Source organism: Microtus oregoni, unplaced genomic scaffold, assembly GCF_018167655.1.
Source record: "Microtus oregoni isolate MIOR12 unplaced genomic scaffold, Mior012 000001F_ref0000356, whole genome shotgun sequence".
Classification (NCBI taxonomy): Eukaryota; Metazoa; Chordata; class Mammalia; order Rodentia; family Cricetidae; genus Microtus; species Microtus oregoni.
The window spans coordinates 65525255-65669433 of NW_024543060.1; the positions used below are offsets into that span (position 1 = coordinate 65525255).

General features: G+C 39.1%; 9 protein-coding genes and 1 pseudogene across 10 annotated transcripts; 6 read left to right on the top strand and 4 right to left on the bottom strand.

Annotated features, from left to right (window-relative positions):
- Positions 1-25087: 25087 nt before the first annotated feature.
- On the top strand, positions 25088-26027 carry LOC121460431 (annotated as a pseudogene).
- A 9414-nt stretch (positions 26028-35441) lies between these two features.
- Positions 35442-36377, top strand: LOC121463612 (olfactory receptor 6C4-like). The gene has a single exon (XM_041675889.1). It carries the CDS (start codon positions 35442-35444, stop codon positions 36375-36377), a length of 936 nt encoding a protein of 311 aa, XP_041531823.1.
- Positions 36378-46049: 9672 nt separating this feature from the next.
- Positions 46050-47003, bottom strand: LOC121461479 (olfactory receptor 6C2-like). The gene has a single exon (XM_041672569.1). The coding sequence runs from the start codon at positions 47001-47003 to the stop codon at positions 46050-46052; it is 954 nt and encodes a 317-aa protein (XP_041528503.1).
- An 11088-nt stretch (positions 47004-58091) lies between these two features.
- Positions 58092-59027, bottom strand: LOC121461546 (olfactory receptor 6C2-like). Its single transcript, XM_041672656.1, has one exon. The coding sequence runs from the start codon at positions 59025-59027 to the stop codon at positions 58092-58094; it is 936 nt and encodes a 311-aa protein (XP_041528590.1).
- A 17300-nt stretch (positions 59028-76327) lies between these two features.
- On the bottom strand, positions 76328-77279 carry LOC121460492 (S-phase kinase-associated protein 1-like). Its single transcript, XM_041670932.1, has one exon. The coding sequence runs from the start codon at positions 77208-77210 to the stop codon at positions 76698-76700; it is 513 nt and encodes a 170-aa protein (XP_041526866.1). The 5' UTR covers positions 77211-77279; the 3' UTR covers positions 76328-76697.
- A 7431-nt stretch (positions 77280-84710) lies between these two features.
- Positions 84711-85049, bottom strand: LOC121463619 (40S ribosomal protein S27-like). Its single transcript, XM_041675902.1, has one exon. The coding sequence runs from the start codon at positions 85041-85043 to the stop codon at positions 84711-84713; it is 333 nt and encodes a 110-aa protein (XP_041531836.1). The 5' UTR covers positions 85044-85049.
- Positions 85050-89864: 4815 nt separating this feature from the next.
- On the top strand, positions 89865-90803 carry LOC121460222 (olfactory receptor 6C3-like). The gene has a single exon (XM_041670483.1). It carries the CDS (start codon positions 89865-89867, stop codon positions 90801-90803), a length of 939 nt encoding a protein of 312 aa, XP_041526417.1.
- An 8344-nt stretch (positions 90804-99147) lies between these two features.
- Positions 99148-107973, top strand: LOC121460146 (olfactory receptor 6C3-like). Of its 2 annotated transcripts, XM_041670352.1 has the most exons (2): positions 99148-100067; positions 107955-107973. In XM_041670352.1, the coding sequence occupies exons 1-2, from the start codon at positions 99148-99150 to the stop codon at positions 107971-107973; spliced, it is 939 nt and encodes a 312-aa protein (XP_041526286.1). The 2 variants fall into 2 exon arrangements, with proteins under 2 accessions (XP_041526286.1, XP_041526277.1); XM_041670343.1 differs by lacking the exon at positions 107955-107973 and having other exon boundaries at positions 99148-100086.
- Positions 107974-119460: 11487 nt separating this feature from the next.
- Positions 119461-120399, top strand: LOC121460140 (olfactory receptor 6C3-like). The gene has a single exon (XM_041670332.1). It carries the CDS (start codon positions 119461-119463, stop codon positions 120397-120399), a length of 939 nt encoding a protein of 312 aa, XP_041526266.1.
- A 14883-nt stretch (positions 120400-135282) lies between these two features.
- On the top strand, positions 135283-136221 carry LOC121461203 (olfactory receptor 6C3-like). The gene has a single exon (XM_041672126.1). It carries the CDS (start codon positions 135283-135285, stop codon positions 136219-136221), a length of 939 nt encoding a protein of 312 aa, XP_041528060.1.
- Positions 136222-144179: the final 7958 nt, after the last annotated feature.

Genomic DNA, 144179 nt, shown 5'->3' on the forward strand with positions numbered 1-144179 from the left:
AATCTCATCCTTTCTTTGTCCTGTTCATGTATTTATTGAGGTTTTATTATTTATAAAAATCACACATAGTTTCAAGTATGTTCTTATAGGCTTTTTATTTCTGTCAGACATACTGGAGACTAGTATTATAATCACCAACTTTCATGTTTTCTTTAAACAATCCCTTCCTTAGTTATTGCTCTATCTCCTCCTCTTAATTTTTCAGTTTAAAATTACATTATTATCCTATCATAGAATAAAAGAAAGGAAATATTTTGAGGACAGGCTTATTGTATTATTTGATAAGTTATATATATAAAATATATTTGATTAGATCACTTCTATTACTTTTTAATTTTTAAATGCACTGAAAATATCATTATCAATACTATTAAGTAAAAATGCTATATTGAACTGTTAAGCCTGTTTTTAAAGATATCTCAACTTCATTGTCACTTAGTTTATTATGCAAATAATAATATTATTCGTACATATTTTAAGCTGAAACACTAAAAATGAGGTCCTTGTGAGAAGCAGACACAGTTGAACTACTTCAGCATCCTGATCCATGATGCTTATTTTGTTAACATGTTCAGCTTTCAGTATACCAAAGTCACATTTTGTCCATTACTGATACTGAACAATCTTTAGCAAAATTAATCAAACACTATGAAATTTTTGTTTGAATTTATGGACTTTGTGAGTTGAGTGAGTATTTTTAACCACACAACATTCATACTATTCTTTCATAGCTTACCTTTGTGGCCGCATGTGTGTTTTATCTTTCACCTTCCTTCTTTGTAGTTTTGAGACATTTGTTTTTCTTGCTGATGCCTTTATGTAGTCCATTGTGCCTTATTATTTGTTAACATAACTCTCTGTTTTCTTGAACTTTTAATCTCCAAGAATAATTACTCCTCATATCAGTCATACAGCAGAGTATACCTGGAACACAAGTCCAAAATGAAATGTTTGATGTCTATACCTGTATTCTATTTTACTTTGTATCTTTAAGTCAAACTAGTATGTTATGATCATTAAGCTTTTACAATATGTTACCTACTGAACTTTTACAAGAGGTTACACACTGAATCTTTACAATAAGATGCATACTTACATTCTTACTTAACCTTTACAATAGGTTATATACTCACTAAACCTTTATTAGGTTACATACTTACTGAATCTTTACAATAGGTTGCATATTTACATACTTACTAAACCATTACAATAGGTTACATACTTAGCTAACATTCATCGCCTGTTATCCAGCCTCCAGTAACACAGGGCTCAAAGAGAATCCATACTGTATGAGGGGATAAGGGGAAAGAATCTCTCTCTCTCTCTCTCTCTCTCTCTCTCTCTCTTTCTTTCTCTCTCTTTCTGTCTCCCTCTCTCTGTTGATGGTTTTGTCCTTTATACTTCTGTATTCTCTATTCTTGTTTTCCAGGTGGTTTCTTTCTTTCATTCTGGATGTTTTACTTCTAACTCTATTTTTATTCTCTATGTTTTATGTCTAATTTTATCTTTGTGCTTTCTTATTCTCTCATTCCTGATGTTTTCCTTCTAACTCTATCTTTGTTTTTGTCCTTACAACTTAAATATCCCAGGAAAAATTTTACGCAATATAAAGACTACAATGTGGTTATATTCTGTTTTTCAAGTGAGTGATGACAATGAAAACAAGTGAAAAACGGCACATCATTCTTATTTTTTCCATGAGTGAACATTTTACATATTACAGGGGAAAAATTGTCCTCATGAAACCACATGCATTCATACCCAAGCAACTTGTCATGGAGTAACAGAGTAAAAGCAAGCAAGCTATTTTTCTCTGTCAGGTCTTTTACTGGCACTTTGCATTATGTAGTTACAAAGAAAGGACCAACCACTTTATTGCCTATTTTGAAAGGTAATCTTATAAAGAATCTTAAAAGAATCACAAACATACACTTTTATAAATGGAAAACAACCATTCAGCACTACCTTAAGTCTTTAGGGTGCATACCCATTCATCAGTAATTTTTAAATCACGAGTTTGAGGGGAGAAATGGGTATAAGGAATAAACTATCACCTTTGGCCATCAACCAATCCTAACAAGAAAGACATATCCTCTAATGATAGTTGGGCTGTGAACTCAGTTCTCATTGTTGCTTAATATAACCTTATTAATGCCTATACCTATCCAATATCAAACACTCTGAAATGGCATTTAAATTGGGACTACATTAGAGTTCCCATTCTTAATTTTAATATGGTCTGTGAAAATTTTAACTAGAGATATATGGGATCCAAATCTCAAAAAAGAACCAGTAATTGAAAGCACAGAATTCATCCTATTGAAACTTCTGGCAATTGTTCATAGCCTCATTCCTCTCTTAGTTATTTAACCACAATGATTCTTCTAAATATGATTTGAAAATTGTTATTTCTGGTGATCACTGACTAAATCTATTCATGTCTACAAAAAGAGCAGTCTGGGAATGCATAGGGGTTTAAATTTTCTGTTTTTAATCAATTGCATCAACTTTCCAATTAAGAATGCAGTACCATTATAAGAAAGTAATTTTCTTACTTCTTCTATCCCTGAAAAATAGTTTCAAAGGAATGTCTGGAAGTTTGTGAAGAGCTGATGTTCTGAACCCTTTTGCTTAGAGAGAGCATTTTCCAATATCAAGCTTGATACTTATTAATGTACTATATCTACAGCAAATAAAAAGAGTCCTCAGTGGCTCAGACTCAGAAATAATGAGTTATCTATGGGAGCAGGGCCTATGGAGATTCGATGAAACATCAAAATCACTTAAAAAAACTGCAAGGGAAATGTAGAATCTAATTAAAAGAAAACCAACCCCAGTTTCTAATAATCAATTAATTCTTGTTACGGCAGGTAAAAAATATTTTTGTCTCATTTTCTGTATTATCAATTTGTTATGCAGTGAATAAATTGCATAGGTTTAAAATATCACTATTTTTATTTAATGAAAAAAATTTTTAATTTTATTTTTAAAAGTTAATTTATCAATAAATATCAATCTGTATATGTGTACATGATGTGTGTGCCGCAGTAATGTGTGGATTCTGAGGCCAAGTTTGTGGAGCTGTTTCTCTCCTTTCAGTATCACATGGATTCAGGGGATCAGATTTAGGTTTCCAGGCCTATATAAGTGTCTGTTCCATGAAGAATCTGGATGGTTTCCTGTGAATTATTTTTGCAAGTCAAACTATGGGGCTGAGGAGGTGGCTCAGTGACAAGAGTAAAGTGCTTGATGTGAAAATACGAGGACCTAAATTCTAATTCCCAGAACCTATTTGATACTGGTTCACACTTCTCCTATGGAAACTGGGAAGTGAAGGCAGGAGAATCCACAGAAGCTTATAGGCCTGAGATCCTGGTGATCAACAAAAGGGTGACATTATTACAAATAATGTAGAATGTGCTGTGGGACAATGATCTTGTACATGGCAATGATTTGTTGCTTGTGTTGGTTTAATGAAATGCTGATAGGCCAGTAGCCAGGCAGGAAGTTTAGGCAGAGCAACCAGAGTAGGAGAATTCTGGGAAGAGGAAAGACACAGACACAATCACCAGCCAGACACAGAGGAAGCAAGATAAGAATGCTTCACCGAGAAAAGGTACCAAGCCACATGGCTAAACATAGACAAGAATTCTGGGTTAATTTAAGTTCTAGCAGCTAGTTAATAATAAGCCTGAGCTAATAGGCCAAACAGTTTATAATTAATATTAGCCTCAGTATATTTCTTTGGTATTAAAAGACTGCAGGACCAGGTGGTACATTTACAAGAATGCTAAGAGCAACACTAGAGATTGTTGTCTGATCTCCACAAGTGTGTCATGACATGTGCTGTATGAGCTGCACAGTCAAAATGAATAATTACATTTGCTGTTTTAACAACTGCAAGTATTTTAAAAGAACTCAGAAATATAAATTTTATTTTATGGAGTAACATATCAAATATTTAAAGTCATACAGCAATTTATTATCTAAGAATATCTATGGTTCCAAATCCATTGAATGTCCACAAAATTTGAAACTTGTTCTTTTTTATTTTTAAAACAATCTCATTTTACATACCAATCCCAGTTCCCTCATCCTCCCATCCTCCTGTTCCACCCTTCTACTCCCCACCCCACCTCATTCACTTCTTAGAGAAGATGAAATCTCCCATGGAGAGTCAACAAAATCTGTCACAGCACTTGAGGCAGGACCAAGACCCTTCCCCCTCTATCTATACTGGGGAAGTTATCCCTTTAAGAGAGGAAAAGAAAGGAAAGTGATACCTTGAAAAGGGGGGCTGTTATTGGGTTATCAAGAAACAGGCACTAGGGAAATCCCCATGAATCCTCCAGGATGACCCCCAGCTAAGAAAATTGCTCTTGCTCCAATAAGCATTGATGTACCAAGTTGTCTTTGTGGTTTGCTTAGATCCTTCTATTCTGTTGGTGGATTCCTACAGTAGACAGATTGCATGGTAGTTCTGTTGCTTGAGGAACCTTCGTATTACTTTTATTTACAGTGGTAGTGACTAAGAGAATCCCCTGTCCTATTCCTGTGTCCATGTTTGGATTAGTTGTATTTTGGATTAAAAGTTATGACTAGGATGAGGTGGAATCTCAGTGTGGTTCAGATTTGTTTTCCCCAGATACCTATAGTGGTATAATGGCTAGAATTTGCATTTCCACAATTGCTGCTTTTGATATTGAACATTTAAAACATATGTGTATTGATCATTTATATTTTTTTCTGATGAGAATTTACAGTGTAATTAATTTGTCTTTTTATTGATTGGGTGATATATCTGGTGTCTTTTGAGTTCCGTAGATATTTGAGACATTAGTCAGATCTGTCTAAGATTTCTTCACAATCTTTTGGTGATATTTTTATTTCATAATTGTTTCCTTTTTATGAAGAAACTTTGAAATTTCATGTAATCCCATTTTTCCACTCTTACGAGTTTTTCCAGAAGTACTGGAATAATTTTGCAAATTCTTTAAAAAGTCTTTACCCATGTTTTCAATAAAATTTCCTGTAGCTATTTCAAAACTTCAGGTCTTACATTAAAGTCAACATATTTGAACTAGTTTCTGTACAGAGTGAGAGATATAGTACTAGTTTCATTTATCTATGCCCCATTTCTATAGCATGGTTTGTTGAAGAGATAACCTTTTTTCAGTGTATACTTCTGGTACCTTTGTTGGAAATCAGGTGGCTTCTGTTGAATGTATTTATATCTATGTTCTATATTCCATTCCATTGATTTATATGTCTGTCCTTAGTCTTTTTTTTGTGCCAGTGACATGCTCTTTGGTTCTGTTGGCTCAGTACAATTAGAAAACAGGTATTCTGATACTGGATAAATGTTCTTTTGTTTTAGAATACTTTTGTTGTTTGGAATCTTTTGTTCTTCCATATGAACTTTAGTGGTTTAAAAATTTATATGAAGAATGACATTGAATTTTTAATGGAAATGCATTAAATCCGTATATTGTTTTCAGTCACACACCCATTTCCACATTATTTCTCCCTACCCATGAAGATGGAAGGTCTTCCCATTCTGTAGTGTTTACCTCAAGTTCTATTTTTTCACTTTCTTGTAGTTTTCTTTGTAGAGAAAACTCTACTTTCTTATCTAGACTTGTAGAAGGTTTTCTTCCAGGTCCTCTATTATTTTGACACTGTTACAAATAGTATCATTTTTAGATGTTTGTTGCAGCCAGCCGTCCCCGATAGTGAACAGGTCCCAGCAGAGGGTATAAGGAGTTGGTGAGGGAAGGAAGTGAGCCAGGCCAAGATGGTTGGGAGAGTCTTGCAGCCTGACTGACTAGCAGCCAGAGTGCTTCTTTATTTATACAGAATTTAGTAAGTGTGTATACATTCATGTTGTTCCAAAACATAGAGTATATCATTTCTGTTTTTGAACATGTTTCACTTCCTTTTGCTCATCTTTTAGTCATTGTTAATAAACTGACAGAACAGAGTTATCATTTCCAATCATTTTCCCTCAAGTTTTGATGTCACTGATAAAAAGAATTTTCATTTTTATTCACTAACCCCATAACACATTTTTTAAAGGATTCTATAAGAATATGGCAAGTTGTTCTCAGGCTAGTTGCTTCTTTGGCTACAAGGACATTTGACCAAAACAATCTTGAAGCCATCCTGGCAATGCTGCCATGTCTCGAGCAATGCATTATTAACTCTTAATGGTCAAAGCACCCAAGAAATATGCTCAGGCCAAAGCTGCTGCAGTTATTATTTAAATTCTGGCATAATACAATGTTTAAATTTTATGTCGTAGTAGATATAAAATATATTAAGCTAGAAAAGCCTTCTTACGAAATTTCTAGCACAATGGTTACTCATGTTTTACGAGTTTATTCAAACTTTACATCCTGTAGGCATTGAGGATCAGTGTAAAATTTTTTGGAACAGTTGATAGACTTTGATACTGTGGAATATTAACTTGTGTTTAGTTACAATCTTTGTCTCTAAAAGTATGATGCTAATGGTAAAATGCATTTGCTTGTTATCATTTTCTTCTTCATTTTATTGGGCACTGTCTGTCAATCTTCCTTTTCTAATCTTGATACCAATTTGTATTATGTTTATATTTTTTTAGATTTTATGTGTATTCTATTATGGCTATTTCTTTTGTGTATGCATTTGGGGTGTTGTGCATATGTAGGAGTATGTGTATATATGTGTGAATATGCATGCCTGTGTATATGGATTCTAGAAGACAGTATTGAGTTATAGACAGGAAGAGTGTCTATCACTCTTGCCTTTTTGTTTGAGGCAGAATCTCTCACTGAACCTGGAGTGAGCCCCTTGCTTCTGTTTCCTTCAGTTCCTGTGTCACAGGCATGCATGGGACTGTGCTCAGATTGTCTGTGGCTGTTGATGCCAAAACTTTGCTTTTTCCAATTGTGTAGCAAGCACTCTTGACCACTGAGCCATCTCTCATTGCCCAGTCCATTGCAATATCATTGCAATAGATAAGTCCCTTCAGCTGGTGGTAAAGAAGAGGGGGAATGTTTTTATAAATGCTAATTTCTCGGAATCAGATCATTGTCATAAGTTGAAACTGACACTATCCCATCCATTCTGGTTGTTATAAAATTGTATGAGAATTGGTGGTAAATATATATCTTTGTATCAGTATAGAAGATGGTAGAAATTTCTGATTTCAGCTTTGATTCATTAGCTGGTAGCTAATAATAATTTTTTATGTTTAAGAATTTCACATGTTTATGATGAAATATATCTATCCATAGTTTCTCCTTGTAGTTCACTCTCTTCTAACCTCATGATGTTTTCCTCCTTCTTCATTCAAAAGTCAATTAGTGCTGCCCACATGTTCATGGATATGAGGCCACCTTCTGGAACAACAGCAACCTACCAGTGTCCCCAGCCTCAAAAGCAGGGAGGTTTTGGATAACAGCTTCTATTTCTTCGCGACTGACAGGTCTGTTTAGATTGTTCACCTGGTCCTGGTTTAATTTTGGTAAATGGTATTTATCTAAAAAAGTGTCCATTTCTTTTACATTTTTCAGTTTTGTGGCATACAGGCTTTTGTAGTAAGATCTAATGACTCTCTGAATTTCCTCTGTGTCTGTGGTTATGCCCCCCTTTTCATTTCTGATGTTATTAATTTGCGTGTTCTCTCTCTGTCGTTTGATTAGTTTGGATAAGGGTTTATCAATCTTGTTGATTTTCTCCAGGAACCAGCTTTTTGTTTCATTGATTCTTTGGATTGTTTTCTGTGTTTCTATTTTGTTGATTTCAGCCCCCAGTTTGATTATTTCCAGTCTTCTACTCCTCCTAGGTGAGTCTGCTTCTTTTTTTTCAAGAGCTTTCAGGTGGGCTGTTAAGTCTCCAATATGTGCTTTCTCTGTTTCCTTTTAGTGGGCACTTAGTCCTATGAACTTTCCTCTTAGAACTGCTTTCATAGTGTCCCATAAGTTCGAGTATGTTGTTTCTTTATTTTCATTGAATTCAAGGAAGACTTTAATTTCTTTCTTTATTTCTTCCTTAACCCAGGTATGGTTCAGTAGTTGACTGTTCAGTTTCCATGAGTTTGTAGGCTTTCTGGGGGTAGCATTGTTGTTGAATTCTAACTTTAATCCATGGTGATCTGATAAAACACAGGTGGTTACTAATATTTTTTGTAACTGTGTAAGTTAGCTTTGTTACCGAGTATGTGGTCAATTTTCGAGAAGGTTCCATGAGCTGCAGAGAAGAAGGTATATTCTTTCCTCTTTGGGTGGAATAATCTATAGATGTCTGTTAAATCCATTTGCTTCATTACCTCCATTAATTCTCTAATTTCTCTGTTAGGTTTCTGTCTGATTGACCTGTCCATTGGTGAGAGAGGATTGTTGAAGTCTCCTACTATTAGTGTGTGCCGTTTGATGGCTGACTTGAGTTTTAGTAATGTTTCTTTTACGTCCGTGGGTGCTTTTATATTAGGGGCATAGATATTCAGGACTGAGACTTCTTCCTGGTGAATTGTTCCTGTTATGAGTATAAAATGTCCCTCTCTATCTTTTCTGATTGATTTAAGTTTGAAGTCAACTTCGTTAGAAATTAGTATGGCCACACCTGCTTGTTTCTTAGGTCCATTTGCTTGATTAGCCTTTTCCCAGAATCTCTCTTTTCCACAAACTGTACACTGCCAATAGCTCCCCAGTAAGGGGTGGGGTCTGGAGATCATCTGCCATCTCTGTGCTGGGATTTTGGTTGGCTTGCATTTGTACAGGTCTTGTGCAGGTAAGCACAGCTGCTGTGACATCATGAGTACTATAAGTGTACCATTTCCAGGAGAAATGTTACCTCCTGAAACTGAGAAGCTTCTGTAAAGCAAAGGACAGTCAACAGGACAAGACAGCTGCAAACAGATTGGGAAAAGATAGACCTAAACAGAGAACTCTCAATAGATGAATCTCAAATGGCTGAAAGACACTTAAGGAAAGGCCCAACGTCCTTAGTCGTCAGAGAAATGCAAATCAAAACAGCTCTGAGATTTAATCTTCAGCTGTCAGAATGGACAATATCTAAGACATTGATGACAGCTTATGCTGGAGAGAATGTGGGGTAAGGGTAACCCTTCTCCATTGTGGGAGTAGAAACTTGTACAGCTACTTTGGAAATCAGTATGGCAATTTCATAGAAAATTAGGAAACAATCTACCTCAAGACCCAGCAATACACTGTTGTGTATATATACCTGAAGGATGCTCAATCATACCATAAGTACATAGGCTTAACTATGTTTATAGCAGCATTATTTGTAATTGTCAGAACCTGGAAATAATCTATATGTCCTTTAACTGAAAAATAGCTAAAGAAAATGTAACACATTTACACAATGGAGTACTATACAGTGGTAAAAATGATAACAATATCTTGAAATTTGCAGGCAAATGGATGGATTTAGAAAAAAAAACCATACTGAGTGATGTAACCCAGACTGAAAAAGACAAATATAATATGTACTCCCTCACAAGTGACTTCTGTACAAGCAAAGAGAAGCCAACCTGCAGTCTACAAGTCCAGAGAACCTAGACAACAAAGAGGATCCTAAGAAAGACATACATGGATCTTATAGGAAGGAGAAAAAGAAATGATCTCCTGAGCAAATTGGAAGCATGGGAATCATAGAAGAGGGAAGAAGTGAGGGGGAGAAAAGGAAGGGAGCAGAGAAAAATGTATAGGTCAATAAAAAGAATAAAAAATGGAACAATTAGAAAATAGCAGGATTCTCCATCTTCTGCTTCTTCTTTTTCTTTTTTTTTGCTGTGCTGGTTAGTTTTTTTTTATTGAGAAAAGGAAAAAAAAGTATCAGCTTCCTCCCAGCTTCCCATTTCCCTCCCCCTCCTCCCACACTTTTCCCCCTCCCCCAAATTCCTCTCCCCCTCCCTCTTAAGTCCATAGAGCAGTCAGGGTTCCCTGCCCTGTGGAAAGTCCAAGGTCCGCCACCCTCCGTCCATGTCTTGGAAGGTGAACATCCAAACTGGCTAGGCTCCAACAAAGCCAGAACATGAAGTAGGCTCAAAACCCCGTGCCATTGTCCTTGGCTTCTCATCAGCCCTCATTGTTGGCCATGGTTTTATCCCATGCTTTTTCAGTCACAGCCCAGCTGGCCTTGGTGAGCTCCCAATAGATCAGCTCCACTGTCTCCGTGGGTGGGTGCACCCCTCGTGGTCCCGACTTCCTTGCTCATGTTCTCCCTCCTTCTGCTATCATTGGGACCTTGGGAGCTCAGTCCAGTGCTCCAGTGTGGGTCTCTGTCTCTATCTCCATCCATCACCAGATGAAGGTTCTATGGTGATATGCAAGATATTTGTCAATATTGCTATAGGATAGGGTCATTTCAGGTTCCCTATCCTCAGCTGCCCAAGGAACTAACTGGGGACATCTCCTTGGGCTCCTGGGAGCCACTCTAGGTTCAAGTCTCTTGCCAACCCTAAGGTGGCTCCCTTAACTAAGAATTGTGCTTCTGTGCTCCCCTATCCAACCTTCTTTTATCCCAATCATCCTTTTCCCCCAAGTTCCCCCCATCCTACCCTTCTCCCTTATCTCTCCCCATCTCCCCTTACCCCCATCCCACCCCACCCCCAAGATCCCAATTTTCTCCCCGGCTATTTTGTCTACTACACATAGCCAAGAGGATAACTATATGTTTTTCCTTGGGTTCACCTTCTTATTTAGCTTCTCTAGGATCACTAATTATAGGCTCAATGTCCTTTGTTTATGGCTAGAAACCAAATATGAGTGAGTACACCCCTGGCTCCTCTTTTTGGGTCTGGGTTACCTCACTCAGGATAGTGTTTTCTATTCCTATCCATTTGCATGCAAAATTCAAGAAGTCCTTGTTTTTTTACCGCAGCGTAGTACTCTAATGTGTATATATTCCATACTTTCTTCATCCATTCTTCCATTGAAGGGCATCTAAGTTGTTTCAAGGTTCTGGCTATTAAAAATAATGCTGCAATGAATATAGTTGAACAAATGCTTTTGTCAGATGATAGGGCATCTCTTGGGTATATTCCCAAGAGTGGTATTGCTGGGTCCAGGGGTAGGTTGATCCCGAATTTCCTGAGAAACCGAAACACTGATTTCCACAGTGGTTGCACAAGATTGCATTCCCACCTGCAATGGATGAGGGTACCCCTTCCTCCACAGCCTCTCCAGCAAAGGCTATCCTTGGTGTTTTTGACTTTAGCCATTCTGACAGGTGTAAGATGATATCTCAAAGTTGTTTTGATTTGAAATCCCTGAATGCTAAGGAGGTTGAGCATGACCTTAAGTGTCTTTTGGCCATTTGAACTTCTTCTGCTGAGAATTCTCTGTTCAGTTCAGTGCCCCATTTTTTAATTGGGTTAATTAACATTTTAAAGTCTAGTTTCTTGTGTTCTCTCTATATTTTGGAGATCAGACCTTTGTCTGTTGCGGGGTTGGTGAAGATCTTCTCCCAGTCAGTAGGTTGCCTTTTTGTCTTAGTGACAGTGTCCTTTGCTTTACAGAAGCTTCTCAGTTTTAGTGGGTCCCATTTATTCAATGTTGCCCTTAATGTCTGTGCTGCTGGGGTTACACATAGGAAGCGATCGCCTGTGCCCATCTCCTGTAAGGTACTTCCCACTTTCTCTTCTATCAGGTGCAGTGTGTTAGGGCTGATATTGAGGTCTTTAATCCATTTGGACTTGAGTTTTGTGCATGGTGATAGATATGGGTCTATTTTCATACTTCTACAGGTTGACATCCAGTTGTGCCAGCACCATTTGTTGAAGATGCTTTCTTTCTTCCATTGTATACTTTTAGCTCCTTTATCGAAAATGAGGTGTTCATAGGTTTGTGGGTTAAAGTCCGGGTCTTATATACGATTCCATTGGTCGACTTCTCTGTTTTTATGCCAGTACCACACTGTTTTCATTACTGTAGCTCTGTAATAGAGTTTGAAGTCAGGGATGGTAATGCCTCCAGAAGATCCTTTATTGTATAGGATTGTTTTGGCTATCCTGGGTTTTTTGTTTTTCCATATAAAGTTAATTATTGTCCTCTCCAGATCTGTGAAGAATTTTGATGGGATCTTGATGGGGATTGCATTGAATCTATAAATTGCCTTTGGTAGAATTGCCATTTTTACTATGTTGATCCTCCCAATCCAACAGCAAGGGAGATCCATCCATTTTCTGGTATCCTCTTTAATTTCTTTCTTCAATGCCTTAAAGTTCTTGTCAAATAGATCTTTCACTTCCTTGGTTAGATTTACTCCAAGATATTTTATGCTATGTGTTTCTATCGTGAAAGGTGAAGCTTCTCTGATTTCCCTCTCTGCTTCCATATCCTTTGTGTATAAGAGGGCGACTGATTTTTTGGAGTTGATCTTGTATCCTGCCACATTACTAAAGGTGTTTATCAGCTGTAAGAGTTCTTTGGTGGAGTTTTTGGGGTCGCTTATGTACACTATCATATCATCTGCAAATAACCAAAGTTGAACTTCTTCCTTTCCAATCGAATCCCCTTGATCCCCTTATGTTGTCTTATTGCTATTGCTAGAACTTCAAGCACTATATTGAAGAGGTATGGCTATAGTGGACAGCCTTGTCGTTTTCCTAAGTTTAGCGGGATGGCTTTGAGTTTCTCTCCATTTAATTTGATGTTAACTGTCGGCTTGCTGTATATAACTTTTATTATATTTAGGTATGACCCTTGTATCCCTAATCGCTCCAATACTTTTATCATAAAGGTATGTTGAATTTTGTCAAATGCTTTTTCAGCATCTAATGAAATGATCATATGGTTTTTTTCTTTCAGTTTATTTATATGGTGGATTACATTGATAGATTTTCGTATGTTGAACCAGCCCTGCATCTCTGGGATGAAGCCTACTTGATCATAATGGATTATTTTTCGGATGTGTTCTTGGATTCAGTTTGCCAGTATTTTGTTGAGGATTTTTGCGTCGATGTTCATGAGTAAGACTGGCCTGTAAATCTCTTTCCTGGTTGAGTCTTTGTGTGGTTTTGGTATCAGAGTAACTTTAGCTTCATAAAAGGAATTTGGTAATGACCCTTCTGTTTCTATATTGTGAAATACATTAAGGAGTATAGGTATTAGGTCTTCTTGGAAGTTCTGGTAGAATTCTGCATTGAAACCATCTGGTCCTGGGCTTTTTTTGGTAGGGAGGTTTTTGATAACAGCTTCTAATTCTTCGCGACTGACAGGTCTGTTTAGATTGTTCATTTGGTCCTGGTTTAACTTTGGTATATGGTATTTATCTAAAAAAGTATCCATTTCTTTTACATTTTCCAGTTTTGTTGCATACATGCTTTTGTAGTAAGATCTAATGACTCTCTGAATTTCCTCTGTGTCTGTGGTTATGCCCCCCTTTTCATTTCTGATCTTATTAATTTGCGTATTCTCTCTCTGTCGTTTGATTAGTTTTGATAGGGGTTTAACAATCTTGTTGATTTTCTCCAGGAACCAGCTTTTTGTTTCATTGATTCTTTGGATTGTTTTCTGTGTTTCTATTTTGTTGATTTCAGCCTTCAGTTTGATTATTTCCAGTCTTCTACTCCTCCTAGGTGAGTCTGCTTCTTTTTTTTCAAGAGCTTTCAGGTGGGCTGTTAAGTCTCCAATATGTGCTTTCTCTGTTTCCTTTTAGTGGGCACTTAGTCCTATGAACTTTCCTCTTAGAACTGCTTTCATAGTGTCCCATAAGTTCGAGTATGTTGTTTCTTTATTTTCATTGAATTCAAGGAAGACTTTAATTTCTTTCTTTATTTCTTCCTTAACCCAGGTATGGTTCAGTAGTTGACTGTTCAGTTTCCATGAGTTTGTAGGCTTTCTGGGGGTAGCATTGTTGTTGAATTCTAACTTTAATCCATGGTGATCTGATAAAACACAGGTGGTTACTAATATTTTTTTGTAACTGTGTAAGTTAGCTTTGTTACCGAGTATGTGGTCAATTTTCGAGAAGGTTCCATGAGCTGCAGAGAAGAAGGTATATTCTTTCCTCTTTGGGTGGAATAATCTATAGATGTCTGTTAAATCCATTTGCTTCATTACCTCCATTAATTCTCTAATTTCTCTGTTAGGTTTCTGTCTGATTGACCTGTCCATTGGTGAGAGAGGATTGTTGAAGTCTCCTACTATTAGTGTGTGCCGTTTGATGGCTGACTTGAGTTTTAGTAATGTTTCTTTTACGTCCGTGGGTGCTTTTATATTAGGGGCATAGATATTCTGGATTGAGACTTCTTCCTGATGAATTGTTCCTGTTATGAGTATAAAATGTCCCTCTCCATCTCTTCTGATTGATTTAAGTTTGAAGTCAACTTTGTTAGAAATTAGTATGGCACGTCCTGGCTTTGTGGGAGCCTAGGCAGTTTGCATGCACACCTTACGAGACCTGGATAGAGGTGGGCAGTCCTTGGGCTTCCCACAGGTCAGGGAACCCTGATTGCTCTTCGAGCAGATGAGGGAGGGGGACTTAATCGGGGGAGGGGGAGGGAAATGGGAAGCGGTTGTGGGGACGAGGCAGAAATCCTTAATAAATAAATAAATTAAAAAAAAATTAAAAAAAAAGAAAAATAAAAAAAAAGAAATTAGTATGGCCACACCTGCTTGTTTCTTAGGTCCATTTGCTTGATAAGCCTTTTCCCAGCCCTTTACTCTGAGTAGGTGCCTGTCTTTGTGGTTGAGGTGTGTTTCTTGTAAACAGCAGAATGTTGGATCCTGTTTTCGTATCCAATCTCTTAGCCTGTGCCTTTTTATAGTTGAGTGGAGCCCATTGACATTAAGTGATATTAATGACCAGTGGTTGTTAACTCCGGTCACTTTTTTAGTAGTAGGGTTTGTGTTTTTCCCTTCTTTGATTTGCGCTGGTGAAGGGTCTCTAGATGTCTGAGTTATTGTGGTCATTGTTGGACTCCTTGGTTAGTGATTTTCCTTCTATTATTTTCTGTAAGGGTGGATTTGTGGCTACGTATTGTTTTTTTTTTTTTTTTTTTAAATTTATTTATTTATTAAGGATTTCTGCCTCGTCCCCACAACCGCTTCCCATTTCCCTCCCCCTCCCCCGATCAATTCCCCCTCCCTCATCTGCTCGAAGAGCAATCAGGGTTCCCTGACCTGTGGGAAGCCCAAGGACTGCCCACCTCTATCCAGGTCTCGTAAGGTGAGCATCCAAACTGCCTAGGCTCCCACAAAGCCAGTACGTGCAGTAGGATCAAAAACCCACTGCAATTGTTCTTGAATTCTCAGTATTCCTCATTGTCCGCTATGTTCAGCTAGTCCGGATTTATCCCATGTTTTTTCAGACCTAGGCCAGCTGGCCTTGGTGAGATCCCAATAGAACATCCCCATTGTCTCAGTGTGTGGGTGCACCCCTCGTGGTCCTGAGTTCCTTGCTCGTGCTCCGTCTCCTTCTGCTCCTGATTTGGACCTTGAGATTTCTGTCCGGTGCTCCCGTGTGGGTCTCTGTCTCTGTCTCCTTTCATCGCCTGATGAAGGTTAATATTCCTGAGGATGCCTATGTGTTTGTCTTTGGATTCACCTTCTTATTTAGCTTCTCTAGGAACATGAATTATAAGCTCAATGTCCTTTATTTATGGCTAGAAACCAAATATGAGTGAGTACATCCCATGTTCCTCTTTTTGGGTCTGGCTTACCTCACTCAGGATAGTGTTTTCTATTTCCATCCATTTGTATGCAAAATTCAAGAAGTCCTTGTTTTTTACTGCTGAGTAATACTCTAATATGTATATATTCCATACTTTCTTCATCCATTCTTCCGTTGAAGGGCATCTAGGTTGTTTCCAGGTTCTGGCTATTACAAACAATGCTGCCATGAACATAGTTGAGCATATACTTTTGTTGTATGATAGGGCCTCTCTTGGGTATATTCCCAAGAGTGGTATTGCTGGATCCAGGGGTAGGTTGATCCCGAATTTCCTGAGAAACCGAAACACTGCTTTCCAGAGTGGTTGCACAAGTTTGCATTCCCACCAGCAATGGGTGAGTGTACCCCTTTCTCCACAACCTCTCCAGCAAAGGCTATCATTGGTGTTTTTTATTTTCGCCATTCTGACAGGTGTAAGGTGGTATCTTAAAGTTGTCTTGATTTGCATTTCCCTGATTGCTAAGGAAGTTGAGCATGACCTTAAGTGTCTTTTGGCCATTTGAAGTTCTTCTGTTGAGAATTCTCTGTTCAGATCAGTGCCCCACTTTATAAGTGGGTTGATTAGCCTTTTACGGTCTAGTTTCTTGAGTTCTTTATATATTTTGGAGATCAAACCTTTGTCAGTAGCAGGGTTGGTGAAGATCTTCTCCCAGTCAGTGGGTTGTCTTTTTGTCTTAGTGACAGTGTCCTTTGCTTTACAGAAGCTTCTCAGCCTCAGGGAGTCCCATTTATTCAATGATGCCCTTAGTGTCTGTGCTGCTGGGGTTATACATAGGAAGTGGTCTCCTGTGCCCATGTGCTGTAGAGTACTTCCCACTTTCTCTTCTATCAGGTTCAGTGTGTTCGGACTGATATTGAGGTCTTTAATCCATTTGGATTTGAGTTTTGTGCATGGTGATAGATATGGATCTATTTTCATTCTTCTACAGATTGACATCCAGTTTTGCCAGCACCATTTGTTGAAGATGCTCTCTTTTTTCCATTGTATACTTTTAGCTCCTTTATCGAAGATCAGGTGTTCATAGGTTTGTGGGTTAATGTCAGGGTCTTCTATTCGATTCCATTGGTCGACTTCTCTGTTTTTATGCCAATACCAAGCTGTTTTCAATACTGTAGCTCTGTAATAGAGTTTGAAGTCAGGGATGGTAATGCCTCCAGACAATCCTTTATTGTATAAGATTGTTTTGGCTATCCTGGGTTTTTTGTTTTTCCATATAAAGTTGATTATTGTCTTCTCCAGATCTGTGAAGAATTTTGATGGGATTTTGATGGGGATTGCATTGAATCTATAGATTGCTTTTGGTAGAATTGCCATTTTTACTATGTTGATCCTCCCAATCCAAGAGCAAGGGAGGTCTTTCCATTTTCTGGTGTCTTCTTCAATTTCTTTCTTCAAAGACTTATAGTTCTTGTCAAGTAGATCTTTCACTTCCTTGGTCAGGGTTACCCCAAGGTATTTTATGCTATTTGTGGCTATCGTGAAAGGTGATGCTTCTCTGATTTCCCTCTCTGCTTCCTTATCCTTAGTGTATAGGAAGGCCACTGATTTTTTGGAGTTGATCTTGTATCCTGCCACATTACTAAAGCTGTTTATCAGCTGTAGGAGTTCTTTGGTAGAATTTTTGGGGTCGCTTATGTACACTATCATATCATCTGCAAATAACGAAAGCTTAACTTCTTCCTTTCCAATACGAATCCCCTTGATCTCCTTATGTTGTCTTATTGCTATTGCTAGAATTTCAAGCACTATATTGAAGAGGTATGGAGAGAGTGGACATCCTTGTCGTGTTCCTGATTTAAGTGGGATGGCTTTGAGTTTTTCTCCGTTTAATTTAATGTTAGCTGTTGGCTTGCTGTAAATAGCTTTTATTATATTTAGGTAGGACCCTTGTATCCCTATTCTCTCCAAGACCTTTATCATAAAGGGGTGTTGAATTTTGTCGAATGCTTTTTCAGCATCTAGTGAAATGATCATATGGTTTTTTTCTTTCAGTTTATTTATATGGTGGATTACATTGATAGATTTGCGTATGTTGAACCAGCCCTGCATCTCTGGGATGAAGCCTACTTGATCATAATGGATAATTTTTCTTATGTGTTCTTGGATTCGGTTTGCCAGTATTTTATTGAAAATTTTTGCGTCGATGTTCATGAGTGAGATCGGTCTGTAATTCTCTTTCTTGGTTGGGTCTTTTTGTGGTTTTGGTATCAGGGTAACTGTAGCTTCATAAAAGGAATTTGGCAATGACTCTTCTGATTCTATATTGTGAAATACATTAAGGAGTATAGGTATTAGTTCTTCTTGGAAGTTCTGGTAGAATTCTGCATTGAAACCATCTGGTCCTGGGCTTTTTTTCGAAGGGAGATTTTTGATAACCATTTCTAATTCTTCGCGAGAAACCGGTCTATTTAGATCATTCACCTGGTCTTGGTTTAGCTTTGGTATGTGGTACTTATTTAAAAAAATGTCCATTTCTTTTGTATTTTCCAGTTTTGTGGCATACAGGCTTTTGTAGTAAGATCTAATGATTCTCTGAATTTCCTCTGTGTCTGTGGTTATGTCCCCCTTTTCATTTCTGATCTTATTTATTTGCGTGTTCTCTCTCTGTCGTTTAATTAGTTTGGATAGGGGTTTGTCGATCTTGTTGATTTTCTCCAAGAACCAGCTTTTTGTTTCATTGATTCTTTGGACTGTTTTCTGTGTTTCTATTTTGTTGATTTCAGCCCTCAGTTTTATTATTTCCAGTCTTCTACTTCTCCTGGGCGCGTCTGCTTCTTTTTGTTCTAGAGCTTTCAGGTGTGTTGTTAAGTCCCCAATGTATGCATTCTCCGTTTTCTTTAAGTGGGCACTTAGTGCTATGAACTTTCCTCTTAGCACTGCTTTCATTGTGTCCCATAGGTTTGAGTATGTTGTCCCTTTATTTTCATTAAATTCAAGGAAGACTTTAATTTCTTTCTTGATTTCTTCCTTGACCCAGGTGTGGTTCAGTAGTTGACTGTTCAGTTTCCATGAGTTTGTCGGTTTTTTGGTGGCAGCGTGGTTGTTGCCTTCTAACTTTAATCCGTGATGATCTGATAAGACACAGGTGGATACTGATATTTTTTTGTATCTGTGGAGGTTTCCTTTGTTTCCGAGTATGTGGTCAATTTTTGAGAAGGTTCCATGAGCTGCAGAGAAGAAGGTATATTCTTTCCTATTTGGGTGGAATGTTCTATAGATGTCTGTTAAGTCCATTTGCTTCATTACCTCCAATAATTCTCTTAATTCTCTATTAGGTTTCTGTCTGATTGACCTGTCCCTTGGAGAGAGAGGTGTGTTGAAGTCTCCTACTACTAGTGTGTGTGGTTTGATGTCTGCCTTGAGTTCTAGTAATATTTCTTTTACATAAGTAGGTGCTTTTATATTGGGGGCGTATATATTCAGGATTGAGACCTCCTCCTGATGAATTGTTCCTGTTATGAGTATAAAGTGACCGTCTCGGTCTCTTCTGATTGATTTTAGTTTGAAGTCAGTTTTGTTAGAAATTAGTATGGCCACACCTGCTTTTTTCTTAGGACCATTTGCTTGAAAGACCTTTTCCCAACCCTTTACTCTGAGTAGGTGCCTGTCTTTGTGGTTGAGATGTGTTTCTTGCAAACAGCAGAATGTTGGATCCTGTTTTCGTATCCAATCTTTTAGCCTGTGCCTTTTTATAGGTGAATTGAGCCCATTAATATTAAGTGATATTAATGACCAGTGGTTGTTTACTCCGGTTATTCTTATTGCTTTTGGTAGTAGAGATTGTCTCCCTTCTTTGAGATGTGCTCGTGAAGGGTCATTAGATGCCTGGGTTATTGTAGGCAGTGTTGGCAGTGTTGGATTCCTTGGGTTGCGATTTTCCTTCTATTACTTTCTGTAGGGCTGGATTTGTGGCTACGTATTGTTTAAATTTGTTCTTATCCTGGAATGTTTTGTTTTCTCCATTGATAATGAATGATAGCTTGGCTGGGTATAGTAGTTTGGGTTTGCATCCATGGTCTCTTAGCTTCTGCAGAACCTCTATCCAGGACCTTCTGGCTTTCATAGTTTCCATCGAGAAGTCAGGTGTAAGTCTGATCGGTTTACCTTTATAAGTTACTTGCCCTTTTTCTTTTGCAGCTCTTAATATTTTTTCTTTAACCTGTATATTTTGTGTTTTGATTATTATATGGCGAGGAGATGTTTTTCTTTGATCCAGTCTGTTTGGTGTTCTGTATGCTTCTTGAATATTTAAGTGAATATCTTTCTTTAAGTTGGGAAAGTTTTCTTCCATAATTTTGTTGAAAATATTTTCTGGGCCTTTGAGCTGTGACTCTTCTCCTTCTTCTATTCCTATTATTCTTAGGTTTGGTTTTTTTATTGTGTCCCATAGTTCCTGAATGTTTTGTGTTGAGAATTTGTTGGCTTTGCTGTTTTCTTTGATCTGTTCGTTTATTTTCTCTATGGTGTCCTCAGCATCTGAGAGTCTTTCTTCTAGCTCTTGTATTCTATTGATTATGCTTGTTTCTGTAGACTCTGCTCGTTGGCCTAGATTTTCCATATCCAGCTGGTCCTCAGTTTGTATTTTCTTCTTTGCCTTCATTTCAGTTTTCAATTCTTGAACTGTTTCCATTACCTGTTTGATGGTTTTTTCTTGGTTTCCCAGGGTATCATGTACGTATTTACTCATTTCTTCAAACTTTTTGTTATACTTCTCATCCATTTCTATAAGGGCATTTTTTACATGTTGTTTAAGGGACTCTATTATCTTCATAAAGTCGATTTTTTCCATTTCTTCTGTGTTAGGTTGTTCAAATACTTCTGTTGTAAGATCATTGGGTTCTGATGTTTTCATGTTGTTTTTCGGATTATTGGGAGAATTCTTGCCTTGACGCCTGCCCATCTCCTCCTATTGATCCTATCCAATGGGTCCTTTAAAAACCAGATCAGGTTTCCCTGCTGGCCAAGGACACCGCTTACAAAATGCCCTCACTCTCTTTCGTGGTTCCTGCTGCAGGCCAAGAACCCTCTCACCCCTCTGAAGGATCTTCAGGACAGGACCAGGCTCCCCTTGTGCCAGTGACCTGGCCAACCAAAGGCCTACCTCTTTGATTCGATTGTAGTAGGGCGATCTGCTCTCCTTATTGCACGCCTGTTCCTGCCGCTTGGGTCTGTCTCTGCGCCGGTCCCCGAAAGCCTCTTCCTGTATGCGGTGTTGCTCCGCCGCGTCTGGCCGCCGCCGCTCCGCCGCGTCTGGCCGCCGCCGCTCCGCCGCGTCTGGCCGCCGCCGCTCCGCCGCGTCTGGCCGCCGCCGCTCCGCCTCTGTCGCTACGTATTGTTTAAATTTGTTTTTATCCTGGAAAATTTTGTTTTCTCCATTTATAGTGAATGAAAGCTTGGCTGGGTATTGTAGTCTGGGCTTGCATACATGGTCTCTTAGTTTTTGCAGTACATCTATCCAGAACCTTCTGGCTTTCCTGGTTTCCATAGAGAAGTCAGGTGTAAGTCTGATAGGTTTACCTTTATAAATAACGTGGCCTTTTTCTTTTGCGGCTCTTAATATAATTTGTTTATTCTGTATGCTTTGTGTTTTGATTATTATATGGCGAGGAGATGTTTTTTTTTTTTTTTTTGATCCAGCCTATTTGGTGTTCTGTATGCTTCTTGAACCTTCATAGATACATCTTTCTTCAGGTTGGGAAAGTTTTCTTCTATAATTTTTTAAGTATTTTTTCTGGACCGTTGACCTGCACTTCTTCTTCTTCTACTCCAATTATTCTTAGGTTTGGTCTTTTTATTGTGTCCCATATTTTCTGAATATTTTGTGATGATAGTTTTTTGGACTTGCTTTTTTCTTTGATCAGTGCGTTTATTTTCTCTATGTTATCCTCAGAATCTGAGATTCTTTCTTCTATCTCTTGTATTCTGCTGGTTATGCTTGTTTCTGTAGTCTCTATTCGTTTACCTAGATTTTCCATGTCCAGTCGGCCCTCTGTTTGTGTTTTCTTCATTGCCTCCATTTCAGTTTTCAAGTCTTGAACTGTTTCCATTATCTGCTTGATTGTTTTTCCTTGGTTTCCTAGGGTATCATTCACTGATTTACTCAATTCCTCGAACTTTCTGTTATACTTCTCATCCATTTCTATAAGGGCATTTTTTACATGCTGTTTAAGGGTGTCAATCACTTTCATGAAGTCAATTTTTTCTACTTCTTCTTGATTAAGGTGTTCATGTCTTCCTGTTGTGAGGTCCCTGGGTTCTGGTGGTTTCATGTTGTTTTTCAGATTGTTGGCTGAATTCTTGCATTGGCGTCTGCCCATCTCTTCCTCCCAATACTCCCCTGTGGATCTTCTTTTACAGGATCAGGTCTTCTTGCCCACTGATGTACCTTCCCAGTGATGTCACTCCTCAGTGATGGTTCTCCTGGTGCCCAGATCGAAACTCCGTGCTGCTTGGGTAGCTCGCAAACAAAGGGCCCACCCTGCTTGCTGCAGGCAGGCTAAGGAGACAAAGGAACTACCGCCCTCCCCATGCCCTCATGATTCGGGTTCGATCCCAGCGCCCTAGCAGGCTGAGTTGGGAGGTGCTATGCCGCCAAGGAGGGGAGGGAGGGAGTGAGGGAGAAAGACAGGGGTTAGGGGGTTCTGGATGTAAGCTGGGTGGGATAGGAAGAGAGAGGAGGTATCGGGCAGTATAGCCCCTGCAGGATCTGTTATAAAATTTTTAAACATTCTACAATTAGATGGAGACAGGAAGTGAAGAAGGGAAGGAGAGACGAAAGAAAATTAAAAAGAGATGCTGGTAGGGCACTGTGTTCAGTCTGCCAGTCTCCCTTGAGCAAATAGGTAGCAAGATACTCTCTCTTCCGTTAACCCCTTAAGGAGAGGGGCACGTTTCCCTGTTTCAAATATCATGCCTCTAAACACTGAGCTCTGTGTCTTACTCATATTTTGGTGACAGTGTTGATTGCCAACTTTAGTAGAAAATCAGTTTGAAAGAATAGAATAAATTATGAATAGCTACCAGGGTCATTAAGAACAAGTGTCAAGCAATGAGCATGGGATCATTGTTACCCTAAATCCAAAGGTTTTTGCTGCTGTCTTGTGTTGCTATGTCACAAACAAAAGGAAATATTATCTGCTACTGTTGTAGCCTATAAGATCCTTTTGGGAATAACTTGCTCCTATTCTCAGTGTTATGTTCTGTAAATACTGGGTGCTTGTTAAGTATTTATATGAGTGAATAGATGTTGGATATTTATTTGAACAATAATAAAAATAAGAAACATTCAATATCTTTGAGGTTCAACTGTGAAGGCACACATTTCGTACAACTGGGGTGGATGTTTTAAAATATAAGAAATTAATTTTTCTCCTCTAATATAGAAGTCTGTAGGAGTTATCAGTAAGCCCTTGAATTAGCCTAAAATGTTCACTGAATAATTATTTCCTACTAATAACACAAAGAAAACTAAAAGTAGCATATTATTTATTATGAACTACTGTTATTATTATGATAATTCATCACATTTTCTTATTGTGGAATAGAATACTTGTTTAATCTATTAAATGTAAAGATGTTTGTGCTGTGGAATAGTTGCTTAACTATGCTGCTAAAGATGTATTGCATTTGTTTATGCTGCATTTGCTTAATTGTGTAAAGATGTGTTGTGTTTCACCTTGCCTGCCTAAGGCACATGATTGAGCTAATAAAATGCTGATAACAAAAAGTTGGTAATAGCTAAGCAGAGGAGGGATAGGCAGGGCGGGCAGGCAGAGTGAAAGGGGGAGCCAGCTAACTCAGTCAGCCAGGGGCCAGATAGACAGACACAGAGGACGCAAGAAAGTAGGATAGATAGATGAAATAAATGAGCTTCAGGGCCGCACATAGATTAATAGACATGCATTAATTTAAGTTAAAAAGAAAAAAGCTAGCTAGAAACAAGCCTAAAACTAAGGTTGAGCATGCATGATTAATAATAAGTCTCTGTGTCATGATTTGGGGGATTGCAGTCCAAGAAAGCCTAGTATATTTTCTTTTGCAGGGTAGACATCTGAGAAAAGTTGCTGAAAACAAATTTCAATGAACGTTAAGTTTTGACATAAAGAAAGGGAGACTTGGCCGAACCCATATCATAGTGACATTCCTGAAAAATATAAGTTTGAGTAAAGGAACACTTGGACTGCTTCGAAGTAAGAAAATGGACGGTGATGAGTGCCAAAGAGAAAGGTATGGTGTTTGTGTAATTTGTTTACAAAGACTGATTTAAATAAGCTCAAGGTTCTTATATGTTTGCTGCAATTAGGTAGGAAGGAGAGTAGGTAGGTAAACAGATAGATGAATAGATGGCAGATGATATTGTATAGGTAGGTGATAGATAGATAGATAGATAGACAGATGGATAGATGGTAGATGATATCCTATAGGTAGGTGATAGATGACAGATGGTATATAGATAGATGATAGATACATAGATAGAAAGATACATAGATAGATACATAGATACATAGATAGATGCTAGTTAAAAATACCAGAAAACAGCAAAAAGATTAGGAAATGGTTGATGGGGTAGAGGGAAGAATGATCTAAGGAGCAATAACTAAGAGGGCAGGGTTGTCATGTGGGCAGCACCGCAGACCACTCTACTAGCTCCACCCTTTCTCTAAAGCATTACAATAAGACTACATCAGTTTTATGTTCCATTTCTAGAACTTGTTTCCTTACACTGCTTCAGAGATCTCAAAAAACTTTCTACCGAAAAAGTCCCAAAACTTACTAAAGAAATATTCCTCACTGTCAAATACAGGAATGGTAAACCGGAGGCACAACCTTGTGTTTTACACTTTGAATCTCCTATTTAGGGTTCATCTGAAATTCAAACAGCAAAGTTGTCCCCTTAAAGTGAAATGATAATGTTAAAATTAATGACAACAATGTAAGAGGATCAACATAAAATCCTAATTAGCCGAAGTTTCTTGGTTTGAGATCTAGAGTATTACAGAATGGTGGGGATGAAGAAAAAATTAAAAAGATTAAAGCGGATTAAAGAACGCGTTGTCAAGACTTCTTTTAGGAAGAATCTATATCTTGAGACAATGAAGCTGAGAAGTTGCATGTTGTACATGCGCATGATCTATGTTTGGTTTGGATTCTATTTGGCATCTTTAGAAATGTAGAGAATATAGAAAAGTCAGAAAATTTTATACATAAGAACAATACAGATATTTCCACAGAGGCCACGAAGCAGGACACCAGTGGTATTGCTGTCTTACCAAACATTGTCAAGTGAGAGGAAAGGGTGCGCATGCGGGCTCCCTGGCTGGGGAGTCTTCAGGTTCCGCTGCCAGCTTCTTCTAACACTTCTCCCTTCAGGTCCGAACACTCATGACTTGGCACAAGACAGGGATGAGAAATCATACGGCAATAACAACATTCATCTTGCTGGGGTTGACAGATGATCCTAAACTACAAGTTCTCCTTTTTCTGTTTTTGTTCCTCACCTACATGTTGAGCGTGGCTGGGAACCTCACCATTATCGCTCTCATGCTCTTGGGTCCTCATCTTAAAACGCCCATGTACTTTTTTCTCCGAAACTTTTATTTCTTAGAGGTCTCGTTCACCACTGTATGTATCCCCAGGTTCCTGTACATGATGGCTTCTGAAGACAATACCATTATTTACAATGCTTGTGCTGCTCAGTTGTTTTTCGTTGTCTTCTTTGGAGCAACAGAGTTTTTCCTCCTCGCAGCCATGTCCTATGACTGCTATGCAGCCATCTGCAAACCCCTGCATTACACCAGCATCATGAACAACCGAGTTTGCGCAGCTCTTGTCCTCTCCTGTTGGTGTGCTGGCCTGTTCGTCATCCTCCCGCCTCTTGGCATAGGCCTCCAGCTGGAGTTCTGTGACTCCAATGTGATTGATCATTTTGGCTGCGATGCCTCTCCCATTCTGCAGATAACCTGCTCAGACACGGTGTTTATAGAGAAAATGATCCTGGCTTTGGCCATACTGACTCTCATCATTACTCTAATGTGTGTTGTTCTGTCCTACACATACATCATCAAGACCATTTTTAAAGTTCCCTTCTGCCCAGCAGAGGAAGAAAGCCTTTTCCACTTGCTCTTCCCACATGATTGTGGTTTCCATCACCTACGGCAGCTGCATCTTCATCTACATCAAGCCTTCAGCAAAGGAAGGGGTGGCCATCAATAAGGTTGTGTCTTTGCTCACAACATCAGTGGCCCCTCTGCTTAACCCGTTCATTTATACACTTCGAAACAAGCAAGTCAAAGCAGCTTTCAAAGACACCGTAAAACGAATTGTATTTCTCACAAAGAAGTAAGTTCCTTAGGCGCACCTAAATTTAATCTAAGTAACCGGGCTTGACAGTGTGTGTCTTCCTCCCATCACATAGATTCATCGAGATAATTTTGCTTTGATAGTTTTCTCTTATAATCCAAAAATGAAAATCATGTAAATTGTTTCACCTTCTTTTAAGTTTATTTTACTTAGAATGGTTTCTTCAATTAGTGTATTATTCAAAGATTACATTACATACATTTCCAAGGCCATGCAAAAGACATACAAATAAGAGTTGTGTCTCTGGTGGGATCTAAACACACATGTCTCATTTCTTGGGAATACTTTAACTTTTGCCCTCGACTCAGCAAGAGTCATTAAAGACTCTTCTTTAAAAACCTATACCATGTTTCAATACGATCAAAGTCCCAATGCTAAGGGGTAACAGCTTTCAGATGTTGATATTTCACTGGTTTGTCTCATAACACACGTGAAGGGGATGCTGACAAACCTACCACTGCCTGGAGTGTACCTGTGTTACTCATTTCCCCAAAGACCAAACATCTTTCCCTCCTGTCATCTCGTCTATGGCAAACTGGCCACAATCAAAGAACTGAAATTTAGCTCATCTTTTACCTGCTAGCTCAGGCATTTTAGGGATGTTTTATCTGGTGCTATCAGTCTATCAGTATCTGAGAAGTACATGTGTATCTGTGTGGTGTGCTCCTCTGAAGAGCCCCAATGTGCAAGGTGGTGTTCTCGATCTAAATACCTCATTTAAAAGCAAAAGGAAAGGAGACTATTCAGTTAGTTTTGCTGAAAATTTATAAGGAAGGACAAAGTGGGGACCTGAGCACCCCTTTGCGATGGACCTTTAGTTGAACTATCTTGGCGACAAAGATGGGTGTTGTTGAATATGTGGGAATAAAGATGAAAGATCAAGGTACTTGCTTAGATGTGTGTGAGGATTATGTGCATTAGTGATTAACTTGAAGTTACCAACAATGCATTGCTGTCACATTAAGGGAAGAAATAGAAACACTTTCCATTGCCTTCTAGACAAGAACGAGTTCAAATCTGAACTCTGCACATCACACTCCCCGTATGTTCCATCGTCGTCTGTCAGCTGCGTTGCTACGCATCTGTGTCTGCACCAGTATCTGTGTCTGTCCCTGTATGTGTGTGTGTGTCTGTCTGCCGGTGTGCTGTCTGTTTCTTTCTGCATGTGTCTCTGTGTCTGTGTGGTTCTTTGTCTGTCTGTCTATCTATCTGTCTGTCTGAGAGAGAGAGAGAGAGAGAGAGAGAGAGAGAGAGAGAGAGAGAGAGGAGCTGTGTTCCTGTATATGCTGTGTGTGTCTGTTATATGTCTGTCTGTCTGTCCCAACAGAGGGCTTCACACTGAATTTATTGAACAACACAGAAACATCACATGGGGAAGGAATGGGATACTTTCCAGAAATCTTTAGCTGAGGTTTAAAGGGATTAAGTCACTGGCTCCATCTGATCCCAACCAACCCACGTAATATTGTTTATAATCAATATCCATAAATGGCTGCTTTCAACCTTAATGGTAGATTTCAGGAAGTTTGTTTACAACTTATGTTTGCTGTTTTCAGAAAATGATACACATGCATTATCTGGGTCAGGGGCATAGGAGAGTACATGACTCTCCTTAAATTAAATTAAATTAAAATTGCAGCTATGCATTAGCTTAGGTTGTAAAAGTCAATTGCATAGAAAATCCAAAGCAAGTACGGTTGGCCTTACATTATTCTCTCAAAGGCAGTTTAATCAAACAGTTTGAGCACACAGTAGGATAACATTCTTAAATCTTAAGCTACTTCAAGGTCTATTGTTAACCCTAGTTCTGAGGTCCAGCAAAAGTTCCAGGCTCTTAGGATGCAAGAGGTATTTTCAGAATACTGCATCATCACATGCAAAGTAGTCTATGAAGAAAACAACTTGGCGTGTTCCTGTCTTTAATTCCTGAAGCTTGTACCTCATGTAAGCATTTTCTGTGGTGGAATACTAGTATTCTTAATTTTTTTTTCTGGGGAAACTGAAAATCATGGAGAGGTTTGTGAAGGTGAGACGAGAACCAGTAATCACTATGAAAATAACTCAGATCAAATTTTTAAAATGCTCTAAAGTGATAAAGTCTTCTCATTGTTTATGTGTTTTCTAATTGTGGAAATAAAGTTTTGTGCCTTCATAGTGTGCACACAGCTATTATTTATTCCTACCAAACATCTTCTCATTACTCAGGTATATTCCAAGTAACACCATAGACATATTAAAGGTATAACCCTTCTTTAGATGACAAAAATATTCAGAGGAAATAGGATTATTCTCCAAAGAATTTCTTTTCATATTTAAAAATTTTAAAACATCAAAAAATATAACTAACATCCTCAGGCTTCCTTTATGATAAACACACATCTGTAGGATCTGCATATTTACTAAGCATCTGTGTTAATGGTTGCACGTGAAGTGTGGCCCCTCAGCAGTCAGTATTTATAATAGTTAATCTCCTTATTTTCTTCGGACAATGGTGAAAGCTAAGAATATTCCACAAAATCATATAGCCAGGCACCTGTAATCTCAGCACTCAGGGAGCAGAAGCAAGAAGGTCAAGAGTTCAAGGCTGAGCTAGTTAACAACTTCAAGACCATCCCGAGCACAGAAACCTTCTCTAAAACCACGAAAAGAAAAATTTTAAGATTTTTTTTTAAAACCTATCCAGTTCACCATTCAAGAACCAAGTATATTTGGATAGGATAAATGTTTGAAATTAATTAGGTTCAGAAACATGTGTTCTAGAAAATGGGGCATTCTCCTCTTGGTCATCCACTCAATACGAGGAAATGCAAATCAGTCCACACTGTGCTGTCTTTAACCAGAGCACCCGTGGGCAGAGGTAGATGCACAATATGAACAACTAAGATCACTCTTACATCAAGTCCAGTCACTACTGAAACTGTACCAAGTCTGATCAACCAAAATGTTCAGCACTTTGTGGTATTAACTGTTATAGAAAGATTAGAATTTCACATGGAAATAGCTAATTTTTCCATACGTATCTCCAAAGATATGTGTCTATGCCACCCTGATCTCAACTCTTCCGTCTCTACCCCCTCAGAATTACCAGTTTCTTCCACTACAAGGTTTTTCCTGCTACAGGCCCCTAAGGAGTAGTGAGAGTGGGAGAACAGTCTTCCCCAGAGAAGAGCATAAGAAGCAATTATCAATATGAACTGATTACCCCTGAAAACATACATACAAGTACCATTATACAGACTGGGAAGATTATATTTAGAAATATGTATGTTTATATTTCTATATATATATGTGTGTATGTGTGTGCATGTAGCAGCAATTAATGAAAAAAGAGGCCATGAATTTGAAAGAGGGAGCAAACAAAGGGAGAATGATGCAATTATATTATAATCTCAAAAATAAACAAAAAAAAGAAAGTTGTTTAAACAATAGTTTTTTCTTGATGGAAGATCCACGGAGAGAGAAAACTGTGTCACCCATGTCTCATATTCCTGTCAAGGCTGTTAGAGTACTAACCTAAAGTCTTTTTTTTTTTTGAGTTTCTCTCATAGGTTTTATTTTTATTTTTTTCTTATATATATTTTTTATTTTTTTTAGTTGTTGCAAAAAAAAAATTTCCGCCTCCTCCCCGTTTCCCATTTCCCTCCCCCTCCTCGCACACATCGCCCCCTCCCCCTACTCCCCTACCCCTCTCCCCCTTCCCCCCACTCCATTCCCCCTCCCTCTCAAGAATGAAGAGCAGTCCAGATTCCCTGCCCTGCGGGAAGTCCATGGTCCTCCCACTTCTATCCAGGACCAGGAAGGTGAGCATCCAAACAGGCTAGGCTCCCACAAAGCCACTTCAGGTATTAGGATCCAAACCTAGTGCCATTGTTCTTGGCTTCTCATCTCTCAATATTACTCACCCTTATGCATGGGCTTTATCATCCTTAAATACTATTTTCTTAAACTCTACAGAACCTTCTAGCTTACAAGTTTGAAAAGTTCACTAATTGATCAGAAGTTGATCTTCAGATTTTCTGGTACAATGTATTTAGAATGGTACTGTCCCTCTTTGGGCTTCTTCCCCGGAACTTCAGACAAATTCCAATTTTGGATCATCCTACAAACTATCTGACCATGGCTCCTCAAAGTTAGCAAGACTGTTGAAAGCAAGGAATGTTAGAGACTCCATCACAGACAAGAGGAGACTAAAGATACACAGCAATTCAACAGGATCACTCTGGGTAAGATCATGAAGTGCAGAAGGCAACTAGGTAAATGTTTCTAAAAATATGAATAAATGGTGGAATTTGTTTAACAATAACCTATCAGTACCAATTGATTTAGTTATAAAAAGGCATCAGAATGATGTAAGGAGTTATTAATAGGAGACACTGAGCACGTGGTATGTGATAAGACTCTACCGTATGTATGGTTGTCCCGATTGCTCTGTAATCTAAAATGCTTTCTTAATTTTTTTTATTGAAAATAGATTCTTTTCATACAATATACTCTGATTGGAGCTTCTCCTTCCAGAACCTCTCCACCTCCCTTCCCATCCAAATTCCACCCTTTGGAGGGTGGTCTGAAAGAAGATGCCCATAAAGGGAGTGACACTATTAGGAAGTATGGCCTTGTTGAAATAGGTGTGGTCTTGTTGGAGGAAGTGTGTCACTGTGGAGTTTGGGCTTTAAGTTCTCCTATATCCAAGACATTCTCAGGGTCACAGTCCACTTCCTGTAGCCTTATGATTAAGATGTAGCCAACTCTATATCTGCTTGCATGCCTTTGTGCTCCTCACCATAACAATAATAGACTGAACCTCTGAACTGTAAGCCAACACCTCCATTAAATGTTTTTCTTCATTAAAAAAAAAACAACAAATCCCACCCTTTGTTTCTCTTTCTCATTAGAAAATAGGCTTTTAAAAAATAATAGCATAAGATAAAACAAAAACAAATGGAATAGGATAAAAATAGAAGTAAAAGAGCCAGAGAAAAAAGTGCAAGAAATGCATACAAATGCAGAGACACACACTTTGCACCCAGAAATCCCATATAAACACAAAAAACCATAATATGTATGAAAAATCTTTAAAGGGTCTGCTCAAGAGAACTACAATTCATAAGTTGCATACCTATTTTCTCTACCTAAAAAAGATCCGTGGCTTTCCAAATGACTTGAAGACAATTTAAAAATACCTCTGGTACTACAATATAAGCTTGTCTGGAATGTCATATGAAAATCATTGCTTTGTATAATTGATACATGCTAGTAAAGAAATGATCTCTTTTGCAGGCCACTCCATACAAGGATGACATCCAACCCCATCACTTCATCCCTGAGGCTCTTCTCTCCAGCCTGATGATGACCTATGCTTAACACTCCCCTTGAAACCTCCTCACATGTCTCTCCAGGATGCCTTCTTTAAACATCTTTTAAACCTTTGTTCTTTACTATCACAACAAAAGGTTATTATTAATCTCCAGTATCAAGACCTCCAGGGAACATATTGTTTGTTAGCACAATTGATCCTGTAGTGCCTGTTCTGAAGACAGGGAAAAATGTCACTGTGAATATTTAAAAATCTCCAAAAATCTAACACACACTCTGCTCTAATCATCATCTCCCCCAAGAACAGAGCGAGCCCAAGAGTCCTCTGGTATGTCATTCGCAAGTTAATGAATATTTGAAAAATTGTTTGACACTTTGCTCTATAGCATAGAAAATGTAAAAGAAGGAAATTTCCCAAGGCAATGAGACAATCACTGAAATGTAGAAGCGTGAAAGGTTAGCAACAGCATGGGTGACACTCTGAAGTGTCACATGAATCACTGACATCACAAGTATTTTCCATGCAGAAGGGAAATCCATTAGTGTTATCCAGTGTTGCTAGGCATTATTCTAAGAAATGTGTCTGGAAATAACGGTATGGCCACAATACAACACAATACAACATTTATTGATTAAGTGGATTGGCGTGACTGTCAAAACAGAGAAACTATCATACGCTGATACCCACTATGTTTCTCACAATAACAGACATGCTGCAATCGAAATATTATGTCTTTACTCTCACAGTGTGATATCAACTTTATTGTGACCATGTGTGTCAACATCTAGCATCCACTATATTCTACTGACAGTGTTATGTTAATCAGGTTCATGGGGGTTGCTCATTAATAAATTATGCCCTTGACTAGATTAGCAAGAAGATTTATCCATAAAAAAGAACAAAGCTATATACTGATCTTTTAGGAGAGACATACAATTAATTTTTGTTCCCCAATTCTTGTCATCGTAAGCCCAGAATAATACTTTAAAAGTACCATATGTGCTTTTATGTACACATTATATACACAAATATTGCAGCTTTTTAATTCTGTGAAGAGACAATATTTTTATTTAATAAAATAAAGTTTAAAACAAGATGTCACTTCAGAGCTGGAGAGATGACTCAGAGTGTCACAGCTCTAAATGAGATGTTTCCCCCAAATCCCTCCCCTAAGAGAGAATCCCAAGGAAGAGGAACCAGAAGGAGTGGGGAGACAGAAAGGATGGAGGATGTCAGAAGAACAAAGCCCTCTAAAACAACCGAGAAAAGTCATATGTACTCAGAAAGACTGAAGTAGCAATCAGAGGACCTACATGGGTCTGCATCAGGTCCCCTACATTTAAACTATACCTTTCAGTTTAACACTTTATTGGGGGACTACTGAATGTGTGAACAAGTGGGTCTCCGATGCTTGTGCCTTCTCTTGTGGTTCTTTTATTTTTCTGTTGCCTTGTCTTGTCCAACTTCAATATAAGGATTTTATCTTATTATATTTTATTTTTCCTTATATTGTGTTGTTATTATCTTAGAAGCTTGTTATTTTCTTTTTTTTCTGATTATAGGGTGTGCTTTTAATTAAACATGTAGACCAAGATGTGCAATAAAATATTTCAGTCTTTCACTTCTCTTGTCAGAGTCAGGCGCATAGAAATGTACAGTCAAGGATAGAAGAGATGAGTATATTTACTTTCGTCGCGTAATCATTTCATATAAAGATAAAAATACCATGGCTTGAATCATAAAGAGCTATGTCTGTTCAAGCTTGTTATTTTCTAATGAGAGATAGAAAGGGAATGAATTCAGATGTGAGAGGGGATAGGTAGGAACAGACAGAAGTAGAGAGAGGGAAACTGTATTCAAAATTCTATGGTATGAGAAAATGATAAAAGAATATATATTTAATGAAAGAAAAACACAGTAAAAAAAGAATATACATCTTTAAGATTCCAGTAGACATTAAGCATCATGATTCTTGACCTTTCTATTGGGAGACAGCATTGTTGGACCAGTCCAACCACAGCCCTTAAGCCATTATAATAAATCAACTATGTTTGTGTATATGTAAGCATATGAATCATGTACACACACACACAAACACACACACACACACACACACACACGCACACACAACACTATCAGTTCTGTTCCTGTAAAGAACCCTGAGTAAACACTTCACTTCCTTCCTCCTGCCATGGTTATCGCTTCAGTTCCCACAAGGCTATTATTCCAACTCCTACATGGAGGCAGCTTTCTCATGGGTCTGTTTGGAGCATCTACCATAGTTACCTCTTAAATTTAATCCCCAGTACTCTTTTTGAGAGACTAACTAACATTTCCTGGACCTGAGTCTCAAGGCAATCACTTATCCTCCAATGGTCTCTGATGAGTCAATTAAACAAAATAGTCTTTCCCTGAACCTTATATAAAGTTGGAAAAAGGCCCAAGACCACACTTTAGACCAAATACAAGCAGTAGGGCTTTCAGCTGACTGTTCCTATATCCAGTTGCTTTGAGTAAGGCAACATCCTCAGGAATTACATGTTGAGTCTATGTGGGCCCATGAAGGGGCAGTAAGTGGCTAGTAAAGGATGAGGAGAACTAGAAACGTTCAGACAACCTCCACAGAAGCCTGTGCTTTGTGAGAAAAGGGGGCTGTGGGAGGATCCAGATAGGAATGATCCACTGAGTCAGGTTCCATCCATATCTACCTCTCCACTCCGACTCACAACACCAAGAATCCACAAGCCTGCATCTGCGCTTTGTGAGCAGCCAGGGTTCAGGTTAGCATTAAAATCTGTCTTAGTGTCCGTTGTGTCCCAGCTTCCATTCTCGTCCAACCTCCCCATCTGACTCTCCCCACCTAACGTCCAGAGGCAAATCCCTCAGCTCCTTCCCTGTGTCAAAACGTGAGTATGTCCTCCCTCCATCAGGGCTGTGGCCATGTGAATAGGGCTGTCTACTACGCTTTCTGCAACTTTTGATATTAAAAACCACACTTTGGTTTGTTTTGAACATTTTTAACGTGAAGGATAAAGAAAGGTCTTCCATCCTTCACACAGAAAAAACATCTCTGGCCACTGGAATTCTTCCAAAGGCTAGAATGTGCACACACAGATAAAATCACACTGTTGGGAAGCAGGGCACCAGCATATATTATAGTCTTATATAAGTCATAAAATATAAATTCCCCATATTATTCCACAATAGAAATAATTGTAATTTTGTTCTTTGCATACTCCTGTAGTTTTATTGTTTCCAATATTTAATTATTGCAATGATAAATGAAAATATTCACACAATGATCCATGGGTGCTTGTGTTGTGTTGGATATGAACATGAATTTGGAAGACAAAGCAGTGAAATCTCCAGAAGCTGAATGCTAATGGGCAGAAAGTGTTCCAGCTAGACAAGAAAACCTCTTCAAAGTCTCCTCTAACAGACTTAGTTAGTAAACACTGAAAGAAAATCTGGGGGGCCCAGGAACCCCTTCCCTGAAAATACTGATATTATGGAATAACAATCCCATTACAGATATCTATATCTATACAGAATTCACTATTTGAAGGCTTTTTGAGCTTTGTCCTAGGCACAAAACCTAAAGAGAGAGAGAGAGAGAGAGAGAGAGAGAGAGAGAGAGAGAGAGAGGACCAATCCTGCACTGCCTGTGGGTGTTAGCAAATGAAGAAACAGAATAAAGCAGGTGGTGAATGTGTTGTGATGGCAACAATAGAGTGGATCATCGAGACAGTGAGCTGGGGAAAGATGGCACGTGCTACTACATCCTCTGATGTTTGAAGGAAGAATAAGGCATAAAAATTAAAATTGAAAGGCTGCACCCAGGAAAGCCCAGTTGGTCATGGGACTGCTTGCAGCAAAGTCATAGGATATACATTTTAACACAGATTTGGTGAAGAGCAAGTTTGAAGCCAGCAGCCATTGTGTCTGGATGACTCAGAATAGATGGATTCCCTAAAGACAGATTTTCAAAGGAACTCCGAGACCTCTTGACTGCAGCGTTGGGCTCTGCTCACCATCATCGCCCGTTTCTCTCTTTTTCAGCTTTATGAGGCACAAAAGTCGGTGATGAAAAATCAGACTCTGACCGAATTCATTCTGCTGGGACTCACAGACGCCCCAGAGCTTCAGGTCTGTGTTTTCCTGTTTCTCCTGCTCACGTACATCCTCAGCATTGTGGGGAATCTCACCATCATCCTCCTCACACTGCTGGATTCCCACCTCCAGACACCCATGTACTTCTTTCTCAGGAACTTCTCCTTCCTGGAGATCTCCTTCACATCCACGTTTACTCCCCGGATACTCTTCAGCATCTCTACGGGAATCAAGACCATCAGCTTTGCTGGCTGCTTCACGCAGTACTTCTTTGCTTTCTTCTTTGGAGCCACTGAGTTTTACCTTCTCACGGCCATGTCCTATGACCGCTATGTGGCCATCTGCAAACCCCTGCACTACACCACCATCATGAACAACAGGGTCTGCTCCCTGTTGGTCCTCTGCTCTTGGCTGAGTGGCTTCCTGATCATCTTATTCTTAATCATCTTGACCAGTCAGCTGGATTTCTGTGCATCCAATGTGCTCAATCATTATTACTGTGACTATGGGCCCCTCATAGAAATCGCTTGTTCAGACACAAGGTTGCTGAGGCTCATTGAATTTGTCTTAGCCGTCATGACCTTGATAGTCACCCTGGTTCTGGTGATTCTCTCGTACACCCACATCATCAGGACCATTCTGAAGATCCCTTCTGCACAGCAGAGAAAGAAAGCCTTTTCCACATGTTCTTCCCACATGGTTGTCATCTCCCTTTCTTACGGGAGCTGCATCTTCATGTACATAAAGCCTTCAGCAACAGAAGGAGTTGCCTTCAATAAGGGTGTGGCTGTGCTCAATAACTCAGTTGCCCCTTTACTTAACCCATTCATTTACACTCTAAGGAATAAGCAAGTAAAACAAGCCTTCAGTGATGCTGTCAGAAAAGTACTGCATCTTCACTCCCTTTAGTGGCCTGATAATGAATGAAAATGTGGGGTGATGTTCAGGATCTTTCTCTTCTCCACTGAAGTGACTTCTCAGGTAAGCTGGGTATGGCTGGAGTCAGCAGTCTGTTTCAAACTAACTCAAGACCTTTCTGATATCTACTTTTGATGACAGAGGCAGAAAAATTGTATTGGTAGACTGTATACAGAATATAGCTAGTTAAACTCTTTTGCCTGTCATAAATTGGGGGAATCAATCTAATTACTGCACCTATATTATTCCCATTATCATCTCTTAACTTTTCAATCAATAACTATCAAAAACATAAATACACTGTGTCAGAAATTCCTACCTCTTTCTCAGAAGTGATTACTATATCGTGTACAATTTTTTTTCATGACAGGGTTTCTCTGTGTAGCTTTGGAGTCCCTGCTGTAAGTAGCTCCTGCTCACCAGGCCTGCCTCTGCCTCTCAAGTGCTGGGATTAGAGGTGTGCACCACCACTACCCAACTTGAATTTTTCTTTGTGGGTTGCTTTTATTTGAGCTTTAAACAATTTCATTTCTCAAGTTTCTTACTCTGATAACTCTTCAGATTGCCTCTCTGCCTGAGGAGATGACTCAACAGATAAAGTGCTTGCTTTAAAAACATGAGGACCTGGATTCAGATTCCCAGCACTGATGTAGTAGCTGGGCATGTTGACTTGTACCAGTAACCATAACATATAAGACAGGATCAAAGATGAGCTGATTCTAGATATTCACTCTCTAGAATGTAAAAGGTAAGCTACAGGTTCAGTGAGAAATCCTGTGTCAGATAGTAAGGTGGCAAGCAATTGAGGAAAGACTCCAGATGTCAACATCTGACTGCCACATTCTCATAGAAAAGCAAGTGCACACATACACACACACACACACACACACACACACAAGCACCCCCACACACCACACAGACACAATAAACATACACCCTCACTCATACATGCACACCACATACAACACACACACAGACACACAAAACACACAACCTCACACATAAGTACTCCCTACATACATCATACACACAGAGACACATAAAACACATGCCCTCACACATACCCACACCACATAAAACACACACATACAAACATACAAAACAAAGAGACACATAAAATACACACCCTCACGCAGACACACACCACATAAAACACACAGAGAGAGGGAAGAGCAAGAATATGAGCAAAGAATTCCCACTGAAACAGCTTACTTGAGCCAATGGGAGCTCACTGACTCTGACCTGACAATAGAGGAACAAGCATAGGATCAAACTAGGTCCGAATGTGGGTGTCAGTTGTCTGGCTGGGACAGACTACAGGGCCACTGGTAGTGGCACCAGGATTTATCCCTACTGCTTGTACTGGCTTTCTGGAGCCCATTCTCTTTGGAGAGACACCTTGCTCTGACTAGCTATAGTAAAGAAGGCCTTGTTCCTGACTCAAAGCAATGTGCCAGACTTTGGTGACTTCCCACGTGAACCCTTATCTTTTCTGAGGAATGGAAGGGAAGATGAAGGGAGTGGGAGAAGGGGAGGAATTGGGAACTGGGATTGGTTTGTAAAATGAGAAAATATTTTTTAAATAAATTAATTTAAAAAAGAGTTGCTGTGGTCATGGTGTCTTTCATAGCAATAAAAATCCAAACTAAGACAGTCCCCAGAGTCTATCATAGTCTCAACAATGTCTAAAAGTCCAAAGATCAAAGTCTTTTCTGAGAGTCTTGTGATCTTTTCACTGTAATCCCCATAAAATCAAAATCCAAAACAGATAACATACTTCCGACATAAAATGGCACAGTATATACATAACCATTCCAAAACATAGGAAAGTGAGCGTAGTGAGGAAATACTGGACCAAAATTAGACTGAAAATCAACTGGGCAAACTCCAAACTCTTCATCTCCATGTTTGATGTTAAAAAAAACCCTTCTGATCTCCAATTTTTTTCAGCTTTGTTGACTGCATCACACCTCTTTCTCTTGGGCTGTTTCCACTGCCTGTGAGCTACTCTTCTCAGCAGGTATCCCACAGCTCTGTCATCTCCAGCATCTTGGGGTCTTCAAGGCAATTGAGGGTTCAGCTGCACAACTTCACACAATGGCCATCTCTAAGCTTTTCTCTAATTCGTTTTCACAAGTTGGAAATAAAGCAGTGTGGGATCTTGTCCCGAGGGGACTCCTTTGATTCCATTTCTTAATCTCTATTTTTCTTCATGAAATAAAACTTTAAAATCACTCAGAAACGTTTACAACCTGTGTGGAAATTCCTGGACATCGTTCACAGGGACAAAACAAACAAACAAACAAAACAAAACAAAACAAAAACAAAAAACCCCCTAAAATTAAGATAGTTCTCTACAGAAGCATAATCTGCCTCTGTCTCCCTTCCTCTCCGCAGATCTGGGTGTGTCTCTCTTTCTCACTCTCTTTTCAACATGTTTCCTTTTCCCTAACCCAGCAACACGATTGGTGAGCTAGGTTAAACAAGGGCTGTTTGTGCCACATTATAGTATCAGTTTGGACAAGGACAGTGGTGTGGGAGGTCCTTCTCTTTATGTGTTGCTTTTATTGGTTAATGAATAAAGAACTATCTTGGGCCTGAGCAGGGAACTGAGGTAGGTGGACAAAGCTGGGCTGAATGCTGGGAGAAAGAAGAACAGAGTAAAAGAGAAGCCATGGAGCCTCCACCAGATTCAGACATGACGAAGCATTGCTGGTAGGCCATGACCTGGTGGTGATGCATAGATTAATAGAGATGGGTTAAAATAAGACATAGGGACAGCCTGCTTCAGGACTGAGGGGTCTGGAGAGCCAGTGAGGAGTATTCCTGCTGCTGGGGCTTCATTGTAGCATCTCACCCTGCCCCCCCCCCCCAAGCCTGGCTTTTTGTCTGCAAAGTCCTTTAGACCCAGCAAGAGGCCCTGCTCCTGTGCTGAGGGGATCTGGAGAGGTGAGTGAGTGGCCAAGTGGCCGGACCGTCCCAGGGATCTGAGTCCAGGCCCCCTCCAATTCCCTAAGCTTTTCTGGTTGTCCATCAGTGTGTGTTCTTGGCTACTGGCTTTCTTTACCCCAATTCACACAGTTCCAAAGCAATCCTTTTCACCTGCAAGGTCCTTAGATCCCCTAGCACAGCCTGCTTCAGGGCAGAGGGAATCTGAGAGCCTGCTCCAGTACTGAGGAGACTTAAGAGAGGACAGAGCAAGAAAAACTCCCAAGTACACAGTCAGCCACAGCAAAGATTGGACCAAAACCCCAGAGAGGACAGAGCAAGAAAAACTCCCAAGTACACAGTCAGCCACAGCAAAGATTGGACCAAAACCCCAAGACTCTGCTGGCCTCATTTGAAGGAAGAGATGGGCAAGAATTCCTCCAACATCCTGAAAAGTAATATAACACCAGAAACCAGCGAACACATAACAGGAAGACTTGAACATCCTAACCCAGAAGAAGTAAAAGAAATCAACTTTAGCCGGGCGGTGGTGGCGCACGCCTTTAATCCCAGCACTCGGGAGGCAGAGGCAGGCGGATCTCTGTGAGTTCGAGACCAGCCTGGTCTATAAGAGCTAGTTCCAGGACAGGCTCCAAAACCACAGAGAAACCCTGTCTCGAACCCCCCCCCCCCAAAAAAATAAGGAGCCTGCAAGATGGCTTAATAGGTTAAAAAAAAAAGTTTGCCGGGCGGTGGTGGCGCACGCCTTTAATCCCAGCACTCGGGAGGCAGAGGCAGGTGGATCTCTGGGAGTTCGAGGCCAGCCTGGTCTACAAGAGCTAGTTCCAGGACAGCACCAAAGCTACAGAGAAACCCTGTCTCGAAAAACCAAAAAAAAAAAATCAACTTTAAATGTAACCTTATGAAAATGATGGAGACCCTTAAACAGGAAGTGAAAAAAAAAAGAAATGGAAGAGAAGACAAACAAAAAGTTATAAGAAATTAATAAATCCCTCAAAGATATCCAAGAAAACCAATAAAAAGCAATCAAACAAGTAAAGGAAACAGTTCAAGACTTGAAGAGCAAAATGGAGGAAATAAAGAAAACCCAAACCGAGGGATGGCTGGATATGGAAAATCTGGGTAAATGAACAGGAACTACAGAGACAAGTATAACCAAAAGAATACAAGAGATAGAAGAAAGAATCCCAGGCGCTGAAGGTAATATAGAGAAAATAGACTTATTGATCAAAGAAAACAAAATCGAACAAATTCTTAACAGAAAACATCCAGGAAATCTGGGACACCATGAAAAGACCAAACCTAAGAATAATAGTTGTAGAAGAAGAAGAATTCCAGCTCAAAGGCCCAGAAAATATATTCAACAAAATTATAGAAGAAAACTTTCCCAACCTAAAGAAGTATATTGCTATGAAGGTACAAGAAGCTTACAAAACACCAAATAGACTGGATCAAAAAAATCCCCTCTCCATATAATAATCAAAACACAAAACATACAGAATAAAGAAAGAATATTAAGAGTGGCAAGGGAAAAAGGTCGAGTAACATATAAAGGTAAACCTATCAGAATTACACCTGACTTCTCAATGGAAACTATGAAAGCCAGAAGGTCTTGGATGTGTTGCAGACACTAAAAGACCATGGATGCAAGCCCAGACTACTATACTCAACAAAGCTTTCTTTCACCATCAATGGGGAAAACAAGATATTCCATGACAAAAACAGATTTAAACAAAACATATCCACAAACCCAGCCTTACAGAAAGTACTGAAAGGAAAACCTCAACTCAAGGAAGCCAACAACACCCACAATAGCACAGACATCTGACAACCCTCCACCAACACAACTCAAAGAAGGGAAACACACAAAACACTACCACCAAAAAATAACCAGAGTTAACAACCACCGGTCATTAACATTGCTTAATATCAATTTACTCAATTCACCTATAAAAAGGCACAGGTTAAGAGAATGAATACAAAAACAGGACCCAACATTCTGCTGCTTACAAGAAACACACCTCAACCTCAAAGACACTACCTTAGAGTAAAGGGTTGGGAATAGGTTTTCCAATCAAATGGACCTGAGAAACAAGTGGATGTGGCTATACGAATATCTAACAAAATTGATTTCAAACTAAAATCGATCAGAAGAGATGGATATGGAGACTTTATACTTATAACAGAAACAATTCATCAGGATGAAATCTCAATCCTGAATATCTTTGCCCCTAATATAAAAGCACCCACATATGTAAAAGAAACATTACTAGAACTCAAATCACACATCAAACCACACATAATAACAGTAGGAGATTTCAACACCCCTCTCTCACCAATGGCTATGTCAAATAAGAGAACTAACAGATGTAATTAATCAAATGGACCTTACAGACATCTGTTCCGTTTACTCCACCCACCTATGTTCTAACCTATGAGGCCAAGCAATTTCTTTATTAATTAACCAATGACCTTCCCACATCAACTGCTAAGAGGAAAGTTCATAGCACTAAGTGCCCACATTAAAAAACAGAGAAAGCTCACATTAGAGACTTAACAGCACAGCTGAAAGCTCTAGAAAAAAAAAGAAGCAGACTCACCCAGGAGGAGTAGAAGACTGGAAATAATCAAACTGAGGGCTGAAATCAACAAAATAGAAACACAGAAAACAATCCAAAGAATCAATGAAACAAAGAGCTGGTTCTTTGAGAAAATCAACATGACTGACAAACCCTTATCCAAACTAATCAAAAGGCTGAGAGAGAACATACAAATTAACAGGATCAGAAATGAAAAGGAGGACATAACAACAGACACTGAGGAAATTCAGAGAATCATTAGGTCTTATTACAAAGGCCAATATGTGACAACGTTCGAAAATGTAAAAGAAATGGGCTTGTTTTTAGATAAATACCATATATTACAATTAAATCAAGACCAGGTGAACAATTTAAATTGACCTATAAGTCATGAGGAAATAAAAGCTGTCATAAAAAACCCTCCAGAATGGGAGATGAGAACTTGAGAATGTGATGGTCGAGGGGGGAGAGGGATGAAGTGGGAGAGTAATGAAAGAGAGATCTTGACAGAGTCACTATGGGATTAAGGAGAAACCTGGTACTAAGTAATTTCCCCAAAATACACAAGGATGGCCCCAGCTAAGACTACTAACAATAGTGAAGAGGGAGCCCTAACTAGTCTTCCCTGTAATCAGATTGGTGAGTACCCCAACTGACATCATACAACCTTCATTCAGCAACTGATGGAACCAGATGCAGAGATCCACAACCAAGCACCGAGAATGAAATTGAAGAGAGGGAGGAGGGAATATATGGGCAAGGGAGGTCAAGGTCATGAGGAGAAATCTACATGGACAGCTGAACCAAGCTCGTGGAAACTCAGGAACTCTAGACCAATAGCTGTGGAGCCTTCATGAGACCAAACTAGGCCTTCCATGTTGTGGAAGACAGTGGTGAAGCTTGGATTATCTTTGAGGTACCTGGCAGCAGGAGCAGAATCTATCCCTGGTACATGAGCTAGCTTGTTGGAGTCCATTATGGCGGGATGCCATGCTCAGCTTTAATGCATGGGGGAGGGGCTTGGTCCTGCCCCAACTTAAGATGCCAGACTTTGTTGACTTCCCATGGGAGCCTTTACCCATTGAGAGGAGTGGATGGGGTAGGATGGGGTATAGAGAGGGGTGGGTGGGAGGAGGGGTAGGGGGAACTGTGGATGGAATGTAAAGTGAAATAAAAAAGTAAATTAAAAAGGGGGTGGCTTCTCATTTGCTCCTCCCACATCCTTGCTGGAGTACTGATGGTCTCTGTTCTGTGCACATCACAGCTGTGTGAGTCCACGAGCACTGCCATTCTGCCATGTCCCGAAGACCGCACTGCACAGCTCTCTTCTGCATTCTAGCCTTGCTTTTGTTCTCTATGATCTGCTTGAGGTTTTCTGAACCTCATGGTGATAACTGTCTTCATTTGGGTCAATCACTCAACTTAGTCTCAACACTTTTACCAGTTATGAATCTTTGATTCTTCAAAAAGAAGTTGCTCTGACCAGTTTTGAAGATAGCACTATTTTGTGGGGATAAACACAGATATTTAGAGGCGCATTAGACATGCGCATTAGCAAAACGACAGGAGCAGCTTCCCACCTAGGGTCTGCGATCTCTTTATAATCATACTACATTTGTATTACCAGACATAAATTTTTGCCAGTAGGGAGCGTCTCAAATTCACTTGGAAAGTAATTGGTTACTCCTGTAGCCTATGTGACTTTATAGCACCAGTCAGTACCTCTTTCATGGATATCAATATTATTTTAGCATAGAAGGCTCACTGGTGGTTAGGAAATTAATATCTTTCCCCCTAGCACCCTGCATGGCATCTTCTGGTACAAGGTAAGCTAGCCAGCAGGGAGGAAGCTTCCAGTACAGTTCCTGGCTGATTTATCCTATGTCGTATAACCAAACCATGTGGTGTCTTCAACAATAAGATTATAAGTTATGATTGTCATCCAAGAGCAGGGGCAGTATCCTGTACTGTTTTGGAGGTCTTTGGGGTTTTCCTAATAAAAAAGACATAGGGAGGTACCCCATATCTGACTCTGGAATTTTCATTTCATATCTTGTAGCGTCTGGGAACAGTATAACCGCCCCCCCCCCCCAGTTAGAGTACATATGTTCAATTTCATTTAAAATATATTTTAACTAGCTTACTAAATAGTGGTTTCCATAATGCTTTTTACACATCATTGTTATTAACCCTCTTCTCATGATCTCCTCTCCCTTAGTCCATATTCTTACTTAAGCCTCCATCATACTACTGATCACCTCTATTTTCTTTTTCTTTTTTTTTATTGCGAAAAGAAGAAAAAAAACATAAACGAAAAACAAGTTTCCACCTCCTCCCAGTCTCCCACTTCCCTCCCCCTCCTCCCACCCTTCTCCCCCTCCCCCCACTCCTCTCCCCCTCCCTCTCCAGTCCACAGAGCAGTCCGGGTTCCCTGCCCTGTGTTAAGTCCTAGGTCCTCTCCGTCCATATCTAGGAAGGTGAACATCCAAACTGGCTAGGCTTCCACAAAGCCAGCACATTAAGTAGGATCAAAACCCCCTGCCATTGTCCTTGGTGTCTCATCAGCCCTCATTGTTCGCCATGTTCAGAGAGTCCGGTTTTATCCCATGCTTTTTTGGTCACAGTCCAGCTGGCCTTGGTGAGCTCCCCGTAGATCAGCTCCTCTGTCTCAGTGGGTGGATTCCTTAGCAATCAGGGAAATGCAAATCAAAACAACTTTGAGATATCATCTTACACCTGTCAGAATGGCTAAACTCAAAAACACCAAGGATAACCTTTGCTGGAGAGGCTGTGGAAGAACGGGTACCCTCATCCATTGCTGGTGGGAATGCAATCTTGTGCAACCACTGTGGAAGTCAGTGTTTCGGTTTCTCAGGAAATTCGGGATCAACTTACCCCTGGACCCAGCAATACCACTCTTGGGAATATACCCAAGAGATGCTCTATCAAATGACAAAAGCATTTGTTCAACTATGTTCATAGCAGTATTATTTGTAATAGCCAGAACCTGGAAACAACCTAGATGCCCTTCAATGGAAGAATGGATGAAGAAAGTATGGAATATATACACGCTAGAGTACTATGCTGCGGTAAAAAACAATGACTTCTCGAATTTTGCATGCAAATGGATGGAAATAGAAAACACTATCCTGAGTGAGGTGTCCCAGACCCAAAAAGATGAATATGGGATGTACTCACTCATAATTGGTTTCTAGCCATAAATAAGGACCACGGAGTCTACAATAGGTGAACCTAAAGAAGCTAAGGAAGAAGGTGAACTGAAGGAAAAACATATAGTTGTCCTCTTCGCTAAGGGAAGTAGACCAAATTTCCGGGGAGAAAATGGGATCTTGGGGGGGGGGTGGGATGGGGGTAAGGGGAGATGGGGAGAGAAAAGGTAGAAGGGAAGGAGGGGGGACCTGGGAAACGGGAGAATTGGGATAAAGGAAAGGTGGATAGGGGAGCACGGAACCACAATTCTTAGTTAAGGGAGCCACTTTAGGGTGGGCAAGCGACTTGACCCTAGAGGGGCTCCCTAGTGCCCAAGATGAGGTTCCCAGTTAGTTCCTTGGGCAGCTGAGGATTGGGAACCTGAAATGACCCTATCCTAGAGCAATACTGACGAATATCTTGCATATCATCATAGAATCTTCATCTGGTGATGGATAGAGATCGAGACAGTGACCCACACAGGAGCACTGGACTGAGCTCCCAAGGTCCCAAGGAGGAGCAGAAGGAGGGAGAACATGAGCAAAGAATTCTATTTTCTTTTTTGACTCCCATTATAAATCTTATCTATCTATCTATCTATCTATCTATCTATCTATCTATCTATCATGATGAATATAGTATTCTGTCTGCATGTATACCTGCATGCCAGAAGAAGGCACCAGATCATTATAGATGGTTGTGAGCAATCATGCAGTTGCTGGGATTGAACTCAGGACCTCTGGAAGAGCAAGCCAGTGTTCTTAACCTCTGAGCCATCTCTCCAGCTTCATCACTTCTATTTTTATATCACTTGTGTTCTGCTGTTTCTCAAAAATTCATGAGAAAGTTCATCCAATACAGATCCAATCAAGAAGAGAGAAACATATATGGACTTTAATGGTTTATTATTAATTAATATTTTATTCTATATTTGATCTTTCTTTTTCTTCATTGAGATCATGGCAAATTTTTTGAAGGAATCACTGAAGGCTTGTTTCACTTGCTTATTTCTCAGAGTATAAATGAAAGGGTTCAACACGGGAGCAATTGATGTCATTAAAACTGCCACACCTTTATTGATAGCCCCAGATTCCTTTGCTGAAGGGTTGATGTAAATGAAAATACAGCTTCCATAGGTGATTGAAACTACAATCATGTGAGAAGAACAGGTGGAAAAGGCCTTTTTCCTTTGCTGGGCAGAGGGGAATCTCAGAATGGTCTTGATGATGTGTCCGTAGGACAGAACAACACACACGAGGGTCAGAATGAAGGTCAGCACTGCACAGACAATCACCAGCTGCTCTAGGAGCCAAGTGTCTGAGCATGAGATCTTCAAGATAGGAGATGCATCACAGACAAAATAATCAATAACATTTGAGTCACAGAATCTCAAGTTTAGGAACAGGGTCAGTGGTGGGAGTATGATCAGCACGCCAGCCAGCCAGCAGCAGAGGACAAGCTTCTGACACACCTTGCTGCTCATGATGGTTACATAATGCAGGGGTTTGCAGATGGCCACATAGCGATCATAGGACATAATGGCCAGAAGAAAAAATTCAGTTACTCCAAAAACATCAGTAAAAAACACTTGAATGATACAAATATTGTAAGTGATGGACCTGTCTCCTGTTGCTATGTTGTACAAATATCTAGGGATACAGGCAGATGTAAATGAAATTTCTAATATGGAGAAATTTTGTAGAAAAAAGTACATGGGTGTTTTAAGGTGGGAATCTAATATAGTGAGGGATATGATTGTCAGATTCCCAGTTACACTCAACATGTAGGCAAAAAATAGAAGCACAAAAATTGGAACCTGAAGCTGAGGGTCATCTGTTAGTCCCAACAGAATGAAGGTGGTTACTGTGTTGTTTTTCATCACTGACTACTGAATTATTCAGTCTTCATGAAAAATTTAGAGATGTCTCACTTGAACAGTAGCAAAGCCAGAAAGCAGTGAGCAGAGAGTGTTCTAGTAAACTTATTCATGTGTACTTTCTTCCGTAAGTAGTAGCTGATACTGTCAATATTCCTGCGAGCTTAGTTATTCAACAACTTACTTTAGTCAATTGGTTTGGCAGTTTGTGATACATTTTTTAAGAAAAATAAATAACTGTTGCAACATTAATATTCTTCATTTTTATGTTTGTAGTCTGTATCTAACTGGATCTTCCTCTGTATGGTATTCTATTTGAATCACAATGTGTTCTGATTCAATGAAAGCATTGTCTTCGTATGTCTATTTCTTCTGCATTTGAAAGGTTCCCAATCAAATGCAATCATGCCTTTCCTAGAATATTTGATTCTTGATAAAATATAAACATATAACAACTCATCTGGATTCCACGAACAGGCTGTGTTGCTTTAACTGTAACTTGTATTTTATATTTTGCCGTGATGATTAAGCATGCATTTGTGATGTATGTTTTCTGTTTTAAGTTGTAATTTCTTCATTGGTCTATAATGTCTCTGGTTATTTTTATATTTCTTAATTAGTGTGGAGTTGATACTCATTGTTTACTGGAATATACAATCGACTATATTTAGAAAATGTTTCTTCCAAGGTGAGAAAAAAACATATATCCTTTATGCTTTCAGTGTATTGTGGATGGAAAATACTTTAAAAACTTATCACTACTATCGAGTTTAAAACCAAGTTTAAAATACTACAAGGCTTTCTATGTGCTGATTCTGAATTACTACTTACTTTTGACGTTTAGTTTGAATGTCGCTTTACTAAGAGCAGCCTAAATGTCCGTCGTTTGCATTGCTCATTTGTCTCCTGTGTCTGCTTCACACTCTCTCTGAGAAAGCAAGCATACTGAAATCAGGGATAGCTCTACTCTTTTTAACCAGGATGGAATCAACACAGTTCTACATAGTAATCAAAGTGTAAGAAATAGTTTAGCAGACTATAAATCTATACCATGGACTTGCACACTGAAAGGGGTATTATCCTCTTTCTGGGCTTCATCGTCAAACTGGTTGGTGACTGACTTAAACTTTTCTTTGTGTGTTTGGTGTGTGCACATGTGTGTATTTGCAGGTGTTCAGGTATTTATCTGTGCACATGTGTGTATTTCAGGTGTTCATGTGTTTATGTGTGCACATGTGTGTATTTGCAGATGTTCATGTGTTTGTGTGTGCACATGTGTGTATTTGCAGGTGTTCAGGTGTTTATCTGAATGAACATGCATCTGGAGGCCACAGGTCCACACCAGGTACCTCCTCTATTGCTCTCCATCTTATTTTCCGATACAAGGTCTTTCACAGTACTGGGGCTTACTGATTTGGCAGAGCTAGCTGGCCGATGAACTCCAGGGGTCTTCCTAAGGATTGCAGGCACATACCACAGCACCAGCTACTTATGTAGTTGATGGGAATCTGCACGTGTGTCCTCACTGACAGAGCCATTAACTCAGCCCCTGTTATGGACTGGATTACACTTTTAAAATTTTGTATTTTTCTATATTTGCATTTGTTATTTTCTTTTGCGTTTGAACCAAGAGACTTAGTTACTAGTGAATAAACTCACTGCTGCTTCCCATGCTGTTCAAAGTGCCACGTAGCCTCTCCTCCCTACGTAAGCCGTCATTACAACTTTGTTACTGGCAAGTTATTAGTTTTCTTGAGCCATCTGCCAGTAATGTATTCAATCAAGGAATTCACATACCTTTATACATAATATTCACATGCTATTTACATAGTGATATGGAGCAAATATTTTTACATCTCCATAAATGCACTGAAGTCCATTTATCTTACGACACTACATTTGTTTTAAAAGCTAAGAACTCTCTCTAGTTTTATGAACTGTTAACATTTAAAAGTTTCACCTTTATTAAAAACAACATGAATGTTTGCCAACTTTTAAAACAACTTCCTATATTCTATTACATATCTCTTTATTTTCTGCGACTGTTAAAATGTCTGCAAAGTCTATTCACATTTTTGCACAGTTATCTAATTCTTAGAAATGTCACCTTTATGAATAACAGCTTCATTTATTTCGTACCTTTGTGTACCAGGATGTTGTCTTCGAATGACCTTTACTTAACTTTTCCTTGACCTTTCAGTGTGGCCCGGTCACAGAACAGTTATCGAATCAACACAGTAAATATGTTTATCATACCTTTTTTCAAGATTAATTCTTTTACACAATCTTATTATGGAGGCCTGACTGGCCTGGAACTCACTATATATGCATGCTGGACTGTCCTCGAACTCACAGAGATCTGCCTGTTTCTGTCTCCCTTGTGCTGGGATTAATGATGAATACCACCATGTCTGTTTTGTTTTTTCTTTAAGATTTTTGGCGGTTTTGTTTGATATAGGTTCTGTCCTATCAGGTTTCCATTCAGAAAATTACATTGTGGAATATTCAGCATTTCAGTTTCTATTTTAGGATTTCATTACCATTTTCTACCTTATATTTTCTTTAGTTAATATTTCAATGGTGTATGAAAATAAGAGTTAGGGATTCACTAATTTTTTTTTTTTTTTTTTTTTTTTTTTGGTTTTTCGAGACAGGGTTTCTCTGTGGTTTTGGAGCCTGTCCTGGAACTAGCTCTTGTAGACCAGGCTGGTCTCGAACTCACAGAGATCCGCCTGCCTCTGCCTCCCGAGTGCTGGGATTAAAGGCGTGCGCCACCACCGCCCGGCCAACGCCACCACCGCCCGGCCTGCGCCACCACCGCCCGGCCTGCGCCACCACCGCCCGGCCACTAATTTTTGATTTAAAGTAACAGCTGTACTATTGTTTTTCTCAGCTGACACTTAGTATCAGCAGCCCATTTAACCAAGTGTATTTTGATGCTTGAAAGAACATCTTCAGTGTTTGAGTTATTCTTGAAAAGAAAGCAATTTTGTTTCCATTTTCTTAACAAAATCCCATGCTATGTGAACAGTTGCTGTTTTGCTTTTAAACCAGTCTCTGCATCAAGAAATGAGGGCTACATGTCCCCTTAATTACATGGCAGGTTTATTGTCACCAGCAATGGGACTGAGAGCCAGCAGTGGCTTTTGAAGATCCATGACATTCCTGGGAACTATAGAGACTGGATGATGTTGGTTAACGGAATGCAATCTTTTCAGCCTCCCTTCTGCTGCTAACTCAGATCTCCTAGTGTCTACTCCTGTAGTTAGTTTGTGGTAACTCGCTTATTCCTCTACTGCTGTGTGAGAGCCCTGGCTACAAAACGACCCTGATTTATTCTATTACAGCCGTAATTCTAGCTTTCAAGAGGCAAAGTTTCAAAAAAATAATTGCATTTTCCAAAGATATTTTTTATTAAAACTTTCCAGAGAACCAACTTTGTTCACATCAGGATAAATTATCATGCTGGATGATTTTTTAATGCATATACCTTTCCCCTTAAAACAGGAGAGTGAGGTTATGAATCACAGCACTGACCATCTGTAAATTTACATTATTTTCAGGTTTTGATGAAAAGCAGCATCCGAAAACACAACCCAGAACTCTCTGTGCATTTTTATGTAACAATTTATATAAATAATTACAGTTGAATTTGGTTGATTTGCAGTTGATTTATGCTAGGTTGATATGTTTACCAGAGTAAATCATCACAAAATATGAAGCTGAATGAAGTAGTCACCGTACTTACTCTGTTGAGAGCCAACAGCAGCTTCAGCGGATTCTTCAGCAAGTGTCCCGGAGTCTATTTGGATGCAGAGACCCTACCAGCAAAGGCTCATGTAGAACTTTCTTCTCGTTTCAGTGCACCCATGCCCACTTTCTCTCTTGTACTGTGGGAAGGTCAAGCCCTAGAGTCCCTTGAGATTCTTTCATCTCCAACACTCTGGAATTTTGTTCTCTTTTATCCTAGGCACACATTCTTGATTTCTTTGGTTGAAAATAAAATGTAGCCACAAATGTTGTCCTCTGTTTTTTCAAACCATTGACATGATGATTTCTTTTGGTATTCTGTTACAATTTGCATTTGATTTATTTTTCAACCTGAAACTAAATAAATAATTGTCTGAGTCCTCAGTGACCTGTGTTCAGACATCACTAATTAGTCTCTGTAATGAACTTGAGCTCAAAGTCCTGAGAGATGCCTCAGTGGGGGCAGTGTCCTTAGAGACCCAAAGATGCAGCCATAGCAACAGGAACAGGCCAAGACAAAAGGAAATGAAAAATTTAGATGGCCAAGAACCAGCTTGTGTCTCCTGTGTTTTCCCCTCACCATTAATGAAAGATGAAAGATTAAATATATCACAACTTCTAATTTTTCCTCAGGTATTAAGTTGATAATACAAAAACATTGTCAAACTTGAAGCAAATTTCCATTTAATATTTGAAAGTAAATGGTTGCAAAAATTTAAAATCTTAGAACGATTTTTCTATTATTTACAGCTATAGCTTCCTTTTTCACTTAATTGTATAAACTGTTATAAAAAATGACCAAGGAGATATATTGTAATGCACACTATATGCTTTTCAACTTCTATTTATATTTTAAATCACTTTTAGTTTGCCTCATTTTATTAGATCTTTAAGAATTTTATACAAACCCTGATTGCTCTTCGAGCTGAAGAGGGAGGGGGACTTGATCGGGGGAGGGGGAGGGAAATGGGAGGCGGTGGCAGGGAGGAGGCAGAAATCTTTAATAAATAAATTAATTAATTAAAAAAAGAATTTTATACAACATATTTCAATCAGATTTATCCCTTATCCTCCCCCTTCTATACCCACCCAACTTTGTGTCTCTTTTTTGAAACTCACAATGTACAATTTGGGCTGTCCATACACTCTTGGATGTGTGGTTTTCACTGGGGGACAGTAAACTCACTAAAGATTGAACCCATAAAGAAAACTAACTTTCCATGCTGGAATTCTATCTGCCTGAGCCTGCGTAAGTCTTGTGTAGTGTCAGATGCTGAATTCATACATGTAAGTATCACGACGAAACCAGGAACCATTTCCTTGTAGTCGTCCACCATCTAAGGCTCTTAGAATCTTTCCATCCCTATTTTCAAAATGATCCCCTGGGGCTGCAGACTCCATAGCCTCTTATCATGTACACTTGGGTCAGTCGTGGGTCTCTGTGTCAATTTCCATCCATTTGCAGTGAGCAGTGACTGATGCACTAATCCGTGAACATAACAGCAGACATTAAGAGTCAGTCTAATACTATGATCTTTTACTTATTTATTTCAACTTTATTAAAAAGAACCTTCAAATAAGAAAGTCATGCATGAAAATTAACCAGACCTAAAGACTGTACATCTCAACGAACATCTATGCAGTCAGATTAGCCATTCTGAAGCTGTAAAGCTTCACACTGGACTTTATACTTCAATACCTAATATATTTTTCTGTACTTAGCTACCACTAAAAAAATAACAAGCCATAATAGAGTTACAACTAGAAAAACAATATAATATAATTATAGCATTTGATTAACCTTTATAGCCTATGGCCTATCTACCCACAATTTTTTTGTACTAATCACAGTGCCAGGTATAGGTTTGGCTTGTGGGCCTTAAATACTCCAGTTAGTTCCTTGGGCAGCTGAGGATAGGGAACCTGAAATGGCCCTATCCTATAGCCATACTGATGAATAACTTGCATATCACCATACAACCTTCATTTGGCGATGGATGGAGATAGAGACAGAGACCCACATTGGAGCACCGGAATGAGCTCCCAAGATCCCAATGAGGAGCAGAAGGAGGGAGAAGATGAGCAAGGAAGTCAGGACCGCGAGGGGTGCACCCACCCACTGAGACAGTGGGTCTGATCTATTGGGAGCTCACCAAGGCCAGCTGGACTGGGACTGAAAATGCATGGGATAAAACCAGTCTCTTTAAATACAGTCAGAAAGGAGTGTTTACTACTTTGACATTTGTACCACAGTTGTACCAGTGGGCTTGTGTTGACAGGCTGGTTTTCGCTGTAGCTTGTTAAGTTCACAGCATGCCAAGACTGGTGACTCCATTTCTCCTCTAGTAGAGTGCACAGCTCATTCCAGTGCTTTAAAAAAAATCTAACCAGCAGAGATGAAGCTTCCACATGTATACCAACTTGTTTTCTCTATGTTATAAGTCAAATATGTGGTGTTTTCAACAACAGGGTCTCACTATAACATTTTGAAGGTAACCAAGAATATGAGCAATAGCCTGTAATATTTGGGGTTCTGTGGGGGTCTCACTTGTCAACAACCCCCAAAGGGGCAACACATTCTTGTCACTATGCTTTTTATTTGTTATTCTGTGCTGTCTAGTAGGGGCATTTTTGTCCCATTGTAGGGTAATTACACATTACATATATATGCATATATGTGTGTGTGTGTGTGTGTGTGTGTGTGTGTGTATTTTTAAGAAGGTTCTACAGCAGTATGTTTCCATATGCCTTTTTCTGAATGACTTTAGCATTAATTATCCTTCCCTACTCTCCCTTATCTACCCTCCCCTTACTCCCTTCTCCATTAAACCCATCCTGTACCATTAGACCCTTTAGTCCTTTATACCACTTTATTATGTCTCCTCTCTCTTGATATCACCCTTACTAATATTCTGATCTCTAGGGCCTTCCAAAGAGAACATGCATGTCTGAAGATTCAAGGCTAACATGCACATTATATGTAAGAAAACATATAGTTCATCTTTCTGGAACTGGATTACTCCATGAACTTCTGACGTGAATGTGGTGAAAATGGAACACTTATTCACTGCAGATTGGCGCTCCCATTATGGAAATCAGTGAATGTTCCTCAAGAGCTAGAAATAAATCCATATGACATAGTTATCCACTCTTCAGCATATATCCCTTAATTTACAGTCTATGAAAGAGATAGCTGCTCATTCATGGTAATTGTTGCCCTATTTATAATTTCCAGAAAATAGGAACAGCCATTTAGTAATCCCCTGTGCTATGGCACCTTTTGATTAGCTTGTCACTTGATTTTGTATTTATGACTGCTTATTTTTTGAGATGGTCTCATGCCTCAGTTTGTGTATCAACTGGATATGTAGCAGAAGAGAACCCTGAACTTCTGATCCCCCTATCCTAGCTTCCCGAGTGCTGGAATTATAGGTGTATACCACCACACCCAGCTTGTCCATTGCTGGTGGGAGTATAAACTTGTATAGTCACTATAGAAATCAACATTGTGATTCCTCAGACACTCATATTTGTTTTCTAGCCATAAATAAAGGACATTGAGCCTATAATTAGTGATCCTAGAGAAGTTAAATAAGGAGAACCCAAAGAAAAACATATAGGCATCCTCCTGAATATTAACCTTCATCAGGCAATGAAAAGAGATAGAGACAGAGACCCAATTTGGAGCACCAGACAGAAATCTCAAGGTACAAATCAGGAGCAGAAGGAGAGAGAGCACGAGCAAGGAACTCAGGACCATGAGGTGTGCACCCACACACTGAGAGAATGAGGATGTTCTATCGTGAACTCACCAAGGTTAGCTGGCCTGGTCTGAAAAGCCTGGGATAAAATCGCACTCCCTGAACATAGCGGACAATGAGGTCTACTGAGAACTCAAGAACAATGGCAATGGGTTTTTGATCCTACTGCACGTATTGGCTTTGTGGGAGCCTAGGCAGTTTGGATGCTCACCTTACTAGACCTGGATGGAGATGGGTGGTCCTTGGACTCCCCACAGGGCAGGGAACCCTGATTGCTCTTTGGACTGATGAGGGAGCGGGACTTTATTGGGGGAGGAGGAGGGAAATGGGAGGTGGTGGCGGGGAAGAGACAGAAATCTTTAATAAAGAAATAAATAAATAAAGAAGCTAGAGTTAATGGGCCAAGCAGTGATTTTTTTTAAAAAAAAAGATCCCCCATACCATTCCTGGGCATATACCCAAAGGAAGCTCCATCTTACCCCCTTGCTTAGCCATGTTCATTATTGCTCTATTCATAATAGCCAGAAACTGGAAACAACCTAGATGTCCCCCAACAGAAGAATGGATAAAGAAAATTTTGATATATTTACACAATAAAGTATTATTCAGCTGTTAAAAAATTATAATACGAAATTTGTAGGAGAATGGATGGAACTAGAAAAAATCATTCTGAGTGAGGTAACCCAGACCCAGAAAGACAATATGGAATGCATTTGCTTATATATGGATGTTAGCCATTAAGTTAATGATAACCAGGCTACAGTCCATAGACCCAGAGAGGTTAGGTATAGAGAAAGGGTAAGGGAGGTACACCTGAATATTTATGGGAAGGGGAACCAAAAATTTTATGGGTTTATTGGGAGTGGGTGGAGATGGGAACAGAAGGATCAAGTGGGGAAGGGAGATCAGGTTGAGGGAGGGAATTCTGGGAGAGACAACTGAAATTGAGAGGCATTTGAGGGATGATATGGATACATAGTACAGCAGAAACTTTCTGAAATATATGAAGGTGATCCTAATGAGGCCTCCTAAAAATGGAGATATGGAGTCTCAACTGACCATCTCTTGTTACCAAATGAAGCTTCCAGTAGCAGACCTGGGTTGCACTCAATTGGGTTGTTGGCCAAGTGAGTCTCATGGAAATCCCCAAACAACCCAAGTTGTTCTAAGACAATGGTTGCACTTCACAAACTGAGAGTGGGTTGTGTGGAGGTGTGGTGGGGAGGGGTAATGCAGAGGACAACACCCACACTACTCAATGAACATGGAGAGGTTGAGCTGGTACCTACATGTAGCTTTTGCCTCTACATTCTAATTTCTTTGGTGTAGGAAGGTAAGGTACTCTGCAGGCTACCAAAAGAGAAATGCAAACATCAACCCAGCTATAATCTGTCCTGTCTGCTATATATGGTAGTGTAATGGTAGCCCAAAGGTGGGGGGAGTGACCAGCCAATATCTGATTTGACTTAAGACCCTCTTCATGAGATGGAACCCATACCTGGCATTTCTTGGATGACCAAGAACTAGAGATTAGATAGTCCAGAGTCCTAGGGTAAAACCAAATACTTCTGATCTTTAAAAAACAGGATAAGTAGGAATAAATGCTTTCTAATGACATTCTTTCTTGCTTATCGATCAGTTCCTTATTCAGCCATCAACAGAGAAGCTTCCTTCTGCAGCAGATGGGAACAAGACAGAGATACACAGCTGGATGTTATGCAGAGAGAGAACAAGACCCTCTAAATCAACTGAGAAAAGCTCATATGAACTCAGAGACTGAAGAAGCAAACACGGGGCCAATATGGGTCAGAACCAGGTCCTTTGCATCTGTATTCTTTGGGGTTGTCTTGACCATCTTTGATACGATGGTTTTTGCTTCCTTTTTATTATACTTTATTTTGTCATTTTTAGCTATTATCTCTTAGACATCTGTTCTTTTCTAATGAAAGATCGAAAGGGAGTAGATCTGGAGGGGAAGAACTGGGAGTAGCAGAAGGAGGGAAACTATAATCACAAAATAGTGTGTGAGGGGCTGGAGAGATGGCTCAGAGGTTAAGAGCATTGCATGCTCTTCCAAAGGTCCTGAGTTCAATTCCCAGCAACCACATGGTGGCTCATAACCATCTGTAATGAGGTCTGGTGCCCTCTTCTGGCCTGCAGGCATTCACACAGACAGAATATTGTATACATAATAAATAAATAAATATTTAAAAAAATTAAAAAAAACAAAAACAAAATAGTGTGTGAGAAAAGAATCTTTCAATAAAAGGAAAATATTTTTAAATAAAGAAAGTAAGAAATATGGTTGTTTGAAGGAATGAATAAATGTTCTGTCCTACCCTCCCCCACCAAACACTATAGTTAATAATATTAATTTTTTTTGAGTTTTTCTGTGTAGCCATAACTGCCCTAGAACCTGCTCTCTAGACCAGGATGACAATGCCTCCCAAGGGCCGGAGTTAAAGGTGTGTGCCACCATACCCATCTATTAATGATGATTTTTTTTATGTATGAGCATTTTTGATAGATTTAATGAGATCAAAAGAGATCATTTTCATTCATGGCAATCATTTATTTCAGAGCAAGCCTTTTTCTTTTAAAGTTATTACATATTAATTTTTAGATATGTTTTAAAACATAACAAGTGTGCATATTTATGAAGTATCACATGATGTCTTGATACAAGAACACACAGGATACAAATTTAGTTTCTTAAAACATTAATAATTTCTGTATGATAAAAACATTCAGAATTTTTTCAGGCTTTTGAATGATATTGTATGGTACCATTATCTCTGCAGCAATCGTGTATGCAGTAACTGTAGCATCTGACTTCTACCCACCCGCAATTTAGTTAAAAGTTTCCCCAGCATTCTCTTCCTCCCTGCTCCTGATAAACACCTTCTGGTTCCCCACTTCTCTGAGGTCAGCCCTTATATAACCCACATATGAGGGGAAATACTTACTTGCCTGTCTGTGCCTGATTTACTTCAGCAGAATTGTCCTATCCCACCTCTATCACAAATGATAGAATTTCATCCTGTTTTATGATTAAAAGCATTCCATGTTGTGCATGTACAACATTTTGGTTAGCCACTCATTAGCCTGTTCCCACTCTCTGTTCTATCACTGAGAGTACATATGGGGTGGTATTGATTTTTTTTTGTTTGTGTCTTCTTCTGTTTTCAGTGCCCAAACAGTGCCTGCCTTAAAGAAAGAACATATAGATCTGATATCCATTAAATGAATTAGTGAATAAACCAATTGAAAATTTTGGATTAGAAGAAAAATTGTGACTTAATTTTTGCTGAAGATGTAAAACTCTCTTGGCAATTGCTTTTCTATTTTTTTGCATTATTTTGTTATTTTGGGGTATTCTTAGTTTTCAAGTGGAAGAGGGGTAATGAATTCTGAAAGCTTTTAACACACCTGGAAGGACACCTGGAAGGATGTGATCTTAAAAGAGGTCCGTGGGGGCTGGAATGGCAGGTGACCACAATGAGCAAAAGTATCCAGAAAACATTAACCTGACCCAGAAGTTTGGGAAGTTTACTACCCATGTTTGCTAGGTTTCACCGTCTTATTTCTTGGGAACTATTACAATTCTTTTTATGGAGTCCCAGAAGGCTTGCTTGACTTGCTTGTTCCGAAGTGTGTAGATGAAAGGGTTCAGCATAGGGGCAATGGAAGTAGTGAGAACTGTTACACCCTTGTTAATGGCCACCTCCTCCTTAGCCGAAGGCTTGATGTAGATGAAGATGCAGCTGCCGTAGGTGATGGAAACCACAATCATGTGGGAAGAGCAGGTAGAGAAGGCTTTCCTCTTTTGCTGGGCAGAAGGGAATCTAAGAACTGTCTTGATAATATAAACATAGGAGAGAACAACACACACCAGTGTTATGATGAGAGTCAACACAGCACAGATGAGGACTGTCTGCTCCATGGACCACGTGTCTGAACATGCGATTTTGAGGAGAGGGAAAGCGTCACAGATGAAATGATCAATGATATTAGAATCACAGAACTCCAGCTTTAGTCCGAGGCTAAGTGGGGGGATTAAAATAAATAAGCCAGCTACCCAAGAACAGAATACAAGACTCCTGCAGACTGTGGGGTTCATGATCGTCACATAGTGCAGAGGCCTGCAGATGGCCGCGTAGCGGTCATAGGACATGGCAGCTAGAAGAAAAAATTCAGTCACACCAAAGAGGTCAGTGAAAAATACTTGGCCGACGCAGGCATTATAGGTAATAATTTTGTTACCCGTTGCTATGCTATACAAGTATCTGGGGATGCTTGCAGATGTGAAAGAGATCTCCAAGAGAGCAAAGCTTCTCAGGAAATAGTACATGGCCGTTTTAAGGCGAGGGTCCACTAAAATGAGGGAAATGATGGTCAGATTTCCAGTTATGCTCAGTGAGTAGGTAAAGAAGAGAAAGATAAAGACAAGAACCTGCAGCTGCTGGTCATCTGTCAGTCCCAGTAAGATGAAAGTTGTGATGGTGTGGTTCCTCATTACTGATTCCTGGTCTCTCTTAGATCTGCACAGAACATTCAGAGATATTTTGTTATAGATTCCCAGTTTCAAATCTGCCAGGGTTTTCTTATTTATTATAGCTTTAAAAACCATTACCCTCTAAATGCCTACTGTATAAGGACTTCTAACCCCTGTGGTTCTGCTATTTCATGGGCAGCAAAGGTATCTTTTGGCTCAAGAATTACCAGAATTGCCCGGAATTTTGTGATGCACTTCCCAAGCATATGGTTCCTTTGTGAAGTGCTGACGGAAGTCAGACAACCTGGGATCACTGTGTATGATAATCACTTCAGCTCTCTGTCCCAGCTCTAGAGCTAAAATCTCTACTGCAGTGTGTGTTTTCATCCTGAAGACTTCCAGACTTAGCAATCATGAATGTACAGTGTACGCAGAAATATCAGCTCAGCTATGTGTGTGTGTGTGTGTGCGCACACACACACACACACACACACACACACACACACACTTCCCTAGTTGTTCCCTTGATACTGCCTCCTTATTGGGTTGCTTTGTCCCTTAGCTACCACTTAGCAATTCAGAGTGGTACACGACACAGAAGGTCTTAGAGCAGGATATAATTATACAGAGGACATACATTCATATCAATATGTATGTTGATGGATATATTTCCAAGAGCCTGACTGTGATGATTCTCTGTCATCCCACGCACATCCCATTTTAGTTTGCTTTTCCTGCACAGACCAGTCTTAACCTCAATATAAAACATGGAATAAAAGAATTAGGAGAATGGCTAATCCAATCTAGGAGAAAGATTGTAACTTGGTTGAGGACATTTACATAAATAAACAGTAGTAGCTAAATTTCAATAAGTATGTATTCGTTTAGAAACTATGGCTTTTCTACAAATTCTGAGGTCGCAAAAGTCAATTTGAATTTTTTATGTTTTAAACCATTGACAAAATTATCCAAATTGGTGTTTCCTTTATCGTCCTTTACTTAAGAAAATTACAGTATTTTCAACAGTTCCTGTGTTAAAATATGGTACTGATAACCCTCATCTCTGCAACCTGTGCGAACATTACCGGGGATTAATATACAAGAAAGGACACTCATTCAGGAACCTTGGAAGGAAACCTTTTTTCACTATTGGCACAACTCAGCCCACCCCACATGCAACTGGTTGTTTATCAACTGCTTCTAAGTGTATTTATCTATTATATGTTTTCCAATCAGTTGTCTATAAAGGTATTTTCCTTTTTAAATGGACCTCTAAAGCAAAGCATTTCCATATTGACTTTGTATAACTTCATTTTATATGAATTGATGATTAAGTATATTTTATGATTAAAATTGTTTTGTTTGTTGACAGGATCTTGATACATAATCCAGGATACCTCAAACCTCAATCCTCCTGTCTCAGCCTCCTACTGAGATTATAAACATGTTTCACCACAAACGGATACTTTGGTTCTTAAAGAGACTAATATTTTGCTCTGTCTATATTCATAGGTCACAACAGAGAAATTGCCTTCTTTTCCCCAGATGTCCTCAAAAATGCCTTCTTCCAGCTCTACCTCTAGTCTCAGAGGTGACACAGAGATCAGTCTTCTGAGTAAGGTTAATCAGTGTTGTCACCGTTGGCTGTTAGTGCTATCAGTGTAGCTAACTGATTTTTGTTTATTTTATTTTCAAAATCAAATGAGGACAGAGATTTCTAATGATTCCTCAATGTTCACAATTTGTCATTCTTTGAGGGACCAGGTATTTACCTAAGCGTGTGCACATAGATCTTATTTGTTTCATGTTTGGTTCTCAATATAGTTAATAGATTTCTCAACAGTTATCAGATTTTAACATTCATTTATTGCTTCTTTTAAGCCTTCCTAGCACTGAGATTCTAGGCATGTGCCATCAGCTGAATTTAACACTTAAGTGCAAACATATTCTTGTACATAAAAATCTCTCCATTTTATGCACAGATTTATATATTTATTATATTGTTATAAATTTTATATTTTATATATGCAAAGAAATGCTTTGAAAATATAGAAATTATCTCTCATTTATTTCCCATTTTATGAGGTAATCTTTTCCAGGGTATACAAAACTGAGATCAAACAAAATAAATATAGTAAGAACAAGAAAATTGATTTGCTTACCATTGTGACTGTTTTTAATGGTTGTTTAAATTTGAAGTCTTAAATTTTCTAAATTAAAGTGATAATTGAGATCAAGATTCTTATATCAAGTTATAGCCACTTTTGCTACTGTCAAGTTCATAATGGCTTGAGGAAGCATACACACCTCAGTAGAATCTATCTTTATCCTGTTTCTTGGGCTTCCCTATTGTACTATTTTAGCCTCCTTCCTGTAAAAACAAACAAAGGCTCCCAGCAATCATCTCCACTTACGATAGTTGTTGCCCTGACTTAGAGCAATGAGCATTGGTGACATCTAACTTCCTACCTGCTTAGTTAATAAAAATGCAATGAACTAAATAAGCAAATCCCTAGTGATGTACATTCACTAATGAACCTTCTGAGTTGCCTAATTTCAGGTTTACAAAGTATATCGAGTTCTGCTTCTTTAGAGACAGTGTCATTGGAGACAGAAGGATACAGTATTGGATAAAGTCTATTAAGATTGTAGAAGAATCTGATTATAGACTAAATCATAGACTTAGACATAATACATAAATACATAAACAAACATATAATACATTAAACTGAAATTAAATCTATGGATACACCAATAAAACATTATTAAAGCTTGTTATATGAATAACTTATTATATTTGAGAAATTTTAATGGTTTAAGGAAAACAGAAAATACATAAAATTACATAATTAATTGCTGATTTTATTATAGTGGTGACTATTTCAGATTTTGTTCTACAGTTGTATAACCATGATTTTAAGTACTGCCTAAAAAACACTCAAAGACCTCTTGGGTAAAAAGGCATTTAGAAATTGCATTCATTTGACTTGGTGGAAGAAAACAGGCAGGATGATTGATACACATAACAATTTTTTTTGAAGTAAGTGTCATTTTTAATTGCAAAGCTAACAAATGTCTAGTTACAGCCCCTTGAAAAGCTAAGAAATGTCGAGGTACAGCCTTCCTCCCAAACCAAAATGGGTAGTAAACTAAATCTCTAGGCAACATATTCAAAGCTGAGATTAAAAATTAAAGGAGAGGCGGATAAGACAAAACAAGTCCTCAGATCCAATTAAGAGAGCCCAGCTGTATACAAGCTTACCAGCAGCAAAGAGGCTGGAACACATCTTTTTTTTTTAATTTTTATTTTTTTATTTTTATTTTTTTTTACCTTTTTTTATTGAGAAAAGAGAAAAAAAAACAAATTTCCTCCTCCTCCCAGCCTCCCATTTCCCTCCCCCTCCTCCCACCCTTCTCCCCCTCCCCCCACTCCTCTCCCCCTCCCTCTCCAGCCCAAAGAGCAGTCAGATTTCCCTGCCCTGTGGTAAGTCCTAGGTCCTCCCCCCTCCGTGCATTTCTAGGAAGGTGAACATCCAAACTGGCTAGGCTCCCACAAAGCCAGCACATTACGTAGGTTCACAACCCCGTGCCATTGTCCTTGGCTTCTCATCAGCCCTCATTGTTGGCCATGCTCAGAGAGTCCAGTTTTATCCCATGCTTTTTCAGTCACAGTCCAGCTGGCCTTGGAGCTCCCAATAGATCAGCTCCATTGTCTCAGTGGGTGGGTGCTCCCCTTGTGGTCCCGACTTCTTTGCTCATGTTCTCCCTCCTTCTGCTCCTCATTGGGACCTTGGGAGCTCAGTCCAGTGCTCCAGTGTGGGTCTCTGTCTCTGTCTCCATCCATCACCAGATGAAGTTTCATAGCCAAGAGGACAACTATATGCTTTTCCTTTGGTTCACCTTCTTACTTAGCTTCTTTGGGATCACCAAGTGTAGACACTGTGACCCTTGTTTATGGCTAGAAAACAATTATGAATGAGTACATCCCATGTTCATCTTTTTGGCTCTGGGATACCTCACTCAGGATAGTGTTTTCTATTTCCATCCATTTGCATGCAAAATTCGAGAAGTCATTGTTTTTTACCGCAGCATAGTACTCTAATGTGTAGATATTCCACACTTTCTTCATCCATTCTTCCACTGAAGGGCATCTAGGTTGTTTCCAGGTTCTGGCTATTACAAATAATACTGCTATGAACATAGTTGAACAAATGCTCTTGTCATGTGATAGGGCATCTCTTGGGTATATTCCCAGGAGTGGTATTGCTGGGTCCAGGGGTAAGTTGATCCCGAATTTCCTGAGAAACCGAAACACCGATTTCCAAAGTGGTTGCACAAGATTGCATTCCCACCAGCAATGGATGAGTGTTCCCCTTCCTCCACAGCCTCTCCAGCAAAGGCTATCATTGGAGTTTTTTATTTTAGCCATTCTGACAGGTGTAAGATGATATCTCAAAGTTGTTTTGACTTGCATTTCCCTGATTGCTAAGGAGGTTGAGCATGACCTTAAGTGTCTTTTGGCCATTTGAACTTCTTCTGCTGAGAATTCTCTGTTCAGTTCAGTGCCCCATTTTTTAATTGGGTTAATTAGCATTTTAAAGTCTAGTTTCCTGAGTTCTCTATATATTTTGGAGATCAGACCGTTGTCTGTTGCGGGGTTGGTGAAGATCTTCTCCCAGTCAGTAGGTTGCCTATTTGTCTTGGTGACAGTGTCCTTTGCTTTACAGAAGCTTCTCAGTTTTAGTAGGTCCCATTTATTCAATGTTGCCCTTAAAGTCTGTGCTGTTGGGGTTACACATAGGAGGCGATCTCCTGTGCCCATCTCCTGTAGGGTACTTCCCACTTTCTCTTCTATCAGGTTCACTGTGTTCTGACTGATAGTGAGGTCTTTAATCCATTTGGACTTGAGTTTTGTGCATGGTGATAGATATGGGTCTATTTTCATTCTTCTACAGGTTGACATCCAGTTATGCCAGCACCATTTGTTAAAAATGCTTTCTTTCTTCCATTGTAAACTTTTGGCTCCTTTATCAAAAATGAGGTGTTCATAGGTTTGTGGGTTAAAATTCGGGTCTTCTATACGATTCCATTGGTCAGCTTCTCTGTTTTTATGCCAGTACCACACTGTTTTCATCACTGTAGCTCTGTAATAGAGTTTGAAGTCAGGGATGGTAATGCCTCCAGACAATCCTTTATTGTATAGGATTGTTTTGGCTATCCTGGGTTTTTTGTTTTTCCATATAAAGTTGATTATTGTCCTCTCCAGATCTGTGAAGAATTTTGATGGGACCCTGATGGGGATTGCATTGAATCTATAAATTGCCTTTGGTAGAATTGCCATTTTTACTATGTTGATCCTCCCAATCCAAGAGCAAGGAAGGTCCTTCCATTTTCTAGTATACTCCTCAATTTCTTTCTTCAATGCCTTAAAGTTCTTGTCAAATAGATCTTTCACTTCCTTGGTTAGAGTTACCCCAAGATATTTTATGCTGTTTGTGGCTATTGTGAAAGGTGAAGCTTCTCTGATTTCCCTCTCTGCTTCCATATCCTTTGTGTATAAGAGGGCGACTGATTTTTTGGAGTTGATCTTGTATCCTGCCACATTACTAAAGGTGTTTATCAGCTGTAAAAGTTCTTTGGTGGAGTTTTGGGGGTCGCTTATGTACACTATCATATCATCTGCAAATAACGAAAGTTTAACTTCTTCCTTTCCAATTCGAATCCCTTTGATCCCCTTATGTTGTCTTATTGCTATTGCTAGAACTTCAAGTACTATATTGAAGAGGTATGGCGAGAGTGGACAACCTTGTCGTGTTCCTGAGTTTAGTGGGATGGCTTTAAGTTTTTCTCCATTTAATTTAATGTTAGCTGTTGGCTTGCTGTATATAGCTTTTATTATATTTAGGTATGACCCTTGTATCCCTAATCTCTCCAATACTTTTATCATAAATGGATGTTGAATTTTGTCAAATGCTTTTTCAGCATCTAATGAAATGATCATATGGTTTTTTTCTTTCAGTTTATTTATATGCTGGATTACATTGATAGATTTTCGTATGTTGAACCAGCCCTGCATCCCTGGGATGAAGCCTACTTGATCATAATGGATAATTTTCCTAATGTGTTCTTGGATTCGGTTTGCCAGTATTTTGTTGAGGATTTTTGCATCGATGTTCATGAGTGAGATTGGTCTATAATTTTCTTTCTTGGTTGAGTCTTTGTGCGGTTGTGGTATCAGGGTAACTGTAGCTTCATAAAAGGAATTTGGCAATGACTCTTCTGTTTCTATATTGTGAAATACATTAAGGAGTATAGGTATTAGCTCTTCTTGGAAGTTCTGGTAGAATTCCGCATTGAAACCATCTGGTCCTGGGCTTTTTTTGGTAGGGAGGTTTTTGATAACCTCTTCTAATTCTTCGCGACTAACAGGTCTATTTAGATTGTTCACCTGGTCCTGGTTTAACTTTGGTATATGATATTTATCTAAAAAAGTGTCCATTTCCTTTACATTTTCCAGTTTTGTGGCATATAGGCTTTTGTAGTAAGATCTAATGATTCTCTGAATTTCCTCTGTGTCTGTGGTTATGTCCCCCTTTTCATTTCTGATCTTATTAATTTGCAAATTCTCTCTCTGCCATTTGATTAGTTTGGATAGGGGTTTGTCAATCTTGTTGATTTTCTCCAGAAACCAGCTTTTTGTTTCATTGATTCTTTGGATTGTTTTCTGTGTTTCTATTTTGTTGATTTCAGCCCTCAGTTTGATTATTTCCAGTCTTCTACTCCTCCTAGGTGAGTCTGCTTCTTTTTTTTCTAGAGCTTTCAGTTGGGCTGTTAAGTCTCCAATGTGAGCTTTCTCTGTTTTCTTTAAGTGGGCACTTAGTGCTATGAACTTTCCTCTTAGGACTGCTTTCATAGTGTCCCATAAGTTTAAGTATGTTGTTTCTTTATTTTCATTGAATTCCAGGAAGACTTTAATTTCTTTCTTAGTTTCTTCCTTAATCCAGGTATGGTTCAGTAGTTGACTGTTCAGTTTCCATGAGTTTGTAGGCTTTTTGGGGGTAGCATTGTTGTTGAATTCTAACTTTAATCCATGGTGATCTGATAAGACACAGGTGGTTACTAATATTTTTTGTAACTGTGGATGTTTGCTTTGTTACCGACTATGTGGTCGATTTTTGAGAAGGTTCCATGAGCTGCAGACAAGAAGGTATATTCTTTCCTATTTGGGTGGAATGTTCTATAGATGTCTGTTAAGTCCATTTGATTCATTACCTCCATTAATTCTCTTGTTTCTCTGTTAGGTTTCTGTCTGTTTGACCTGTCCATTGGTGAGAGAGGAGTGTTGAAGTCTCCTACTATTAGTGTGTGCGGTTTGATGGCTGCCTTGAGTTTTAGCAATGTTTCTTTTATGTATGTGGGTGCTTTTAAATTAGGGGCATAGATGTTCAGAATTGAGACTTCATCCTGCTGAACTGTGAAGCGATAAGGGCGGCGGCGCTGCGTTCCCAGCACCCCGGCCGCCTGCTTGGCTAGCTTATGCCCCGAAATAATTACACGGACACTGTATTCATTTAATTACTGCTTGGCCCATTCTCTTCTAGGCTAATTCTCACATATTAATTTAGCCCATTTTTAATCATCTGTGTGTAGCACCCCAAGGTGCGCTTACCAGGAAGATTCTAGCCTATGTCCATCCTGGGTCGGAGCTTCATCCTGGGAGCGGGGCATGGCGTCTCTGCTGAGGCGTCTGCTCCAGAGAGGAGAGCTGTGGAGTCTGACCTCACTTCCTCTTCCTCCCAGCGTTCTGTTCTGTTTACTCCTCCCACCTATCCTCTAACCAATAAAATGGGCCAGGGCAGTTCCTTTATTAGCCAATGACCTTCCTCCATCATTTCCCCTTTTTCGGTTTAAACAAAAAAAAAAAAGCTTTAACTTTAACATAGCAAAATTACATATAACAAACCAGTTATCAAGTAAAAGTTACAATAATCTTTATCATAAATAAGGAAAACTATAACTATAACTAACTATTCTTAACTCCATCAAAGACTCCAGAAAGATACAATACTACCTAAGCAAACAAGAAAAAAGCAACTTTTAAAACTCTAGAAATGACAGAGACATCTCGCTGCCTGGACAGTCACCCAAAGTTCCTCTGTACCGTTGGGGCATCCATCTTCAGCCTTCAGGCCCATGCTATCCAGCAGACATTTTTTTTAAAGGTTTATTTATTATGTGTACAGTATTCTCAGTATTCTGTCTGTCTGTATGCCTGCAGGCCAGAAGAGGGCACCAGATCTCATTACAGATGGTTGTGAGCCACCATGTGGTTGCTGGGAATTGAACTCAGGACCTATGGAAGAGCAGGCAGTGCTCTTAACCGCTGAGCCAGCTCTCCAGCCCCCAGACATTTTCATAAAGCAGGAAAATTCAAAGTCAGTTCAGTCACTATCTGTTGTGTCCTGTAGAATGTCTCGCAGACTCTTTCATGAATCAGGAACCCCGAAAGATCATCTCACCTTAGGCAAGTTCAGTAGTCCTCTCTCTGCGGGTTCTCTGTGTCCAGTTTATGTAATAGTCCAGGCAAGAGCAGTTTCTTGCCAAAATGGCTATCAAACTCCATAAGGATCCTCTTCGATGCCCATCTTCCTCTTGAAGTAGATTGGTGCTGCCAGGAGCAGAGTGTCTCATTGTCATGAAAAGTCCGAAATTATTAAAACATTTAAAATGCCATATTCTATAATCTTTGAAAAATATGAAGAATGCCTATCTAAAATATATCTACACACATCTAGAAAACCTTAACTAACATGACTACAAACTTGACTATTATGATTATCTAGTAACAATCTATATTTCTAATTATACATTACATTTTTAAATGAACTACACAATCACAGTTTCTTAATCAAGATCAGAAACACATATACATATAACAAAATTGACCTTAAATCACTAAAACAAAATCCATATCAATGTAAATTATTCATATCTCTATCAGAACTGTTCCTGTTATGAGTATAAAATGCCCCTCTCCATCTCTTCTGATTGATTTAAGTTTGAAGTCAACTTTGTTAGAGATTAGTATGGCCACACCTGCTTGTTTCTTAGGTCCATTTGCTTGATAAGCCTTTTCCCAGCCCTTTACTCTGAGTAGGTGCCTGTCTTTGTTGTTGAGGTGTGTTTCTTGTAAACAGCAGAATGTTGGATCCTGTTTTCATATCCAATCTCTTAGCCTGTGCCTTTTAATAGGTGAGTTGAGTCCATTGACATTAAGTGATATTAATGACCAGTGGATGTTAACTCCGGTCATTTTTTTAGTCGTAGAGTTTGTGTGTTTCCCTTCTTTGATTTGTGTTGGTGAAGGGTCTCTAGATGTCTGAGTTATTGTGGTCATTGTTCGACTCCTTGGTTAGTGATTTTCCTTCTATTACTTTCTGTAAGGCTGGATTTGTGGCTGCGTATTGTTTGAATTTGTTTTTATCCTGGAAAATTTTATTTTCTCCATTTATAGTGAACGAAAGCTTGGCTGGGTATAGTAATCTGGGCTTGCATCCATGATCTCTTAGTTTCTGAAGTACATCTATCCAGGACCTTCTGGCTTTCATGGTTTCCATGGAGAAGTCAGGTGTAAGTCTGATAGGTTTACCTTTATAAGTAATTTGGCCTTTTTCCTTTGCAGCTCTTAATATTCTTTCCTTATTCTGTATGCTTTGTGTTTTGATAATTATATGGCGAGGGGATGTTCTTTTTTGATCCAGCCTATTCGGTGTTCTGTATGCTTCTTGAACCTTCATAGGTATATCTTTCTTTAGGTTGGGAAAGTTTTCTTCTATAATTTTATTAAATATATTTTCTGGACCATTGAGCTGCACTTCTTCTCCTTCTTCTACTCCTATTATTCTTAGGTTTGGTCTTTTTTTTTTTCTTTTTTAAATTTATTTATTTATTAAGGATTTCTGCCTCGTCCCCACAACCGCTTCCCATTTCCCTCCCCCTCCCCCCGATCAAGTCCCCCTCCCTCATCTGCTCGAAGAGCAATCAGGGTTCCCTGACCTGTGGGAAGCCCAAGGACTGCCCACCTCTATCCAGGTCTCCTAAGGTGAGCATTCAAACTGCCTAGGCTCCCACAAAGCCAGTACGTGCAGTAGGATCAAAAACCCACTGCAATTGTTCTTGAATTCTCAGTATTCCTCATTGTCCGCTTTGTTCAGCTAGTCCGGATTTATCCCATGCTTTTTCAGACCTAGGCCAGCTGGCCTTGGTGAGATCCCAATAGAACATCCCCATTGTCTTAGTGTGTGGGTGCACCCCTTGTGGTCCTGAGTTCCTTGCTCGTGCTCCGTCTCCTTCTGCTCCTGATTTGGACCTTGGGATTTCTGTCCGGTGCTCCCGTGTGGGTCTCTGTCTCTGTCTCCTTTCATCGCCTGATGAAGGTTAATATTCCTGAGGATGCCTATGTGTTTGTATTTGGATTCGCCTTATTTAGCTTCTCTAGGAACATGAATTATAAGCTCAATGTCCTTTATTTATGGCTAGAAACCAAATATGAGTGAGTACATCCCATGTTCCTCTTTTTGGGTCTGGCTTACCTCACTCAGGATAGTGTTTTCTATTTCCATCCATTTGTATGCAAAATTCAAGAAGTCCTTGTTTTTTACTGCTGAGTAATACTCTAATATGTATATATTCCATACTTTCTTCATCCATTCTTCCGTTGAAGGGCATCTAGGTTGTTTCCAGGTTCTGGCTATTACAAACAATGCTGCCATGAACATAGTTGAGCATATACTTTTGTTGTATGATAGGGCCTCTCTTGGGTATATTCCCAAGAGTGGTATTGCTGGATCCAGGGGTAGGTTGATCCCGAATTTCCTGAGAAACCGAAACACTGCTTTCCAGAGTGGTTGCACAAGTTTGCATTCCCACCAGCAATGGGTGATTGTACCCCTTTCTCCACAACCTCTCCAGCAAAGGCTATCATTGGTGTTTTTTATCTTAGCCATTCTGACAGGTGTAAGGTGGTATCTTAAAGTTGTCTTGATTTGCATTTCCCTGATCGCTAAGGAAGTTGAGCATGACCTTAAGTATCTTTTGGCCATTTGAACTTCTTCTGTTGAGAATTCTCTGTTCAGCTCAGTGCCCCATTTTATAATTGGGTTGATTAGCCTTTTACGGTCTAGTTTCTTGAGTTCTTTATATATTTTGGAGATCAAACCTTTGTCAGTTGCAGGGTTGGTGAAGATCTTCTCCCAGTCAGTGGGTTGTCTTTTTGTCTTAGTGACAGTGTCCTTTGCTTTACAGAAGCTTCTCAGCCTCAGGAAGTCCCATTTATTCAATGATGCCCCTAGTGTCTGTGCTGCTGGGGTTATACATAGGAAGTGGTCTCCTGTGCCCATTTGCTGTAGAGTACTTCCCACTTTCTCCTCTATCAGGTTCAGTGTGTTCGGACTGATATTGAGGTCTTTAATCCATTTGGATTTGAGTTTTGTGCATGGTGATAGATATGGATCTATTTTCATTCGTCTACAGATTGACATCCAGTTTTGCCAGCACCATTTGTTGAAGATGCTCTCTTTTTTCCATTGTATACTTTTAGCTCCTTTATCGAAGATCAGGTGTTCATAGGTTTGTGGGTTAATGTCAGGGTCTTCTATTCGATTCCATTGGTCGACTTCTCTGTTTTTATGCCAATACCAAGCTGTTTTCAATACTGTAGCTCTGTAATAGAGTTTGAAGTCAGGGATGGTAATGCCTCCAGACAATCCTTTATTGTATAAGATTGTTTTGGCTATCCTGGGTTTTTTGTTTTTCCATATAAAGTTAATTATTGTCTTCTCCAGATCTGTGAAGAATTTTGATGGGATTTTGATGGGGATTGCATTGAATCTATAGATTGCTTTTGGTAGAATTGCCATTTTTACTATGTTGATCCTCCCAATCCAAGAGCAAGGGAGGTCTTTCCATTTTCAGGTGTCTTCTTCAATTTCTTTCTTCAAAGACTTATAGTTCTTGTCAAGTAGATCTTTCACTTCCTTGGTCAGGGTTACCCCAAGGTATTTTATGCTATTTGTGGCTATCGTGAAAGGTGATGCTTCTCTGATTTCCCTCTCTGCTTCCTTATCCTTAGTGTATAGGAAGGCCACTGATTTTTTGGAGTTGATCTTGTATCCTGCCACATTACTAAAGCTGTTTATCAGCTGTAGGAGTTCTTTGGTAGAATTTTTGGGGTCGCTTATGTACACTATCATATCATCTGCAAATAATGAAAGCTTAACTTCTTCCTTTCCAATACGAATCCCCTTGATCTCCTTATGTTGTCTTATTGCTATTGCTAGAATTTCAAGCACTATATTGAAGAGGTATGGAGAGAGTGGACATCCTTGTCGTGTTCCTGATTTTAGTGGGATGGCTTTGAGTTTTTCTCCGTTTAATTTAATGTTAGCTGTTGGCTTGCTGTAAATAGCTTTTATTATATTTAGGTAGGACCCTTGTATCCCTATTCTCTCCAAGACCTTTATCATAAAGGGGTGTTGAATTTTGTCGAATGCTTTTTCAGCATCTAGTGAAATGATCATATGGTTTTTTTCTTTCAGTTTATTTATATGGTGGATTACATTGATAGATTTGCGTATGTTGAACCAGCCCTGCATCTCTGGGATGAAGCCTACTTGATCATAATGGATAATTTTTCTTATGTGTTCTTGGATTCGGTTTGCCAGTATTTTATTGAAAATTTTTGCGTCGATGTTCATGAGTGAGATCGGTCTGTAATTCTCTTTCTTGGTTGGGTCTTTTTGTGGTTTTGGTATCAGGGTAACTGTAGCTTCATAAAAGGAATTTGGCAATGACTCTTCTGATTCTATATTGTGAAATACATTAAGGAGTATAGGTATTAGTTCTTCTTGGAAGTTCTGGTAGAATTCTGCATTGAAACCATCTGGTCCTGGGCTTTTTTTCGAAGGGAGATTTTTGATAACCATTTCTAATTCTTCGCGAGAAACCGGTCTATTTAGATCATTCACCTGGTCTTGGTTTAGCTTTGGTATATGATACTTATTTAAAAAAATGTCCATTTCTTTTGTATTTTCCAGTTTTGTGGCATACAGGCTTTTGTAGTAAGATCTAATGATTCTCTGAATTTCCTCTGTGTCTGTGGTTATGTCCCCCTTTTCATTTCTGATCTTATTTATTTGCGTGTTCTCTCTCTGTCGTTTAATTAGTTTGGATAGGGGTTTGTCGATCTTGTTGATTTTCTCCAAGAACCAGCTTTTTGTTTCATTGATTCTTTGGACTGTTTTCTGTGTTTCTATTTTGTTGATTTCAGCCCTCAGTTTTATTATTTCCAGTCTTCTACTTCTCCTGGGCGCGTCTGCTTCTTTTTTTTCTAGAGCTTTCAGGTGTGTTTTTAAGTCCCCAATGTATGCATTCTCCGTTTTCTTTAAGTGGGCACTTAGTGCTATGAACTTTCCTCTTAGCACTGCTTTCATTGTGTCCCATAGGTTTGAGTATGTTGTCCCTTTATTTTCATTAAATTAAAGGAAGACTTTAATTTCTTTCTTGATTTCTTCCTTGACCCAGGTGTGGTTCAGTAGTTGACTGTTCAGTTTCCATGAGTTTGTCGGTTTTTTGGGGGCAGCGTGGTTGTTGCCTTCTAACTTTAATCCGTGATGATCTGATAAGACACAGGTGGACACTGATATTTTTTTGTATCTGTGGAGGTTTCCTTTGTTTCCGAGTATGTGGTCAATTTTTGAGAAGGTTCCATGAGCTGCAGAGAAGAAGGTATATTCTTTCCTATTTGGGTGGAATGTTCTATAGATGTCTGTTAAGTCCATTTGCTTCATTACCTCCAATAATTCTCTTAATTCTCTATTAGGTTTCTGTCTGATTGACCTGTCCCTTGGAGAGAGAGGTGTGTTGAAGTCTCCTACTACTAGTGTGTGTGGTTTGATGTCTGCCTTGAGTTCTAGTAATATTTCTTTTACATAAGTAGGTGCTTTTATATTGGGGGCGTATATATTCAGGATTGAGACCTCCTCCTGATGAATTGTTCCTGTTATGAGTATAAAGTGACCGTCTCGGTCTCTTCTGATTGATTTTAGTTTGAAGTCAGTTTTGTTAGAAATTAGTATGGCCACACCTGCTTTTTTCTTAGGACCATTTGCTTGAAAGACCTTTTCCCAACCCTTTACTCTGAGTAGGTGCCTGTCTTTGTGGTTGAGATGTGTTTCTTGCAAACAGCAGAATGTTGGATCCTGTTTTCGTATCCAATCTTTTAGCCTGTGCCTTTTTATAGTTGAATTGAGCCCATTAATATTAAGTGATATTAATGACCAGTGGTTGTTTACTCCGGTTATTCTTATTGCTTTTGGTAGTAGAGATTGTGTGTCTCCCTTCTTTGAGATGTGCTCGTGAAGGGTCATTAGATGCCTGGGTTATTGTAGGCAGTGTTGGCAGTGTTGGATTCCTTGGGTTGCGATTTTCCTTCTATTACTTTCTGTAGTGCTGGATTTGTGGCTACGTATTGTCTAAATTTGTTCTTATCCTGGAATGTCTTGTTTTCTCCATTGATAATGAACGATAGCTTGGCTGGGTATAGTAGTTTGGGTTTGCATCCATGGTCTCTTAGCTTCTGCAGAACCTCTATCCAGGACCTTCTGGCTTTCATAGTTTCCATAGAGAAGTCAGGTGTAAGTCTGATCGGTTTACCTTTATAAGTTACTTGCCCTTTTTCTTTTGCAGCTCTTAATATTCTTTCTTTAACCTGTATATTTTGTGTTTTGATTATTATATGGCGAGGAGATGTTTTTCTTTGATCCAGTCTGTTTGGTGTTCTGTATGCTTCTTGAATATTTAAATGAATATCTTTCTTTAAGTTGGGAAAGTTTTCTTCCATAATTTTGTTGAAAATATTTTCTGGGCCTTTGAGCTGTGACTCTTCTCCTTCTTCTATTTCTATTATTCTTAGGTTTGGTTTTTTTATTGTGTCCCATAGTTCCTGAATGTTTTGTGTTGAGAATTTGTTGGCTTTGCTGTTTTCTTTGATCTGTTCGTTTATTTTCTCTATGGTGTCCTCAGCATCTGAGAGTCTTTCTTCTAGCTCTTGTATTCTATTGATTATGCTTGTTTCTGTAGACTCTGCTCGTTGGCCTAGATTTTCCATATCCAGCTGGTCCTCAGTTTGTATTTTCTTCTTTGCCTTCATTTCAGTTTTCAATTCTTGAACTGTTTCCATTACCTGCTTGATGGTTTTTTCTTGGTTTCCCAGGGTATCATGCACGTATTTACTCATTTCTTCAAACTTTTTGTTATACTTCTCATCCATTTCTATAAGGGCATTTTTTACATGTTGTTTAAGGGACTCTATTATCTTCATAAAGTCGATTTTTTCCACTTCTTCTGTGTTAGGTTGTTCAAATACTTCTGTTGTAAGATCATTGGGTTCTGATGTTTTCATGTTGTTTTTCGGATTATTGGGTGAATTCTTGCCTTGGCGCCTGCCCATTTCCTCCTATTGATCCTATCCAATGGGTCCTTTAAAAACCGGATCAGGTTTCCCTGCTGGCCAAGGGCTCCGCTTACAAAATGCCCTCACTCTCTTTCATGGTTCCTGCTGCAGGCCAAGAACCCTCTCACCCCTCCGAAGGATCTTCAGGACAGGACCAGGCTCCCCTTGTGCCAGTGACCTGGCCAACCAAAAGCCTACCTCTTTGATTCAATTGTAGTAGGGCGAACTGCTCTCCTTATTGCACGCCTGTCCTCACCGCTTGGGTCTGCCGCTGTGCTGGTCCCCAAAAGCCTCTTCCTGTATGTGGTGTTGCTCCGCCGCGTCTGGCCGCCGCGCCGCTCCGCCTCTGCGCGTCTAGGTTTGGTCTTTTTATTGTGTCCCATATTTCCTGAATATTTTGTGATGAGAGTTTGTTGGACTTGCTGTTTTCTTTGATCAGAGTGTTTATTTTCTCTATGGTATCTTCAGAATCTGAGATTCTTTCTTCTATCTCTTGTATTCTGTTGGTTATGCTTGTTTCTGTAGACTCTGTTTGTTTACTTAAATTTTCCATGTCCAGCTGGCCCTCTGTTTGTGTTTTCTTCTTTGCCTCCATTTCAGTTTTCACGTCTTGCACCGTTTCCATTATCTGTTTGATTGTTTTTCCTTGGTTTTCTAGGGTATCATTCACTGATTTATTCAGTTCTTCAAACTTTCTGTTATATTTCTCATCCATTTCTATAAGGGCATTTTTTACATGCTGTTTAAGGGCATCAATCACTTTCATGAAGTCAACCTTTTCTACTTCTTGATTAATGTGTTCATGTCCTCCCGTTGTGAGGTCGCTGGTTTCTGGTGGCTTCATGTTGCTTTTCAGCTTGTTGGGCGAATTCTTGCCTTGGCGTCTACCCATCTCTTCTTCCAAATGCTCCCTTATGGATCTTCTTTACCGGATCAGGTCTCCTTGCCTACCCAATGCTGGATCTCCCCAACGTTGTCTCTCCCCAATGCTGGGTCTCCCCAAGGCTGGGTCTCCTGGCACCGAGAGATCAGGCCTCCGTGCTGATGGGCAGGTGGCAAACAAAGCGCCTACCCTGCTTGGTGCAGGCAGGCCAAAGAAACAAAGGAACTCGCGCCTGCTTGGGTGCCCCGAGGATTCGGACCCAGTGCCCAGACAGGCTGGGCTGGGTGATGTTATGTGCAGAAAGAGGGCGGTGGGGCAAATTGGGGAGGGTTCTGGATGGAAGCTGGGTGGGCTAGGAAGAAAGAGGAGGTATGCAGGGAGTGGGGGCCCTGCCGAGAGCTCAAGAAGGATAGGGGGCCAAGGAAGCTCTGAACTCCCCTTCCCGGGCTGGCGCCGCAGGGTCAGAAACTCATCCCAAGGCTGGGTCTCCTGGCGCCGAGAGATCAGGCCTCCTTGCTGGTGGGCAGGTCGCAAACAAAGCGCCTACCCTGCTTGGTGCAGGCAGGCCATAGAAACAAAGAGACTCCCGCCCGCTTGGGTGCCCTGAGGATTCGGACCCAGTGCCCAGACAGGCTGGGCTGGGTGATGTATGTGCAGAAAGAGGGCGGTGGGGCAAATTGGGGAGGGTTCTGGATGGAAGCTGGGTGGGCTAGGAAGAAAGAGGAGGTATGCAGGGAGTGGGTGCCCTGCCGAGAGCTCAAGAAGGATAGGGGGCCAAGGAAGCTCTGAACTCCCCTTCCCGGGCTGGCGCCGCAGGGTCAGAAACTCACCCCAACGCTGGGTCTCCTGGCGCCTAGAGCGCTGGAACACATCTTAACAACCCCACTTGCAACATTGACTTCAAGTTCCCTTGTTCCAGTTTCCAACTCATGAACAAAGATCATGTTTTATTAATTCTATTTCAGAATACTTCTCATAAGTTGTTTTATTTACAATGCCAACTTTCAAAGGCTCACTGAAGTTAACTGGACAATGAACTAGGCAGAAATCACTTTACAGAAAGAGGGAAAGCCCAAAATGCCACTTTCCACAGAGAACCCAAAAGTTCAGTTTTATTCAGAATACTGAAAAAAACAAAAACAAAAGAACTTTAGCTCATAGAAGAAACTCAGCCATAGGTCAGATCTGTACTGGAACTACACATGCAGTGAGGACGAGACTGCGTTTGTCTACCGTTCTCATATTAACAATTATAAACAGAGCAGTGCAACTAGCATGTGGAGCAACCCTTCTAGTGTTACAGTGTCAGGCACAGCACTTCACTCTCTTCACACCACTGGTTCTCTTTGCGTACCTGGGCCTCGTCCTCTTCAGTAAAGTCATTTTTGATATTGAAGGTTTTACGAATCTCCTCAGGAGTTTTCCTCTTAATCATATTGGCCACAGTCTTGCATGTGACATCAAGCAAACCTTTGATGTCTAAGTAGTTTGCAGCCAGAATAAGTTCGAAAAGTGTTCCTTGGTCAACTTTCAGGAATTCTTGGTCCCAAACATGAATATCATCTGTCCGCTTTTCTTTGTTCTCATCATCCTCAGGAGGAGGAGGGTCATCCTTGTGATGGGTGCACCACTGAATGACCTTTTTTAGAATTGCTGCATTAACATTTGGTAAAGGAACAGGATCATCATCTCCCTCATCATCCATTCCCAAATCTTCCAGCATGGTCTTGATAGTCACAGATTGTTTGGCAATTTCTACATCAACTTCAAATATCTCTCCATCAGAACTCTGCAACTTTATCGAAGGCATGGTGCTCGGTCTCAAGACCGCGGGCCTGAGGCGCCGGTCACCGATAACAGAGAAGATACGAGGAGGACAAGGCCACTCCACATAACAATTTTTATCCCTGAAAGAAATGATAGTTATAAGTGAATTTATCAACCCCAGATGAGATTTCTTCCCCTTTTCCCCCTTTTTCCTTTTCTTTCTTAATTTCTTTCTTTCTTTCTTCCTTCCTTCCTTTCTCTTTCTCTTTCTTTTCTTTTCCTTTTTTTTTCAGGAAACAGATGAGAGGGGCCGCAGTGTCCAGCTGCCACCGTTGGTTTGGTGGAGATTAGGGCAAATTACAGGAAATGTTTCATTTTATAGTTAGCTGGATGACCAAGGCCTGGATACATATTTGGTGGGGATGCCTGGAAGCTAAAGACTTTGGAAAAACTCAGTTTGTTAAGGTCAGGAGGAATGGTCCGACATTGGCTTATACCCTCTCTTCCCTGTCCACACCAGCACGGAGAGAGGAGCAAGCGCAGAGTCTGTACCCAGCGGATCAATGGCCCTATGGACATTAGAACATTAGAACCCCCCCCCCCCCATGGACAGATAGAAATGGGACTGATATGTGAAACGGGGAGCTGGTGGCAAACTCTCTTAAGGCTGATGGGTGAGGGTGACAGGAACTCACAGGGAGGGCTCCTATCCCCGCCCCCACAACTTGCTCAGATGAACACCATAAGGAGAGACGTTCCGCAGAGCCCAAAGCTGGGCAGAGCCAACGACTTGGGAGAAACAGTGAGCGGACGGCGATGTGAGTCTGAGGGCTGAGACAGCCTTGTGCTCTAAGTTCTCTGACAAAGTTAGGAGGAAACTACGGCAAGGATCCACCCCTGTTTTTCCTAATACAGATCTGCTGAACCGTAGGAAATTGAACTGCATAGCCAAACTCAGTGTAGTTGTGAGTAAAACACCACCAAAGGTGGTCTAAACTCCTGTGGAGCAATACTAACTTTAGATTTGCTTTTTCACAGGTTTGAACCAGAACTGCAAGTGGTGTCTTTCCCCATCAATGCAGTTCTCTACATGAAACATCACAAAGAGGCAGAGTTCAAAATCCATCCCACCAAGGAAAAATATCAATTGATGTGATTGAAAAAAATCTCATGTACCACATTTTGAATTTTTGTTTATTAACATTTTTGAAGGCTAGAAGTTATTTTTAATAGATTTTAATTAAAATAGAATTATATAACTTCCCCTTCCCTTTCTTGCCTCTAGCCCAGCCCAGTAACCCTCATTTGAACCTCTCCTATGTCTCCCTTTTAAGTTGGTAGCCACTTTTCTTTGATTATTGTTACATATGTATAGCTGTACGTATTCATATGCATGAATATATAAAAATAAATCTCCTGAATCTGTTTTCTGTGTATATTGTTTAGGGGCTGACGACTACATTGGACAACCAGTGAGGGGGCTCATCCCTGGGAGAGGCTGATTATCCTCCCAGCAGTCTCTAGCTGCATACAGATTTTTTTCTATGGATGGGACCCATGAAATTTTACCCCTTCCACATGTACTTGTCTCTTGATATTGCCATTTTCCCAATCTTGTGTATGCTTACATTTTTAGGAGAGACTGTTTCACAGCTGAGCTACAATATTCTGACTTTTACACTCTTTCTGCTCCATCTTCCATGGTGTTCCTGAGACACGAGAGCTGTGATGTGGCTGTATCCACTGGAAATGAGCTCTCTACAATCTCTTATCCTTGCATTGTGTCCTGTTGCCGTTTTCTGTGATGGCCTCCATCTGCTATAGAACAAAAATAAGCAGACTCAACCAGGACAAGTAGAAGACAGGAAATAATCAAATTGAGAGCTGAAATCACCAAAATAGAAACAAAGAAAACAACCCAAAGACTCAATGAAACGAAGAACTGGTTCTTTGAGAAAATCAACAAGATAAACCCTTATCCAAACTAATCATAAGGCAGAGAGAGAACATCCAAATGAATAAAATCAGAAATAAAAAGGGAAACATAACAAAGACACAGGAAATTTAGGGAATAATTAGATCATACTACAAAAACCCATAGTCCACAAAATTGGAAAATGTAAATGAAAATGGGCAATTTTTTAGATAGATACCATGTTACAAAAATTAAATCAAGACCAGATGAGCAATTTAAATAGACCTATGAACTTCAAGAAATTGAAGCTGTCATCAAAACCTCCCAACCAAAAAAAAAAAAAAAAAAAGCCCAGGGCCGGATGGTTTTAGTGCATAATTCAACCAGAACTTCCAAGAAGAGCGAATACCTCTACTCCTCATAGTGTTCCATATAATAGAAACAGAAGGAACATTGCCAAACCCTTTTTTATGAGGCTACAGCCACCCTGATACCAAAACCACACAAAGACTCTACCAAGAAAGAGAATTACAAACCAATCTCACTAATGAACATAGATGCAAAAATAATCACTAAAATACAGGCAACCTGAATGCAAGAACACATTAAAAAATTATCCATTACTGCTGTTTGTGGCTATCGTGAATGGTGAAGCTTCTCTGATTTCCCTCTCTGCTTCCCTATCCTTTGTGTATAAGAGGGCGACTGATTTTTTGGAGTTGATCTTGTATCCTGCCACATTACTAAAGGTGTTTATCAGCTGTAAAAGTTCTTTGGTGGAGTTTTGGGTGTCGCTTATGTACAGTATCATATCATCTGCGAATAACGAAAGTTTAACTTCTTCCTTTCCAATTCGAATCCCCTTGATCCCATTATGTTGTCTTATTGCTATTGCTAGAACTTCAAGTACTATATTGAAGAGGTATGGAGAGAGTGGACATCCTTGTCGTGTTCCTGAGTTAAGCGGGATGGCTTTGAGTTTCTCTCCGTTTAATTTGATGTTAGCTGTCGGCTTGCTGTATATAGCTTTTATTATATTTAGGTATGACCCTTGTATCCCTAATCTCTCCAAGACTTTTAACATAAATGGATGTTGAATTTTGTCGAATGCTTTTTCAGCATCTAATGAGATGATCATATGGTTATTTTCCTTCAGTTTATTTATATGCTGGATTACATTGATAGATTTTCGTATGTTGAACCAGCCCTGCATCTCAGGAATGAAGCCTACTTGATCATAATGGATAATTTTCCTCATGTGTTCTTGGATTCGGTTTGCCAGTATTTTGTTGAGGATTTTTGCGTCGATGTTCATGAGTGAGATTGGCCTGTAATTCTCTTTCCTGGTTGAGTCTTTGTGTGGTTTTGGTATCAGAGTAACTTTAGCTTCATAAAAGGAATTTGGTAATGACCCTTCTGTTTCTACATTCTATATTGCTGGAGAGGTTGTGGAGGAAGGGGTACCCTCATCCATTGCTGGTGGGAATGCAATCTTGTGCAACCACTATGGAAGTCAGTGTTTCGGTTTCTTAGGAAATTCGGGATCAACCTACCCCTGGACCCAGCAATACCACTCTTGGAAATATACCCAAGAGAGGCCCTATCATATGACAAAAGCATTTGTTCAACTATGTTTATAGCAGTATTATTTGTAATAGCCAGAACCTGGAAACAACCTAGATGCCCTTCAATGGAAGAATGGATGAAGAAAGTATGGAATATATACACGCTAGAGTACTATGCTGCGGTAAAAAACAATGACTTCTCGAATTTTGCATGCAAATGGATGGAAATAGAAAACACTATCCTGAGTGAGGTATCCCAGACCCAAAAAGATGAACATGAGATGTACTCACTCATAATTGGTTTCTAACCATAAATAAGGGTCACGGAGTCTACAATAGGTGAATCTAAAGAAGCTAAGTAAGAAGGGGAACCCAAGGAAAAACATATAGTTATCCTCTTGGCTAAGGGAAGTAGACAAAATTGCCGGGGAGAAAATTGGGATCTTGGGGTGGGGTGGGTTGGGGGTAAGGGGAGATGGGGAGAGAAAAGTTAGAAGGGAAGGAGGTCGGGCCTTGGGAAAGCAGGAGGATTGGGATAAAGGAAGGTTGGACAGGGGAGCACGGAACCACAATTCTTAGTTAAGGGAACCACTTTAGGGTTGGCAAGAGACCTGACCCTAGAGGGGCTCCCAGGTGCCCAAGCTGAGGTCCCCAGTTAGTTCCTTGGGCAGTTGAGAATAGGGAACCTGAAATGACCCTATCCTTGAGCAATACTGACGAATATCTTGCATATCATCATAGAACCTTCATCTGGTGATGGATGGAGATAGAGACAGAGACCCACACTGGAGCACTGGACTGAGCTCCCAAAGTCCCAATGAGGAGCAGAAGGAGGGAGAACATGAGCAAAGAAGTCGGGACCACGAGGGATGCACCCACCCACTGAGACAGTGGAGCTGATCTATTGAGAGCTCACCAAGACCGGCTGGACTGTGACTGAAAAAGCATGGGATAAAACTGGACTCTCTGAACATGGCGAACAATGAGGGCTGATGAGACGCAAAGGACAATGGCACGAGGGTTTGATCCTACATAATGTGATGGCTTTGTGGGAGCCCAGCCAGTTTGGATGTTCACCTTCCTAGATATGGACGGAGGTGGGAGGTCCTAGGTCTTACCACAGGGCAGAAAACCCTGACTGCTCTTTGGACTGGAGAGGGAGGGGGAAAGGAGTGGGGGGAGGGGGAGAAGGGTGGGAGGAGGGGGCGTATGGGGGGAGGAGGGGGAGGGAAATGGGAGGCTGGGAGGAGGTGGAAACTTGTTTTTTTTTTTCTCCTTTTCTCAATAAAAAAAGAAAAAAAATTATCCATTACGATCAAGTAGATTTCATCCCAGAGATGCAGGGCTGGTTCAACATATGAAAATCTATCAATGTAATCCATCATATACATAAACAGAAAGAAAAAAGAACCGTATGATCATCTCATTAGAAGCTGAAAAGCATTTGATAAAACCAATACCCATCATGATAAAGGTCTTGGAGAGATCAGGGATGTAAGGAACATATCTAAATATAATAAAAGCAATATATAGCAAGCCAACAGCCAATATCAAATTAAATGGAGAGAAACTCAAAGCGATTCCACTAAAATCAGAAACAAGACAAGGCTGTCCACTTTCTCCGTATCTCTTCAACATAGTTCTTGAAGTTTTAGCAATAGAAATAAGACATCAAAAAGAGATCAAGGAAATTCAAATTTGAAAGAAAGAAGTCAAACTTTCATTATTTGCAGATGATAAGATAGTGTACATAAGTGACCCCAAAACCTCTACCAGAGAACCCCTACAGATGATAAATAAATACCTTTGGCGATGTGGCAGGATACAAGATCAACTGAAACAAAAATCAGTAGCCCTTCTATATATACACAAAGGATAAAGAAGCTGAGTGGAAAATCAGAGAAACATCACTTTTTACGATAGCCACAAATAACTTAAAATATCTTGGGGGTAATACTAACCAAAGAAGTGAAAGACCTATTTGACAATAACTTTAAGTCTTTGAAGAAAGAAGTTGATGAAGATATCAGAAATGAAAAGATCTCCCATGCTCTTGGCTAGGTAGGAATAACATAGTAAAAATGACAATCCTACTAAAAACAATCTACAGATTCAATGCAATCCCCATCAAAATCCCAACACAATTCTTCACAGACTTTGAAAGAACAATAATCAACTTTATATGGAAAAACAATAAAGAAACTTCTGGAGGCATCACCATCTCTGACATCAAGCTTTATTACAGAGCTACAGTAATGAAAACAGCTTGGTATTGGCATAAAAACAGAGACGTTGACCAATGGAATCGAATCAAAGACCCAGATAATAATCTACACACCTACGAGCACCTGATTTTTGACAAAGAAGCTAAAATTATACAATTAAAAAAGGAAGTATCTTCAACAAATGGTGTTGGCATAACATGTAGAAAAATAAAAATAGATCCATATCTATTGCCATGCACAAAACTCAAGTCCAAATGGATTAAAGACCACAATATAAATCTGACCACACTAAACCTGATAGAAAAGTGGAAAGTTGTCTTCCTAACTATACCCCAGAGAATAAGGACAACAATAAATTAATGGGACCTCCTTAAACTGAAAAGTTTCTGTAAAGCAACGGATATAGTCAATAAGATAAAAAGGCAGCCTACTGAGTGGGATCTTCACCAAACCCACATCAGAAAAAGGACTAATCTCCAAAATATATAAAGAACTGATGAAATTAGACATTAAAATTCTAAATAACCCAATTTAAAAATGGGGTATGGAACTAAACAGAGACATTTCAACAGAAGAATCTCAAATTCCAAAAGATACTTAAGCACATGTTCAACATCCTTAGCCATCAAGGAACTGCAAATCAAAACAACTCTGAGATACCCTCTTACACCTGTCAGAATGTCTAAAATCAAAAACACTAATGATAGCTTATGCTGGAGAAGATGTGGAGTAAGTGGAATACTCATCCATTGCTGGTGGGAATGCAAACTTGTGCAACCACTTTGGAAATCAGTGTGGCGGTTTCTCAGGAAATTGGTAGTCAACCTACCTCAGGATCCAGCAATACCACTCTTGGGAAAAATACCCAAAAGATGCTCAATCATACTACAAAGCATTTGTTCAACTATGTTCATAGAAGCATTATCTGTAATAGCCAGAACCTGGAAACAACCTAGATGCCCCTCAATGGAAGAATGGATGAAGAAAGTGTGGCAATCCACACATTAGAGTACTACTCAGTGGTAAAAACCAATGACATCTTGAATTTTGCATGCAAATGGATAGAATTAGAAAACACTATCCTGGGGGCTGGAGAGATGGCTCAGCGATTAAGAGCACTGGCTGCTCTTCCAGAGGTCCAGCAACCATATGGTGGATCACAACCATCTGCAATGAGATCTGGTGCCCTCTTCTGGCCTGTAGGCATACATGGAGGCAGACATTGTATACAGAATAAATAAATAGAATCTTAAAAAAGATTTATTAACAAAAAGAAAACACTATCCTGAGTGAGTGAGGTAACCCAGGCCCCAAAAGATGAATAAAGTATGTACTCACTCATAAGTCGATTCTAGCTTTAAACAAAGTACATTGTGCCTACAGTTCATGATCTTAGAAAGGTTAAGGAATAAGGTGAATCCAAAGAAAAACATATATACATCTACCTGGAAATTGGAAACAGGCAAGATCACCTGATAATATTGGAAGCATGAGGATGGAGGGTAGAAAAAGAAGAGGAGGGGAGAAGAGGAGGGTTGAGAACTTGAGGAAATGGGATAGTTGAGATGGAGGAAGGAAAGAGATGAGAGCAAGGAAAGAGATATCTTGATTGAGGGAGCCATTATAGGGTTAGCAGAAACCTGGCTCTAGAAAAATTCCCAGGAATCCACAAGGATGACCCCAACTAAGAACCTAAGCAATAGAGGAGAGGGGGCCTGATCTTGATTTGCCCTGTAGTCAGATTGATGAATATCTTTTTTTTAATAATTAAAACTTTATTGAAAAACTGACACCAAAATAGGAGATCACTGTTGTATACTTTATAAAATCAAACACACTTACATTGTCTTGGTAGAGTCACTAAACTTGATAAGACTTTCTGTGAAAAATGCAAACTCAGGAATTTGTATAGATGAATAGTGTTGCTTTCTTCTAAATGAACAGCCTTCGGTGAGCCTGGCTTTTTCTCCTGTGGGCTGGCACAGAACTGGTGAACAACCTACACAAATAACCACTGTCTGAGCATGGCTGAAAACTGTAGTAATATTGTAGCAGCCTGAACATTTCACATCCATGAAGTAAGAATTTGGGCTCTGAACCAGCCGTTTCTTTTTATGTTTTTTCTTTTCATCTTCCAAGGAAGGGTGTAAAAGATCTCTAGCCAGAGGCATGGTGGGCTCGGCCAGCACCAGCACTCCAGATCTCTGAGGTGAGGTGCTTGCTGGCGAGTGCTCATCTCCAGACTGATGAATATCTTAAATATCACCATAGACTCTTCATCTAGCAATTTATGGATATAGAGGCAGAGACCCACATTGGAGCACTGGACTGAGCTCCCAATTTCCAGTTGAAGAGTGGAAGGAATGAGAATATGAGCAAAAAAGTCAAGAGCGTGAATGGTTTACCCACTGAAACAGTTTACCTGAGCTAATAGGAGCTCACCAATTCCAGCCAGACTGGGAAGTAACAAGCACAGGACCAAACTAGTCCCTCTGAATGTTGTTGACTGTTAAATTGCTGGGGCAGACTGAGGGGCTACTGGTGTGGCACCAGGATTTATCACTGCTGCATGTACTGACTTTTTGGGATCCTATTCTCTTTGGAAGTATACCTTGCTCAGCATAGATATAGTAGGGAGGGTCCTTGGACCTTCCCCAAAGCAATGTGCCTTATACTCTCTGAGGGTTGGATCGGGGTGGGGTGGGAGGGTGTGTGGAGGGAATGGGAGGAGGGAGTGGGAACTTGGATTGGTATTTTTTAAAAATCTAATAAATTAAAATAAATAAGTAAATAAAATAAAATAGGAGATCAGGTACTATTCTCCCCCCCCCCCAGACCAACGCCCCTTACCCTTTCCCCCTAAATGGCAGGGCCCCTTTATAGTAAGTCTTGTAACTCCCACAGCTGCAAGCTCAAGGGCCTCCCTCATTGGATTCACCTGTCTCATCTTAAACCTTTTACTCTTCCAGCTCAAGATACCCGCTCGTATATGGTAACTGAAACAGGACCTTGCTCTCTTATGTTCCAGAGGATACTAAGATCAACCACTTTTTTTTCCAGGTCCCAACCCCACCTGCCTCCAATTCACCCTCAAAAACCTATTTCCCCTTCCCAGTGAGATCCATACATTTTTCTCTAATTCCTCTTTGGGTTTAAAGCCTGTCTGGGTTTGAAGACCAGGGCAAGACCGTGTTTTACTTTACAGCTAATATCCACTTATAAGTGAGAACATATCATGTTTTCTTTTTGGCTCTAGGTTACCTCATGCAGAATTATTATTTTTTTTAAGTTCCATCCATTTGCCTGCAAATTTCAAGATGCCATTGTTTTTAACAGTTGAGTAATACTCCATTGTATAAATATACACATTTTCTTTACCCCGTTCTTCAGTTGAGGGACATCTAGGTTGTTTTCAGGTTCTGGCTATTACAAATAATGCTATGAATATAGTTGAGCAAGTGTTCTTGTCATATGATTGTGCATCCTGTGGATATATGTCCAAGAGTGGTATAGCTAGGTTTTGAGGTAGTTTGATTCCCAGTTTTCTGAGACACTGCCATATTGATTTCTAAAGTGACTGTACAAGTTTGTACTCCTACCAGCAGTGGAGGAGTGTTCCCCTTGCTCCACATCCTCTCTAGCATAACAAAGTACAGATTCACCTGCCTCAGCCTTCCAAGTGCTGGGATTAAAGGCATGCACCACCACCACCTGGTCCCAACCTTAATCTTAACCAACCATCAAATTAATAAATTATTGTACAAGTCTCCTTGGGTATCCCATGTAATTGATATAAAAGGATGGATTTTTTTTCTAGAGAACTTGACAAAAATAACATCCATTTCTCAGTGTTAACTGAAAGAAAACAGGATAGGAAAGTTATAGAACATTTTGTACAGTAAAATCTCACAATGTCTGCATTTGTAGAATATGTAAAATACAATAAAATATAATAATACAATAGAATAACTGAGCCTGTGATTGTTTATGTGATACATAGAAACTATTTGATTTGTTATGGTATATGTTCTTTTGACTAATAAAAAGGTTTGAAGGAAATGCAAGGGTAAGGAGAGGATAGGTCCTCGTACACCGCTGTGACTCTGGATCTCATATTGTGGGAAAATAAAAATCAAGGAAAAGATATAACCCTAACTTTTGGAGATATTAAAGTAATTTTTATTTTAGTTCTCTATTCTGCTCTGCACTGGCAGAATTTACTAATTAGTAAACTATCACTAAGAGTGTCAACGCGGATCCCATTGTAGGACAGGTTAGCCCTGAGTTTAATCCCAAGTGAACAGAGAAAGAATCATCTCCTGAGCATAGACTGAGTCCATGCTCTTATTAGGAAAATTGCTTGACCAAAGGGAAGTCAGGTCGAGTGTTATCAGTTGATTGGTACACTTTTTCTCTGTCTCTCTATAGTGTTTGGTTTTCAAGAAAGAGGAGTCACGACATCACCACACACGTCTTGAGCTTCTGTGTGCATCCTTCTGTTCTTTAGCTGAGTGTATCAGGGATTTATAATCTGGCCAGAAAAGGTAAGACTGTATTTATGTTTGTGCAGATTTCAAACACTGAGGCTGTTAGCAATTTCACAAGCAATTCAGTGTGAAGTTTTTAATATGACAGGATTCAGTGTAAAATTTAGTCAAGAGCGACCTGAATAAGAAAAACTTTTGGAGAATATTATAAATATGTCTAATTTTGTGTTTTAAGTGGCAGAAATTAAGTCATATTTGTAGACTGTAGGGTTTTATATCTAACTGGTATTATCATATACACCAAACTGTATTTCACATTTGTTAATAAATGAATTTTTATCTATCGTTGGAAGATTTACTTTACTGGAAAAATGCAAGGATCCCCAAATTATCACTTAAGTACATTTATTACTATTAACATTGAATTTTATTATATTTTTAAAATATCATGTAAACCATATAACAGTTATCTGTCCATTTTGATGACATAATGATGAAAAATAAATGTCTATTCATAAAGAGAAAAATCACAGAGACTCAGAAAACAAGACAGAAAAAGGTGGACAGTGCCCATTTTCAGCTTTGGTACTTATCCCTTGCTGACTCCCTGTCTAGAAAGTAGCCCATCACACTGTGATAACCACACATGCTGTGCTGTCTGTTAGCTCTCAGGAGAGAGTAGGAGATTACAGTGTAGAGTTTGACGAAGTAAATACTACAGATATTTTTATTTATTCTGTTGATTCTTTGAGAAGGAAGGCACTATTATGCTTTGACGTAATAAATCTTTTGTATGAGTTCCTTTTTGTCCTCAAGAAAGTTTAAAGATAAGATTACAAAGTGAACTTAGTAAAAAGAAGATGTCGAAATGCTGTAAGGGGCTCATAATTAACAGAAAGTAGTTACTGACCTCTGGCTCTGCTTAAATTATTTTTCCTTGCTATTGTTTTTATTCCCACAAATTAGGACTTACTTGTTTTTATAATAATAGAAAATCCATTCTCGTTTCTTGTGGAGGCCCAAAAATGTGAGCCTATTTTCATCTTGTCTGAAGGTCAGAGAGTTTCAGCTCACTCAAAATTTTTTTTTTAATTTCTTTAAATGTGTATTTCTTAAGAATTCAAATTTGTAATAAAACTATTTGTATAAAAATTAAGCTTTTATGAATTTGTTGCCAGGTCTGCCACTGAAACATGAAAAGTTACCACACTACTGCCAATAAACCTGTAAGCTTTGCTTGCGTACCTTACATCATTTTTATTTTGTATTTGTTCAAACAAGAGTCCTGGACTAGGGGTAATTTTTACTGATTAACTGCAAAGGAAGAGACAGCCCCCACCCCCACCCACTGCTCTGCCAGCCCAGACGCCATTTGGCCAAGGCGAGCAGAACTTGAGCAAGCACCTGAAATACATAGCCTGTCACTGAGGTTGCGCAGCGGCGGCGGCGCCAGACGCACAGAGGCTCAAAATTTTTGATAACAAGTACAGTTAAACATCCTGAGCTAAGGTGTGGTTTCTTGTGTTTTGGACCTTAAGATGGCCCATACAGATCCATCCACTCCACTCTGCCTAATGGTCAGGACATTCAAGCATACTTCTAGCTCCTTCTTTTGAAATAGGTGGTTTGACCTAGGGAGTGCCTGCCTTCAGGATACTTGGTCTAGGTTAGTTCACTGCCTAAACAACAGAATGCCTTTATCATGGGTTAGTGGCTTGATGGCTCTAAATATTGAAGGAAGTAACTATTCGAATTGTCCTTTGTACTGTGTTAAAGGAGTCTTTTGTCTTCTTCCACCTGTCATATTGGGTTATAAAAGTGCATGGAAAATTAAAGGCAAACAAATTTCAGTATTCATTGGAACTCCCTCTTGGTACTATTCTATATTTTCTGTTTTATTATTTTCACTTGCAATTTTGTTCTCTTTACTTATTTTTCCAACCCACATTCCCCTACCCTGGTAGTGGTATTTTTGTCAAAGCTGGTCTCTGACAATTTCAGTGTTCACAAACACATTTGTTTTTCTGGTCATTTTAAAATAACACATATTAAGTTTGAAAATAACCATGACAGCATTTAGGTTTAGTAAATACGATTAGGTGCTCAGTTTCTACCAATAAATTATAGAAGTTTGGAAAATAGTATTATAGTTGAAATTAAAAATTATGTATTCAGTTATGAAAGCATATGATGTATGAAACCAGAAAGTAATGTTTTATATTGGAAATGAAGACAATATTATAATATTGTTGCAGAAATCTATAGTTCAAAAGTACTCTACACATATAGAAATTATGATTGTATGTAAAGGTTTTGTGTATAATTATTGAAGGGAGCTTTATAAGCCATTTAAAAATGTTTTCTTTCAACAAGATGTTTAATAGGAATGAAAAGATATTGTTTCATTTTACTGGATATAGTAATATCAATATTTAAGCTTTAATTCGTCAACATTAAATTTGCACTTTGATTTTTATCAATAGATTCTATGGACAATAAATCATTATGAGAAACCACTCTGTGATTACAGAGTTTGTGCTCTTGGGCATTTCAGACACACCAGAGCTTCAGGCTGTAATTTTTTTCTTTTTATTCATTGCTTACATATTAAGTGTGTGTGGAAACCTAACCATCATCACCCTCACCTTGCTTGACTCTCGCTTAAAGATGCCTATGTATTTCTTCCTCCGGAATTTCTCCTTCTTAGAAATTATATTTACCAGTGTTTCCATTCCTAGATTTTTGGAGTCAATAGTTACGAAAGTTAAGAGCATTTCCTACAACAACTGTTTGGCTCAGTTATTTTTCTTCATCTCCATGGGAGTGTCTGAGTTCTTTCTTCTAACTGCTATGTCTTATGATCGCTATGTCGCCATCTGCAAGCCACTGCATTACACCGTCATCATGAGTCAGAAAGTCTGTGCCCTGCTTGTTCTCACCTCGTGGCTGGGAGGGTTTCTGACCATCTTCCCGCTGCTCATGTTATTCCTCAAGTTAGATTTTTGTGCTTCGAATGTCATTGACCATTTCTGCTGTGACTACTTCCCCATTTTACAACTGTCATGCTCAGATACATGGTTTTTAGAAACAATTGGTTTTTATTTTGCCTCTATCACTTTGTTGTTCACACTGGCCCTAGTGATCTTGTCATACATCTACATCATCAGCACCATCCTGAGGTTCCCATCTGCCAGCCAGAGGAAAAAGGCTTTCTCCACCTGCTCCTCCCACATGATTGTCATCTCCATCTCGTATGGAAGCTGCATCTTCATGTACGTCAAACCTTCTGCCAATGAACGGGCATCGCTGACCAAAGGGGTGGCTGTTCTCAACACTTCAATTGCTCCCATGTTGAACCCTTTTATTTACACGTTGAGAAATCAACAAGTCAAACAAGCCTTCAAGGATTTGATTAATAAAGTAATGTTTCATAGAAACAAATGAAAGCCATTGTTAACATGAATATCATTGTACCTTTTCAAAATAGGATGAATGAAACTTTACAGTATGAGCTAATTGATTTCATCTTTTTAACTAAGTATTTTGTGTGTTTGGGTGTTTTGCCTGTCTGTATACCTGTGTACCTATTGTAAGCCTGATACCCACAGAGACCAGAGGAGGGCATTGGGTCCCTTGGAAGTAGAGTCACAGATGGTAGTGAGCTACCATGTGGGTTCTGGGAATTGCACCAAGTGTACTCAGAAAGGAGAGCAATAACTTTTAACCTATGAGCCTTCTCTCCATTCCCTCAACCTTCTTTTTAATTTTAAAGTTACTATGTCCTGTCTTCCATTAAACCTGTGTGGGTATTGTCCAACATTTCATCTGCATTGAAAATTCCACCCTGGAGGATGTGGGATTACTCTAAACTGTTATAGAACATTTGATAGTCATCATTATTGTGGAATAAGAACCTGTTCTTTGCTGCTGTCTCTGTCAACAAAAATATGATACTAATGGTAAAGTGCATTCACACTTTTCATTATTTACTTGTTTTCTTCTCTATTTCATTGGGCACAGTTTTTCAATCTTCCCTTTCTAACCTTGATACAAATGTTATTATGTTTTATATTCATTTTGATTGTACATTCTATCGTGGCTATTCCTTTCTGTGTGTCCATTTGGGATGGTGAGCATATTTGGGAGTTTGTAAATGTGTGTGTGTGAACATGCATGCCTGTGTGTATGGTGGTTAGAGGATAGTGCTGGGTGTCCCCTTCTCACTCTTGTCTTGTTCCTTTGAGGCAGAATATTTCATCAACTTGAAGTTCAGCTAGGTTTGCCATCAACAAGTCCCAGTGATCCACTTGTTGATGTACCCTTCAGTTCTTGAGTTATAGTCATTGATGGGATTATGCTCAGATTTTATGTGTTTACTTATAGCCAACGTCTTCACCTCCTGATTGTGCATCAAACACTCTTAACCACTGAATTTAGGGATTCTTTTCCCCTCTCTCCAGGCCTTCCTTACTGGACCCTGTGTGTCTTTCCCCAGACCACATGTGTAGGAGGGCCTGCTTGTTTGTCCCGGCCACTTGGCTAGTTTAGCCCCAAATAACCACACAGAAATTGTATTCATTAAATCACTGCTTGTCTCAGCTCTAGCTTCTTATTGACTAACTCTTACATATTAATTTAACCCATTTCTATTAATCTGTATATCACCACAAGCTCGTGGCCTACCAGCAAAGTCTCAGCCTGTCTACCTCCAGTGGCAGATCCATGGCTTCTCTAACTCTGCCCTTCTTTCTCCCAGTATTCAGTTCTGTCTTCCCCACCTACCTAAATTCTGCCCTGTCAACAGGCCAAGGCAGTTTCTTTATTCATTAACCAACAAAAGAAACACATAGACAGAAACACCTCCCACACCATGCATGCATATTAATTTCTTTCTCTGTTGCTGTCGCAAATCGTATAACCAAAAGTAGCTTAGCTCTGGAGGGTAAAGAGTATATTATGGCTGGGAGACATGACAGCAGGCAGGCATCATTGTCTAAGCAGTTAGCTGAGAACTCACATATTCTACCATGTGAACGAAGGAGAGTACAAACTGGGAGTAGAGAAAAGTCGTATACTCTCAAAGTTGCCATATACTCTCAAATGCACCCTCCAGCAAGGCTTCACTTCCAAAGCCTTCCAGACAGTGCTACCAACTAGAGACCCAGTTTTTAAATACCAAACCATTTGGACATTAGCACACCATGCTAACCATGCTTTCAGGTAGAGTCCTCACCTTTTTCTCTCTCATCCACCCAAGATCCCACCCAAATTTTCTAGGATCCCACCCTATCCACACTACCAGGTTGGCCCTTCTTTCTTCTCCTTCCTAGGCCACTGAGACCTAGCCTGTCTTTTAGTGATCCTGCAAAGACTGGTAGGACCCTCTCTTTTCTCCTCCCTAGGCTGCAAAAGATTGCCTTTCCCAGATCTTGTGCTGACGATGCTATACTTTTCCCTAGGCTGTGCATGACCTCATTTTCCTTCACCAGGACTCCATACTCGTTAATACTGTTGATTCTCTAGGCAGTGCCCAGCTCTCATGGTTGGCTCCTAGAAAGAGGCCAGACATGGCTTCACTCTTTTCTCTAGGTATCTTTGACTGAGGATATTTTCTATGCACCTAGTCCATATAGCTTACCTCAGTGGGAGAACTGCTTCCCACAGATATTTCCCCTAGAGATAAACTGAAGATACTCAGCCTACCGCTGTACCTTAGAACTATCTGTAGATGTACACGTGGGTGATAAGAGGCTTACTTCACTCTGTCCCACTCCCTGGGGATTCATCCAAACTGCCCAGACCACTATACACCCTCTGGACACTCTCTAGTTGCCCACGTGGCTCTGGATAGACCTGTTCTCTTCAGCTTAATTTCCTTTGGACTTTATAAAAGATCCCAAGTCTGTAACTTCATCTTTGGGGGTACAACTGAGTAGGCTTAAAATCTTATCAAAAGACACAAACATTAACTTAACTCCAGATGCCCAGACCCCATAGCAAAAATGTAAGTAATATGAAAATTCAAGAAAATAGGTTCCCATTAAGGATCATTAGTTCCATAGTCTTTCCTGGAATCTCACACTGTCTACAGTACCAGGTATGCCCTGTAGAAGTCCTTGTATTCATAGATAAATACTAGGGGAACCAGGAATGCTAAACATTTCTCTGTGAACATGTGTGTCCCTCCATCTATATGTGTTTCTTGAAGTTTTTTATTTTTAGCTTTTTGTTCCATTTGTTTGTTTTGCCATATTCTAGTTTGTTTGTTTTTTATTTTATCTTATTATTATTGTCATTTATTTTTTTGATGCGTGCTTGTGTGCTAATGAAAAAAAAGAAAGGGGGTGGATTAGGGTTGGTGAGGAAGTGGGAACATTTGAGAGAAGTTGGGGAAGGGGAAACCATAATCAGAATATTTGTATGAAAAATATCTATTTTCAATAAAAGTAAAATAAAATAGGAAGTTAAACTAGCATTCATTGTATTAGAAGGTGCTATGTAGTTTTCTTGGGAAAAGTCATAAAAAGTTTTCAAAAGCTGTTAAACCATGTAAACTACAATAATGATCAGTGTTGCAAGATACAATCATAGATGCAATAGTGGCATGGATGGTAGAGGGGTCAACAAATACTTTCTTATTGAACTTATGGGTCATGCCACAGAATTAAATGCATGCTTGATAAAGTATATCTAACTAAGAACTCATGAATGCAGAGTTCATAGGCCCCACTGTTCTGCTAAATGGACATAAGTATTAAACTGTCTTATACATTTGTATCTCTCTACCGCCAGATGAGAACTACTTTCAACTTCATCATATTAGTTTCTTAGTGGTTAATTCATGAACTCAGAACTCAGTCAGGAAAGACTAGACTGAAAAGATGTCTTTTTGGCAAGATAGAACCACTGCATTTTGGAACTCACAGCATCTGAGTTGGCCTGAACTTTATCTGTACAGAACTTGTACAAGATCATTCAGTCGCATTATAGATGAAAGGTACGGAAGCTGTCTTAGTCATTTTTCTATTGCTGTGGTCAAACACCACGATCAAGGTAACTAGCTTAAAAGGAGAAGTATTTATTTGGGCTTATGGTTCCAGAGGGGTACAAGTCCATCACCATCACAGTGGGGAAGCATGACAATTGAAGAAGAAGCTGAGAACACTCATTTTAAACCAGAAACAAGATACAGAAAGTGACCTCAGAATAGTTCATGGGATTTGAAATCTTAAAGCCTGCCTCTAGTAACACACTTCCTCCAGCAAGCACACACTTCCTATATGTGTTACCTGAACAGTTGAGTCATCAGGGGAGCAAATGATCAGATGCCCAATAGTAAGGGAAATGCCATGCAAACTCTCATAGTCTACCCCTTGACACCCATGAGCCTGTGGCTGTACTGTGGTGCAAAATACCTTCAATCCAATTTCAAAAGTCTCTTAGAGTCTCAACACTACTTAATTGTCTCAAGACCAAAGTTTGTTCTGAAACTCAAGGGAATTCCCTAACTGTAATTCCATGTAAAATAAAAGTAAACTATGTTCTTTTAACCTACAGCAGCACAGAATATATGGTACTACTCCAAATTGAAGGAATGGATCATAGTGAGGAAATATTGGATCAAAACAATACCCAAACCCAGCAGGGCAAGCGCCAGATCCTTAGCTCATCATCCAGTGCCAAAAGTAGTTCTACCCTTTCAGCTGTGGGACCTGCAACATACATTTTTCTGTTAGGCTGGTTCCACTCCCTGTATGCAGCTTTCCTTGGCAGACATTTCATGGTTCTGGTCTCTCCAACATCTTAGGGTCCACAGTGCAATGCAGGTTTTACTTCCGCAGTTCCACACAGTGGGCTCTCTGGGCCTTTGCTTAGGGATGCCCCTGCTGCACAAGACCTGACTTCATTGGCTGTGTTTGGCCTGGCCTGGTATGAAGTTTGTCTCCTTTGACTCACATTTGCTGCAGCTTTTTCCCTTTCTAGGATCAGAAAGTTCTCAGGAATTTTCCTTATACAAATTGGAAGCTTAGATGGACAGGGTCTTTATTCCAGTACAGATCAGGCCTCTCCTTAATCTCTTTATCTCTCTCATCACAATCCTTGGCTGAAATATTGTTTCCTGGTGCTCTTTTACTCTTTAAACTATGCATTTGTATTTATTTCTGTTCCATTTTTCCTTTTTATTGTAGCTCTGTTTAAGCTCTATTATTAATAACTAAGTAGTTGGTGCTTGTGTTGGAGTTTCTAAATGAAGAGAGGATAGGAACATATGATGTCTGCCGAGAAATTTGCAGGCAATGAGTGGTACCAACCCAAGAGAAAGTCTGTTAGGGATCCAGAAGGTGATGTTGTAGTGATGGAGTTTCTAAAATCTTTAGGTCTTACATCATGCCACCACATGCTCTTGACACTGAGATATTAATTACAAGATTAAATGTTTGTTCTTTTGGGCTTAGTCTTGTTTTCTATGCTCATTCTTCTATTTTACTTATTTGTACACAATGTATATGTGTGTACCTCGATGTGAAATATTCCATATCTGAATGAGAATATTAACTTTGTGCTGTTATTTGTTAGATATAGCTAATAAGTATTAGATATAGCTAATAAGATTGTTTAAAAGTTTGAAACATTGGTGAAATGAACAAATCCCTTTGGTACATCCACCAAAATTCACCATTGAAAGCAGTTATTTGCTTATCACTGTCTACTGAAGAATTTGAGTGTGTAGATAAGTGTGTAAGAAGAATAGCTCTAAGATCAGTGTTACAGTTGAGTGCTACCAAACTTTAAAGATGAAATTTTACAGGATGTGATGTGAACTCCTTTTCCATAAAAATGGAGTAGTGAGGATATTGAAACCCAGAAGAAGAATGTGTACTTACTTAATTTATTCTTCAACAGTTTAATATATTTATATATTTTAGTCATATTCTTCTTATCAACCTTTCTCATCCCTCTCACTCTTTCAACAAACTTCTTCTTCTCAAGATTAGCTCCTCTACTTTCACAATTCTTTTTACAGCCTATTGATTTTAATTAGGGACACTCCTACACCATGGATGAAGGGTTATTTACTAGGATATGGGCAGCATGCTAAGGGCTACACCATTGAAGAAAATCGCCCCCTATCCTCCAGTAGCCACTATCAGCCCGTGGTTCCTCAGGAACAGCTAGGCCTCCCAAGCAAGATCTTGTGCTTATCTTGAGTCATCAGCCGCAACTGTTGTGATCTCATGAATGCATTTTCGCAAACTAAAGTACAATACTATTTTTAAAAGTATTTAAGTAATTTGAAGTCATTCATGCTATTCTATTTTGGCAGAGTTACTAATGCATAAAATGTGAATCTAACTTTAATCTTAACCAACAATAAATCATATAAAAGTCTTCTTGGCATCCAAAGCAATTGTTACAAAAGGATGAATTTTATTTTTAGGTAATTTACCAAGGAAAGACATTCATTTCTGAGTGTTAACTGAAAAAAAAAACAAGATAGGAAAGGAAAACAGTAGAACATTTTATGCAGTGGAATCTCACAATGTCTGTATTTATAGGATATGTAAATTACAATAAAATATAAACAAAATATAATACAATAACTGAGTATGTGATTGTGTTTGTGTGATACATAGAAACAATTTGATTTGCTATAATTTGTCTTCTTTTGACTAATCAAAAGATTTGAAGGAAATGCAAGGAAAAAGTAAAGATAAGTCTCCATACATTGCTGTGGTTCTGGATGTCATATTGTGGAGCACATATGAATCCTGATATTAAAAAATAAAAAAAACAAAGATAAGATACTAACTTTTGAAGATACTATAAAAATGTTTTCTTTTAGTACTATATTCTGCTCTGCATGGGCAGAACTTACTAATTAGTAAAATATCAGTAAGAGTTTCAAAGAACTCATTGTCGGACAGGTTAGTCTTGAGTTTAACTAATCCCAAATGAATAGAGGAAGAATTATCTCCTGAGCATAGCCTGAGTCCATGCCCTTATTAAGAAAATTGCTTGACCAAAGGGAAGCCAGACTGAGTGTTATCAATTGATTGGTACACTTTTTCTAGATCTCTCTATATTGTTTGGTTTTCAAGAAAGAGGAGTCACGACATCACCACACATGTCTTGAGCTTCTGCGTGCATCCTTCTGTTTTTTAGCTGAGTGTATCAGGGATTTATACTCTGGCCAGAGAAGGTAAGGCTGTATTTATGCTCGTGCAGATTTCAATCTTTATCTTGTCAAGAGACTTTCAACACGCTCTACTTTCTACTGTCCTAAAACAGTACCAGTTTCTCCATGTTCTTAAAGAGTTGCATGGATGACAATATTATGTTTTGGACAAGGATCACAGCATACTTAATTTCTGTGAAATGATAGAAGTAATTGAAGATAGTTTTATTGTTATTTCTCAGTGAGACTTTAGCAGTACCGCAAGAAATTCAACATATACTTCTTTTACATGGCAGTTTTCTGTGTATTACACAGAGGCAATAATTACCTGAATGACAAAAACATATTCTGAACAATAATATTAATATGCTTAATTTTCTCTTTAAATGGCAGAAATTAAGTCAGGGGTGACCACTGTAAGGTTTTATATTTGACTGATATTACTTTCAGCACCAAACAATATGTTTCACATTTGTGAGTAAATGCATTTTCATCTATCATCCAAAGATTTACTATACTGGAAAAATCAAGGACACCAAATTATTAAATATATTTATTACTATTGCATTTTTTTTTTTGGTTTTTCGAGACAGGGTTTCTCTGTGTTTTGGATCCTGTCCTGGAACTAGCTCTTGTAGACCAGGCTGGTCTCGAACTTACAGAGATCCGCCTGCCTCTGCCTCCCAAGTGCTGGGATTAAAGGCGTGCGCCACCACCGCCCTGCTTACTATTGCATTTTATTATATTTTAAATATCATGTAAACCATATAATAGTTACTCCTCAGTTTTGATGACATAGTGATGAAATAAATATACATATTCCTAAAGAAAAAAACCACAGAGACTCAGAAGACAAGACAGAAAAAGCTGGACAGTGCCCATTTTCAGCTTTACTTCTTATCCCTTGTTGACTCCCTGCGTCGAAAGTAGCACATCACACTGTGATAACCACACACTCTGTGATGACTGTTAGCTCTCAGGAGAGAATAGTACTGACTGATAGGAGATTACAGTGTGGAGGATGAGGTTTGATGAAGTAAATCCTACAGAATTTTTTTTATTTATTCTGTTGATTCTTTGAGAAGGGAGGCACTATTATGCTTTGAGATAAAAGAGCTTTTGCATTTGTTCCTCTTTTTCCTCAGGAAAGTTTAAAGATAAGAAACACATTTACTAAGGTTGAAAATAACCCTGACACATTTGAATTCAGTAAAAATTATTGATCACTCATTTTCTACAAACAAACTATAGAGGTTCGAAGTAATATTAGAATTGAAATTAAATGTTATATATTCAGTCCTGAAAGCATACAATATGTGTTTCATATTAAAAATGAAGATACTACTATATATTGCTATACAAATCTATGGTGCTTCACTACACATACAGAAATGACTGAATATAAAGTCTTTGCATATAATGGTTGAAGGGAGATTTATGCACCTATCTATATGTTTTCTTTTAACAAGTTATTTTCTGTTTAATAGAAATGGGCAGATATTGCTTCATTTATTTGACTACAGTAATATCAATATTTAAGCTTTAATTCTCTTACATTAAATTTATGCTTCAATTTTTTTAACCAATAGATTTTGTGGACAATAAATCAGCATGAGAAACAACTCTATGATTACCGAGTTTGTGCTCTTGGGAATATCAGACACACCAGAACTGCAGGTTGTAATTTTTTTCTTTTTATTCATTGCTTACATATTAAGTGTGTGTGGAAACCTATCCATCATCACTCTTACCTTGCTTGACTCTCGCTTAAAGACGCCTATGTATTTCTTCCTCCAGAACTTCTCATTCTTAGAAATTATGTTCACCAGTGTCTCTGTCCCTAGATTTCTGAGGTCAATAATTACGAAAGTTAAGAGCATTTCCTACAACAACTGTTTTGCTCAGTTATTTTTCTTCATCTCCATGGGAGTGTCTGAGTTCTTTCTTCTAACTGCTATGTCTTATGATCGCTATGTCGCCATCTGCAAGCCACTGCATTACACCGTCATCATGAGTCAGAAAGTCTGTGCCCTTCTTGTCCTCACCTCGTGGCTGGTAGGATTTCTGATGATCTTCCCCTTAATCATGCTATTCCTCCAGTTAGATTTCTGTACTTCCAATGTCATTGATCACTTTTGCTGTGACTACTTCCCCATTTTACAACTCTCCTGCTCAGATACAAGGCTTTTAGAGGCACTTGGCCTTTATGTTGCCTCCATTACTCTGCTTTTCACACTGGTCCTAGTGATCTTGTCATACATCTACATCATCAGCACCATTCTGAAGTTCCCATCTGCCAGCCAGAGGAAAAAGGCTTTCTCCACCTGCTCCTCCCACATGATTGTCATCTCCATCTCATATGGAAGCTGCATCTTCATGTACGTCAAACCTTCTGCCAATGAACGGGCATCACTGACCAAAGGGGTGGCTGTTCTCAACACTTCAATTGCTCCCATGTTGAACCCTTTTATTTATACATTGAGAAATCAACAAGTCAAACAAGCCTTCAAGGATTTGATTAATAAAGTAATGTTTCATAGAAACAAATGAAGGCATTTGTTAACATTAATAACGTTGCACTTTTCAAAATAGGACGGATGAAACTTTACAGTATGAGCTAATTGGTTCCATATTTTTAACTATGTATGGGTGTTTTGCTTGTCTGTATACCTGTGTGCCTGTTGCAAGCCTGGTACCCCTAGAGACCAGACGATGGCACTGGTTTCCCTAGAAGTAGAGTTACAGATGGTTGTGAGCTACCATGTGGTTCTGGGAATTGCACCAGTGTACTCGGAAAGAACAGCAAGCCCTTTTTACTGTAGACCCATATCTCCATTCCCTCTACCTTCTTTTTAATTTTAAAGTTACTATGTCCTCTTTTCCATTAAACCTGTGTGGGTATAGTCCAACATTTCATCTGCCTTGGAACATTCAACCCTTGAGGAGGTGGAATCGCTGAAAAATGTTATGGAACATTTGATAGTCATGATTATTGTGGAATAAGAACCTGTGTTTTGCTTCTGTCTGTGTCAACAAATGATGACGCTAATGGTAAAGTGCATTTACACTTGGTGCTATTTCCTCCTCATTATATTCTTCTTAATTTCATTGGGCGAAGTTTCTCGATCTTCCCTTTCTTACCTTGATATAAATATGTATTATGTTTATATTCTTTTAGATTGTATATATATATATATATATATATATATATATATATATATATTCTCTCATGGCTATTCCTTTTTGTGCATGTATTTGGGGTGTTGTGCATATGTAGGAGTTTGTGTACATATGTGTGAATGTGCATGCCTGTGTATATGGATTCTAGAAGACAGTATTGAGTGATAGATAGTAAGAGTGTCTATCACCCTTGCCTTTTCCATTGAGGCAGGATCTCTCACTGAACCTGGAGTTCAGCTGGGTTCACCACAGATAAGCCACAGTGACCCACTTGCTTCTGTTCCCTTCAGTTCCTGGTACACAGTCATTCATGGGATTGTGCTCAGATTTTCTGTGGCTTTCTTTCTTTCTTTCTTTCTTTCCTTTCTTTCTTTCTTCCTTTCATTTTTCTGGCTTTAAAATTTTTTATTACTTTATAAATAATATCAATCAAAATTTCCATTTCACTCCCACTACCGCACTTACCTTCTCCGCTCCCTCTCCAGTCTCAAGAGAGGGCAGGGTACCCTGCCCCGTGGGAAATCCAAGGCCCTCCCCCATCCATCCAGGCCTGGGAAGGTATGCATTCAAATAGAATAGGATCCCCCAAAGCCAGTACATGCAGTAGAAACAAATCCCAGTGCCATTATCATTGTCTTCTCAGTCAGCCCCCATTGTCAGCCACATTCAGAGAGTCCAGTTTGATCACATGCTCGTTCAGTCCCAGTCTAGCTGGATTTGGTGAACTCCCATTAGCTCAGGCACACTGCCTCAGTGGGTGGATGCACCCCTCGCGGTCCTGACTACCTTGCTCATATTCTTCCTCATTCCGATCTTCAACTGGACCTTGGGAGCTCAGTCCAGTGCTCCAATGTGGGTCTCTGTCTCTATCTCCTTTCGTGGCTGGACAGAGGTTCTATGGTTATATTCAAGAGAGTCATCAGTCTGACTATGGGACAAGGCCAATTCAGGCACCCTCTCCCCCACTGCCTAGGGTCCTAGCTGGGGTCATCCCTGTGGACTCCTGGGAACCCCTCCAGATCCAAGCCTCTTGCCGACCTCAAAATGCCTCCCTCAATTAAGATATCTCCTTCCCTACTCCCAAATTTGTCCTTCCTCCATCTCAATCATCACACTTTCCCAAGCTCTCCCCAACCCTCCCCTTCTCCCTTCTCTCCCCCTCTCCCCTTCCCTCACCCCACCCCCACCCCCATGCTCCCAACTTTTGCCTGGCGATCTTGTCTGCTTCCAATTTCCAGGAGGATTTTTATATGTTTATCTTTGAGTTCACGTTATTACTTAGCTTCTCTAGGATCATGAACTATAGGCTCAATGTCCTTCGGTTATGGCTAGAATCCACTAATGAGTGAGTACATACCATATTCATATTTTTGGGTCTGGGTTATCTCATTCAGGATAGTGTTTTCTATTTCCATACATTTGCATGCAAAATTCAAAATGTCATTTTTTTTAATTTACTGCTGAGTAGTACTCTAATGTGTAATTGTGCCACACTTTCTTTATCCATTCTTCAGTTGAGGGGTGTCTAGGTTGTTTCCAGGTTCTGGCTATTACAAATAATGCTGCTATGAACATAGTTGTATTTTTCTCTGCTCCACTCTTTTTTTCCCCTTTCTACCCCTTCTCATGGTTCCAATGCTCCCAGTTTACTTAGGACATCTTGTCTTTTTCTACTTCTCATGTAGATTATATCCATGAATGTCACTCTTATGATCTTTGTTGTCTAGGTTCTCTGGTATTGTGATTTATAGGCTTTTTTGTGTTATGTCTAAAAGCCATTTATGAGTGATTAAGTATGATATTTGTCTTTCTGGGTCTGGGTTACCTCACTCAATATGATGTTTTCTATATCCCCACAAATTTTAAGATGTCATTATCTTCTTTTGACTGTGTAGTATTCCATTGTGTAAGTGTACCACATTTTCCTTAACCATTCTTCTATTGAGGGGCATTTAGGTTGTTTCCAGGTTCTGACTATGACACTCAATGCTACTATGAACATAGTTGAGCACATGTCCTTGTAGTATGATTAAACATCTTTTGGGTATATCCCTAAAGTTGTGTCTTGAGGTAGGTTGTTTCCTAATTTTCTTAGAAATTGCCATACTGAAATCTAAAATGGCTGTACCAGTTTGCCCTTCCAACAGCAATGGAGGCGTGTTCTCATTTACCCCACATCCTCTCCAGTATAAATTGTCATCAGTGTTTTTGATGTTGGCCATTCTTACAGGTGTAAGATGGAATCTCAGAGTTGTTTTTGATTTGCATTTCTCTGATGGCTAAGGATGTTGAACATTTCCTTAAGTGTCTTTCAGCCATTTTAGTTTTCTGTGTTGAGAGTTCTCTGTTTAGGTCTGGACCCCATTCATTTATTGGATTATTCGTTCTTTTGATGATCAATTTCTTGATTTATTTGTAAATTTTGGAGATCAGTGTGTTGTAAGAAAGAATGCCTGTTTGTTTCCTGGCTGCTCAGCAGCTCAGATCTGAATTAATCACACAGAAACATTTGCAATACTGTTTGGCCAATAGCTTAAGCATATTTCTGGCTACCTCATACCTTACACTAACCCATCTCTATTAATCTGTGCATCACCATGAGGTCGTGGCTTACAAGCAAAGTTTGAGCGTGTCTGTCTCCGTCAGCAGCTCCATGGCTTCTCCATGACTACCTCTCTCTTCTCCCAGCATTCATTTTAGTTTTCCCTGCCTAGCTCTGTTCTACACTATCAGGCCAAGCCAGTTTCTTTATTCATTAACCAGTAAAAGTAACACATAGACAGAAGGACCTCCCACACCATCAGTCCTCTGTCTGATGTGGGGTTGGTAAAGATATTTTCCCTTTCAGTAGGGTGCCATTTTGAATTGTGGAATGTGTCCTTTGCTTTACAGAAGCTTCTCTGTTTCAGAGGTCCCATTTATTAATTGTTTCTCTCAGTGTCTGTGCTACTGGGGTTATATTTAGGAAGTAGTCTCCTGTGCCAATGTGTTCAAGTGTACTTCCCACTTTTTCTATGAGATTCAGTGTTTAGTTTTATGTTGAGGTCTTTGATTCATTTTTTGGACTTGAGTTTTGTGCATGGTGATAGATATGGATCTATTTTCACTCTTCTACATGTTTATATTTAGTTATACTAGCATCATTTGTTGAATATGTTTTGTTTTTTCATTTTACATTTTTGTTTCTTTGTCAAAACTCAGGTGTTTGTAGCTGTGCGGATTAATATCCAGGGCTCTGATTTAGTCTCATTGGTCCTCCTGTCTGTTTTTACGCCAATCCCAAGCTGTTTTCAGTACTGTAGCTCTGTAGTCGAGTTTGAAATCAGGCATTGTGATGCCTCCAGAAGTTTCTTTATTGTACAGGATTGTTTTGGCTATCCTGGGTTTTTGTATTTTTCCATATGAAGTTGAGTACTGTTTTTTGAGGTCTGTGAAGAATTTTTCTGAAATTTTTGATGGGTATTGCATTGAATCTGTAGATTGCTTTTGGAAAGATAGCCATTTTTACTGTGTTAATTCTGCCTACCTAAGAACACAGGTGATCTTCCCATTTTCTGGTGTTCTTTAATTTTGTTCTCCAAAGATTTAAAGTTTTTCATATAGCTCTTCTACTTGTTTGGTAAGAGTCACTCCAAGATTTTTTATGTTATTTGTGGTTATGGTAAAGGGTGATGTTCCTCTGATTTCTTTCTCAGCCCATTTGTCATGTGTATATAGGAGGGCTACTGATTTTTTTTTTGAGTTAATCTTGTATTCATAGCAAGTACTCTTAAACCCTGAATCATCCCTTCTTGCTTAGTCTACTGCAATTTCATTACAGTAAATTAATTCCTGCAGCTGGTGGCAGAGAAGAAATCATGCATTATGCTTCTTATGCTACAGACAATGAATGTATAAATATGACAAATAATTTAAAAATGTTTCTGTCTGATACTCTTCCTTTTATAAGCTGTGCTTTTCCATCTCTTCAGCCAAATTAGTACATAAACTGTCTATAAAATGATAAATCCAAGACCCAAAATCATTTCAGTGAGAGGTGGAATGTTTTTATAAATGCTAATTTCTCTGATTAGATCATAGTCATAGATGATATTATCACTATTCCAGCCATTCTCTATGTTATACAATTGTATAAATATTGGTAGTTATATATGTATTCGTATCAATATAGAAGATTGTGGGTAATTCTGATTTCACATTGATTCATTAGTTAATTTTTTTTGTTTTAGTATTTAGTACATGTTAACAATGAAATATATCTACCCTAGTTTCTCCCTTACAACTCCTCCCCTGCCAAACTCATGTTTCTTTCTTTCTTTTTTTTAAGGCAGAGTTCTCTGTAGACCGGACTGGCCTCAAACCTGCCTCTGCCTCCCAAGTAATGAGATTAAAGTTGTGCGTCACCACTGCCTGGCTAAATCTCATGCTCTTGTTCCTCTTTGTTCATCAGTCACTTAGTGCTGCCCATATGTCCATGGATGTGAAGTCACCTTCTGGAGCATGGGGAACCTACCAATGGACAAAACTGAGCCTCCCTCTTTCACTAACTGTACACTGTCAATAGCTCCCCAATAAGGGGTGGGGGAGATCATCTCCCTTCTCTGTGCTGGGATTTTAATTAGCTTGATCTTGAATAGGTCATGTGCAGGTAAGCACAGCTGCTGTGACATCATGAGTGTGGTAGACATGTCATGTCCAGAAGATGGTATACATAGCAATTCTTCCTATCTTCTTGTTCCTATGTTCTTTCTACCTCTTCTTTCTGATATTTCCTGAGGCTTGTTGGAGGGTGACTAAAATAGATGCCCCATTTTGGGCTGTGCGTCAAGTCACTCTGCACACTTTGATGAGTTATGAATCCCTCCACTGACTGCTATTCACTTACAAAATTATCTCTCCTGCTTAAGACTGAGAGGAGCCAGGGTTTCTCAGCATAAGCATAACTGTTTAGAAGGTATTTGACAGCATTTCATCTAAAATAACTCAGACTTATGGACCACCACTCCATGGGCTTTGAGCAGGATTACAGCACAAAAATGTGGAATTCTGTCCTGTGGTGTAGGCAAAATCTGGTCAGAAAGTGGTTACTTATCCCAAACAGTTTGCCCCATTGCACGAGTGGACACATCTTGTCCAGCAGGGCAGTGTCACAGAGTGCAGTGTCCAGTGCTGGGTAAGGTCATTGATGTCTTTGTCCCTTACAGCCTGTATGTGATTTTCAGTATGATGAAAGATTGTAGCAAGTAGAAAGTGTCCTACATGGTTTGAGAGTAATTTCCTCATTTCTAGTTCAATGTGTGTGGTGTCTTAAGAACTGGAATTTCAACCATGTTTAGTATGTTGGATAACCAAGGGAAATGGTAATACCATTTTCAGTTTTGGAGACCTTGGGATTCACCTTTGCCAATAAATCACAATGAGATATCTGATCCTGCTACTGGAATTTTCATTTAACAACCAATGTCTTTTGGAGTGACATTGTCCATCTATATAGTGCAATTTCATTTTAGTTCTTATTTTAAAGTTATATTTTTAAGTTAACAGCTCAACTTTAGTCAAACTAAGTAGATTATATCAGACTACATTTTGAAGTGTTGTATTAAAATTATATTACATGGTATATTTTGTTTTAGTACATAAAACTAATTTTGTACTATTAAAAGGTAGAAATTACTCTTTCTGTATTCATGTTTATCTTATATGCAGATTATGTGGAACTGTTTTTTAATAGAGTACACTTATTTGTAGGTGATCTTAGATTATATTTGACATTTGTTAGCTGCATGATTTAATGTACAATATAAAATTTCTTTGAACAATAATGCTTCATTTGTAAACAATAATAACAATTTTAAGGCCAAATGAGAATGAAGCTAAAAATTCATAATCTTATTCTCAAAAAAGAAAAAAAATATATTGATAAAATGGTTTGTAATGACATTCTGCTCTACTTGTAGACTAGTGCTAACTTTTTCACCTCTCATCAGAGAAACTTCCTCCTATAGTATACAGGAGCAAACACAGAGAGTAAGAGACCTTGAAGCATTCATTCCCTACATGGGATGGCCCCCATCAAATCCTTCTCCTCAGAGTACAGGCAACCATGGGAAGAAAAGGCAGAAAGAATGTAAGAACCAGAGGGTGTAGAAGATCCCAAAATAGGGCCCTCTAAATCAACATGACCAAAACTCCTATGAACTCAGAGACTGAAGCTCCACACACAGGGCCTTCACAGGTCTGAACCAGGTCTTCTGATTATATTTTATGGCTTCCACCTTAGTGTGTTTTTATGGGATTTCTGAGTGTATGAGTGAGTGGGTTCTGGTTCCTTCTCTTGGACCTATTTCGTTCTGTTGGTTTGTCTTGTCCAACTTCAATGTGATAGTTTTATTCTATTATATTAAAAAAAGAAAGAATGAAAACCTAGCTACTATGGTAAAGGTTAACCACTGAACTGTCCCTTATACTCATGTTAACCACTGAACTGTCCCCATACCTGTGTTAACTACTGTAATGTCCCCATACCTGTGTTAACCACTGAACTGTGCCCTATGCCCACATAACCACCGAACTGACCCCTATACCCATGTTAACCACTGAACTGATCCCTATACCCATGTTAACCACTGAACTGATCCCTATACCCATGTTAACCACTGAACTGTTTCTTATACCCACATTAACCACCAAACTGTCCCCATACCCAAGCTAATCACTGAACTGTACCTTATACCCGCTGGAGAGGGAAAATCAGTTTTCTCCAATAGTGACACTAGGTATATTAACCAATCTAGTACTTATATAAAGGCCCCATATAAAGGAGTAGTTGACCAACTTATAATGGACTATACTTTTTTTGTGTGTGGTTTTATTTGGTTATGGTTTGTTTTTTGTGTGTGTGGGGGAATCGGTGGTGTATGTGGTTTTATTGACTTTTTTCTGTTGATATAGTGAATATTTGTTTTTGAGAAAGAACTTAAAATTTGGGTGGGTAGAGGGAGGAGAGGATCTGGAAGAACTTGGGAGAAGGAAATAATGTAATCAAAACATATTTAATTTTAAAATTATTTTTAGTAATAAAAATACAGTCATCAGAATAAATAGTACCTTTGATAAATTACAACCACTGTTAATATCCTTCCCCAAATTAATTAATTACTTAGTTGATTCTCTTTGAAAGCAAAAAAACAGAATTGCTACAGCTATTTTTGAAGCCTGAATGTAACATACTTATGAAGAAATTTTTTTAAAAAATAATTTCATTTAATTTTCAAAAACTCTCTTGTAATTATAATTCAATTTTCAACAAAGGAATTGAAGATTAACAGAATTAAAACACTAGAAATCCCATTAATGCTTATTTGTACTTTCATTCTTGGTCTCCCCAATTCAGAACTTATATTTTATTTATCTTTTAATGAAAATAGATTTATTAATTAATTATACCATGATAATGTTTTTCCCTCTTTCATCTCTCCTAGATCCTCTCCTGTCCCCATCCACCTAACTTCAGGACTTCTTTTTCTCTCTGTTAGAAAACAAACAGGTAATTAAATAAACAAATCAGAATAGAATGATACAAACAAATAGGAAAAAACCCAAAGAAATAAACAAGATACACACACACACATCCACAAACAGACACACTTACTCAGATACACGGATAACACGCATACATAAAAACACAAAATTGGAAACCATACTACTTAAACAAAAGAGCAGTGAGGTTAAAAAGTGCACAGACAAAGCATTAGGAGTCAAAATATCTCCAAAAATACTACTGAGTTCGTTTTGTGTTGGCCCTTAACTGCATGTGGTTTGCTCCTTTTAAAATGTGGTTTGTATACTCAAAGAGATTCCATTGGAAAAAAAAATTTCCTATGTATGTGGTTGTCAAGTAGAGACATCTTCTTGGTTAGAGATGAGAGATCATATCCACTTCCCCATCTCAGTGCTGGTCTCTGTCTGGCTTAGCCTTGCGCAGGCCCTGTGCATGCGGCCACTGACTCTGTGAATTTATATATGTGTCAGTTCTGTTCTGTCTGGAAGGCATTATTTCACTGGTGTCTTCCATCCTCACTGGCTCTTATAATCTTTCTGCCTCTTCTTCCGTAGGGTTCTCTGAGCCCAGAGGAAGAAAGTTTATTGGAGACAGCTCATTTAGGATTGAATGTTCCAAGGCCTCTCACTCTCTGCCCTTTGTTCATTTGTGTGTCACTGTATTTATTCCCATATACTAAAGGTGGAAGCTTCTCTGATGATGGCTGAGCAAGACACTATTCTGTGGGTACAGAAGAATGTTATTAGGAGTCATTGCGTTGCTGCAATCATTTCACAGAGCAGTAGTATTTGGTTTTCTTCAAGGTCCAAGGCCAATCTAGCTCCTGGTTCTTGGCCAGCTAGACAGTGTCAATCGTGAGTTCCATTCTGTGCAGTGGGCCTTGAATCCAAGCAGATGGTGGTTGGTTGCTCCCACATTATCGGGCCACTATTGCACCAGCACATCATCCAGGCAGGTGACCAATGTAGACCAAAGGGTTTACGTCTCTTTACCTTTTCTTCTGGTGGCATGCATAGTACTTTCAAGTACCATGAGCAGTAGTCCATAGGGATGGAGGCTCTAGTTAGGCGCCAGTCTGACATCTCTGCATTCAAAGGTTGTATAGGTGCCTTCTTCAGCAATAGAGCCTTACAATCAGTTTGTGAAGAGCAACCAATAGCAAAGCCCTTATGCTTCTTGAATGTTATTATTTATTAGTATCTTATGAAGTTGGATGTAGTGGCCTCTCTTTTTTAAAGATTTGTTTCTATACACACTGGTTATTGTTATTACAATCATCATTATTAACTCATTATTATAGTTAGTTAATAGAAACCTCATATTTTTCCTAGGAGATTTTTTACAAATAATCATGAATAATAGGGAAAAGAAATTATAATGAAATAAATCTTTTAATCATTTATTCTCTTCTGAGGAGTCTTTCTTTCAATATGTCAGTAAAAATTCTTAAGAGAACCTTAGCTTGATGATCCAGCTCTGGAATACCTGAATGTTTCTAGATTTTTCAAAAGATAAAACGTTTTTTATTTTTTTAACTTTCTTTTTGTTTTATTGAGAAAAAAAAATTTCTGCCTCCTCCCAGCCTCCCACTCCTCCCCCCCCCACTCCTCTCCCCGTCCCCCCCACTCCTCTCCCTCTGCCCCCACTCCTCTCCCCCTCCCTCTCAAGTCTGAAGAGCAGTCAGGGTTCCTTGCCCTGTGGAAAGTCCAAAGTCCTCCCCCCCATCCTGGTCTAGGAAGGTGAACATCCAAACTGGTTAGGCTCCCACAAAGCCAGCACATTAAGTAGGATCAAAACCCAGTGCCATTGCCTTTGGCTTCTCAGCAGCCCTCATTGTTCGCCATATTCAGAGAGTCCGGTTTTATCCCCTGCTTTTTCAGTCACAGTCCATCTGGCCTTGGTGAGCTCCCAATAGATCAGCCCTACTGTCTCCGTGGGTGGGTGCACCCCTCTTGGTCCTGACTTCCTTGCTCGTCTTCTCCCTCCTTCTGTTCCTCATTGGGACTTTGGGAGCTCAGTCCAGTACTCCAGTGTGGGACTCTGTCTCTATCTCCATCCATCACCGGATGAAGGTTCTATGCGATATGCAAAATATTCATCAGTATGGCTATAGGATAGGATCATTTCAGGTTCCCTATCTTCAGCTGCCCCAGGAACTAACTGGGGACCTCGCCTTGGGCACCTGGAAGCCCCTCTAGGTCCAAGTCTCTTCCCAACCCTAAGATGGCTCCCTTAATTAAGATATGTGCTTCCCTGCTACCCTATCCAACCTTCCTTTATCCCAATCATCCCGCTGCCCCAAGTTCTCCCCATCCTACCCTTCTCACTTTTCTCTCCCCATCTCCCCTTACCCCCCCCCCTTAAGATCCCAATTTTGCCTGACAATCTTGTCTACTTCCCCTACCCAGGAGGATAGCTATATGTTTTTCTTTGGGTCCACCTTCTTATTTAGCTTCTTTAGGATATCCAATTATAGACTCACTGACCTTTATTTAAGGCTAGAAACCAATTATGAGTAAGTACATCCCATGTTCATCTTTTTGGGTCTGGGTTACCTCACTCAGGATAGCATTTTCTATTTCCATCCATTTGCATTCAAAATTTGAGAAGTCATTGTTTTTTACCGCTGAGTAGTACTCTAATGTGTATATATTCCACACTTTCTTCATTCATTCTTCCATTGAAGGACATCTAGGTTGTTTCCAGGTTCTGGCTATTACAAATAATGCTGCTAGGAACATAGTTGATCAAATGCCCTTCAGATGATCGGGCATCTCTTGGGTATATTCCCAAGAGTGGTATTGCTGGGTCCAGGGGTAGGTTGATTCCTAATTTCCCAAGAAACCGAAACACTGCTTTCCAAAGTGGTTGCACAAGTTTGCATTCCCACCAAGCACTATATTGAAGAGGTATGGAGAGAGTGGACAGCCTTGCCGTGTTCCTGATTTTAGTGGGATGGCTTTGAGTTTCTCTCCATTTAGTTTGATGATAGCTGTAAATAGGTTTTTATTATATTTAGGTATGACCCTTGTATCCCTAATCTCTCCAAGACTTTTATCATAAAGGGATGTTGAATTTTGTCAAAAGCTTTTTCAGCATGTAATTAAATGATCATATGGTTTTTTTCTTTCAGTTTATTTATATGATGGATTGCATTGATAGATTTTCGTATGTTGAACCAGCCCTGCATCTCTGGGATGAAGCCTACTTGATCATAATGGATAATTTTTCGGATGTGTTCTTGGATACGGTTTGCCAGTATTTTGTTGAGGATTTTTGCGTCGATGTTCATGAGTGAGATTGGCCTGTAATTCTCTTTCTTGGTTGAGTCTTTGTGTGGTTTTGGTATCAAAGTGACTGTAGCTTCATAAAAGGAATTAGGCAATGACTCTTCTGTTTCTATATTGTGAAATACATTAAGGAGTATAGGTATAAGCTCTTCTTGGAAGTTCTGGTAGAATTCCGCATTGAAACCATCTGGTCCTGGGCTTTTTTTGGTAGGGAGGTTTTTGATGACAGCTTCTAATTCTTCGGGAATAACAGGTCTATTTAGATTGTTCAACTCGTCCCGGTTTAGCTTTGGTATATGGTATTTATCTAAAAACGTGTCCATTTCTTTTACATTTTCCAGTTTTGTGGCATACAGGCTTTTGTAGTAAGATCTAAGGATTCTCTGAATTTCCCCTGTGTCTGTGGTTATGTCCCCCTTTTCATTTCTGATCTTATTAATTTGCATATTCTCTCTCTGCCGTTTGATTAGTTTGGATAGGGGTTTATCAATCTTGTTGATTTTCTCTAGGAACCAGCTTTTTGTTTCATTGATTCTTTGGATTGTTTTCTGTGTTTCTATTTTGTTAATTTCAGCCCTCAGTTTGATTATTTCCAGTCTTCTACTCCTCCTAGGTGAGTCTGCTTCTTTTTTTTCAAGAGCTTTCAGGTGGGCTGTTAAGTCTCCAATGTGTGCTTTCTCTGTTTTCTTTAAGTGGGCACTTAGTGCTATGAACTTTCCTCTCAGGACTGCTTTCATAGTGTCCCATAAATTTGAGTATGTTGTTTCTTTTTTTTTCTTTTTTTTTTATTGCGAAAAGAAGAAAAAAAAACATAAACAAAAAACAAGTTTCCACCTCCTCCCAGCCTCCCATTTCCCTTCCCCTCCTCCCACCCTTCTCCCCCTCCTCCCACCCTTCTCCCCCTCCTCCCACTCTTCTCCCCCTCCCCCCACTCCTCTCCCCCTCCCTCTCCAGTCCACAGAGCAGTCCGGGTTCCCTGCCCTGTGTTAAGTCCTAGGTCCTCTCCATCCATATCTAGGAAGGTGAACATCCAAACTGGCTAGGCTCCCACAAAGCCAGCACATTAAGTAGGATCAAAACCCCCTGCCATTGTCCTTGGTGTCTCATCAGCCCTCATTGTTCGCCATGTTCAGAGAGTCCAGTTTTATCCCATGCTTTTTCGGTCACAGTCCAGCTGGCCTTGGTGAGCTCCCCGTAGATCAGCTCCTCTGTCTCAGTGGGTGGATGCATGCCTCGTGGTCCCGAATTCTTTGCTCATGTTCTCCCTCCTTCTGCTCCTCCTTGGGACCTTGGGAGCTCAGTCCAGTGCTCCTGTGTGGGTCACTGTCTCGATCTCTATCCATCACCAGATGAAGATTCTATGATGATATGCAAGATATTCGTCAGTATTGCTCTAGGATAGGGTCATTTATTTTCATTGAATTCCAGGAAGACTTTGATTTCTTTCTTTATTTCTTCCTTGATCCAGGTGTGGTTCAGAAGTTGACTGTTCAGTTTCCATGAGTTTGTAGGCTTTCTGGGGGTAGCATTGTTGTTGAATTCTAACTTTAATCCATGGTGGTCTGATAAGACGCAGGAGGTTACGAATATTTTTTTGTAACTGTGTAAGTTAGCTTTGTTACCGAGTATGTGGTCAATTTTCGAGAAGGTTCCATGAGCTGCAGAGAAGAAGGTATATTCTTTCCTATTTGGGTGGAATGTTGTATAGATGTCTGTTAAGTCCATTTGCTTCATTACCTCCATTAATTCTCTTATTTCTCTGTTAGGTTTCTGTCTGATTGACCTGTCCATTGGTGAGAGAGGAGTGTTGAAGTCTCCTACTATTAGTGTGTGCCGTTTGATTGCAGCCTTGAGTTTTAGCAATGTTTCTTTTACGTACGTGGGTGCTTTTATATTAGGGGCATAGATATTCAGGATTGAGACTTCTTCCTGATGGATTGTTCCTGTTATGAGTATAAAATGTCCCTCTCTATCTTTTCTGATTGATTTAAGTTTGAAGTGAGCTTTGTTAGAAATTAGTATGGCCACACCTGCTTGTTTCTTAGGTCCATTTGCTTGATAAGCCTTTTCCCAGCCTTTACTCTGAGTAGGTGCCTGTCTTTGTGGTTGAGGTGTGTTTCTTGTAAACAGCAGAATGTTGGATCCTGTTTTCTTATCCAGTCTTTTAGCCTGTGCCTTTTTATAGGTGAGTTGAGTCCATTGACATTAAGTGATATTAATGACCAGTGGCTGTTAACTCCGGTCACTTTTTTAGTAGTAGAGTTTGTGTGTTTCCCTTCTTTGAGTTGTTCTGGTGAAGGGTCTCTAGATGTTTGAGTTATTGTGGTCATTGTTGGACTCCTTGGTTTGTGATTTTCCTTCTATTACTTTCTGTAAGGCTGGATTTGTGGTAACGTATTGTTTAAATTTGTTTTTATCCTGGAAAATTTTGTTTTCTCCATTTATAGTGAACGAAAGCTTGGCTGGGTATAGTAGTCTGGGCTTGCCTCCATGGTCTCTTAGTTTCTGAAGTACATCTATCCAGGACCTTCTGGCTTTCATGGTTTCCTTAGAGAAGTCAGGTGTAAGTCTGATAGGTTTACCCTTACAAGTAACTTGACCCTTTTCCTTTGCAGCTCTTAATATTCTTTCTTTATTCTGTATGTTTTGTGTTTTGATTATTAAATGACGAGGAGATTTTTTTTTTTTGGTCCAGTCTATTCGGTGTTCTGTATGCTTCTTGAACCTTCAAAGGAATATCTTTCTTTAGGTTGGGAAAGTTTTCTTCTATAATTTTATTAAATATATTTTCTGGACCGTTGAGCTGTACTTCTTCTCCTTCTTCTATCCCAATTATTCTTAGGTTTGGTCTTTTTATTGTGTCCCAGATTTCTTGAAAGTTTTGTGATGAGGATTTGTTGGTTTTGCTGTTTTCTTTGATCAGTGTGTTTATTTTCTCTATGGAATTTTCAGTGTCTGACAATTCTTTCTTCTATCTCTTGTAATCTGTTGTTAGTACTTGTCTCTGTAGTTCCTGTTCGTTTACCCAGATTTTCCATCTCCATTCTTCCCTCGGTTTGTGTTTTTCTTCATTGCTTCCATCTCATTCTTCAAGTCTTGAACCGTTTCCCTAACCTGTTTGATTGCTTTTTCTTGTTTCTCTTGGTTTTCTTGTGTGTCTTTGAGCTATTTATTCATTTCCTCTACCTTTTTGTTTGTAATCTCTAATTGTTTATGGCAGTTTTTCACCTCCTGTTTAAGGTCCTCTATTATTTTCATATAGTTGACTTTTGAGTCGATTTCTTCTATTTCTTCTGGAGTAGGGTGTACAATTCTTCTTATTTCGGGATCCCTGGATTCTGGTGGTGTCATGTTGCCTTTCAGGTTGTAGGATGAATTCTTGCCTTGGCGCCTTCCCATCTCTTCCTTCAAATGGAGCCAGGAGAGGCCTGGTGTCTTGGTCCAGTCTCTCCTGTGATTGACTCTATGGGTGTATCTCTTCAGTGTAGAAGCAGGAACCGTTCCCGTCCAGATGGGATTCCTCAGCAAGTAAACAGGGCCGTTAGGTAGCCCAATGATCCGGGGGCAAAAGGATGAATGGAGCAAGGGGGGGGCGGGGCGGTATCCAGAAGAGCCCAGGAAGCCTGGCACAGGAGCTGGAGGTGCGCGAGCTCCCTTACAGGGGACCCAGAGGCCTGCCCCGTAGGCAGGCACTCACCGCTCTGGGTGGGTAGCCTTAGTGTAGGAGCTCAAAACTGTTCTTGAGCACTGTTCCTAGCATACAGCAGGGCAGGGTTGGGGAGGGGGGCTGGGGTGCTGGGTCGTGCAAAAGAAAGACAGCCCTGCAGAAGGAGCTGGGGGAGGGGGGTTTGTGCTCTCTTCCAGGACAGTCCTCCCCTGGATAGCACACACTCACCCGTCCAGATGGAATTCCTCAGCAACTAAACAGGGCCGCCGGTAGCCCAATCAAGTTTTTTATTTTATATACATATTTTAGGGTCTCCAATGCAATCCAGGCTTTACTTCCACAGTTTCACAAACAGTCTCTCAGGGACTTCAATTGCTGTACATTGCCTGGACACATTGGCTCTCTGGCCAAGCTTGGTAAGGAAGTGGGCTCCTGGGATCACATTTACAGGAGTTTTGGTTGTCTTCCTTTCTAGGATTAGTAAATTCTCAAGCATTTTCCTTACACAAGTTGGAAGCTTAGATGGATGGGGTCTTTATTCCAGTGCAGATCAGGCCTCCCCTTAATCTCTTTATCTCTCTCATCACAAGCCTTGCCTGCAATATTGTTTCCTGGTGCTCCTTTTCTCTTTAAACTGTACGTTTTTGTATTTATTTCTCCATTATTTGACCTTTTTCACTGTTGTCCTGCTTATGAGTGGCCATTAGTAACCAGCTATTGGGTGTAGTGTTGGAGTCCCTACACATAGTTAGATAGGATAGAGACATAGGATTTCTGCCAAGAAATTTGTAGGCAATGGGTGATGTCAACCCAACAGAAAATCTACATGGGATCCAGATGGTGATGCAGTAGTGACTGAGTTTCTAAAATCTTTAGGTCTTACATCATGCCACCACCCGCTCTCAATTTTACCAAGATATTAATCACAAGATTAAATGTTTGTTCTTTTGGGCTCAGTCTTGCTTTCTATTCCCATTCTTCCATTTTATTTATGTATGTATTTATTTGTATACAATGTGCATGTGTTTAAACAGTTGTGAAATCTTCCATGTTTGACTGAGAACTTTAACTTTGTGCTACTGTATGTCAGATATAGGCAATATCTCATAGTTAAAAATTTTTAAAATTTGAAACTTTGGTGAAATGGACAAAATTCTTATGATACATCCAAGAAAATTCTATGACAGAAATAGTTATTTATATACCACTACATTTGATAAAGAATTTGAGTGTGTTCGAAGACCTCATAAAAATAAAAAACTCTAGGTTCATATAGTATCACAGTTTAATGATACCAAATTTTAAATAAAAAATTAAACAAGATTTGAACACCTCTTTCATAAAATGGAGTAGTGAGAGTATTAAAACCTGAAAAATGATTAGCCCGTTGCTCCTTGGGAAAAACTAGGCCTCTCAAGCCTTGATCCTATGCTTGTCTTGAGTTGTTATCCACAGTGGCTGTGATTTCATGCATGCGTTTTTGCAAAGCTAACATGCAATACTAATCTATGAAGATATTTAAGTGATTTAAAGTTATTCTGCTGTGTGCTAGCAGAGAAAGGATGTGCAAGTGAAATGTAGATCTAACCCTAATCTTAACTAACAATGATACTAATAAATTATGTGCAAGTCTCCTTGGATATTCCATGCAAATGTTACAAAAGAATAAAGTTGTTTTCTATATAACTCGACCAGGAATGATATCCACTGCTCAGTGTTAACTGAAAAAGAAGATAAAATCATTGAACGTTTTCTTTAATAATATTTCATAATATCTGTTTTGTGAATATGTAATAAACTGCATAGAATAAATCTGAGTTTGTGATTGTTTTTATAACACGTAAAACAATTTGATAAAATATAGTATATTTATTTTGAATAATGAAAAGTTTTGAAATAAATGCATGGCTGGTAGGGTAAGGATAGTTCTCTGTAACATTGTTGTGGTTTGGGATCTAATAGCATGAAGCACATATTAATTTTGAAATTAAAAAATAAAAAACAAGGACAAAGTACCACCCAACCTTTTGAAGATTTTAAAAATTAATTTTAGTTTACCTATTCTGCTCTGCACTGGCAGAACTTAGTAATTAGTAAACTATCATTATGTGTGTCAAGGAGGAACCCATTGTAGGACAGGTTAGTCTTGAGTTTAATCCCACGTGAATAGAGAAAGAATCATCCCCTGAGCATAGACTACGAGTCCATAGTCTTATTAGGAAAATTGCTTGACCAAAGGGAAGACATGTCGAGTGTTATCAGTTGATTGGTACACTTTTTCTAGGTTTCTCTATAGTGTTTAGTTTTCAAGAAAGAGGCGTCATGACATCACCACACATGTCTTGAGCTTCTGTTTGCATCCTTCTGTTCTTTAGCTGAGTATATCAGGGATTTATACTCTGGCCAGAGAAGGTAAGGCTGTATTTTTGCTTGTGCAGATTTCAATATTTATCTTATCTAGAGATCTTCAACACTCTCTACCTTCTACTGTCTTAAAACAGTATCAGTTTCTCCGTGTTCTTAAAGAATTGCAGGGATGACAATAGTATGTCTGGTAGCACACTCAGTTTCCGTGAAACAATAAAAGAGTCTAAAGATGCATTTATTTTCATTTGTAAGTGAGGCTGTTAGCAATCTCACAAGCAATTCAGCATGAAGTTTTTTAATGTGACAGGATTCAGTGTAATGAAAAGAGTCAAGAATGAGCTGAATGAGAAAAACTTCTAGAGAATATTATTAATATGTTTATTTTATGTTATAAATGGCAGAAATTAAGTCATGGATATAGACTGTAGGGTTTTATATCTAACTATTATTATCACATACACCAAACTGTTTTTTACATTTTTGAAGAAATTAATTTTTATCTATCGTTGGAAGATTTACTATAGTGGGAAAATGCAAGGATCCCCAAATTATCTGTTAAATACAATTATTACTATGAAATTTTACATTTTACTATATTTTAGCTACCATGTAAACCACAAAATAGTTACGGTGGCATAATGATTAAAAATATATGTCTATTCCTAAAGAGAAAAACCAGGGACTCAGAGGACGAAGACAGAAAAAGGCGGACAGTGCCCATGTTCAGCTTTACTGCTTATCTCTTGCTGACTCCCTGCCTACAAAGTAGCCCATCACACTGTGATCACCAAACACGCTGTGCTGTCTGTTAGCTCTCAGGAGATCGTAGGACTGATGGGATATTAGTGTGTGGAGAATGTGGTTTGATGAAGTAAATCCTACAGAAAATTTTATTTATTCTGTTGTTTCTTTGAGAAGGGAGGCACTATTATGCTTTGACATCTTCTGTATGAGTTCCTATTTGGCCTCAAGAAAGTTTAAAGATAAGATTACAAGGTAAACTTAGTAAAAAGAAGATGTCGAAATGCTGTAAGTGACTTAGAATTCACAGAAAGTAGTTATTGACCCCTGGCTCTGTTTAAATTATTTTCTCTGGCTCCTGTTTTAATTCCCACAAATTAAGAACTTGGTTATTTTTATAACTAAAGAAAATCTTGCCTTATTTCTCTTTTGGCAAATACATTTATTTCTCTGCCTTTTTAAACAACCCACATATTAAGTTTGAAAATAACCATGACATCCTGGTGGCATATCCCTTTAATCCCAGCACTTGGGAGGCTAAGGCACATGGATCACTGTGAGTTTGACCCCAACCTGGCTTACAAGAGTTAATTCTAGTACAGATTCCAAAGCTACAGAGAAACCCTATCTCAAAAAACCAAAAAAGGTAGAAAAAAAAGAAAGAAAAGAAAGAACTGTTTTTAGGTTTAGTGCTCACTTTGTACTTCTAAACTATAGAAGTTTTAAAATATTATTAGAATTGAAGTTAAATGTTATATATTTGGTCTTGAAAGCATACACTATGTGAAACCAGAAAATAATTTGCATATTAGAAATGAAGATACTATTAAAATATGGTTACACAAAGATATCATACTCACATAGAAATTATGACTGTATGTAGAATTTCTGTGCACAATTGCTGAAGCAGATTTAAAGTCCCGTTTACTAAGATATTTTTTCAACAAGGTGTTTTTCATTTAAGAGGAATGAGCAGAGATTAGAAAATCTTAGTAAAACTGCCCCTGGCTTCATTCCATCGGATGTAGTAATAACAGTATTTAAACAGTTGTTTCTTTTACACTGAATTTACACCTTTATTTTTTTTTATCTGTAGATTCTTTTTACTAGGAATCAGCATGAGAAACCACTCTGTGATTACCGAGTTTGTGCTGTTGGGCATATCAGACGACCCAGAGCTTCAGGTTGTAATTTTTTTCTTTTTATTCATTGCTTACATATTAAGTGTGTGTGGAAACCTAACCATCATCACCCTCACCTTGCTTGACTCTCGCTTAAAGACGCCTATGTATTTCTTCCTCCGGAATTTCTCCTTCTTAGAAATTATGTTCACCAGTGTTTCTGTCCCTCGATTTCTGTGGTCAATAATTACGAAAGTTAAGAGCATTTCCTACAACAACTGTTTGGCTCAGTTATTTTTCTTCATCTCCATGGGAGTGTCTGAGTTCTTTCTTCTAACTGCTATGTCTTATGATCGCTATGTCGCCATCTGCAAGCCACTGCATTACACTGTCATCATGAGTCAGAAAGTCTGTGCCCTTCTTGTCCTCACCTCGTGGCTGGCAGGATTTCTAATCATTTTCCCATTAGTCATACTTATCCTTAAGTTAGATTTCTGTGCGTCAAACATCATCGATCACTTCTCCTGTGACTACTTCCCCATTTTACAATTGTCATGCTCAGATACAAGGCTTTCAGAGGCACTTGGACTTTATGTTGCCTCCTTCACTCTGCTCTTCACACTGGCTCTAGTGATCTTGTCATACATCTGCATCATCACCACCATTCTGAAGTTCCCATCTGCCAGCCAGAGGAAAAAGGCTTTCTCCACCTGCTCCTCCCACATGATTGTCATCTCCATCTCATATGGAAGCTGCATCTTCATGTACGTCAAACCTTCTGCCAATGAACGGGCATCGCTGACCAAAGGGGTGGCTGTTCTCAACACTTCAATTGCTCCCATGTTGAACCCTTTTATTTATACATTGAGAAATCAACAAGTCAAACAAGCCTTCAAGGATTTGATTAATAAAGTAATGTTTCATAGAAACAAATGAAGGCATTTGTTAACATTAATAACATTGTCCCTTTTCAAAATAGGAGGGATGAAACTTTACAGTGTGAGCTAATTGGTTCCATATTTTTAACTATGTATGGGTGTTTTGCTTGTCTGTATACCTGTGTGCCTGTTGCAAGCCTGGTACCCCTAGAGACCAGATGATGGCCCTGGTTTCCCTAGAAGTAGAGTTACAGATGGTTGTGAGCTACCATGTGGTTCTGGGAATTGCACCAGTGTACTCGGAAAGAACAGCAAGCCCTTTTTACTGTAGACCCATATCTCCATTCCCTCTACCTTCTTTTTAATTTTAAAGTTACTATGTCCTCTTTTCCATTAAACCTGTGTGGGTATTGTCCAACATTTCATCTGCCTTGGAACATTCAACCCTGGAGGAGGTGGAATCGCTGAAAAATGTTATGGAACATTTGATAGTCATCATTATTGTGGAATAAGAACCTGTGTTTTGCTTCTGTCTCTGTCAACAAATGATGACGCTAATGGTAAAGTGCATTTACACTTGGTGCTATTTCCTCCTCATTATATTCTTCTTAATTTCATTGGGCGAAGTTTCTCGATCTTCCCTTTCTTACCTTGATATAAATATGTATTATGTTTATATTCTTTTAGATTGTATATATATATATATATATTCTCTCATGGCTATTCCTTTTTGTGCATGTATTTGGGGTGTTGTGCACATGTAGGAGTTTGTGTACATATGTGTGAATGTGCATGCTGTGTATATGGATTCTAGAAGACAGTATTGAGTGATAGATAGTAAGAATGTCTATCACCCTTGCCTTTTCCTTTGAGGCAGGATCTCTCATTGAACCTGGAGTTCAGCTGGGCTCACCACATATAAGCCACAGTGACCCACTTGCTTCTGTTCCCTTCAGTTCCTGGTACACAGTCATTCATGGGATTGTGCTCAGATTTTCTGTGGCTTTCTTTCTTTCTTTCCTTTCTTTCTTTCTTCCTTTCATTTTTCTGGCTTTAAAATTTTTTATTACTTTATAAATAATACCAATCAAAATTTCCATTTCACTCCCACTACCGCACTTACCTTCTCCCCTCCCTCTCCAGTCTCAAGAGAGGGCAGGGTACCCTGCCCTGTGGGAAATCCAAGGCCCTCCCCCATCCATCCAGGCCTGGGAAGGTATGCATTCAAATAGAATAGGATCCCCCAAAGCCAGTACATGCAGTAGAAACAAATCCCAGTGCCATTATCATTGTCTTCTCAGTCAGCCCCCATTGTCAGCCACATTCAGAGAGTCCAGTTTGATCACATGCTCGTTCAGTCCCAGTCTAGCTGGATTTGGTGAACTCCCATTAGCTCAGGCACACTGCCTCAGTGGGTGGATGCACCCCTCGCGGTCCTGACTACCTTGCTCATATTCTTCCTCATTCCGATCTTCAACTGGACCTTGGGAGCTCAGTCCAGTGCTCCAATGTGGGTCTCTGTCTCTATCTCCTTTCGTGGCTGGACAGAGGTTCTATGGTTATATTCAAGAGAGTCATCAGTCTGACTATGGGACAAGGCCAATTCAGGCACCCTCTCCCCCACTGCCTAGGGTCCTAGCTGGGGTCATCCCTGTGGACTCCTGGGAACCCCTCCAGATCCAAGCCTCTTGCCGACCTCAAAATGCCTCCCTCAATTAAGATATCTCCTTCCCTACTCCCAAATTTGTCCTTCCTCCATCTCAATCATCACACTTTCCCAAGCTCTCCCCAACCCTCCCCTTCTCCCTTCTCTCCCCCTCTCCCCTTCCCTCATCCCACCCCCACCCCCATGCTCCCAACTTTTGCCTGGCGATCTTGTCTGCTTCCAATTTCCAGGAGGATTTTTATATGTTTATCTTTGAGTTCACGTTATTACTTAGCTTCTCTAGGATCATGAACTATAGGCTCAATGTCCTTCGGTTATGGCTAGAATCCACTAATGAGTGAGTACATACCATATTCATATTTTTGGGTCTGGGTTATCTCATTCAGGATAGTGTTTTCTATTTCCATCCATTTGCATGCAAAATTCAAAATGTCATTTTTTTTTAATTTACTGCTGAGTAGTACTCTAATGTGTAATTGTGCCACACTTTCTTTATCCATTCTTCAGTTGAGGGGTGTCTAGGTTGTTTCCAGGTTCTGGCTATTACAAATAATGCTGCTATGAACATAGTTGTATTTTTCTCTGCTCCACTCCCTTTTTCCCCTTTCTACCCCTTCTCCTGGTTCCAATGCTCCCAGTTTACTTAGGACATCTTGTCTTTTTCTACTTCTCATGTAGATTATATCCATGAATGTCACTCTTATGATCTTTGTTGTCTAGGTTCTCTGGTATTGTGATTTATAGGCTTTTTTGTGTTATGTCTAAAAGCCATTTATGAGTGATTAAATATGATATTTGTCTTTCTGGGTCTGGGTTACCTCACTCAATATGATGTTTTCTATATCCCCGCAAATTTTAAGATGTCATTATCTTCTTTTGACTGTGTAGTATTCCATTGTGTAAGTGTACCACATTTTCCGTAACCATTCTTCTATTGAGGGGCATTTAGGTTGTTTCCAGGTTCTGACTATGACACTCAATGCTACTATGAACATAGTTGAGCACATGTCCTTGTAGTATGATTAAACATCTTTTGGGTATATACCTAAAGTTGTGTCTTGAGGTAGGTTGTTTCCTAATTTTCTTAGAAATTGCCATACTGAAATCTAAAATGGCTGTACCAGTTTGCCCTTCCAACAGCAATGGAGGCGTGTTCTCATTTACCCCACATCCTCTCCAGTATAAATTGTCATCAGTGTTTTTGATGTTGGCCATTCTTACAGGTGTAAGATGGAATCTCAGCGTTGTTTTGATTTGCATTTCTCTGATGGCTAAGGATGTTGAACATTTCCTTAAGTGTCTTTCAGCCATTTTAGTTTTCTGTGTTGAGAGTTCTCTGTTTAGGTCTGGACCCCATTCATTTATTGGATTATTCATTCTTTTGATGATCAATTTCTTGATTTATTTGTAAATTTTGGAGATCAGTCTGTTGTAAGAAAGAATGCCTGTTTGTTTCCTGGCTGCTCAGCAGCTCAGATCTGAATTAACCACACAGAAACATTTGCAATACTGTTTGGCCAATAGCTTAAGCATATTTCTGGCTACCTCATATCTTACACTAACCCATCTCTATTAATCTGTGCATCACCATGAGGTCGTGGCTTACAAGCAAAGTTTGAGCGTGTCTGTCTCTGTCAGCAGCTCCATGGCTTCTCCATGACTACCTCTCTCTTCTCCCAGTATTCATTTTAGTTTTCCCTGCCTAGCTCTGTTCTACACTATCAGGCCAAGCCAGTTTCTTTATTCATCAACCAGTAAAAGTAACACATAGACAGAAGGACCTCCCACACCATCAGTCCTCTGTCTGATGTGGGGTTGGTAAAGATATTTTCCCTTTCAGTAGGGTGCCATTTTGAATTGTAGAATGTGTCCTTTGCTTTACAGAAGCTTCTCTGTTTCAGAGGTCCCATTTATTAATTGTTTTTCTCAGTGTCTGTGCTACTGGGGTTATATTTAGGAAGTAGTCTCCTGTGCCAATGTGTTCAAGTGTACTTCCCACTTTTTCTATGAGATTCAGTGTTTAGTTTTATGTTGAGGTCTTTGATTCATTTTTTGGACTTGAGTTTTGTGCATGGTGATAGATATGGATCTATTTTCACTCTTCTACATGTTTATATTTAGTTATACTAGCATCATTTGTTGAATATGTTTTGTTTTTTCATTTTACATTTTTGTTTCTTTGTCAAAACTCAGGTGTTTGTAGCTGTGCGGATTAATATCCAGGGCTCTGATTTAGTCTCATTGGTCCTCCTGTCTGTTTTTACGCCAATCCCAAGCTGTTTTCAGTACTGTAGCTCTGTAGTCGAGTTTGAAATCAGGCATTGTGATGCCTCCAGAAGTTTCTTTATTGTACAGGATTGTTTTGGCTATCCTGGGTTTTTGTATTTTTCCATATGAAGTTGAGTACTGTTTTTTGAGGTCTGTGAAGAATTTTTCTGAAATTTTTGATGGGTATTGCATTGAATCTGTAGATTGCTTTTGGAAAGATAGCCATTTTTACTGTGTTAATTCTGCCTACCTAAGAACACAGGTGATCTTCCCATTTTCTGGTGTTCTTTAATTTTGTTCTCCAAAGATTTAAAGTTTTTCATATAGCTCTTCCACTTGTTTGGTAAGAGTCACTCCAAGATTTTTTATGTTATTTGTGGTTATGGTAAAGGGTGATGTTTCTCTGATTTCTTTCTCAGCCCATTTGTCATGTGTATATAGGAGGGCTACTGATTTTTTTTGAGTTAATCTTGTATTCATAGCAAGTACTCTTAAACCCTGAATCATCCCTTCTTGCTTAGTCTACTGCAATTTCATTACAGTAAATTAGTTCCTGCAGCTGGTGGCAGAGAAGAAATCATGCATTATGCTTCTTATGCTATAGACAATGAATGTATAAATATGCCAAATAATTTAAAAATGTTTCTGTCTGATACTCTTCCTTTTATAAGCTGTGCTTTTCCATCTCTTCAGCCAAATTAGTACATAAACTGTCTATAAAATGATAAATCCAAGACCCAAAATCATTTCAGTGAGAGGTGGAATGTTTTCATAAATGCTAATTTCTCTGATTAGATCATAGTCATAGATGATAGTCACTATTCCAGCCATTCTCTATGTTCTACAATTGTATGAAATTGGTAGTTATATATATCTTTGTATCAATATAGAAGACTGTGGGTAATTCTGATTTCACATTGATTCATTAGTTAATTTTCTTATGTTTTAATATTTAGTACATGTTAACAATGAAATATATATACCCTAGTTTCTCCCTTACAACTCCTCCCCCTGCCAAACTCATGTTTCTTTCTTTCTTTTTTTTTAAGGCAGAGTTCTCTGTAGACCGGACTGGCCTCAAACCTGCCTCTGCCTCCCAAGTAATGAGATTAAAGTTGTGCGTCACCACTGCCTGGCTCCAATCTCATGCTCTTGTTCCTCTTTGTTCATAAGTCACTTAGTGCTGCCCATATGTCCATGGATGTGAAGTCACCTTCTGGAGCATGGGGAACCTACCAATGGACAAAACTGAACCTCCCTCTTTCACTAACTGTACACTGTCAATAGCTCCCCAATAAGGGGTGGGGGAGATCATCTCCCTTCTCTGTGCTGGGATTTTAATTAGCTTGATCTTGAATAGGTCATGTGCAGGTAAGCACAGCTGCTGTGACATCATGAGTGTGGTAGACATGCCATGTCCAGAAGATGGTATACATAGCAATTCTTCCTATCTTCTTGTTCCTATGTTCTTTCTACCTCTTCTTTCTGATATTTCCTGAGGCTTGTTGGAGGGTGACTAAAATAGATGCCCCATTTTGGGCTGTGCGTCAAGTCACTCTGCACACTTTGATGAGTTATGCATCCCTCCACTGACTGCTGTTCACTTACAAAATTATCTCTCCTGCTTAAGACTGAGAGGAGCCAGGGTTTCTCAGCATAAGCATAACTGTTTAGAAGGTATTTGACAGCATATTCATCTAAAATAACTCAGATTTATGGACCACCACTCCATGGGCTTTGAGCAGGATTACAGCACAAAAATGTGGAATTCTGTCCTGTGGTGTAGGCAAAATCTGGTCAGAAAGTGGTTACTTATCCCAAACAGTTTGTCCCATTGCACGAGTGGACACATCTTGTCCAGCAGGGCAGTGTCACAGAGTGCAGTGTCCAGTGCTGGGTAAGGTATTGATGCCTTTGTCCCTCACAGCCTGTATGTGATTTTCAGTATGATGAAAGATTGTAGCAAGTAGAAAGTGTCCTACATGGTTTGAGAGTAATTTCATTTCTTGTTCAATGTGTGTGGTGTCTTAAGAACTGGAATTTCAACCATGTTTAGTATGTTGGATAACCAAGGGAAATGGTAATACCATTTTCAGTTTTGGAGACCTTGGGATTCACCTTTGCCAATAAGTCACAATGAGATATCTGATCCTGCTACTGGAATTTTCATTTAACAACCAATGTCTTTTGGAGTGACATTGTCCATCTATGTAGTGCAATTTCATTTTAGTTCTTATTTTAAAGTTATATTTTTAGTTAACAGCTCAACTTTAGTCAAACTAAGTAGATTATATCAGACTACATTTTGAAGTGTTGTATTAAAATTATATTACATGGTATATTTTGTTTTAGTACATAAAACTAATTTTGTACTATTAAAAGGTAGAAATTATTCTTTCTGTATTCATGTTTATTTTATATGCAGATTATGTAGAACTGTTTTTTAATAGAGTACACTTATTTGTAGGTGATCTTAGATTATATTTGACATTTGTTAGCTGCATGATTTAATGTACAATATAAAATTTCTTTGAACAATAATGCTTCATTTGTAAACAATAATAACAATTTTAAGGCCAAATGAGAATGAAGCTAAAAATTCATAATCTTATTCTCAAAAAAGAAAAAAAATATATTGATAAAATGGTTTGTAATGACATTCTGCTCTACTTGTAGACTAGTGCTAACTTTTTCACCTCTCATCAGAGAAACTTCCTCCTATAGTATACGGGAGCAAACACAGAGAGTAAGAGACCTTGAAGCATTCATTCCCTACATGGGATGGCCCCCATCAAATCCTTCTCCTCAGAGTACAGGCAACCATGGGAAGAAAAGGCAGAAAGAATGTAAGAACCAGAGGGTGTAGAAGACCCCAAAAAAGGGCCCTCTAAGTCAACATGACCAAAACTCCTATGAACTCAGAGACTGAAGCTCCACACACAGGGTCTTCACAGATCTGAACCAGGTCTTCTGATTATATTTTATGGCTTCCACCTTAGTGTGTTTTTATGGGATTTCTGAGTGTATGAGTGAGTGGGTTCTGGTTCCTTCTCTTGGACCTATTTCGTTCTGTTGGTTTGTCTTTTCCTTCTTCAATGTGATAGTTTTATTCTATTATATTAAAAAAAGAAAGAATGAAAACCTAGCTACTATGGTAAAGGTTAACCACTGACCTGTCCCTTATACTCGTGTTAACCACTGAACTGTCCCCATACCTGTGTTAACTACTGTAATGTCCCCATACCTGTGTTAACCACTGAACTGTGCCCTATGCCCACGTAACCACCGAACTGACCCCTATACCCATGTTAACCACTGAACTGATCCTTTTACCCATATTAACCACTGAACTGATCCCTATACCCATGTTAACCACTGAACTGTTTCTTATACCCACATTAACCACCAAACTGTCCCCATACCCAAGCTAATCACTGAACTGTACCTTATACCCGCTGGAGAGGGAAAATCAGTTTTCTCCAATAGTGACACTAGGTATACTAACCAATCTAGTACTTATATAAAGGCCCCATATAAAGGAGTAGTTGACCAACTTATAATGGACTATACTTTTTTTGTGTGTGGTTTTATTTGGTTATGGTTTGTTTTTTGGGGGGGGGAATCGGTGGTGTATGTGGTTTTATTGACTTTTTTCTGTTGATATAGTGAATATTTGTTTTTGAGAAAGAACTTAAAATTTGGGTGGGTAGAGGGAGGAGAGGATCTGGAAGAACTTGGGAGAAGGAAATAATGTAATCAAAACATATTTAATCTTAAAATTATTTTTAGTAATAAAAATACAGTCATCAGAATAAATAGTACCTTTCATAAATTACAACCCCTGTGAATATCCTTCCCCAAATTAATTAATTAATTAGTTGATTCTCTTTGAAAGCAAAAAAAACAGAATTGCTACAGCTATTTTTGAAGCCTGAATGTAACATACTTATGAAGAATTTTTTTTAAAAAATAATTTCATTTAATTTTCAAAAACTCTCTTGTAATTATAATTCAATTTTCAACAAAGGAATTGAAGATTAACAGAATTAAAACACTAGAAATCCCATTAATGCTTATTTGTACTTTCATTCTTGGTCTCCCCAATTCAGAACTTATATTTTATTTATCTTTTAATGAAAATAGATTTATTAATTACTTATACCATGATAATGTTTTTCCCTCTTTCATCTCTCCTAGATCCTCTCCTGTCCCCATCCACCTAACTTCAGGACTTCATTTTCTCTCTGTTAGAAAACAAACAGGTAATTAAATAAACAAATAAGAATAGAATAATACAAACAAATAGGAAAAAACCCAAAGAAATAAACAAGATACACACACACACACATCCACAAACAGACACACTCACTCAGATACACGGATAACACGCATACATAAAAACACAAAATTGGAAACCATACTACTTAAACAAAAGAGAGGTTAAAAAGTGCACAGACAAAGCATTAGGAGTCAAAATATCTCCAAAAATACTACTGAGTTCGTTTTGTGCTGGCCCTTAACTGCATGTGGTTTGTTCTTTTTTAAATGTGGTTTGTTTACTCAAAGAGACACCGTTGGAAAAAATAATTTTTCCTAGGTATGTGGTTGTCAAGTAGAGACATCTTCTTGGTTGGAGATGAGAGATCATATCCACTTCCCCATCTCAGTGCTGGTCTCTGTCTGGCTTAGCCTTGCACAGGCCCTGTGCATGTGGCCACTGACTCTGTGAATTTATATATGTGTCAGTTCTGTTCTGTCTGGAAGGCATTATTTCACTGGTGTCTTCCATCCTCACTGGCTCTTATAATCTTTCTGCCTCTTCTTCCGTAGGGTTCTCTGAGCCCAGAGGAAGAAAGTTTATTGGAGACAGCTCATTTAGGATTGAATGTTCCAAGGCCTCTCACTCTCTGCCCTTTGTTCATTTGTGTGTCACTGTATTTATTCCCATATACTAAAGGTGGAAGCTTCTCTGATGATGGCTGAGCAAGACACTATTCTGTGGGTACAGAAGAATGTTATTAGGAGTCATTGCGTTGCTGCAATCATTTCACAGAGCAGTAGTATTTGGTTTTCTTCAAGGTCCAAGGCCAATCTAGCTCCTGGTTCTTGGCCAGCTAGACAGTGTCAATCGTGAGTTCCATTCTGTGCAGTGGGCCTTGAATCCAAGCAGATGGTGGTTGGTTGCTCCCACATTATCGGGCCACTATTGCACCAGCACATCATCCAGGCAGGTGACCAATGTAGACCAAAGGGTTTACGTCTCTTTACCTTTTCTTCTGGTGGCATGCATAGTACTTTCAAGTACCATGAGCAGTAGTCCGTAGGGATGGAGGCTCTAGTTAGGCGCCAGTCTGACATCTCGGCATTCAAAGATTGTGTAGGTGCCTTCTTCAGCAATAGAGCCTTACAATCAGTTTGTGAAGAGCAACCAATAGCAAAGCCCTTATGCTTCTTGAATGTTATTATTTATTGATGGAGGAAGGTCATTGGCTAATAAAGGAACTGCCTTGGCCCATTTTATTGGTTGAAAGATAGGTGGGAGGAGTAGGCAGAACAGGACGCTGGGAGGAAGAGGAAGTAAGGTCAGTCTCGACTGCTCTGCTCTCGGGAGCAGATGCCTGAGAGAGACGCCATGCCCCGCTCCCGGGATGAAGCTCCGACCCAGGATGGACTAGGCTAGAATATCCCCGGTAAGCGCATCTTGGGGTGCTACACACAGATGATTAGAAATGGGCTAAATTAATTTGTGAGAATTAGCCTAGAAGAGAATGGGCCAAGCAGTGTTTAAATGAAAACAGTTTGTGTGTTGTTATTTCGGGCATAAGCTAGCCGAGCAGGCAGCCGGGGTGCTGGGGACACAGCCCCGCCGCCCTTATTACTACAATTTATTAATTTCTTATGAAGTTGGATGTAGTGGATTCTCTTTTTTAAAGATTTCTTTCTATACACTCTGGTTATTGTTATTACAATCATCATTATTAACTCATTATTATAGTTAGTTAATAGAAAACTCATATTTTTCCTAGGAGATTTTTGCAAATAATCATGAATAATAGGGGAAAGAAATTATAATGAAATAAATCTTTTAATCATTTATTCTCTTCTGAGGAGTCTTTCTTTCAATATGTCAGTAAAAATTCTTAAGAGAACCCTAGCTTGATGAACCAGCTCTGGAATACCTGAATGTTTCTAGATTTTTCAAAAGATATAAGGTTTTTTATTTTATATACATATTTTAGGGTCTCCAATGCAATCCAGGCTTTACTTCCACAGGTTCACAAACAGTCTCTCAGGGACTTCAATTGCTGTACATTGCCTGGACTCATTGGCTCTCTGGCCAAGCTTGGTAAGGACGTGGGCTCCTGGGATCACATTTACAGGAGTTTTGGTTGTCTTCCTTTTTAGGATTAGTAAATTCTCAAGCATTTTCCTTACACAAGTTGAAAGCTTAGATGGATGTGGTCTTTATTCCAGTGCAGATCAGGCCTCTCCTTTATCTCTTTATCTCTCTCATCACAAGCCTTGCCTGCAATATTGTTTCCTGGTGCTCCTTTTCTCTTTAAACTGTACGTTTTTGTATTTATTTCTCCATTATTTGACCTTTTTCACTGTTGTCCTGCTTATGAGTGGCCATTAGTAACCAGCTATTGGGTGTAGTGTTGGAGTCCCTAAGCATAATTAGATAGGATAGAGACATAGGATTTCTGCCAAGAAATTTGTAGGCAATGGGTGATGTCAACCCAACAGAAAATCTACATGGGATCCAGATGGTGATGCAGTAGTGACTGAGTTTCTCAAACCTTTAAGTCTTACATCATGCCACCACCTGATCTCAATTTTACCAATATATTAATCACTAGGTTAAATGTTTGTTCTTTTGGGCTCAGTCTTGCTTTCTATTCCCATTCTTCCATTTTATTTATGTATTTATTTGTATACAATGTGCATGTGTTTAAATGGTTGTGAAATCTTCCATGTTTGACTGAGAACTTGAACTTTGTGCTATTGTCTGTCAGATATAGGCAATATCTCATAGTTAAAAATTTTTAAAATTCGAAACTTTGGTGAAATGGACAAATTTCTTATGATACATCCAAGAAAATTCCATGACAGAAATAGTTATTTACATACCACTACATTTGATAAAGAATTTGAGTGTGTAGGGAGACCTCATAAAAATAAAAAACTCTAGGTTCAGATAGTATCACAGTTTAATGATACCAAATTTTTAATAAAAACATTAAATAAGATGTGAACACCTCTTTAATAAAATGGAGTATTGAGAGTATTAAAACCTGAAAAATGATCAGCCCGTGGTTCCTCAGGAAAAGCTAGGCCTCTCAAGTCTTGAGCTGTCATGCACAGCTGCTGTGATTTCATGAATGCATTTGTGCAAAGCTAATATATAATACTAATTTATGAAGATATTTAAGTGTTTAAAGATATGCTGTTGTGTGCTACCAGAGAATGAATGTAGTGAGTAAAATGTGGACCTAACCCTAATCTTAACTAACAATGAAATTAATAAATTATGTGCAAGTCTCCTTGAATATTCCATGCAAATGTTACAAAAGAATAAAGTTGTTTTTTAGATAACTCAACCAGGAATGTCATTCACTACTCAGTGTTACCTGAAAGAGAAGATAGAAATGTTGAACATTTTGTGTAATCAATTTCCTATCTTTTTTGTAAAATGTAATAAAGTACATAGAACATTATCTGAGTTTGTGATTGTATAATATAAAAAATAATTTGATATAACGTATATTTTATTTTGAATACTCAAATATTTGAAATATGTGCATGGCTGCTAGGGTAATGATTGTTCTCTGTAACACTGCATGGAGCACATATCAATTTTTGAAATTAAAAAATAAAAAACAAGGGTAAAGTACCACCCAAAGTTTTGAGATTTTAAAAATTAATTTTAGGTTACCTATTCTGCTCTGCACTGGCAGAATTTACTAATTAGTAAACTATCACTAAGTGTGTCAAGGAGGAAGCCATTGTAGGACAGGTTAGTCTTGAGTTTAACTAATCCCAAATGAATTGAGAAAGAATTATCTCCTGAGCATAGACTGAGTCCATGCCCTAATTAGGAAAATTGCTTGACCAAAGGGAAGCCAAGTCGAGTGTTTTCATTTGGTTGGTACACTTTTTCTAGGTCTCTCTGAATTGTTTGGTTTCCAAGAAAGAGGATTCCTGACATCACTACACACTCGTCTTGAGCTTCTGTGTGCATCCTTCTGTTCTTTAGCTGAGTATATCAGGGATTTATACTCTGGCCAGAGAAGGTAAGGCTGTATTTATGCTTGTGCAGATTTCAATCTTTATCTTATCCAGAGACCTTCAACACGCTCCACCCTCTACTGTCTTAAAACTGTATCAGTTTCTCTGTGTTCTTAAAGAATTGCAGGGATGAGAATAGTATGTCTGGTAGCACACTCAGTTTCTGTGAAACAATAAAAGAGACCAAAGATGCATTTATTTTCATTTGTAAGTGAGGCTGTTAGCAATCTCATAAGCAATTCAGCTTGTGTCACTGAATTAAATGTCACTGAAGTTTTTAATGTGACAGTCTTCGGTGTAATAAACAGAGTGAAGAGCAACCTGGATGCGAAAAACTTCTGGAGAATAATATTAAATATGTCTGATTTTGTGTTTTAAGTGGAAGAAATTAAGTCATGGCTGAAGACTGTAGTGTTTTATATCTACCTGGTATTATCACATACACCAAACTGTGCTTGACATTTGTGAAGAAATGAATTTTCATCTATCGTCGGAAAATTTACTTTAATGGGAAAATGCAAGGTCCCCAAATTATCAAGTAGATACATTTATTATTAGTAATTTTACATTTTACTATATTTTAACTATCATGTAAAAACCACAAAACAGTTACCTTTCAGCGTTGATTTCATAATGATGAAAAATATATTTATATTCCTAAAGAGAAAAACCACAGAGACTCAGAAGTCAAGAGTGAAAGAGCCGGACAGTGCCCATTTTCAGCTTTGGTATTTATCCCTTGCTGACTGCCTGCCTAGAAAGTAGCCCATCACACTGTGGTCACCACACATGCTGTGCTGTCTGTTAGCTCTCAGGAGAGTGTAGAAGATTACAGTGTAGAGGATGTCATTTAATGAAGTGAATCCTATAGAAAGTTTTATTTATTCTAAAGATTCTTTGAGAAGGAGGGCACTATTATGCTTTGAGATAAAAGATCTTCTTCATGAGGTTCTGTTTGTCCTCAAGAATGTTTAAAGATAAGATCACAAAGTGAACTTAGTAAAAAGAAGATGTTGAAATGCTGTAAGTGGCTTAGAATTCACAGCAAGTAGTTATGGACCCCCTGGCTCTGTTTAAATTATTTTCTCTGGCTTCTGTTTTAATTCCCACAAATTAAGAACTTGGTTATTTTTATAACTTAAGAACATCTTGCCTTATTTATCTCTTGGCAAATACATTTATTTCTTGGCCATTTTAAACAGCACACATAATAAGGTTGAAAATAACTATGACATTCGGGAGGTGGTGGCACACTCCTTTAATCCCAGCATTTGGGAGGCAGAGGCAGGAGGATCTCTGTGAGTTTGAGGCCAGCCTGGTGTACAATAGCTAGTTCCAGGACAGACTCCAAAGGTGCAGAGATATTCTGTCTTGAAAAACCAAGAAATAAAGAAAAAATAAAGAAAAGAGAAACAGCTTTTAGGTTTAGTAAATATATTTGGTGCTCTTTGTACCTCTAAAGTACAGAAGTTTGGAAATATTATTAGAATTGAAGTTAAATGTTATATATTTGGTCTTGAAAGCATACACTATGTGAAACCAGAAAATAATTTGCATATTAGAAATGAAGATACTATTAAAATATGGTTACACAAAGGTATCATACTCTCATAGAAATTATGACTGTATGTAGAATTTCTGTGCACAATTGTTGAAGCAGATTTAAAGTCCCATTTACTAAGATATTTTTTTCAACAAGGTGTTTTTCGTTTAAGAGGAATGAGCAGAGATTAGAAAATCTTTGTTTTTTTTTTTTTTAGGTTTAGCATTTTCTTTTTTTTTTTAATTGAGAAAAGGAAAAAAAAACAAGTTTCCCCCTCCTTCCAGCCTCCCATTTCCCTCCCCCTCCTCCCACCCTTCTCCCCCTCCTCCCACCCTTCTCCCCCTCTCCCCACTCCTCTCCTCCTCCCTCTCCAGTCCACAGAACAGTCCGGGTTCCCTGCCCTGTGGTAAGTCCTAGGTCCTCTCCCCTCCGTCCATATCTAGGAAGGTGAACATCCAAACTGGCTAGGCTCCCACAAAGCCAGCACATTACGTAGGTTCAAAACCCCGTGCCATTGTCCTTGGCTTCTCATCAGCCCTCATTGTTCGCCATGCTCAGAGAGTCCAGTTTTATCCCATGCTTTTTCAGTCACAGTCCAGCTGGCCTTGGTGAGCTCCCAATAGATCAGCCCCACTGTCTCAGTGGGTGGGTGCACCCCTCGTGGTCCCGACTTCTTTGCTCATGTTCTCCCTCCTTCTGCTCCTCATTGGGACCTTGGGAGCTCAGTCCAGTGCTCCAGTATGGGTCTCTGTCTCAATCTCCATCCATCACCAGATGAAGGTTCTATGATGATATGCAAGATATTCGTCAGTATTGCTATAGGATAGGGTCATTTCAGGTTCCCTATCCTCAGCTGCCCAAGAAACTAACTGGGGACCTCGACTTGGGCATCTGGGAGCCACTCTAGGTTCAAGTCTCTTGCCAACCCTAAGGTGGCTCCCTAACTAAGAATTGTGCTTCCGTGCTCCCCTATCCAACCTTCCTTTATCCCAATCCTCCTTTTTCCCCAAGTTCCCCCATCCTCCCCTTCTCACTTTAGAAAATCTTTGTAAAACTGCCCCATGGCTTCATTCCATCAGATGTAGTATTAACAGGATTTAAACAGTTGTTTCTTTTACACTGAATTTACACCTTTATTCTTTTGTATCTGTAGATTCTTTTTACTAGGAATCAGCATGAGAAACCACTCTGTGATTACCGAGTTTGTGCTGTTGGGCATTTCAGATGACCCAGAGCTTCAGGTTGTAATTTTTTTCTTTTTATTCATTGCTTACATATTAAGTGTGTGTGGAAACCTAACCATCATCACCCTCACCTTGCTTGACTCTCGCTTAAAGACTCCTATGTATTTCTTCCTCCGGAATTTCTCCTTCTTAGAAATTATGTTCACCAGTGTTTCTGTCCCTAGATTTCTGTGGTCAATAATTACGAAAGTTAAGAGCATTTCCTACAACAACTGTTTGGCTCAGTTATTTTTCTTCATCTCCATGGGAGTGTCTGAGTTCTTTCTTCTAACCGCTATGTCTTATGATCGCTATGTCGCCATCTGCAAGCCACTGCATTACACCGTCATCATGAGTCAGAAAGTCTGTGCCCTTCTTGTCCTCACCTCGTGGCTGGCAGGATTTCTAATCATTTTCCCATTAGTCATACTTATCTTCAAGTTAGATTTCTGTGCATCAAACATCATCGATCACTTCTCCTGTGACTACTTCCCCATTTTACAACTCTCCTGCTCAGATACAAGGCTTTCAGAGGCACTTGGCCTTTATGTTGCCTCCTTCACTCTGCTCTTCACACTGGCTCTAGTGATCTTGTCATACATCTGCATCATCAACACCATTCTGAAGTTCCCATCTGCCAGTCAGAGGAAAAAGGCTTTCTCCACCTGCTCCTCTCACATGATTGTCATCTCTATCTCGTATGGATGCTGCATTTTTGTTTACGTCAAACCTTCTGCCAATGAACGGGCATCACTGACCAAAGGGGTGGCTGTTCTCAACACTTCAATTGCTCCCATGTTGAACCCTTTTATTTATACATTGAGAAATCAACAAGTAAAACAAGTCTTCCAGGATTTGATTAATAAAGCAATGCTTCATAGAATCAAATGAAAGCAATTATTAACATGAATAACATCGCACCTTTTCAAAATAGGAGGAATGAAACTTTTTAGTATGAGCTTATTGGTTTCAGGTTTTTTTACAAAAGTATTTTGTGTGTATGGATGCTTTTCCTGCATGTACACCTGTGTACATTTCTGTTTATACTGCATGACTGGTACCCATAGAGACCAGAGGAGGGTACTGGGTTCCCTGGAAATAGAGTTATATATGGTGATGAACCATCATGTGGGTAGTGGGAATTGCACCAGTGTACTCGCAAAGAACAGCAAGCCCTTTTAACTCCAATTCACCTGTTAAGTACCTCAACTTTCTTATAAATTTTAAAGTTACTGTGTTATGCTTGCCATTAATCCTCCATAGGTATTATTTAGCGTTTTCTCTGCATTGAAACTTTCCATCCTGTAGGCATTGAGGATCAGTGTCAAATTTATGGAACAGTTGATAGACATTAATACTGTGGAATATTAACTTGTGTTTAGTTACAATCTTTGTCTCTAATATATGATGCTTATTGTAAAATGCATTTGCTTGTTATCATTTTCTTCTTCATTTCATTGGGCAGACTTTCTCAATCTTCCTTTTGTAACCTTGATACAAATATGTTTTGTGTTTATATTCCTTTAGATTGTTTGTATATTCTGTCATGGCTATTCCTTTTTGTGTATCTTTGGGGTGGTGTGCAAATGGAGGAGTTTGTGTACATATGTGTGAATGTGCATGCCTGTGTATATGGATTCCAAAAGACAGCATTGAGTGATAGCCAGTAAGAGTGTCTATCACTCTTGCCTTTTCCTTTGAGGCAGGATCTCTCACTGAAACTGGAGTTCAGCTAGGCTCACCAGAGACAAGCCACGGGGACCCACTTGCTTCTGTTCCTTTCAATTCCTGTGTCACAGGCATGCATGGGACTGTGCTCAGATTTACTGTCACTACTGATATCCAAACTTTGCTCCTCCCGATTGTGTAGCAAGCACTCTTGACCACTGAGCCATCTCTCCTTGCCCAGTCTACTGCAATATCATTGCAATAAATTAGTCCCTTCAGCTGGTGGCATAGAAGCGATTATATATTAAGCATCTTATGCTGCAGAAAGTGAACATACAAATATGTCAAATAATTTAAAAATGCCTCTGCCTGATAATATTCCTTTTGTAAGCTATATTATTCCCTGTCTTCAGTCAAATTAATACATACACTGTCTATAAAATGGTAAAGCTAAGACCCGAAGTCTTTTCAGTGGAGGGAAATGTTCTTATAAATGCTAATTTGTCTAAATAAGATCACTGTCAAAAGTTTAAATCGTCACTATCCCTTCTATTCTGGTTGTTATGAAATTGTATGAGAATTGGTGGTAATATATATCTTTGTATTAATATAGAAAATGGTGGAAATTTCTGATTTCAGCATTGATGCATTAGCTAGTAGCCAATAACAATTTTTATGTTTTAGAATTTTTCCTGTTTACAATGAAATATATCAATCCCTAGTTTCCCCTTTTCAGCTCATTCCCTTCTAACCTCATGACAATTTTCTCTTTGTTCATCCAAAAGTCACTTAGTGCTGCCCATATGCTCATGGATGTGAGGCCACCTTCTGGAACATGGGGAACCTACCAGTGGCTGCAAGACAGTTAAGGAAACCTTAGTCATTAGATGAATGCAAATCAAAACAACTCTGAGATTTAATCTTACACCTGTCAGAATAGCCAAGATCAAAAATACTGATGACAATTTATGCTGGAGAGGATGTGGGATAAGGGGAACCCTCCTCCATCACTGGTGGGAGTGCAAACTTGTACAACCACTTTAGAAATCAGTATGTCAATTTCTTAGAAAATTAGGAAACAGTCTTCCTCAAGACCCAGCAATACCACTGTTCAGTGTATATACCCAAAAGATGCTCAATTATACCACATGAACATGTGCTTAACTATGTTTATAGCAGCATTATTTGTAATAGCCAGAAGCTGGAAAAAACCTAGATGTCCTTCAACTGAAGAATGGATAAAGTAATGTGATACTTTTACACAATAGAGTACTATACAGTAGTAAAAATAATGATATCTTGATATTTGCAGGCAAATGAATGGGTCTAGAAAAAATCATGTTGAGTGAGGTAGCCCAGACTGAAAAAGACAAGTGTAATATGTACTCACTCATAAATAACTTCTATACAAAGTGAAGGAAAACCAACCTACAGTCCACAACCACAGAGAACCTAGACAACAAGGAGGACCCTAAGAGAGACATAACAGGGATCTACATAGGAAGGAGAAAAAGATAAGATCTCCTGAGTAAATTGGAAAAATGGAGGTCATGGAAGAGGGTAGAAGGGGAGGGGGAGTAGGGGAAGGAAGCAGAGAAAATGTATAGCTCAATAATAAAAAATGGAAAGATTAAAAAATAGCAATATTCTCCATCTTCTGCTTCTTTTTTTATTAATCTCATTGAGCTATTGACTTTTCTCTGCTTCCCTCCCTGCCTCTCCCCTCCCCTTTAACCTTCTCCTGTGGTCCCCATGCTCCCAATTTACTCAAGAGATCTTGACTTTTACTACTTCCCGTGTAGATTAGATCCATGTATGTCTCTCTTAGGGTCCTCATTGTTGTTTATGTTCTCTGGGATTGTGATTTGTAGGCTGGTTTTCTTTGCTTTATGTTTAAAAATCACTTAAGAGTGAGTACATTTGATAATTGTCTCTCCAGGACTGGGTTACCTCACTCATGCATGCAAATTTCAAGATGTTGTTAATTTTTTTCTGCTGTGTAGTACTCCATTGTGTAAAGGTTCCCTGAGTGATTTGATACTGATTTCTAAACTTCCTGCAGTCATATGTGTGTTGTCTTCAGGACTGGTGTTCTTACTGTGTGTTATGCTGGATGACCAAGGACTGTGGTAATGCGCTGCAGTTTTACTGCAGCCCAGATTCAGGGAAGGGGTGTCAGTGGAAGAAGAATTGTCTGACCTGATGGAGGAAGGTCATTGGCTAATAAAGGAACTGCCTTGGCCCATTTTATTGGTTAGAAGATAGGTGGGAGGAGTAAACAGAACAGAACACTGGGAGGAAGAGGAAGTGAGCTCAGACTCGACAGCTCTCCTCTCGGGAGCAGACGCCTCAGAGAGACATCATGCCCTGCTCCTGGGCAGACACACGCCATGAAGCTCCGACCCAGGATGGACTAGGCTAGAATCTTCCCGGTAAGACCGGTTCTCACAGATTATTAGAGATGGGTTGATTGGGATATCAGAATTAGCCAGTAAGGGCTAGAGCTAAAGGGCCAAGCAGTGTTTAAATGAATATAGTTTGTGTGTTGTTATTTCGGAGCATAAGCTAGCCAGGCTGCTGGGGTGCTGGGGATGCAGCCCCGCCGCCCCTAATACTACACTGACCACCAGATGAGTTTCACACAAGTGGTTGGTCCTGAACTGCTTGCCATCTTTATTTATACTTCAGAAACACACATGCTTTCCCCATCCTCCAGTATTGACCTCCAACAAACAGAAATATGTCAAATATGTTACCCTTCCAACTTTTACATTAAAACAACCTTTAAACTGAAAACAATGCTCAGCATTTTGCTAGCTTGACTGATAATCAAGCCCTGCACATCTTGTCCTTACAAAGCTAAAAGGCGATAAAAATAGGTACACATTTTTAAGAACTACAGTATCATTCAGAACTTAACAAATCATATTTACAGAAATAGGAGTGATTTGTCATAAGCTTATTGCATACAGTTAGCTTTAATTCTTTAACTACTCATTAACTTTCATTGTCTCTGATCCCTTTAGCTGTGAGTCAGAACAATTCCCAGGATCTGCAGTGACAGCTGGTGTTTCCAGATAGGAAACCAGAGAAGCATCAGTTCCCAAAGAATTTTAGAGGAAAATATTGGAGAAAAAAAATGGGGTTTCTGGGAACAATCTCGTCTGTCCTATGCGAGACTTACAAAGTGGAACCATAAACTACCAAGAGGCTCATCAATATCACGAGCGAGAAGAGAGTGTAGAGGCCATGTGGTTCCAGCTGCATTCTGCACTGCCCCAAAGTCCAGTGGATCTTGCCGAGTAAGAGACTGTATCCACAGGTTTTGCCTTGCAGAGACCTGTTGGACAAGAACTCACATACTTATCTGAAACTAGGCCTCCAGCTCCCAACAGCAATAGTTTGTGTAGTTTTGCAGATCTTGAGGCTCACCCTGCCCACAGACCATGGGTATATCTACCTGATGCCTTCTAATTCAACCTTCATTTAACAACCAATATCTTCTGGGAGTGACATTGTCCACCCATGGAGCATTAATTCCATTTTTCTCATATTTACAGCTATATTTCAAAATTGGCAGTTGAACTTTAGTCAAACTAAGCAGATCACAGGAGGCTGTATTTTGAAATGGTATATTAAAATTATATTAAATGGGATATTTTGTTTTAGTATATGAACTAATTTTGTAAAATTAAAAGGTGGAAATTATTCTTTCTATGTCTGTGTTTATTTCAAATATGGGCTATATTGGATTGTGTTTAAGGAAATATACTTCTTCATAGATAATCTAAATTTCATTTGACATTTGCTAGCTACATGAATTAATATATTATACGATCTCTCTGAACCATAATGCTTCATTTGTAAATAATAATAAAAGGCCATTTGAGGTTAAAGGTAAAAGTTCACAGTGATTCAAATAAATGTTACCTTTTAAAATTACAGCTACTATGAATATTGTTTTCCAAGAGAAGAATAAATTTCATCTGAAAGAAAAAATTCTGTGGGATGATTTTACACACTGTAAAAATTTGTCATAAACAAGATTTCCGGGTTCGTTTAAGTTGTAAGAACTAGTTAATAGGCAGGCGGCGGGGACCGTCATGACAGCAGACGCAGGCTGCAGGGACCCGTGCACAACACTGTGAGCAGATCGACCCACTACAATTAAATCAAAGAGGTAGGCCTTTGGTTGGCGAGGTCCCTGGAAAAGAAGGAGCCGGGTCCTATTCCTGAAGACCCTTCTGAGGGGGTGAGAGGGATCTTGGTCCCCGGCAGGAGCCAGGAAACAGAGCGAGGGCACTTTGTAAGAGGAGCCCCTGGCCAGCAGGGAAACCTCATCCGGTTTTAAAAGACCCATTAGATAGCATCGATAGGAGGAGATGGGCAGGCGCCAAGGCAAGAATTCACCCAATAATCTGAAAAACAACATGAAAACACCAGAACCCAATGATCTTACAACAGAAGGACTTCAACACCCTAACACAGAAGAAGTGGAAAAAATTGACTTTATGAAAGCAATAGAGTCCCTTAAACAACATGTGAAAAATGCCCTTATAGAAATGGATGAGAAGTATAACAGAAAGTTTGAAGAAATGAGTAAATACGTACATGATACCCTGGGAAACCAAGAAAGAACGATCAAACAGGTAATGGAAACAGTTCAAGAATTGAAAACTGAAATGGAAGCAAGGAAGAAAACACAAACTGAGGACCAGCTGGATATGGAAAATCTAGGTCAATGAGCAGAGCCTACAGAAACAAGCATAATCAATAGAATACAAGAAATAGAAGAAAGAATCTCAGATTCTGAGGACACCATAGAGAAAATAAACGCACTGATCAAAAAAAACTGCAAAGCCAACAAATTCTCATCACAAAACATTCAGGAAATATGGGACACAATAAAAAAGACCAAACCTAAGGATAATAGGAATAGAAGAAGGAGAAGAGTCACAGCTCGAAGGCCCAGAAAATATTTTTAACAAAATTATGGAAGAAAACTTTCCCAACATAAAGAAAGATATTCCTTTGAATATTCAAGAAGCATACAGAACACCAAACAGACTGGATCAAAGAAAAACATCCCCTTGCCATATAATAATCAAAACACAAAATATACAGGTTAAAGAAAGAATATTAAGAGCTACAAAGAAAAAGGCCAAGTAACTTATAAAGGTAAACCTATCAGACTTATACCTGACTTCTCTATGGAAACCATGAAAGCCAGAAGGTCCTGGATAGAAGTACTGCAGAAGCTGAGAGACCATGGGTACAAACCCAAACTACTATACCCAGCCAAGCTATTGTTCACTATCAATGGAGAAAACAAGACATTCCAGGATAAGAACAAATTTAAACAATACGTAGCCACGAATCCAGCCCTACAGAAAGTAATAGCAGGAAAATCGCAACCCAAGGATCCAACATTGCAAACACTGCCTACAATAACTCAGGCATCTAGCGACCCTTCACCAGCACAACTCAGAGAAGGGAGAAACACAAACTCTACTACCAAAAGCAATAAGAATAACCGGAGTAAACAACCACTGGTCATTAATATCGCTTAATATTAATGGTCTCAATTCACCTATAAAAAGGCACAGGCTAAGAGATTGGATACGAAAACAGGATCCAACATTCTGCTGTTTGCAAGAAACACATCTCAACCACAAAGACAGGCATCTACTCAGAGTAAAGGGTTGGGAAAAGGTCTTTCAAGCAAATGGTCCTAAGAAAAAAGCAGGTGTGGCCATATTAATTTCTAACAAAACTGACTTCAAACTAAAATCAATCAGAAGAGATCGAGATGGACACTTTATACTCATAACAGGAACAATTCATCAGGATGATGTCTCAATCCTGAATATCTACGCCCCTAATATAAAAGCACCCACTTATGTAAAAGAAATATTACTAAAACTAAAGGCAGACATCAAACCACACACACTAGTAGTAGGAGACTTCAACACACCTCTCTCAGCAATGGACAGGTCAATCAGAAACCTAACAGAGAAATAAGAGAATTAATGGAGGCAATGAATCAAATGGACTTAACAGACATCTATAGAACATTCCACCCAAATAGGAAAGAATATACCTTCTTCTCTGCAGCTCATGGAACCTTCTCGAAAATTGACCACATACTCGGAAACAAAGGAAACCTCCACAGATACAAAAAAATATCAGTGTCCACCTGTGTCTTATCAGATCAGCACGGATTAAAGTTAGAAGGCAACAACAATACTACCCCCAGAAAGCCGACAAACTCATGGAAACTGAACAGTCAACTACTGAACCACACCTGGGTCAAGGAAGAAATCAAGAAAGAAATTAAAGTCTTCCTGGAATTCAATGAAAATAAAGGGACAATATACTCACACCTATGGGACACAATGAAAGCAGTGCTAAGAGGAAAGTTCATAGCACTTAGTGCCCACTTAAAGAAAACGGAGAAAGCATACATTGGGGACTTAACAGCACACCTGAAAGCTTTAGAAAAAAAAAGAAGCAGACACACCCAGGAGAAGTAGAAGACTGGAAATAATCAAACTGAGGGTGGAAATTAACAAAATAGAAACACAGAAAACAGTTCAAAGAATCAATGAAACAAAAAGTTGGTTCTTGGAGAAAATCAACAAGATTGACAAACCCCTATCCAAACTAATTAAACGACAGAGAGAGAACACGCAAACAAATAAGATCAGAAATGAAAAGGGGGACATAACCACAGACACAGAAGAAATTCAGAGACTCATTAGATCTTATTACAAAAGCCTGTATGCCACAAAACAAGAAAATGCAAAAGAAATGGACATTTTTTAAGATTAGTACCATATAACAAAGCTAAACCAAGAACAGGTGAATGATCTAAATAGACCTGTTAGTCAAGAAGAACTAGAAACTGTTATCAAAAATCTCCCTTCCAAAAAAAGCCCAGGACCAGATGGTTTCAATGCAGAATTCCACCAGAACTTCCAAGAAGAGCTAATACCTATACTCCTTAATGTATTTCACAATATAGAAACAGAAGAGTCATTGCCAAATTCCCTTTATGAAGCTACAGTTACCCTGATACCAAAACCACACAAAGACCCAACCAAGAAAGAGAATTACAGGCCTATCTCACTCATGAATATCGATGCAAATATTCTCAATAAAATACTGGCAAACCGAATCCA

What these genes read in the sequence shown, in the direction of transcription:
- LOC121463612 (XM_041675889.1), top strand. Translation starts at nt 35,442, where the DNA reads ATGAAAAATCAGACTCTGACCGAATTCATTCTGCTGGGACTCACAGAC.
- LOC121461479 (XM_041672569.1), bottom strand. Translation starts at nt 47,003, where the DNA reads ATGAAAAACAACACAGTAACCACCTTCATTCTGTTGGGACTAACAGAT.
- LOC121461546 (XM_041672656.1), bottom strand. Translation starts at nt 59,027, where the DNA reads ATGAGGAACCACACCATCACAACTTTCATCTTACTGGGACTGACAGAT.
- LOC121460492 (XM_041670932.1), bottom strand. Translation starts at nt 77,210, where the DNA reads ATGCCTTCGATAAAGTTGCAGAGTTCTGATGGAGAGATATTTGAAGTT.
- LOC121463619 (XM_041675902.1), bottom strand. Translation starts at nt 85,043, where the DNA reads ATGCCTCTGGCTAGAGATCTTTTACACCCTTCCTTGGAAGATGAAAAG.
- LOC121460222 (XM_041670483.1), top strand. Translation starts at nt 89,865, where the DNA reads ATGAGAAACCACTCTGTGATTACAGAGTTTGTGCTCTTGGGCATTTCA.
- LOC121460146 (XM_041670352.1), top strand. Translation starts at nt 99,148, where the DNA reads ATGAGAAACAACTCTATGATTACCGAGTTTGTGCTCTTGGGAATATCA.
- LOC121460140 (XM_041670332.1), top strand. Translation starts at nt 119,461, where the DNA reads ATGAGAAACCACTCTGTGATTACCGAGTTTGTGCTGTTGGGCATATCA.
- LOC121461203 (XM_041672126.1), top strand. Translation starts at nt 135,283, where the DNA reads ATGAGAAACCACTCTGTGATTACCGAGTTTGTGCTGTTGGGCATTTCA.